Below are 144179 nucleotides of genomic sequence, written 5' to 3' on the forward strand. Positions count from 1 at the left end.
AGTTCAGCCAACTGTGCCGAACATGGCCGTTCACACTTCTCAGCTTTCACCGTCACAAAGTTTCCACCTTCCTGTTTCACAACTGCAAAACCTCATGATCACCCAAATGATCTCACAACATGATCCATACACAACATAAGTGACATCAGCCTGCACAAGTGGAGTTGTTTCTAAGTCAGGTCTCAGTTTAATGTATCTCACAGCTTCTGACACACGCCCATGTGGTTCTCCTTCAAACTCACGTGAAATGACATCCGCAGGACCCGATGTAGTACACTTCTGTATTCACATCCGGATGTGTCAAAAGATGCACAACCTGCAAACATTCTGTCCGAGTCACAACATACCTACTCTGATTTATTAGTTCTGAGATCTTATGGTTTTTATTGGAGACATATAAGAAAAATGGCTTCTCATAGACTAATGTTGCCCGTTTTGGATGACTTTTGCTAATTTCGTTTCAAATTTTCAAAGGCTAACTTAGCCTCGGTTGTCCTCTCCAGTTGTGCTTTCAACCTTTGATCTTTGGACCTTTCATGATTCCTTCCAGAGGAAGCGCATTTTATTGCATCATCCTCCCAAAAGAAGATCATACTTGTTGTATTTTAATTTTACTTATTTATTCACTAGATATTTATTTATTTATGTTGGACATGGCGCTTTTCTTACTCCCTCCAAGTGGGATGGAGAGATATCAGTAATTCCCTATGGGCTAAATAGATACTCTAATTTAGGCTATCAATGCTAAAATTTAAATTAGAAACTTTGTTCCGTTCAAATTTTAGAACTTCGTAATAGTGGCACATTTAAATTTTAAATTCAGAAACTTTGTTTTGTTGTGTCCTAGTAACAGTGACCTATTTAAATTCAAGTTTTAGAAACTTAGTAGTCGTGATACATTTAACTTAAAAACTTTGTTTTGTTTTGTAGTGATGACACACCTGAGGGCGGTTTTTAAACCCTTTTGAGTACGTCTGATGTAAGTGTACTTCTTACCTCTATATGTCAATGTAAACCAATACTGGGATTCCTCTGCCAGAGGAACGCCTTGGACCTGCCGGGCCACTTGCTCCGCCCCCCAGGGACTGGCCACGGTCCTGCCGAACACTCGGGTTTCTCGGTGCTCTCGGACAGCTGTAAACAAAGTGTCCCCTCTCGCCACAGGCCCAACATGCCCCCGAGGACCTTCGTCCTCCAGGTGCACCTCTTCTTGACCTTTGACAGGGTCGACGATGGACTTGCCCCTGTGATGGCTGTTCAGCGGCCCCCGCTGTCATGGCCTCATTTCGTACCTCTTGCTTCGCTTGCAGTTCTTCTAACTGCAACCGTGCAAGTTCCCTTTGCATATCCTCCTCCTGCTCCTTCCGTTTCAGTTCTTTTCTGTATTTGTTTACTGCATGCACCACGTGGTCTCGGAATTGTCCATGTGACATTGAATTCAGCCCCACCACATCCTCCAGCCTCCCCTGAACTGGGGCAGGCAGAGCCTCTTTGATGGAAACTCTGAACAATGTCACCCAAGCTGGGCTCTTCTCGATTTCTCCCTCAGACTCTTGTCTCCATTTCTTCAATTGTTGTGCAATGTACACAGCTGGACTCTCTGTTCCTGACAGTGGCTCCCCCTTTAATGCTTCGAGGTCCACTCCCACCGGAAACTCAGCTCGTAACGCTCTCCAGAGTGCAGCTCGATATGCATTAAAGTCAGTTCCATCAGCTCGGTGGCTTAACATCCAGTCATTCTCACTGTGTCTCAAAATGCCCTCCATGGTAGAAGTTCCAAAACACAGTGCCCACACTGCCTTAATGTGTCCCACAGACAACAGTTTATGCACAGTCTCTTGTTCAAAAGCTCTTATCCATCTACTTGCACCTCTGTGAATGTCCGGCAATCGAGCAACCAGCCCCCCTAGGTCGAGCGTCTGCCACGGCACATACTGTCCCTGCGTCATTTCTATCAAACTCGGTGACGACGCTGTTGGACTCTTATGTTCTTCAGAAGATGCCTTTTGAACTGGAGGTGCCAGTTCGGGTGATTTTTGGTATTGTGGGAGCTGTCCCCTTGCCTGATCTGAATTACAGATGGCGTCTGGCTCAGGAGCTCCATGACTGCTTGATGTAGCTATTTGTAGTTCTGAACGTTCATGAGATATTTTATGATCTTTTATTTCGGAATCTCCTTTTATGTTTGCTGCTCCTGGCAGTGTTGGAAATAGCTCTGCATTTTCAAAGAAATGTAAAACTTTTAATTCAAGCTCTCTTTTTTCCTGTCTCTTTTTGCTTTTGTCCTTTGGTTTGTAAGCTTTAATCCTTTGTTCCATACTCTTACAGGTAGTTACATTGAAAGTGCCACCTTTTGGCCAGGGTGAGACGTTATTTTTTTGTTCGTTTTTCCCATTTTAGAGATATCTTTTTAATATCTTTGGAATGTTCAGGATGTTTGGCGCTGATGATTATTGTTGGTGTTACATCCATTGTTTCACCTAGTTAGTTCCCTTCTATTGTCTTTTGACTTTTTCTTTTTATTTACTTATCTATTTTCTAAATTTCCCTTATTTATTATTCGTATTCCCCCTTTTTTTTTTTTTTTTTTTTGAAAGTCAATTTAAATGCACTAATTATTTAACTCTAATCAATGCTAATTTAATGCTCGGCTAAATTTAGCTTAGATGCAGCTAATTATTGGATTGGATGTTGTCAATGCTAATGTTAAGGTTAGCCTACGTTAGCTTTGAAAGCTTATGCTCTAGGTTGTTTTTTTTGTTTTTTTTAAATTAAACCAATGTTAATTCAATGTTAGGCTAATTTAGCTTTTTGACTTCCGGTTTGGAGTTCGGTTACTATTATTGCTAATGTTAATGTTTGCCAACCAATGCCAATTGATGTTAGCTTCCTAGCTGTTGCTAATAAATGCTAACCTATTGCTAATTAAGATTTAAACCAATATTTGCCTTATTGCTATTGCTAATCAATGCTAATTGTCTTTCTGATCAATGCTAATTATGGCTAATGAAATGCTAACAAATGCTACTAATGCTAACCAATGCTAACTATTGCTAATCAATGCTACTTATTGCTAATCAATACTAGCTTCCTTGTTGACCAATGCTAATTGAATGCTAATTATGCTATTCAACGCTAGTGATTGCTAAACAATGCTAGTTATTGCTAATCAATACTAATTATTGCTAATCAATACTTGCTGTATTACTAATGCTACCCAATGTTAATTTATTACTAATCAAAAGCTCAGTTAATGTTTACTCTGTTTGAAGTGACTCAGGCTCAAGGCGTTGCCCCAACTTTTGTTCACATCCGGATGCTTCCGATCCAATCCACACACAATGTCCTCCACCAATCCAGATGATCCAATGTACGTCACAGCTACGTCAATTCTGACCATTGAAATAAAAATATTTTTTGACCAATGAAATCTGAACACGCCTCTAAATCTAACTCCAGTGATACACGTCTACGACAGTAACTTCTAACCAATAAAATATGAACACACCTCTAAGCCTGCCTCCAATGAACCACGTGAATTTCTAACAAATCAAATATGAACACACCATCACCTCTACTTCCTAGACTGTTATTAACTCCTCCCAAGCATAACAATTGAACCAGACATAACAATTGAACCACACCCCAACTCAAAATGGCGTTTGTCACACTTATATTACAAGTTGAGAAAAAGGAGGAAATACAAACTTTCAGCTGGACAGAGAAGAAATACAATTTAACACAGAAATAACAGTTGCACTATTCTTCACCTCGAAATGGCATTTGTTAAGAAAGAGAGAGAAATACAATTTAACACGCTGTGGACAGGGAAACTACAAATCAAAAGATACAGAAACAATGCATAAGCGAAAAACTTTCTTTATCAGGAATGTCACATTCAACCTGACTAGAGACAGCAACCTCTCCTCTAGAATTGTGAAACCCTCATTACTCGACTGATAACAACTCCGCAATTAGCACATTACCTAAAGAAAACTAATAATTATTACAGTTCAACCATAAATTGCCCCTGGAAGACACAAGGAAAGAAAATGTGATCACACACGAACATTTGCAGCAGCAGAGAACTGTCAAGGACAGAGCACCAGCCTCGTGAACGCGCAGCACCCTCTGTCCCCCTGAAAGCCAAAACACATTCACTCGCCTGTTGAGAATAGAACTTTAGAAACTTAACACCAATCACAGCAGTACTCAATAATTCAATAATAACAAGATGCACTCAACGAAAAAGTCATAGCACATTACTGCAACAACTCCTTATCTCCCCAAGTTATTAATGTGGCAACTATAACAATTAAGCAAATTATAACAATGAAGCAAATCTGAGTTTAACTTAAAATGCTACAAATACTCAAAAGTCAAGGGATGATATGAGTCAGAACCTTTTTTCTTTCCTTCTCTTTCTTGATTCACACAAACATCAGATTTCACACACACATTGACAGACAACAGAGACCGGTCCCACACACTCAAGTCAGTCGGTCAAAAGTTTTGTGTCAGTCACCGTTCAAATCTTCACATTTTTAAATTATCAATTTCTTTCATTTAGACTTTTAATTTTTCAGGAGATGTTGGTGTCGGCAATATATGGAATACAAAATGTGTTTTCCCTACAAGCCTTGTGATATGGTCTCTGACCAAAGCAACAGATGCTGACGTGTATTTATCAGCTTCGCTGTGACCTCTCAATAATAATCTCCTGTGGCCAATTTCATAAACGAGTTTGAATTTTCTTCTCAAAATGTCTTTATACTGAGGTCTCGGATAACTCCAAAGAGTTCTAAGCAGATATATAAAATGATATAAACATATATACTTAAAATGTGCTCCTCATAGAACTGGATTTTTTCATTTCAGAGTTTTTTTTGAAAGCCTGATTGATTCAATCGTTGAACTTTAATGTTCGCCAGTCAATCAATTATCAGTATTCGTTTTACTCCTTGACTAGTGAAAATAATTTTCACGTATGTTTAATGCGTCTAGTGTACCCCGTACTCCCGTCAGTGTTCCCCCCCCCATGCATTGAAGGATGGCTGATAGAACGCAAGAGGTACTATTGGTGGCCGCTCAACGGCCTACCCGCTTCTTTACAGCTATTAATTAATCCAGTTTGAATTCATCCGATTCACAATTGGCCGGAGCGCAGCGACTATAGTCCTTCTTAATTACCAACAAAAAAAATACAACAACACAATAGCCCGACCAGCTGCTCACAGCTGTCTGCTTCACAAAACACGTCTCACATAAGCTGCTGTTTACCCAATTTTTATCTCAATTAAAACACTTGGCTCCCCTTGGCCCACAATTTCAACAATTTCAACAGCCCCCCTGCGCAGAGGTAACAATGGAAGAGCTTACCGTGTGCAGGATCCGTCTCTCTCCTGTGTTCTTTTAAATTTGGGGAAGCCGGAAGAAGCCGTCAGCTGTGCTCCACTAACCGAGATCAACTGCGTAATGGTAGGAACAAAATCCCACCTGCCGGCTTGTTACAGCTGATGTCGGTTGTCGGGGCACAGAGGACACGCTCCGCCGGGATCCAGATGCAAACTCTCACGAATTCGGGGTCACCATTATGTTGTGGAGAAATTAGAGTCGAATCCCGCGTTGGTCAGCCGTCCATTGGGGAGTTTATTGAACAAACCGTCACAGCAAAACGTGCATTCAGAATGTACAAAATGTCCACCGTCTTCATACTGTGAACCAACTTTATACTGGTTTAATCATAACATGCATGCGTCATCCGGACTCAATCTCTTCCTGCGACGCCGAGCGTCTGCCCTAAATGTAAACAGCCCATACTACCTTTTACCCATATTCATATGAACCAGTCAACAAGGCCCAGGATGTAACTAGGCCAGAAGTCATGAGCATGTCATGACATCCTTCTCCCACAACGGCTGCGCGCGGCACATCAGTCCCGACTCATGTGCGAATGCAGACTGAAACAGTTCCGCTGGGGAAGGACAGTTATCAGAACGAAATTCGAGTAGGACAGTTATGATAACTGCATTCTTAGAACGGCTCTGTCCGAAAGCGACTAATGTGTGAGTGGAGTACGAGTACGCGGAGTCCGCCCAGTCATCGCCCCGCCTGCTGGGTACACTTCAAGTCCCGGTGTCCAGGGGGGTATTCCACGAAGTTGGCTTAGCGGCAAGCCTGGCTTATCTCGCTATTTCTGGCTAAATTTAGCGAGAGTTCCGTTTCATGAACGTGGCTTATTTGAACGCCCGCTGAGTTCATGGTAATTTATGCTGCTGAACTAGCCTGGTCCCGGGCAGGCTAAAGTTGAAGCTTAGCTTTTGTAGAGCACAATTCGTACACGAGGCAATTCAAAGTGCTTTACAGCTACATTAAATCACAAGAAGGCAATAAAATCATTCCAGAAAACAAAAAAATCATTAATTAATTAATTTAAAAGTGAAGAGTGCAGATAAAATACTTTCAGGTGTCATATGCACATCTAAATAGAACTGTTTTCAGTCTGGATTTAAACATTGTCACATTATCCAGGCCCCTGCTGGACCCGTGGAGGCTGACTATGTAAACCGAACATTTTTCCATTTCCTAAATGTACAGGTACACTTGGGGATAATTGTCCATAGACTCTGAACTGGATTTCTCATTTTGAAAAATACCACATCAACCCCTTTGAGTTATGCTGAGCAATGTTACATTTATGCCCTGTGAAACCTCATCATTGACTCCTATCCTCCGAGCATACAGATGATCTGTGATGGAGGTCATTTCATTTCCAACATTGAGGCTAAATGGCCCAGGATCAGTTCATGATTCTAGAATGTTCCCAGCATCCTCACTGGTACAGAGGTTTGCACAAGGTGCAAGAATTTTACTAACCTGAAGGAGTGTACTTTTGAATTTTGGTAATGTAATGAGAGGTCAGGTGTAGAGGTCATCTTAAGGAATTTAAAGTGCTTGTCATACTTTATTATAGATAGCCATATAAGGCACACATTGCATCAAATTGCCAAGTCTTAACACATGTATATCCATCCAACATTTCTCTTATTCTGCAGGAGAGTTCAATGGTGTCCTGCTTGGGGACAGAGGCTATGCATGCTGGCCATACCTCCTCACGCCATATCCTGATCCAGGAATAAGGGCGGAGAGGCCATTCCACCATGCACATGCACATGCTAAAACAAGGGCACGAATAGAAATGACCTTTGGCCAAATTAAATACAGGTTCATTGCTTAAAGTTCTCAGGCACCATGGCTGACTTCTGACATAGCCATCTTAAATTTGATAGTTAATATTTTATACATTTTGTCTTGTGGACAACTTTTCAGGCTGAAGTCTTTTCTTCGTTGAGTCCCTGCAGGTTGTAGTGCCTGAAAGGACTCAGTTTCTCCTGACACAGTGAGGGACCTATACAGGGACACATATTTCCTTTGATCCTTATTGTTGTGACCTTTGAGTTAGAACTTCTTTTCATAATTTAGTATTGACACAGTAGCAGTTTAAGTCGGAGCAAGTGTAAGAAGGCTAAATGGACAGAGATGATTTATAACTTTCCACATGTTTAGGTCATGTCACCCCACTGTGAATATAAACGTAAAAAACACATTTTTTTTCCGCCTTGTCCTGTTCAGCATTATGGCAGCAGAATTGTAATCTGAATACCGTTTATGCTAAACACATTTGCTATGCCAAGGGAAGCTTTATGAATGTAAAGCTCCCCTTGACGCCCATCAACTCCTCATTTTTATTTATTTATTTACAATATTTAACATGATATGATAATAGTGCCGAACCGGACCGGGGGACAGAGAGAGAGGGAAAGCAAAGAAGAGAAAAAAGAACAGAAACATGAACAGCCTTAGAAGCACCAGGAGCACCTGGAAGCAGACAAGCAGAGAACAAACACACAAACAAAAAAAAACACAAGCAGCAGCAATCTCATACACAGGTTACCTTAAACCACAGGACAGTACAACAATTGCTTAGTGAGCATAGTGATCATGCTACTGGGCTAATGAATGTGTGTGATTGTGAGTGTGTGTGCATGAATGTCCCACATAATAACCATGCTTAAATATCAGTGTATAGTGTCACAATCCCCCCCCCCCCCCCCCCAGCAATCAGAAGCAGGCCGAGAGGGCCCCCAGACCCAGGCCACCAACAGCCCCCAAGGAGCACAGAACCCGGGAAGCCCACCATAGGGACAACCACATATCCCCTCAGAAGACAGCAGAGGAAGCTCCCGGACAGAGCCCCCACAAGCATCGGGCAGAGCCCCCCCGGAGACCAGAGGCGGCAGCCTACCAGCCCCGCCAGGCCCCTGCCACCCAGACATGGGCCGCGCGCCGGAGCCGGCCCCCGCAAGCCCGAGCGCCACCAAAACCCCCCTTCAGGCGCCTCGCCCCAACACCAGAGAGGGCCAGGCGCCCCAGACAGCCAACCGCAGTGGGCCAGCGCACGCTCCAGTGCCCCTGGGCAAGCGCCCCGGGAGTCAAGACATGCCCACAGGTGGGTGAGGCCGCGAGCAGCAGGGAGAAGCAATGCCCCCCCCCATCAGGAACAGCACAAGCAGGCCAGAGGACAGCAGGACCCAGACCCAGTCACCCCATAAATCATATAAAAGAAAAAAAACGAAAAGAAAAATTACAAACACAAACACTCGCACAGCACATACATCCATCCCCCACCTCCGCTGGAGTGTGGCGTAGCGGGCACATCCGGGGGCCAGCGGCCCCCCAGCCACCACAGACCCCGAACCAGCAGAACAACTCCTCCTCCTGGCCCCCCCGCCCCAGGCAGCAACCAGGCAACAAGGGTGCGGGAAGACCCCTCTCCCCTCTGGCTCTTTGATATTTTCTAATAGTGAGCATTTAAAATTGAGGGGCAAGCAACCTTGTGGAACTGGGAGCGTGGCCCTCCGGGCAGCCTACATACCCAAAGAGCCCCGCCCACCAGATACCACTCGGTGCTAACGCCCCCCAAAACCTAATGTGTGTGTGTGTGTGTGTCTCATGATTAGTAATGTCTAAGGTGTAATTAAAACAAGGGCGGGGGGCTGCAGAGTGCAGCAAAGGGGACCACCTACGTGGACCCATTTGCTGCCCCCCATAGAACACACCCGCCCTCAAACCCTACGTGTGTGAATGTGTGCTGTGTACAGGAGCCAGAAGGTAGAGGGGTATGGGGATCTAGAAGACCGGGGGAGAGAGGCTCCCCCGGAGAGGGCAGCCAAGAGATGGCTGCAACAGGCACCCCTGTTGAGCAAAGAGCAGGAGGGCTCGATGTTCACCAGGTCCGGGGCCCGCAGCGTATTCGGGGAGCCACTTGGCAACCCGAAGGCACCCACCCGCCCCACCCCAGACGGCCCCTACAAATAAAGAAAAGAACAAAACAAAACACAACACAAAAAACAAAAACAAATAAACAACAAACAAACCACACAATCACTCAAGTCACAAAAGAAAAAAAACACATTTCTAACACGTTGCATGAATCGTACAATAATGACAAGTTTGAGTTCAAGTTGTGTTGAATTGTTTAATTATTATTACATGTTTCTCAAGCTGTGGAGAGAAACCAGAATTAAATACAGTTCACAACACGAAATTCTCCTTTATCTGAATTTATACTAACATCTGTAGTGGATTTTTTTTATCAAAGTGGGTGAAAAGACTACTCATAATAATAAGAGAAAATCCGGATTTTGTCTTTCTTTAAGTTTTATTCAAAGGCACATAGCGTTTGAATAGTCTCCTGTCTGGGCTCTGCCAGACAGAGAGCCCAGAACACAGTCACAGCCATTCTTTATATAGTGGGGGTCATCTCAGCTTCAGGTTGAGAACAAAGAACAAAGATCAAAGAACAATAAACAATGACCCCCCTACTCTTCTCAAGATAAGAGTAAAGGAGGTGTCTTTCACGGTTTCCTTGAGCTAACCCTCCCCACCAAATGTCAACCAAAAGGATCACAGTATGAGTTGGGGTCATCAGGAAGTCAACAGACTTCTAAAACCAGATGGGGAAATAAGAATTTTTCCATACAGCCAACTTTCTTCTGATTACAAGATAATCACAAAACAAAAAATAAAATTCTACAAAACCATCGTCCTAAACCATAAAGATTAAAATGAAAACTAAAAAAAAATATATCAAATACATGTTTTGCTTTCCCGGATCTAATATCCTTCAGATTACTAACAAAATAAAGCTGAAATAATGAGGAGAACAGTAATGTTAAAGAATATTTCTAACTTCATTTATACTACAAGAATGCTAAACATTAGTCTTAACTCCCCAAACAGTTTAGAGTTATTACATCATCATTAGCATCTTCAGGCAACATAAAACCCATCCTCATCCATGCAGTCTGTCATCTCAAATGCAGAATCATCACAAACAGAAATCAAGTTTACATCCGTATCAACTTTCAGCATGGAAACATTACTCAGTTTCATTACCATAGCGTTAACCATTGGAATAATGCAACACGAAGGAAACATCAAAATCAAAAAGAAGAAAATAATCCCTCCAATCCTCATTAACCAGGAGGTCCAACCTCCAGTAATAAACCAACACCAAGGATCCCAAGAGGAACCCACATTTTCTTTCTGTTGAGTCGTCAGCAACTCCTGTAATCTACCATGGATGTCAGTCATGTTATGAGACACATCAGGAACAAAAGTACAACATTGTTCCCCTATTAAATGACAGACACCTCCCTTCTCAGCTAATAAGTAGTCTAAAGCCATTCTATTTTGCAGACTCATAGTTCTTATAGCCTTCTGTTCCTTTGTCAGCAAAGTGAAGCCTTCCTCAGTTACAGCAGTAAGATTTTCTAACTCAATTGACAAATCATTAATCCTATGGGCTGCATTAGCAACACAATAACTAGGAATGAGTGTACCCAAAATCCCTTTCCAGTGTGGAATCCTAGATCTCTTCTTCCGTTTAAGCATTGTCTTTCTTTCTAATAACGGGGCGATTGAATCATAAGTAGTGACAGTAGGTAGTAAATGAGCTAAATAACATACTCCAGACCAGTCAGCAGGCAGATACAAACATGATCTATTTCCACACATCCAAACCATGTTCTTAGGACACAAGTACCCATCTCTATTAGGAAAAGTAATGGAGACTGAGGTTAATTTACCTGCATAACCATACAATTTACTTACATCCGCTAAAGCTGTAAGATTAAGAGTTAACAAATAGGGAACTGAGAATGAAGATCCTGAAATGGTGTAAGGATTAGTTCTGATAGAGCATGGCCTGGATTTATTTCTGTTGATTAAGGCACATGAAGCAGGTATAATAGTTTTACAACCTTCTGTCTTTCCCAAAACATAAGGTGTGGTTTCTTCCTTTGCTATACAAATATCTGGATCTCTTATTGGATTTCTACCACCCCGAAATCTATACAGAGTTCCTGTTATCGCGCATGTTAAATTAGTCTCAATAGAGAATCTACTAACACTTCTTTTTTGCCTTATGGTATAATTCCTCACCCAAGGAAAAATGACCTCCACTTGTGGGTTCTGTTGACGGTCTGGAAAGAAAGTAGCTAGAGTATAAGCAGAATCAATAGGAACAGGTACCAACACTGGTTGATCATTAATAGCATGTGGAGTCAAACAACAAACGTAGCAACTGTCATTCCTTATTTTCCTCGCAGTTTGATGCATCAGTTGCCACCAGATGTTATCCGCATGATCATTGTAGTCAGGGAAGTGATGAATCTCTCTTCAAGTCAGCTGATGAGTATTATGGGGATAATTACTCAGATTAATCACAAACTGTCTTTGCTGTACCTTTTCCCAATTAAAAACAGGGGTGATCAGAATACTCGCAATACCAATCAGCAGTATTGGAACAGACCATCTTCCATACAACTGCATTGTAATCTCAGAGTGGGATGTCCTTTCTTCTTGTAATAAAACAGAAGAAACACTACCATAAAACAATATAATAATAAACAAATTAATTCCCCGCTGCCTCTCCTGAGTGGCTTCTGTGCTTCAGGCTGCCCTGTTACCAGTCTGGTACAGGTGGGCGGTCGTTGGAAGCCCCTCTAGGTAGGGGGTTCAGAACCAGGATCCTTTTCAGATAGTGTGGTGAACACATTGCAGTGTGTAGAATGAACCCAGGTGTGTCTTTCCTGGACCTTCACGGCAGTGTGAGTCACCAGCAGAATCTGGAACAGACCTCTCCACCGTTTGTCTCTCCAGTGACGTCTCCTGGTGTCTTTGATCAGCACCCACTGTCCTGGCTGGAACTGGTGCAGAGGTCTATCAGCCACTGGGGGTAGGGCAGCTTTCACTGTCTGATGAGAGAGAGAAAGAGAACGTGACAGAACCTTACAATATTCCAACATGGAATGTTCAAAATGAGCAGTTGTTAGCATGCTTAGGTTAGTATAGGGTCCTCCTCCTGTGTTTGCGGGCCTCCCAAAAAGGATTTCGAAAGGACTCAAATTAGTTTTGGATCTATTTCTCATCCGCATATACATGAGAAACAAAGTTATTTTTACTGGGGTTCCTCTTTTCTAATTGTTTTTCATAATCTTCATCGGGTCCTGGGTTATTTTTATACCAAAGAGTAACAATAAAGGCTTCTGCTGACATAGAACAATAAAGGGGTGATCCAACTCCTTTGAGAACAAATAAGTCTCCTGCCTTAATTTCCCTTTTCCTTTTCACAAAAATCTGTCCATCATAATATCCATCATCATCACTTTCTTGCTCTACTTGCATTCTCCGCACACAAACCACCATTTCATCTTCCTTTCTGTAAAACATCACTTCGGTTTTTTGGTGCGGTTTGACTTTTTCTTTCAATAGTTCACTTTGCCAAATTAATTTAATTAATCTCATAGAACCATGGGCATGTATTTTAATTTATATTATTAGAGCTCCCACAAAAGTTAATATAACCAATATCAATGTTTTTAACCATATCCAGCATCCCTCCTTTGGACGCATGATCTAATCCGTGCATCCATTTAGCACACCAGGGAAAAAATGTTTAGGCAGGCATGGTCTACCATCAGAAAAATACCAGCCAGAACCGCTGTCAAAAGTACAGCCAGCTTTTCGCCATTTTTCTTTTCCCCGTGGTGTAGCAAATGATTGCAGTTCAGGGACCGTAACAGCACGTGGATCAGTCAGAGGAAGGAAAGTTTCATTCAGAGGTCTCAGAGTGGCAACTTTAGCTGCTGAATCTGCTGCCGTATTCAAAATAGGTTTTCCATCCGATTTTAAAAAGGAGCGATGTTTTCCACAAAGCTCCGAAATCGTGGACCATCTCAAAAGCATATCTGAAATCTGTATAAATAAATAGTCACAGTTTTTCTTTCCGCTAACTTGCAAGCCTCAGTTAAAGCAATTAATTCAAACCCACAGCAGAACGAGAGGAGGAGCCATCAACATACAGGACAAGATCAGGGTTAGACAAAGGGGTGACCCGTCATCAGGACGGGGAACAAACAGCTGCGCAGTCATGACTTGTTACCATCCTCCTCAGTAGGATGAAGTGTGGCTGGATTTAAAGTAGTACAGCGTTTAACTGTAATGTTGGGCATGTTCAATAATATTGAGGAATATCTAAGCCACCTTGCTGCCGATAAATGAGACGTCTTTTGTTCCAGGAGGATGATAGAAACAGAATGTGGAACAAAAACTTTTCATCCACCATTTGGATAAATGGTTTCTCAGAATTTGGTAAGGCCAATGCAGGCGCAGAGGACAAGACTGTATTCAAATCAATGAAGGCCAGTTCTGCCTCAGCAGTCCACTGAATTTTGTCTGCTGCTGCCAAGCCCCGCCCATATATTAATGGCGCTTCCAGCTCAGAGTAATTTGCAATGTGAACTCTGCAATAACCTGTCATACCCAAGAAGGACATCATTTGTTTCTTTGTGAGAGGTTTTGGGATGTTCAGAACTGCGTCAATGCGCTGAGAGCACAGTTTTCTGCTTTCATGTGAGAGAACGTGACCAAGAAACGTCACTTCTTCCTGCACAAATTGCACTTTAGATTTAGAAACTTTGTGACCTTTTCCTTTGAAGATGTTGAAGCAGTTTCAACATGTCTGTCCTACATTGATCCGCAGATTCTGCTGAAAGTAATAAATCATCAACGTATTGGATAAGGACAGTTCCAGGAGCCAGAGTCAAATCAGCCAGAGATTCTTTCAATGCTGTGTTAAAATAGTTGGACTTTCAGTGTATCCCTGACAAAGACGGGTAAAACAATAATAACAACTGGTTCACAATCTTTAATAAGGCCAACATCGTATTTATGAGCTGCCCACAATGAAATAGGCAGCTTTGCGAGATCTGCATCCGCAGAAGAAGCAGTAGCCAACAATAGATGTGAATGTGAAATCAGCTGCACTGTATGATTACAGGCAATAACAGTGGTACAATACCTTTTAAAAGCATTTTGAGAAAGAGACACAAACACATCTGTCTCCCTCCAATCTGTGGCGAGGAGACAGCTCTTAACAAATATCCCCACATCCTTCCATTCCATATTGTTAGCCTTAGCCAACACAGGGACAGAAAACACATACAGCTTGGTATGGCACCGAGCCAAAAGCATGAAATAAATTTAGCTGTTCAGAAGTCAAAGTTACAGATAAAGCTGCTGTATGATCATTCCAGTACATGTCAGAGAGATGCACTCTCTCATCTGTAATTTTACACCAACTGTCCTCATATTCAAAATTAGGTCCATCAGACACGTATGAAGTACAATGCAAATCATCTGCAGACATTATCTCAATGTCAGGTGTCACAGCATTTACTGCTAATGTGACAAAATGCTGGGATGCAGGCCCAGCTGGAAGCTTCCACTCATATGCATACAAAGATTGATTTTGAGTCCAATATGCACTGCGGTACAGTCAAAGTCGTCCTGGGTCTGGACTGTCAGTCCATCAGAGGTCGAAGTAATAGCTATATTTAATCTGCACACCAAATCTCTACCCATCCAATTTAAAGGACACAAAGGAGACACCAAAAAACAATGTTTCAATTCCACTCCCTAATGAGTGGAACATTTTAAGGAAACCGAGAAGCCTTCTCTAACTGTTTCACCTGAAGCAGAGACAGAATGAACATAGCGACCACTAAGTTTTGGCTTCTCATTGCTCCTCAATCAACAACAAAATAACTTTCTTCACCCATCACCATCATAGAAAACATAGGCATTCTTTTTAAAGCAGGGGTCTGTGTATGAAGATAGGTGCCTGATAAAACAGCTGTGGCACCTTCTAAGTGTATGATGGCCTCTGTAAGCAACCTATGTGAATCAGAATCATCATGCAATCGTGTGTGTGTGTGTGATCTCACGCCCCTTGAGAGGTCCCTCCTCAATGCGAGTGGCAGCCGGATCCAGGGTCCCGTCCTCCACCCGTCAGTAGCCGTTGTCAGGTTGCTGCAATTTCTCTGGACATTCATTCCTCCAGTGTCCCAACTGTCCACAATTATGGCAAGCATCGGAGCGGGGCCACTGTCCTCTTCCCCGACCTCTGCCTCGCCGTCCTCCGGAACCACGTTGATTGGTGGCAAAATACAAAGTCAAGGCAGCATTATGCAACTCAGTCTCTCTTTTATCTAATAATAATAATAATAATAATAATCAATTACATTTGTAAAGCACTTTTCATTTCATACGGAATCTCAAAGTGCTATGCTGATGGTGGCAGACTACTGTACTGTAGCTACAGCTGCCCTGGGGCACACTGACGGAGGCGAGGCTGCCAAGCACCAGCGCCATCGGCCCCTCCGACCACCACCAGCAGGTGGTCAACCTAACATGCATGATTTTTTGGACAGTGGGAGGAAGCCGGAGTACCCGGAGAGAACCCACGCATACACGGGGAGAACATGCAAACTCCACACAGAAAGGTCCCAGCTGGGTGTTGAACCTGGAACCTGGAACCTTCTTGCTGTGAGGCAACAGTGCTAACCACCACACCACCGTGCAGCCACTTCTACTTTTTTCTTCTTCCTGTCGGTGATAACGTCATCGCTGTGTAAAGCATGTCTTCTCAGTTCCTCAAACTGTACTCCATGTCTCCATCCATCATAAAAGAGTCTTGGTTTGTGCAGCGATCTCAGGGAGAAGTTCTTCCATGATGTACCCACACAGCATTTTCTCCCAGGGGCCCAAAACAGTAAAGTCAGCGGGGCGTTCTAAACCCGAGTGTTTATTGAACGCTTCTTCCATGCGATGAAGAAAATCAGGGACAGTCTCATCAGGACGTTGTTTCACTTGTTGTAAAACGGCACAATCACTCCTCTGTGGAAACTTTGTGATCAAATCAGCATACAGATGTTCTATGGCAGCATACCATGGGCCATTTCAATGATTTAAACCACCATCTTCACCACGGTCTGATGTGCGGATTGATCCGCGGGCTGACTTTCAGGCCGATTTCCAGGCTGACGCACGGGCTGTGGAGGGGGACGGGAGTCCAGATCCGGGTCAGCCATCTGGAGGGCCTGCAAATCCATCTGTAATGGAGCATAAGCAAAAGAGGGTGAAAAATCACTAGGTCTATATGGAGGTGGAAATGTGGGACTATCAACAGAATGACCAGCATTGTCATATCTGTTACCCACGTCCCCGGACAAATCTTTCCCCCCTGCCATCTGTTTCAGTTCAAACTTTTTTTTTCTTAGGTACGGCTTCCGTAATCCATTCATTCCAACACTTTACCCATGTTTCTCTGATTTAAATCTTGTTTTTTTAAATTTTATTCTTATTTTTCTCCCAATCTCCATCCATCAACTCTTTTACTTTATTTAACTGGTTCACACTCAAACTTCCACCCTGTGGAAAACCAAACTTATTTTCCCAAATTAAAGCACATTTAACACAATCTTCTCCATCTTTTTTCTTCCATCATTTTATAAATTGCAGAGTCTGGAGACACCCCTGATACCTCGAGCTTCCAGAACCATTTTTTCCCCCTTTTACAGCAACGCGTCCGTCATCTGGCTTCCTCCTTTATTAGGTGTAGGAAGTACAAAAACCACCCGCAAAACCCTTCGTTTCGCTGTGTCCTATTGTTACCAATCAGGACCCTCCCAGCCGGTGTCCTCCTCTCTCACTCCGCAGCCGATACATTAATTAGGAGATGATGGTTAATGTGTAAAAAGTAAAATAAGAAACTTTAAAAAATATATACATTAGAGCAACTTCTCACCCAGATATATTTGTAAATCTATGGTCCGGATTCGATCGGCCAGAAACCGCCAGTAGGCTCTAGGACTCCCCTCTTTCAACACAGGTGGACTGAAGACAATTTTGATTCTCCAGGCTGGCCAAGCGTCCTTATCCCCTGCTGCGTTCCTCTGGCACGTCGAATCCTGTTCGTGACGCCAAGGTTGTAGTGGATTTTTTTTTATCAAAGTGGGTGAAAAGACTACTCATTATAATAAGAGAAAATCCGGATTTTGTCATTCTTTAAGTTTTATTCAAAGGCACATAGCGTTTGAATAGTCTCCTGTCTGGGCTCTGCCAGACAGAGAGCCCAGAACACAGTCACAGCCATTCTTTATATAGTGGGGGTCATCTCAGCTTCAGGTTGAGAACAAAGAATAAAGATCAAAGAACAATAAACAATGACCCCCCTACTCTTCTCAAGATAAGAGTAAAGGAGGTGTCTTTCACGGTTTCCTTGAGCTAACCCTCCCCACCAAATGTCAACCAAAAGGATCATAGTATGAGTTGGGGTCATCAGGAAGTCAACAGACTTCTAAAACCATAATCTCTAGTTTGATCTTTTTTATTTTCAGTTTCTTGTGTTCCATATCTAGTTTGGTGCTCTCTTTATTGGACAAATACATTTCTTCAAAGGCTACTTACCACTGAAATATTTTCCTCTACTTTACCTTCACCTGCTGCCAGGTACGCTTTTGGCTGTTAAGATTGCTCCTGTTGAGATGTAACAGTGAAAAAATAATATGTGGGTCACACACTCAGGATAATATGGTCACAAAGTATGATGATGCGTGTTGATTATTGGGTTATTAATAAAGTGAGCAGGGCCAGTATATTTGTGCTGTACATCTCATACAGAGACAATTCAGCATGCTTTATGTAAACAAATTATAACACAAAGAGGAGAGCATAAATACATGAGGACAGTAAAATAAATGTCTAACAATTGACAATGGTATGAAACTTTCATAACTTACGCATTTAGTCTGTCTGCAGTTGTTAGTCATGCCGTTTCTTCGCTTTATTGATCACAGCTGTATTACCATTTCTAGTGATGACACTTTTAAAATCCTCATGCAGCTCCATAAGCATTATTTGTTCAGCTGCCGAAAAAATAAAAGCTCTTGTCTTGCTCTCCTTTTCTGCCATCTCTGTTTTTCCACCATCCACTCGTCAGGGCTTCTTACGTTCCTCGTGCACTCGCACTTAGCCAGGCTATGTAAGCCTCGCTTGGATTAGCCTCACCGAGATGCAGCTAAAATGTCTTCGTGGAATGACTTGAAGCTTAAATGGGAGATGGCGCTAGTTCAAGCGACGCTTTCCGGCTATAGCCTGGCTTACTTTAGCTACTTTCGAGGAATACCCCCCAGAGCTGTTTCAGTGCTGTGATGACGTCTGAAGCCTGTCTGAAAGTTATCAAGACTTCCACTTTCATTCAGAAAGTCGTTGAGCTGGTTAAATACAACTTTCTGAATAATGTTGGATATAAAAGAGAGGTTTGAGACCGGCCTGTAGTTGTTCATCATAGAGAAGTCTAGAGTTTAATGGCTTAATGGCAGCTGTCTTTAGTGACTTGGGAAAAATGCCTGATGCCAGTGAGCTGTTAACTATTCGTAGGAGATCACTTTCTACTGAGGTAAAAACAGTTTTTAAAAAGTCGGATGGTGTTATGTCCAGAGAACAAGTTGTTGATTTCAGATACCGAACTGTTTCCTCTAGGATTTTTAAATTAACAATATTAAATTGTGACATAATGTCAGAGTTATTTCTAGGTTTTAAACACGGATTAGTTTTCTTGTTTGTCTGTGTTGCGTGAATGTTTTGTCTAATCGTTTTTATTTTTTGGCTAAAAAAGTTGGCAAATTCGTTGCATTTCTCAGTGGAGAGGAGGTCTGGGTTTGACTGTTTGGGATGATTTGTGAGTTTTACACCACAGCAAACAGTTGGAGAATTGTTGACATTCTTATTAATCATTTCAGATAAATGCAGCTGTCTGGCCTTGCACAGCTCATTGTTATAACTACGCAGGCTTTGTTTGTACAGCTCATAGTGAATCTGAAGGCGGTCCGCCCCCGCGAGCAGGTTCAGTCTGGCCCGGGGGATAAATCTGCATTATTAAAAAAATAAGAATAAACTTAATTTTCTTTCAAATCTGCAGTTCCTATATTGTCCGCTAGGGGCGCTGTGTTTTAGTCAGTACAATCGCTTTACCCGCTTTTTCTGTTGGCCCTGACACCCTCATCAGCGAAATGTCTTTGTCAAAAAAGTGGATACAGAGTGTCGGATTTTTCAAGAAAAATGGACTTCCTATATGTTCACGGAGGTGAATGGGAAACCTGTGTGCCTGGTGTGCAAGCAGCAAGTTTCTGTGCTTAAGGAATACAATATTCGGTGACACTATGGAACTCAGCATAGTGAAAAATACAACAATTTGCACAGAGAACTGAGAAAACAGAAGGTCAATGAAATGTTGGTAGGTCTGAGGAAACGGCAATCTTTTTTCACCCGGAGCCGAGAGGTCAGTGATGCTGCAGTGAAAGCCAGCTGCTCAATTTCAAGCCAAATAGCATTAGCATCAAAGCCGTACTTTGAGGGGGAGTTCTTCAAAAACTGCATGCTGAAGGCTGCCGAAATTGTGTGTCCTGAGAAGCGACAAGCCTTTGTCAATATTAGCTTGACGAGAAATACCGTGGCAGACAGGATTTCGGAACTATCGGCAGATTTGGACAGCCAACTGAGACGCAAAGTGGAGTCATTTCTGGCATTTTCTGTTGCAATTGATGAGAGTACCGATATTACGGACGTCGCTCAACTGGCCCTATTCATTCGTGGAGTTAACAAGACTTTGACTGTCACAGAGGAGTTTCTCGAGTTGGTGCCTATGACCGACACCACGACAGCTGAGAACATTTTCTGCTCAGTCGTTGGAGCGCTGGACAGAGATGGGGCGGACTGGTCCTGCGCCGTAAGCCTGGCTACTGATGGTGCGCCGTCAATGATGGGGAAAAAGGCAGGTGTTGTGACCAAGTTCAGAGAGAAAGTACAAGCCACAAATGGAGGGGGGGATTTTTGGACATTTCATTGCATTTTGCATCAGGAGGCATTATGCTGCAAGTCCTTAAAAATGGATCACATCATGGAAGTGGTTGTCCGAACTGTTAATTTCATCCGAGCCAGAGGTCTCAATCATCGTCAGTTTGACAGCCTTCTCAGGTGCTGTAACATTAACCATGGTCTGCCATACCACACTGAGGTAAGATGGTTAAGCAGAGGTGCTGTGCTGAAGCGCTTCTTTGATCTACGTGGAGAAATCCGAGAATTCATGGAGAAAAAAGGAAAACCTGTTAAGGAATTACAGTGCCCACTTTGGCTGCAGGACCTTGCATTTATGGTTGATATTACAGAGCACTTGAATAATCTGAACAAAATGTTGCAAGGACTCAAAAAATTATAACACAATATTATGACAGCATAAGTGCATTCAAGTTAAAGCTCACGTTATGGGAGACACAGATGGCAAGCGGTGACCTTGCTCATTTTCCATGTCTAAGAGGTGTGTGCGCAGCAAGCTTTAATCCTGACTTGAAACAGTACAAAGACAAGATTTCAGGGTTGCTGAGGGAGTTTGAGAAACGATTCCAGGTCTTTAGCGAACTCGAGACAGAATTCACAGTTTTTCGCTCACCATTCACAGTCAGAGCTTCTGATGTGCCCGTTGACATGCAACTCAAAATCATTGATTAGCAGTGTGATGTAGAATTGAAGGACAAATTTGCTTCTTTGAGCTTGGACACGTTTTACAAGGATCTCCTACCAGGCTATCCTAAATTAACAGCACTGGCTGCAAAAATGTTGTCCATGTTTGGGACTACCTATCTTTGTGAGCAAGTTTTCTCAGTAATGAACATTAATTAAACGAAGCTGCGCTCAAAGCTCACACATAAGCACTTAAATGAGATTCTGAAACTGGTACTGCTACTCAAGACATGATGCCTGATATTGATACATTTGTGTGCAGGCTAAAAGATGCCAAGTTTCAGGGGCAAATACTGAGCACAACTAAGTCCTATGGAATGATGATTCAACGTTGCACTATAAAAATAAACAGTTGAAGTGAATATTTGCTGTAGTAATTGCTGTGAAAGTCAGTGCTAGTCAGCAACAGATTTACAACAGAATAGTTTTATTGAGTAAAATATTATTTCTTATGCATGCCACATATGTTATCTATGTGAGGTTTTTTATATGTATATATTTTATGCATTAACAAGGAAGGGGACAAATTTAATTTATCAAATGTCAGTTTAAAACAGCTGCCACTTAAGATTTCAAGTGTGTCAATTCATGTGTTCAGAATTGCTTCCCAGATGTGGAAAATGTATCTTTAATTAATTAATTTCTACATTTTGATGTGTTTGATGTATTTTAACAGGCAGGACAGTGTTTTTAAAATCCACAAAACTGTGACTAAATGTTTTGCCACATTGTGAAATCACTGTGATAAGTTTTTATGCATAATGCACTTAAATAAATGTTAAACTGGGTAAAAGTGTTGTTGAATTTGCACATACTTTTCTTAAAAACTCTGAGGTTGTTCATAATATATTTAGTAAAAGGACAATTCATGTAATGTAAAGATTTTTATTATTTACTTCTTTTTTGCACTAATACAAAGAAAAAGTGCTTATTGTTAGTTCTATGTAATTTTGGAATGAGTTTACTGATCTGGCCCCTTGAGATAAGATTAAGCTGTATACGGCCCCTAGACCAAAATGAGTTTGACACCCCTGGCTTGGAGAAATCTTTTGTGTGAACTTCAAAAGGATCTAAGTCTTCTTCCTCTCTGTCATTGCAGAAACATGGAGCCCAAGAGGGATCCAGATGGCACTGCTGTAAGGACTGTGGGAAAGTTATCAAACGATCAAATCTGAGGTATCATCAGAGGCTTCATACTGGAGAGAAGCCATACAGCTGTGACCAGTGTGAGGCAGCTTTCAATCAATTATCTCATCTAAAGACGCACCAACGTATTCACTCAGGAGAGAAACCTTTCATCTGTGGTCAGTGTGGGGCAGCTTTCACTGAATTAGGTAGTCTAAAGAAACACCAACGTATTCATACAGGAGAGAAAACCTTTCAGCTGTGACCAGTGTGGGGCAGCTTTTACTGCATGAAGTAGTCTAAAGAGACACCAACATATTCACTCAGGAGAGAAGCCATACAGCTGTGGTCAGCGTGGGGCAGCTTTCACTACATTAGGTAATCTAAAGACACACCAACGTATACACACAGGAAAGAAACCATACAGCTGTGGTCAGTGTGGGGCAGCTTTCACTTTATTATCTAGTCTATAGAGACACCAATGTATTCACACAGGAGAGAAGCCATACAGCTGTGGTCAGTGTGGAGAAGCTTTCAATGTATTAGGTAATCTAAAGAGACACCAACATAGTCACACTGCAGAGAAATGATTGGCTTAAATCAACAACCATTTTTTACGGCAGATAAGCAAACCTTGGAGCAGCTACAGGAACTACCAATCAGGAGCCTTGCCTTTGTTCAGATTAAAAATCTTCTTTGTGGATTACCACCTTCTCTTGTTAGGACTTTAGTTCTGAATGTTCTGTGGGGAGCACATGTTAGAAGAACCATTGAAAGTGCTTTATAATTTGTTGGGATTGCTTTAACTGGGCACAGATCTCCCGACGTTCAAGACAAACATGGCATCAATTGTGAGTTGATGGACTGAACAAAATGAGCAGATTTACCAAACAGACATTCTGCTGTAATCTCAGATGCTCTCAGTCGCTCTGCTTCTTCTTTTTCTTCTTCTGCCCCGACGGCTACACAACTTACCCACCTGATGGCAGAGTGTACACACGACACCCTTATACTTTATTGGATTATATCTACAAACTCAAACGCTGATCATTTAAACCTGCTTCAGGCTGTTTTTGTTCCCTTTAGTTTTAAGCTGACTGTGTTTGGCGTACCCTGAGCATTTCAGTGGAAAATGTTCAGCACAGACTTGGAGTTGTATTGTGTTCTTGTGGTAACTACGTCCCCACAGCTATTATGTCCTTAAGAGTTTCTTAGAAAGCGCTTTCTGCCGCTCACAGTGGGAGAATCTCACTGACAAATCCCACTTTGGCCTAAAGATGTGATCAGTGGTGACTTTTGTGTGTTAGCGACTGGCGCTACGGTCCTGGCTGAACAGGAAGTAGCCACCAGAAATGCAAGAAAGTCGCTGTAGCCACTGAATGTTACGCAGGACTGTCAGACAGAGACTGCAGACAGAGCGGTAACAGGAAAGCAGGAGGATCACAGAGCTGGTTAACAACAGATGCTGTAATCCTGGACGTGTCACTGAGAAGGAGCGTCTCTGCACCCCAGATGTTGAACTGCTGGCTGTGAGTTTCTGTCCATGTTGTCTGCTGAGAGAGTTCACCTGAGTTACCTGCTGACGCTGTGTGTGACATCATCAGCTGAGCTGTTGCTAAGCTACAGAAAAAACAGCCCGACCCACTGATGGAGACCTCTGAAGATTTCTACCACACCTTCCTCTCTGCTACACTTCAGCTGATTACATTTTATTTAGTTCTCTGTAACAGCAGCTGATCTTTAATAATAACTAATACTGCATGGATATAATTTACCTTTAGGAATTAATGAGTATTGTTGAGTTGATTTCAACTGAGCTAATTTACAAAAGTGATTTTGTTTGATTCATTTAAATGTTGATAAAACTTTAGCATAAAATCACATTCACCTAGTTAATGATAAAGTTTCCCGTCTCATGGCCTCCCCGTCCCAACGAGATGCTGTAAGGTGTGGTTGAGGTGCAGCTTTGAGCTTTCTTTCTGAGGCAGAAACTGAAGTGTTTTACCTTCTGTCAGTTTGAGGTCCCAGCCTGCACTGAAAAAAATGATACTTTCGATCAACTTAAAAAAACTACTGTAATTTGTTACACCTAAATTTATTAGTTTTTCACAAATTGAATTTATGATTTCGTTAAAATATAAATCTTGATTTAATGTAACTCAATTTTGTATTTTAAGACTAAGCCAAAAATTTGCTTTCCTTCAAAGTAAAAACATTATTCTTTACAAAGACCATAAACTATTTTTTTTTCTCTTTGACAACTTATTTTTTTTCATTTGGATAACCTAATATTACTATTACTTCTAATTATAAATTTTACTTTTGAAGAAACTAATTGAATTACTGTAATTCTGTTTCATGTATTTTTTTTTACTTTTCTCAAGTTATATTTTTGATTCAGTACAAAGTATTTTTTTAAATTATAACAATCAATATATTCTCTTTAGTCACAAGCCAAAATATTACATTTGATATTTTTTGCTTTTTTTAAAACTGAGATATCACCATAAAGAAAATTTAATTCCCTATAATATAAGACTAGAAATCAGAAACTGATTCGCATCACATAAAACCTAAAACAGGAAAATTCTCTTCAAAGGCCATTTATTTTTAATGACTCTGACATAGGCATCACCTTTAAAATAAATAAAACTCGCAATCAGCAGCCAGTAAATTATGTGTTTTACACATCAACACTTGAAAAAAATAAAAACTTGTGTAAAATAAAATAAACTGTGGTCTTTTCATGTTACTTTGACCTTACCAAACTGTAATCATCAATTTACATGCACATCTTAACATGTATAACTTGAGATGCAAGGGTTTCTAACAGTGTTTACCCTTTACTATCCTTTGACAAAATTATCAAAATGTATGAATATCATTATTTTGAACCATTACAAACGCAAGGAAATCAAAAAACTAAACCAAGCATAAACACAGTTGCTATGGATGCAATTATGAACAAAGACAATTCAAGAAAAAAGAACCATTAGTGCTTTGCTGATTATTCTGAATTCAGCATTGTTCACATTTTCAGTGATAATATCAGCACCACAATATTTATACAACAGATTTCACACTTAAAACAGAACAACCTGCTGTATCCAAATGTCTTTGTGCAACCTTATATTTAGAGCTTGACACTCAGACTGCGCACTCTGCGTGTCATTTTCTTTGGCTCTATCTCCATGAATATTTTCTGCAGTGCATCAAAAGTGTGTTTGAGCTCACCTGGATAGCTCAGGTTTAGAGCATAGATAAGGCCAAATAAGAGGGCACATCCATGTGCAATTGATGGCAGCTCATTAAGCACCTCCCCACCTTCAATTATGATGCCTATGTCACATGGTGGCTTTAACGGATCCTCCTTCTCTCTTAAGACAAACACTGCCATTGTGCACTGCTGAAGCTCTCTTTCGGCATCATCCCTCTCGCCAACCTGACAAAAGACAAGACATTTATTTTACTACTAGTCTGTATGTATGCACACAAGTCTGTCTCTCCTTTGTGTAGCAGGAAGTGATGTAATCATACAGCAGAAGACCAGAAGATTTTTTCTCTCAGCTGTAGTAAACTTGTAGTGGACAGTTACTCATAGTTTCTGCCTTTGATGTTAGTTATTTTCCTTTGGAAGGCTGCTCTTGTGATACTCCGAGTGTCAGGTGAATAAAGAAAAGTAAGTACCATTTCTGTTGTACTTACATTGTGTTTATTGTGTCGCATCTCATTATATTCCATACTTGTATTTCTTTAGTGATAAGATATTTGTGTGAGATTATGATGATTAGTGGCTTGTGTGTCAAGTAGGGATGGATAGTCAGTAACACAGGTGTTAATTGCTCCATGGGGAGCAGATGTGCACTTTAAGAGCATAATTCATCTTTTTGACAAATATTTGACATTGGGTTGTTAACCTGGTTACTATTGTTGTATTTGCACATACGAGAATTGTGTATTAGAGATGCGCGGATGACGTATTTTCCCATCCGCAACCGCTGCAAAAAATATATATCCGCCCGCTTCCATTTGCACAAACATTTTTTCCACAATTTTCAAAACCGAACCCGCCCGCCATCCGCCGATAGGTGTAGGTCTATTGAAGGTGCCTTGGCTATTTGTATCGGCTTTTTCAAACAGCGTAGTTCATTATATCTGGTCAATAAGTCCGCCTACTACTATGTAGTGGATAATAGTGCTGTCAAAATTACTCCCAAGTGCTAAATTGTACACCTTTAAGACACACAGCCGTCACAGGCGATTGAATTCCTTCCAAGGCATTCACACTATCACTAGTCACAGGTTAGCATACCCTACGTCTCCCCACTTGTATGTGAAACATTAATACAGAATATAACTATATAGTTCTACATTTTGGATTAACCAATCTATTTCCAAGCATCACACGAGTCACACACGCATCGGTTATCTTTCCTCTCGCATCCTGTGGCACTCTCTTGGGGTCGCGGCGGAGGAAACTTGTCAAGGTGCTAGCTGGAGCTTGGGGCTTAGCACATACATGGAGAAGACCTACTCAGGAAATTTAAAACGTGGTTTTGTTTTATACTGTATGTTTTCGTTCGTTACCTTTGGAAAATTATGTGTTTTTTTTTTTTGTTTTGTTTTTTTAGTGCTTCAACCGCAACCCGCCTGAATTCAATTAAAATACGATTTTTCGGCGTGTCATCCGCCCGATCCGCAGTTAATCCGCAGGCTCCGTGGATTCAACCGGCAACCGCGCATCTCTATTGTGTATATATTTGTTGTGTAATCAGGATCATAATGATGAAAAATGTTATTATTATTGAATCTAGCAACAGCTATCCTCCAAAAGATTAAAACAACTGCTGTGAAATAAAATAAATTAAATATTACAGTCGCACACATACTTCAGTTAGGATAGTCTACAGCTGAAGTTATTAACAGCAAAACCTCTTACCAGGAACTCCTTGATGAGTTTTACATCTTCCCCCAGGTACAGGATGAGGCACTTCAACAGACACTCTCTCCTAAGGCTCACATCAAGGCTCTAGGTACAAGTGCAAACATAAACAAACAATGCAAAATCATGCTGTCGAACTGTGAAACTTGACTGAAGATGCAAAGACGAAAATGCATCAATGGAAACTTAGACTTACAGTAATCAAACAAATGGTTTGAGCAAACCAGTTAAAAAAAGCCTGTCAAACTCAGAAGATATACATTGTACTTCTTCCAACATGTAATCTAACACTACAATCAAATGTGATGACAATATGACACATGAACACTATTGCTTCTATTTACAATGTTACTATTTACGTGATGTAAGGCGAGTTTTGCAGTATTGAGCAAGTACGGTACATACCTGATCAAGAACCTTCACCACATCCCGGGTCTTCTCTCTGACAGCTCCTCCCTGAAGGCCTGTTTATGGTCGGAAACCAGGTCGTCTGCGTGTGTGTCGCAGTTAACGCAGACATGCCCCCCCCCCCCCTTCCGCAGACACTCTGGTGCACCTCCCCAAAATTGTAACTCACCGCAGACAGTGCCGCAGATATCGTCGCAGGGAGGAGAGAAAGGAGGCCTCTGATTGGTCAACTCTACATCCGCTCTACACTATGCGTATTTCCGGTTTGCTAACCGGCTAATGGTGATGCTAACCGTGCTAACCGTGACGATTCTTTCGCCTCTCTGCCAGCTCCAGTAGTAGCAATATTTCTTCTATTTCTAGATCGATCAGCTGCATCTCAATCAAAGTGCGCATTCGTCCAGGAGCCATTGTTGTTGAATGACCTCCGTAACCAGAAGAGAAACACGCCACCCACCACACCCACAATCCTAGCTTGTTCGTGATTGTCCCTCTTGCGTTGTGGCGTGGAATTAACATAGCGCAGACTGCGCTTCAAAATTGGGCATAAATCAAAAATAACTGCGTCGTGTCTGCGACAAGCTCACTGCGACACACTGCTGCGAGAGTATACACGGCCCTTTAGTCCTGATGACGTCAATCAGCTTGCTGTGGTGCTTGTCCATGGAAGCCAGGAATCGCGGTTAAAGTGGAACAGTAGTAATCCTCATAAATTCAGCATTGATCTGTATGTAACGCTTCTAACTTAACGTTATATATATATATATATATATATATATAGGACCACTATTATCAGAGCTAGGTTCGACTATAAGGAGAGAATTGGCATTGACCAGAATTCCGATGAAGAAAAAGGAATAACATTTATTAAACACACAAGAAAGAATATTGAACCTCAACAGAAAAAGTATAATACCCCTAAGTCAGTCAAGTAGTCAGTCGGTTACCCAAAATAAAATATAATGAAGTTCAATGTTACATTTCTTTTCAACCCAAAGTTCAGTGTTTCATCCCCAAAGTTCAACCCCAAATGTTGAACTCAAAGTTTCAGTCCCAATGTTCAATGCTCAATAATCAATGTTCACGTATCCCTTTGAATCCTCAAAGGAAAGGAAAAAAGTAGAAAAATGGAAAAAAGAAGATCTTCGTACGTACTCTTGCAAAAATAAAATAAAACAAGGCCTTTTGAATCTTAATCTTATCTCTAATCCAGAACAGGATGCGTCCAGGTCACAGCTCACGGGTAGACGCACACGCACACTGGTCACAGTCCTTAGGAAGGCTCGCCGTATCTCTCTCTCTCGATCGTGGTAGAAGGTGCTCAACAAAAAAAAACAATCTGCACACGGCAGTGTAGAATACCTCATTAGTGCCATGCAGGATTGTTTCACTTCATACCATAAGTATTAACACTTAAACTCAAATATCATTTCTCTATCTAATATAAAACATGTACTGAAACAACTGTATAATACAGTAGCAGTTCAGGAGAATGACGGTGTGTCATTTGCATCTCCAGTTAACACACAATGCATTTACATTCACAGTTAAGCAATTACCATATCAACAGTAAGCCATTAGCAGCTTACGTTGTGTATACCACATCACATTACATTCAAAACGTCATTACAATGGCTTGAAGCCTGAAAACATTAGCCCAATAGAGTAACCTCGTAGCTGAAACATTGTCTGCACGCACTTGCATTCGCGCCGCGGCATGCATGCATCACGCAGGGTGCACGTGATCAGAAAAGAAAGCGCCGTTCTAAATTAACACGGCGGTTTTAGAACAATAACATTCGGCTTCAATATATCTCCGACTGGTTTTTTAGCTCTAAGTATATCACACATAACATAAAGTACAAAATTAGACCATCAAAATAGTTCGTTTTACCTCAGAGTAAAAGGAAGCTAACCAGTGCCTAATACACTAGCTTGCATAGCAGAAACAGACACTCACCGGAGATTCAAGGATTAAAACCCCAAAACGTCTTCAGGAGTAGTAATTTAAACGATAACCTCTTCTTGAGTAAGATAAACAAAGGATTAGTTCGAAAATAAACGGATGATTATCAAAACGTTGATAAATCTTAATCTTTCTTTCACTCGCGATTTCTCTATCAGCTTCAAGAGCAAAAATGCAGTTGTGGAGTCTTCCTCTATGTGCAATGCACTCGTTCACATACAGCATAGCACCCTCTAGTGGACAGGGGGCGAACGCTACAACTACATTCAATAACCCAGTGTAACTTATGTGGGTTACATGTATAAGACAAAATATCACATATGTAAGTTCTGCATTAAAACTGTGTGATACAAGATCTTTTGTCACATTTTTGTGACTGCTTCGCCTAATTTTTTCCCCACATGTTTCATATAATAGGGGATATTAATATCATTTAATTTGTTATTGTCTGATAAAATGGAAGCTATTTCTGTTTGCAATTAGTGAAACAAATAAAAAAAAATGTCAATGACTAAACATCCATGAAAATCACTTCCACAATTGTTCATTGAGGGACTTACCAACTGTAACCTTTTCAGGAGCAAACCTGTAAACAGAAATGAAAGATTTCACAATTAGTTTTTTGTTGGAACAGTTAGCATTGTCCATAGTCACTACAGACTCCAATTTTTGGCATTCTGGTATTGTACTATACTGGATTATATAGACGAGAGAATGGAATATAAACTCGTCCTCTTCTGTGGATCCTTTGATACTGGGTCGCACTGAATGAACGAAACATTAAAGCTGCAGTCTGCAAGATTTCTTGTTGTCATACGTAAAGTCCTACTTTTTGGCATTTTAAGAGTTTACATGATCTATCAGAACGCTTGAAGTTGAAAACGGTGACCTCCGTAGTCGCAAAATGCAAGAAATGCTTATTTTTTAACCGAAAAATAAAAAGTTATTCAACTTCCTGTCCCGCCCCTTCAAAACACATGAGAACTTGTGCACGTACACGTGCACGCCAGATGCGCCTACAGGACTCCTCATTCATCAACTCACCTGTCATTTGCGATCATGGAAGACACAGTAAGTAGACCAGCCCGTAATGAAGTTCAATAGTCCAGATAAATAAGCGTGGGGACGAGCCTACCTTGTATCGCGCGTGCACAATCGGTGATTGACAGGCAGCAGAGCCCAGCTCGTAACCTGATTGGTTACCTTTTACCGGTCCGGTCTGCAATTTTGTAAACAAACCTGCTGGCTTTGGAGGGACCTAGCGGGACATATAGGGGACCTAGAGAACTCGTTTTTTTTTTTTTTGGGGTATTTAATGTACTACTTTCAGAATCCCCGGACAGTTCCAGGCATTATGCTTGAAAAAGAGTTGCAGACTGCAGCTTTAATTGTCTGCAATTTAATTTATTTTGGGAAAAAAAAGACTGAATCATAAGAGTAATCTCATAATAAACTCCCTCACATAATCACACTTTTTCTCTGTCTTCACCGCCCCCGCCCCCACTAATAACTTCACAATTACTCAACATTCTCCTAACTCACCGCAGAGTTTCACCGTCTTTCCCTGCGTGTGTGCGTGTGGCGTGGAACTGCCTACACCCCGCCTGAAAAAAAAAACCCGTGTCTGGCAGACCCGCCACCGTTCCGAGTTTACCATATTCAAGCCTTATCACATTAACTTACGCTTATTTTTTTCCTAACGCACTGCACAATAACATTGGCAACGTTAACTTTGGACTTTACACGTTACACAAGCAACAGACGTGTAGCTGTTGCTATGCAAACGACCTGGTTTAGCTAGGTCTAGCTAGTCTAGCTAGCATAGCCCACAAAATACGAAACCAGAACTGAACTGATAATTTCAGTTCAGTCTACCACTGACCATAAATGTGCATGGAAAGCCCATGTTGCATGAAAACAGCAAAATATTTTGAATTCTTACTTTGTTTTAAAGAGTTTCTGCGCACGACAGACGGTCCACACTTTATGCGAGGAAACACTATGGCGGACTTCAACGTCGGAAAGAGCGGTCTGACGTGACGTTAAATGGTCACGTGACAGGAAACCCTCTGGTTTGAAGTGAAAATATCATTTAAGTAGAAGGGTTTCTTTTAATTTTGTTCACATGGAGTGTCATTTGCTTTGAAGCAAACTGAAAACATTAGGTTTAAACATGAAACCATTTTTTTCATTAGACCAATTTAAAAATTCACTTTAAAGGAATGACACAGTAGTTTCACTTTTTTTCAGTGTGGAGCCCTGAGGCGCCCCTGAGTGTGAGAGTCTTTCCCCTCGCCATCCTGGACACATGCCTAAAGTCTCTGAAGGATAGGTGGAAGATGGGGAAATGTCTTCATTTGTAACATTCAGTCACAAAACAAAAGAAACTCCTTAAGGCTAAAATAACTTTAATGATTACAAATCAGTGGAGGTCTGATCGGGGCCCAAATGCTAATTACTCCTTTAACAGCAGCATTCCTCATCAACTGTGACAAACGGGCATTTGTAAAGTCATTAATAAAAATGTAGGAGGATCTCCGGGTGAGAAAGAGCAGGAACAACGAGCGCACAAAGACAAAAGGTGATGGAACAGAGCTGATGACCTCCAGGTGAACTCTGAGGGACGGCAGAGCATCTCTCAATGTTTTCTTGTCCACTTACATTCCACAACACACATGATAACGATCCTTTAACCATCTGCAAGCAAACGAGTGGCGTTTCTGTAGATTTACACCCTCTGCCTGACTGTTGATAAGCTACCTGTCATCTGCCACACCTGCTGCTGTGACACAGGTGTCATGTCCTGAGGAAATTCAGCCTGTTCCCATCGGGTGGCTCCACTGTGGACTCCACCTCCTGCTGCAGGGAGGATGGAGGTAAAAAGAGGCGGATGAAGAAGCACACACACAGCAGCCTCCTCCCACAGATCAGTCCAACGTCTGCAGTCGCCAACGAGCTTCCAGAAACCTTACTTTGATTGTTGGTCTCTATCCCTGAAAGAAATGATGATCAGATTCTTAAAGAGTAAAACCTGGAAGTCCACAGAGGATCTGAGGGAATGGAACCCACGATGAGTCCAACCCCAGCCAGCGTCCCATCATCCTGAGCTACTCTTTGTGAGCAGCTTTGTTCACGAGTTCATAGGCAAAGCTGCGTCAAGCTAGCTGTGCTGGGAAACATTAGCATAGCAGCGCAACTGGATGAGCCTGATATGTGGTGTTGGTGATGTGAGTTGACCTGAAAGAAAAACTAATAGTGACAGCTGACTTGTTACTTGTGAGTTGCTTTGGCCTTTTTAAACTTGTACTTTTATGTACTTCTTAACTGTGTGTTTCTATTGTACCTGTAAAGCGCTTTGTGACCCTGGTCTGTGAAAGGCGCTGTACAAATAAATTACTTACTTACTTACTTATTCATTTACTCATTGAACAGGTCACTTTAGTCATCATCGCTACTATTGCCCCCCTGAGAAATCTGCCAGGAGCCGCAACTGAGTTATTATGATAAAACCTGCATGTAAAGCATAAATAAATCAGTGTAGAAGTGAAATAAATCTCCTTCTCTCAGACTGCATCTTCTGCAGCCATCAGAGCTGTTTGTATTGAGTTCAGCTGCATATTTTCTGATAATCTGCTGTAATCTAAACTTGACTAAAGTCTCTCCCAACAAATATATACAGGATACAGTGAATTATGATTCCAACTGTTTATTTACATCCCAGCATAAAGGACATACAGTGTTCAGTAGATTTTACATGAAACATGTATTCTTGTTTTAACAGTGATGGAGCAACAAGCCTGAAAAACATGAAAAAAGGATAAAAAAATATTTGAAAAAGCCTTTAAAACAACAGGGTTTTTTAGCTTGAGGAGCAGAAGCTTCACACGATGAATAAAACATCCTCAGTGACTTCATGACAGAAACAAGCTTCCTGCAGCTGATATGAAATGAGAGATGACTGCATTCTTCTTCCTGTCTTCACATATGTTTCCTTCAGGGGCCTGTTTCTTAGGGCAGGGAAATTTATAGTTAATAATTCATGAATTGATCAGAATCTGACAACAAGCCAAAGCTGTTTAATGTCCTCAGAGACTTTCCTGTTATTCATGTTGTATTAATGAGTTCTGGACTCAGCTGCTGTTATCTCAGCAGCACTCTGCTTTCTTTGTTGTTTCTCTTGTGTTTCTCTCATTTCATTTTATCTATAAAGCGCCAAATCACAACAAATGTCATCTCAAGACGCTTCAATAACACAGTCCAATTCATTGTTATCATCATCCAATTCATTCAATAGTAGTCCAATTCATCCATCCCGAGCCGATTCAAAAACAATAACAAAGAAGATTAAAGTGAAAGCGAGTTTTATTCAGTGGCTGTAAATGAAGAGAAAAAACTCCAGAAAAAAACTCTGAAGCTGGAGATGTTTGAATTGTTTTTGTTTTTGTTGAATGAAATCAAATAACAACTAAAATGTCTTCTCATGTGAATCCGAAGGTGTCTCAGAGTTGTTCCCCACAGTGTTTTTCAGCCCACATGTTTAAATATTGAGTAGATTCTTCTCTGAGCTGATTGGCTGATTGCTTTTTGTTCACACTGTGATGCTGTTAGCTCTCATGTCATAGAGGACCCAGACTCTGCTGGAGTTGGGTTAGATGGTCATGGTGATCATTTCCATCAATTACCAGTGAGTGGGATCAGGTCTGAATCACTGAAAACTCAGTTTCAGGAACACAACTCTTTGTCATTCTTAGTCTCCTCCATAAAAGTAGATTTTTACATCTTCAGCTTCTTGGTAGTTCCCAGAACAACCATCTTCCACCATGTCCCACCCTCTGACTTTATCACCCGCAGCCATGTTAGTAAGATGGAAATGTCTCTTCTACCAGAACATCATCTGCTTCTTAGATAAAACTGCATCTCACAGATTCCGCTTATTCAGTTCCTCTTAGTCACAGCACCCTCTGCTGGATTGTAGGGGAACTACAGCAGACTGACATTTATTGGAATCTTAGCAGTGTGGTGTGAGGACAGGATGGTGGAACTACATATTTAATGTTCTCCCTGTTTTCCCCAGAGATTCTTAGTGGGAGACTTATGACACCATCTTCAACTGAAGCCTCTCGGTCTCATCCTGTTCCGTCTTTGTTCCCAAGATACTTTCATCAGTCAGATTAACCTTCAGTTAGTGCATCATTTAAGTCCAACAGAATCATGTCAGCATCACTATGGGGTATCATGGATATATTTATTTATCATATCTTCAAAGTAATTAAATATAAAATCCATTAGTATATATATATATGTATATATATATTTAAATATAACATAAAAATATCTATATATATATATATAGATAAATATATAGATTTAAATTTCTTCTGAGATATATGTAGATAGAGATACAATTGTTTTCGGATATATAACTTCTGTCTTTTATCTTATATGTATAATGTATTATTTCTTCATTTTTCAACTTAATAAAATATCTGAGTTGTACACAATCTGCTTCTGCTTCTCTATAATATATTAGTGGTTTTATATATATATATATGTAACATATGTGATGTAGGATAGGTTATTTTGCCAAAGACACGATATATGAAATATAATGCACAGACACACACACACATATACATATATATATATATATATGGAATCCTACATCACATATGTTACAGAGCAGAATATTCTATTACTGCTGAGCCTACTATGAATGTTAAAATACGCTGAATCATGTGTCCCGTATCATGCCTACATGTATCACGTTTGCAAAAACAAAACTCCCGTGAAAATCAGTTTTGTATTCAACGAGTTGTGATTGATTAAATGCGCTGACGCTTCATTGCTCCAGCCAGACAGATTACACTGAGTGGAGCTGTGACCGGTCCAAGATGGCCGCCCCATGTTACAGCCAAGTACGCTGAAGGTTTGGTTTGTTGTGGGCAAATCAAACACCGCACCTTCAACAGACAGAAAAGAAAGAGATAAGCAATCACTTTTTAAAATGAAAGACAAACCTAGTTCCATTTAAAGACATCATTAACAGCTAAGAATAATAGTACAATTTAGTTGTTTTACATCATTCAGAGAGCCTTTGCGTAATAAACACACCTTTCTGTCAGAACACAGACAGAGAGGCGTTTGGTACACGGGACACAGCTGTGGAATAATGGCCGTAAGCGCTTTGTTTGGGATATGCGCTAAATAAACAAGTCCAAAATGAATGTATTGTCCTGCATACCTTAGATTCTTAAATGTGCTGCCCCCTTATTTTAAGAAGAGAAGTATATTAGCATGCATACCCATAATAATAATAAAGCTTATATTTACAGTTGAAAAACAAAAACAGGCAAACATCTTACATCACACAATAGTATATTGTACAATAGTATCAGCTTATTAGGAGAAACCAAGGTGAAGTGATCCCAAGCCACAGAACGTTTCTTGCCAGAAGCCATGGAAAAGAGCAATGAATTGAATTCAATTGTGACAGGGCAACAGAACTGGTCGGGAAACGTCGTTTGGGATTCATTTTACTTTTCTAGAGAACAGCGCCCCCAAGTGTTCAAACGATGAGAGACCTCTGAACCGTGGTTCCACCAAACAATGCGTTCTGCGCTTCTGACATCATCAATCACGTGATCAGCGCCATCTGGCGAGAGAGAAAAAAAAGAGAGAATAAAGAGAGAGAGACAAAAAAGAAAAGAGAGAGGAAAAAAAGAGAGACAGAAAAAAGAGACAGAGAAAAAAAGAGGGAGAGAGAGAGAAAAAAAGAAAAGACAGAAAAAGAGAGAAAAAAGAGAGGAAAAGAGGAAAAAAATTTAAAGAGAAAAAATGAAAAGAGAGAAAAAAAGAGAGAGAACGAGAAAAAAAGGAGAGAAAAATAGAGAGAAAAAAGAAAAGAGAGAGGAAAAAAGAGAGAGAGAAAAAAAGAAAAGACAGAGAAAAAGAGAGAAAAAGGAGAGAGAAAAAGAGAAACAAAATTTAGAGAAGAGAAAAAATGAAAAGAGAAAAAAAAGAGAGAGAACGAGAAAAATAGAGAGAAAAAAGAAAAGAGAGGAAAAAAGAGAAAGAGAAAAAAAGAAAAGAAAGAGAGAAGAAGAGAAAAGAGAGAGAAAAAAAGAGAGGAGAGAAAGAAAAAAATAGGAGGAAAAAAAGAAGAGAGAGAAAAAGAAAAAGGAAAAAAGAGAGAAAAAAAATAAAAGAGAGAAAAGAGAGAGAGAGAAAAGCGAGAGAAAAAAGAAAAAAAAGAGGGAGAGAAAAAAAGACAGCGAGAGAGAGAAAGAAAAGAGAGAGAAAAAAGAAAGAAAAAAGAAAAAGGAAAAAAAGGAAAAAAGAGAGAAAAAAATAAAAGAGAGAAAAGAAAGAGAAAAAAGCGAGAGAGAAAAAAAAGGGGGAAAAGGAGTGAGAGAAAAAAAGAGACAGTGAGAGAGAAAGAAAAGAGAGAAAAAGAGAAAAAAGAGAGAAAGAAAAAACAGAGAAAAAAAAGGAAAAAAAGCGAGTGAGAGAAAAAAAGAGAAAAAAAAGAGAAAAAAAAGAAAAAAAGAGAGTGAGAGAGAAAAAATGGAGAGAGAAAGAAAAGAGAAAAAAATAAGAGGGAGAAAAAAAAGAGAGAAAAGAGAGAGAAAAAAGAAAAGAGAGAAAATAAGAGAGAAAAAGAACAAAAAGGAAAAAAACAGAGAAAAAAATAAGAGAGAGAAAAGAGAGAGAAGAAAGGAGAGAGAAAAAAGCGAGAGAAAAAAGAGAGAAAAAAGAGGGAGAGAAAAAAAGAGAGAGCGAGAGAGAAAGAAAGAAAAAAAGAGAGAAAAAGAAAAAAGAGAGAGAGCAAGAAAAAGAGGGAGAGATAGAGAAAAAGAGAGAGAGAGAGAAAGAAAAGAGAGAGAAAAATAAAAAAAACAAGCTCCGACAATGGATTCTACCCAGAGATGCACCTCTGGAAACAACACCTGGAACGGGCCAACCTGGACATGTTCCCCCTCTGAAATGACTGAAATGAAGTGTTGCAGCACTTTTGGGGATAATAGATAACAGGTGAGCACCTGAAAAAGCCTCGACTGGGTTACGGATCCTAACAGCTCAGCTGGGAGGAGCTAACTGAACTAAGACGAGACCGAGGTCTAAAGTTACAGGACGCTTTGCTCATCCACCTTTGGACAGTTTTTGGTTGACTGCTGCAGAGGGACTGCTCCCATCGTCCAAATATATCTAAGAGAGCAAGAAGTCTCCAACAACCGTCTCACGGCTCTTAACAACAGAGCTGCTGTCCTGTTGGCTCTCAGTGTAAACCGTGATACCATTATTCACAACACCAATAGAATCCGTAACGTGATGGAGGACTTTGAGTTCTCCCAGGAACCTGAGAGCTTTGTTGTCGGGGGTTACATTCCTGGTAGGGTCTCCCCTGGCACCTTGTCTTAGGGGTGGGGTCAGACTTGGATTGACACAAAGACCTTCATGGAGCAGCACCAGATTGTGAAAGCTCACCTCCCAGGAGAGGGAAACTGGGACACACCTGAGGGGTCAGAACTAGAGAAGGAGCTCACCTCCCAGGAAAGGGAAACTGGGACACATCCGAGGGGTCAGGCCTAGAGAAGGAGCTCACCTCCCAGGAAAGGGAAACTGGGACACACCCGAGGGGTCAGAACTAGAGAAGGAGCTCACCTCCCAGGAAAGGGAAACTGGGACACATCCGAGGGTTCAGGCCTAGAGAAGAGCTCACCTCCCAGGAAAGGGAAACTGGGACACACCCGAGGGGTCAGGCCTAGAGAAGGAGCTAACCTCCCAGGAAAGGGAAACTGGGACATACCGGAGGGGTCAGGCCTAGAGAAGGAGCTCACCTCCCAGGAAAGGGAAACTGGGACACACCCGAGGGGTCAGGCCTAGAGAAGGAGCTCACCTCCTAGGAAAGGGAAACTGGGACATACCCGAGGGGTCAGGCCTAGAGAAGGAGCTCACCTCCCAGGAAAGGGAAACTGGGACACACCCGAGGGGTCAGGTCTAGAGAAGGAGCTAACCTCCCAGGAAAGGGAAACTGGGACATACCCGAGGGGTCAGGCCTGGACAAGGAGCTCACCTCCCAGGAAAGGGAAACTGGGACACACCCGAGGGGTCAGGCCTAGAGAAGGAGCTCACCTCCCAGGAAAGGGAAACTGGGACATACCCGAGGGGTCAGGCCTAGAGAAGGAGCTCACCTCCCAGGAAAGGGAAACTGGGACACACCCGAGGGATCAGGCCTAGAGAAGGAGCTCACCTCCCAGGAAAGGGAAACCGGGACACACCCGAGGGGTCAGGCCTAGAGAAGGAGCTCACCCCCCAGAAAAGGGAAACTGGGACACACCCGAGGGGTCAGGCCTAGAGAAGGAGCTCACCCCCCAGGAAAGGGAAACTGGGACACACCTGTGGGGTCAGGCCTAGAGAAGGAGCTCACCTCCCAGGAAAGGGAAACTGGGACACACCCGAGGGGTCAGGCCTAGAGAAGGAGCTCACCTCCCAGGAAAGGGAAACTGGGACATACCCGAGGGGTCAGGCCTGGAGAAGGAGCTCACCTCCCAGGAAAGGGAAACTGGGACATACCCGAGGGGTCAGGCCTAGAGAAGGAGCTCACATCCCAGGAAAGGGGAACTGGGACACACCTGTGGGGTCAGGCCTAGAGAAGGAGCTCACCCCCCAGGAAAGGGAAAGTGGGACACACCCGAGGGGTCAGGTCTAGAGAAGGAGCTAACCTCCCAGGAAAGGGAAACTGGGACATACCCGAGGGGTCAGGCCTGGAGAAGGAGCTCACCTCCCAGGAAAGGGAAACTGGGACACACCCGAGGGGTCAGGCCTAGAGAAGGAGCTCACCTCCCAGGAAAGGGAAACTGGGACATACCCGAGGGGTCAAGCCTAGAGAAGGAGCTCACCTCCCAGGAAAGGGAAACTGGGACACACCCGAGGGATCAGGCCTAGAGAAGGAGCTCACCTCCCAGGAAAGGGAAACTGGGACACACCCGAGGGGTCAGGCCTAGAGAAGGAGCTCACCCCCCAGGAAAGGGAAACTGGGACACACCTTTGGGGTCAGGCCTAGAGAAGGAGCTCACCTCCCAGGAAAGGGAAACTGGGACACACCCGAGGGGTCAGGCCTAGAGAAGGAGCTCACCTCCCAGGAAAGGGAAACTGGGACATACCCGAGGGGTCAGGCCTGGAGAAGGAGCTCACCTCCCAGGAAAGGGAAACTGGGACATACCCGAGGGGTCAGGCCTAGAGAAGGAGCTCACATCCCAGGAAAGGGGAACTGGGACACACCTGTGGGGTCAGGCCTAGAGAAGGAGCTCACCTCCCAGGAAAGGGAAACTGGGACACATCCGTGGGGTCAGGCCTAGAGAAGGAGCTCACCTCCCAGGAAAGGGAAACTGGGACACACCCGAGGGGTCAGGCCTGGAGAAGGAGCTCACCTCCCAGGAAAGGGAAACTGGGACACACCCGAGGGGTGAGAAATGAGACTCAGGTTGGTTTGAATCAGACAAATAAAGTCATTTAACTCCATAAACCCGACAAGCTGAGAAACGCAGAGCTCAGATAAAACCAGCGATGAATACAAACATCCTTCTGTACTGATGTGAAGCTGCTCCATGTGCAGTAAATACTGCTGTTATATCCTTTATCTGAAATGTTATGCACTCAATAACAAAACTAACTCTAACTGCTGATGCTGTGGAGAAAAGACCAAAGTAGTGGGACTCATGTGGGCAGCCTCTTACGGAGCATTCATGAACAGGAACAGCGTAGAAACATATTCCATGGCAGCACACACAGAACTGTAACATACCAACCACAGTAGGTTGTGCTATTCTCTGATATGCAGAGAAAGAGCAGCTGGAGCTCAGGAGCAAGAGCAGGCGCCAATGGGGAGGTTGGTGGTTCCACTCCGGCTTCCCCGGCCACAGGTGGAAGACGCTGAACCCCACGTTGCCTAGCGACGCATCCATGGGTGTATGAATGTGTGTGACTGAGTAGAAAGCCTGTAGTTACAGACTAAGACGTGCTGTGTGAGTGTGGCTGAATGTGGCATGTAGTGTTGAAGCTCTGAGTGGTCATTAAGATCAGAAAAGTGCTGTACAAGAACAGTCCATTTCTACTTTCTGATAAGGTTCTGTGTGGGCGTGGCCTAAAGCCCATCTCTATCTGACACCACTGTCTCTTAGATTTCCTCAAACATTTCCTGTTGTCGACTTTAGCAGAAAACACATGAGCTGAAACAAGGTGGGGCGAGCAGTGGTAAAGTCCTGCTTCCCCCCACACATACCAATGATGAGTCCAACCCCAGGCTGCGTCCCATCATCCTGAGCTGCTCCTTGTGAGCAGCGTTGTTGAACTTTAAAAGTGGTCTGGTCGTAGTTTCCACGTTCTTGGAGGCTCAAAGCTTTCAGCCGACAGCCTGAGCTGTTCAATTCCACACTGAAGGGTTGAATCCTAAAGTTTCTCTTTTCATTTTGGCTTCATAAATCCCAGCCTGCTCTGAGCTGAACAACCTGCCCTTCCTTTCCTAACAGCCATCAGCATCCACAGGAGCTGAAGCCCCTCCCTCTGCTTCCAGAAGCTGCTCTGCATCTGCCTGAACCACCCAATCACAGCTTCAGCCTCCTTTCTGAGCTGCTTCCATTCTTCTGTTGGGATGCTGAACTGCAGACTTTATTTCTTTAGGAGCTTTCATCCCTCATCTTGACAAACTAAAAGCTGCTCAGTACCAGTTTGAGCCATTAAATCAGAGAATGAAACTTTCCACCTTAAAGCTTTTCACTCTTTGCTTTGGCCTCTAAAACCTGGAGACATTTAAACTCTTTGAGCAGCTCTCACAGGACTTGAACATATGATCTCCGAGTCCCAAAGCAGTTTATTGACCCTCTGAGCGACAGTGCCGTAACCAGCATTGAGGACACACAGGTCATGACCTCGGTATTTTCCCCGGTGTTTTTTTAAATTTTTTAAATTTTTTATTTTTTTTTATTCAGAGAAATGTCAAATTAATATAAGATGAAAATCGTTCTGACTTTGATTGGTGGAAAGATCAGCATGCATTCTCATTTGTTTTTCTGAAAATAAAGTCCACATAATCCCTTTATCATCACATTATATTTTAAAACTGAGCGGAAAAACGCCACCCGACTTTTTTTTCTTTTTTACGCCACCTGCCATTGGAAACATGTTTATCATATTACACAGCTTCAACGCGAAAGTCAGCTGGGAAATGGAAGCAAGATGAAGAAATCTACTAAACAAACTAAACTCAGCTTTAGAAAGCCAACTGGCCAGGGGAAAAGAAAGAGAGAAGGAGGTGAGTTCATTTCGCCAATCGCCAGTGAGAATGAGTGACAGTTCATAATGTTCATATGCGTTCAAAGCGCGGCTAGGAATAGGAGGATGCTAGATCATTGTCCTCAGCATTTCAAGCAACAGTCACAAAGCCCCTTGGTTAGGATTTCGTTTTCCAGTCGGCACAAACACACTGCACACAAATCTCTCTCTCAATTCGATTTTCCCCCAAAAAAAGTAGCGACCTGTAATGAAATTATTGGGAATCGTGACACGGCTTGGGCTGTTAAGCTAACTTTTTTTTTTTTTAAACAGGGCTTGACAGTTTTGTGCCAACTGTGGCTCATTCAGCCTCACTAGCTACAGTTTTGTTCAGTGCTATATGGCTTCCTACATGTAAATAAAGCAGACTAATAGAAACTGGGTCAGAAACTTATATTTTTCATTTTACTTAAAACAATTGATGACGCACACGGGGCAAAATAACAGAATGAAATACCCCGTGTACTCTCTCATATGACACAATCTTGAGGTTAGTTGTGCTGCTCATGGTGCATTATGAAGCCAAGTTTTACCAGCATTTAGCTAGTTGTCAGGCCCAGCATGATACCTATGTCTTCTCTGTGTTGAGTGAATGGATTGAATTGAGACTATACATCTAAAATACAGCCAACATCTTGTGGTCTGTTTGGCACATTCTACGATGTTAATTTAGTGGGTGGATTCAACTAGTTACTTAGGTAAAATGGTTGCATTTTTCCTAATGAACCATTTGGATTTTATTGCAAATGGTGTCTAAAATTTTGCACATCGGTTAGACCAATAACCCAACTCATTCATTTGACTTTTTAGTGGGTCATGCACATGCATGGTGATGATGGTGACAATAGTAATAATAATAATAATGTAATATTAATAACAATAATATTAATGGTGATGATGATGATATTTTAAAACAGATGACACAGGAGAGGATGAGAATGAGGGAGTTGAAGAGAGAGAGTCAGTAGAGGAAGAAAGGGGAAGAACTGAGTCTCACTCACTCACTCAAATACTCTACTTTTGTGATCACATTGTTATAATAAACTTGTTCACCTACATATTCACCTCCTTGATGGGCTTGTGATTTACCTCTGTTTATTCACATTTCCACACTGTATTTTAAAAAGTCAACATATTAGGATGTTTTTTTTTGTCAAATAAGATTTATCGCAATATTTGACCTCGGTATTTGAAAAATCCTGGTTACGGCCCTGCTGAGCGATGCCTCTGCTGCTTTGTGCTGCTTTCTTGGCACTTTTTACCTGAGACTGATGCCCACAGACACTATCTTTTAGTCTTCCAACATGTTTCCTGTGAAGCAGCTTTGCTCACCAACTGTCTCTGGTTTGTTCAGCTGCTTGGTGTTCTGTCTCATACTCTGTATCCCAATAAAGTCTCAGACTTGTTGGTTTCAAACTTTGAAGACCGAGAAAAATAGAGTGGAACCTGGAAAAGGCTTAAATTCAGTCCCTATGAAAAGAAAATGAAAAGAGAAAGTTTAGGATTCAACCTTTCAGTGTGTAGTTGATCCATGTAGTTGTCTTATCCACCAGTGATCTCACATTTCCCATGATGATCCAGGAAAGAAATGCTTTAAACTTCCTCCTCCTTTTCCTCCAGGATGTTCCTGCGGTGGAATTCTGCAGTTAAAGAAAGAGGAAAACCTCCATTCAACCAGGAGTTACAGCAGATTAAATCTATAAGTTAGTGTAAATATAAATATATATGGCAAAAAACACTAACTTCATGTTGGCACTGGAGGAAACTCAGGTATTCTGCAGAAGCACAGGAGTTCATCCCCTTCAGATCATGAAAATCTGACGTTGATTCCTGCTTTTAAAAGAATCAATGAGATATCCCCAGTGAGACGACACTGCCACCAGGAGGACAAATTGGAACATTACACTGTTGTTTGGATCCAGCACTGTGTTCTTCAACAACCTTCAGTTTTACAGATCATTACGGAGGTTGAAAAAGTAAACACAAACTACTGAAAAACACTGAAGCACAGAAGCAGCGCTCAGTGTGCTTTGGGAGCAGGAACCCCAGAAAGACTCCTGGGGACTGAGGGTATTTTCCTCATTTTTACATTCCTTCATTCATTTGCCTTTTTGAAGCACTTGTTATTACTTCTTTAAATTGGCTGATGTGACAATTCTTCATGCTGCTTCCTGATTTTGATTAGTTTCAGGTGTAGCCTGAGTAAGAGGAGAGAATAATGCAAAACAAGAAACTGCAGAACTGATCAGACACGGCTGGATCTCAACAGGAAACACTCACTGAGAACCAGATCTAACGTGTGACTTCCACTGTGAGTCAGCTCAGTTACAAACTGGGTTTAACTTCTGAGGTTCGTCTCTGACTGAGGGACTGTCTTTGTCAAATCTCAATTATCCTCCAGAGTGAAGAATAACTTGTCTGTATCTACATAGAGCGGGCAAGCTCTATGCGCTTTCTAAGAAGCTCTATGGAGGCTGCCATGTCCTTCCGGTCTATGAAAAACGACGAAGTGCAGAGAGGGACATAAAGCACTTTGAATCGCGTTTTCCCTAACGCCAGGCCAGCAAGCGGAAATTACGTCATTTTGACGTCACGTCCGCCGAATGTCTTATTACTGGCGCTAATGGTAAATAGATTTTATCTCGTAAATTATCCCACTAATAATGCATTGATTGTTACCAAACTTCTGCCGTAGTACACATAGGCTCTTAACTCACAAAACGAGGCATTAGAAAGTTTGTAAGTTTACCGGGAGTTTATTTAAAAGAACATTTTCCAGATAGCAACTACACACTGCTGCTAACGCTACCGCTGTGTCGAAGTCACTTCCGGTAACTCCCGGAATATGACTAATTGCATTGCTTGCACACCAAAGGCTATGTCAACTTATGTTATCTGACATGTTATCTGTCATCTGTATTTATAGTGTTATTGTATGTGTATTATGTAATCCTTTGTACTGTGTGTCTTGATGTCTTTTTGTTTGTATGGAGCTTGAGTCTGAATCTATAGCTTCTTGAATCTTGACATACCGCCTGCCGTAGTTCAAGAAGTTGCAACGCACATTTGAAAACGCGAGGCGCTAGAGAGCAAATTCATTCGACTTTGCAAAATAAAATTGCACCACTAGATGGGGGAAGAAATTACAAAGTGTCCCTTTAAACTTATTTTAGCCTTAATGAGTTTCTTTTGTTTTGTGACTGAATGTTACAAATGAAGACATTTCCCCATAGCTTAGAGCCTCCACCTATCCTTCAGAGACTTTAGGCATGTGTCCAGGATGGCGAGGGGAAAGACTTTCACATTCAGGGGCGCCTCAGGGCTCCAGGCTGGGACCTCACACTGACAGAAGGTAAAACACTTCAGTTTCTGCCTCAGAAAGAAAGCTCAAAGCTGCACCTCAACCAACACCTTACAGCATCTCGTTGGGACGGGGAGGCCATGAGACGGGAAACTTTATCATTAACTAGGTGAATGTGATTTTATGCTAAAGTTTTATCAACATTTAAATGAATCAAACAAAATCAGTTTTGTAAATGAGCTCAGTTGAATTCAACTCAACAATACTCATTAATCCCTGAAGGTAAATTATATCCCTGAAGGATTAGTTATTATTAAAGATCAGCTGCTGTTACAGAGACCTAAATAAAATGTAATCAGCTGAAGTGTAGCAGAGAGGAAGGTGTGGTAGAAACCTTCAGAGGTCTCCATCAGTGGGCTGGGCTGTTGTTTCTGTAGCGTAGCAACAGCTCAGCTGATGATGTCACACACAGCGTCAGCAGGTAACTCAGGTGAACTCTCTCAGCAGTCAACATGGACAGAAACTCACAGCCAGCAGTTCAACATCTGGGGTGCAGAGACGCTCCTTCTCAGTGACACGTCCAGGATTACAGCATCTGTTGTTGACCAGCTCTGTGATCCTCCTCCTTTCCTGTTACCGCTCTGTCTGCAGTCTGTCTGACAGTCCTGCATAACATTCAGTGGCTACAGCGACTGTCTTGCATTTCTGGTGGCTACTTCCTGTTCAGCCAGGACCGTAGCGCCAGTCGCTAACACACAAAAGTCACAGCTGATCACATCTTTAGGCCAAAGTGGGATTTGTCAGTGAGATTCTCCCATTGTGAGCGGCAGAAAGCGCTTTCTAAGAAACTCTTAAGGACATAATAGCTGTGGGGACGTAGTTACCACAAGAACACAATACAACTCCAAGTCTGTGCTGAACATTTTCCACTGAAATGCTCAGGGTACGCCAAACACAGTCAGCTTAAAACTAAAGGGAACAAAAACAGCCTGAAGCAGGTTTAAATGATCAGCGTTTGAGTTTGTATATACAATCCAATAAAGTATAAGGGTGTCGTGTGCACACTCTGCCACCAGGTGTTCTGGGTAAGTTGTGTAGCCGTCGGGGCAGAAGAAGAAGAAGAAGAAGAAGAGTTGTGGACTAAAACAACGTGAGCAGCGCGACTGAGAGCATCTGAGATTACAGCAGAATGTCTGTTTGGTAAATCTGCTCAGTACCTGATTGTGTGAGTAACTGAGCAGTTGTAGAAGCAACAAACAGATCAGTTCAGTTTTCTCGTGTTAAACGGTTCAATTCAAAGTACCGTTAGCCTGCTTAGCTGCCTTTACCCTCAGTGCAGCCATGACGTTTGGACTAAAATGCGTTCACACATCTGATTCCAACACAACAGACATTTGAAAGAGTTTCACAGCTTCAAGTTGAGCCTCGTGCCCTTTTAGTGTTGGAACAGCCTTAACTTTCAGCTTCAGTCATGAGCATCATACAGCTGTCTGGGAAGTACTGGGAACAACTTCAAACCTTTTTCAGACTGCGTTAAAGATTTCTGGGTCTTTGGGGAAGATGATAAGGGTCAACTTTCCCTTGTAACCAAACACACATTTTCTTCAAAAATATCTGTGTAGCAAGAACATGAAAAGCATGAGAAAAGTTAACATCTGACCTTTAATCAAATGCAGAACAATGAAATACAGACGAGTGTAAAGCTCGACTTCACATCAAACTGAAATGATATATTGCTTATTCAGATGTTTACATAAATACCCACAGCTGGTGCAAAGCTACTTTGTGGATCTTAACTTTTAACAAAACAAATATATTCAGTATAACAGAAAAAACATGTTTCTACTTTCAAAAAGACTGCATTTTGTTCTGTCCATCAACTCACAATTGATGCCATGTTTGTCTTGAATGTCGGGAGATCAGTCCCCAGTTAAAGCAATCCCAAAAAATTATAAAGCACTTTCAATCGTTCTTCAAACATGTGCTCCCCACAGAACATTCAGAACTAAAGTCCTAACAAGAGAAGATGGTAATCCACAAAGAAGATTTTTAATCTGAACAAATGCAAGGCTTCTGATTGGTAGTTCCTGTTGCTGCTCCCAGGTGAAGGTTTGCTTATCTGCCGTAAAAACTGTTGATTTAAGCCAATCATTTCTCTACAGTGTGACTACGTTGGTGTGTCTTTAGATGACCTAATTGAGTGAAAGCTGCCCCACACTGACCACAGCTGTAAGGCTTCTCTCCTGTGTGAATACGTTGGTGTGTCTTTAGATTAGATAATTTAGTGAAAGCTGCACCACACTGACCACAGCTGTATGGCTTCTCTCCTGTGTGAATACGTTGGTGTGTCTTTAGATTAGATAATGTAGTGAAAGCTGCCCCACACTGACCACAGCTGTATGGCTTCTCTCCTGTGTGAATACGTTGGTGTGTCTTTAGACTACCTAATGAAGTGAAAGCTGCCCCACACTGACCACAGCTGTATGGCTTCTCTCCTGTGTGAATCAGTTGGTGTTTCTTTAGACTACATAATTGAGTGAAAGCTGCCCCACACTGACCACAGCTGTATGGCTTATCTCCTGTGTGAATACGTTGGTGCGTCTTTAGATTAGATAATTTAGTGAAAGCTGCCCCACACTGACCACAGCTGTATGACTTCTCTCCTGAGTGAACATGTTGGTGCGTCTTTAGATTAGATAATTGAGTGAAAGCTGCCCCACACTGACCACAGCTGTATCGTTTCTCTCCTGTGTGAATACGTTGGTGCATCTTTAGATTAGATAATGTAGTGAAAGCTGCTCCACACTGACCACAGATGAAAGGTTTCTCTCCTGAGTGAATACGTTGGTGCGTTTTTAGATGAGAGGATGTAGTGAAAGCTGCCCCACACTGACCACAGATGAAAGGTTTCTCTCCTGAGTGAATATGTTGGTGCGTCTTTAGATGAGATGATGTAGTGAAAGCTGCCCTACACTGACCACAGATGAAAGGTTTCTCTCCTGTGTGAATACGTTGGTGTGTCTTTAGATTACTTAATGTAGTGAAAGCTGCCCCACACTGACCACAGCTGAAAGGTTTCTCTCCTGAGTGACTACGTTGGTGTCTCTGTAAATCAGATAATCCAGTGAAAGCTGCCCCACACTGGTCACAGCTGTATGGCTTCTCTCCAGTATGAAGCCTCTGATGATACCTCAGATTTGATCGTTTGATAACTTTCCCACAGTCCTTACAGCAGTGCCATCTGGGTCCCTCTCGGGCTCCATGTTTCTGCAATGACAGAGAGGAAGAAGACTTAGATCCTTTTGAAGTTCACACAAAAGATTTCTCTAAGCTAACCTAAGCTAACCAACATATTCTAACTGGACCTGGACAGACCGAGCCACACAGGTCTCAATATCACAGCTCAAATGTGAACGCTGAGGGTGCGTTTATAAGTGCCCTCAGCTATCAGCACTGTGCTCTGATGTGTTCTGCACACGTTCAGCTTTTTAAGCAGTAAACTCTTGCTTTTTGCTTTTACTAATTCTTTTTGTCATGATGAAACTCTTAAAAGAAACTTGAGTTCCTGTTGCTGCTCCCAGGTGAAGGTTTGCTTAACTGCCGTAAAAACTGTTGATTTAAGCCAATCATTTCTCTACAGTGTGAATACGTTGGTGTGTCTTTAGATTAGCTAATTGAGTGAAAGCTGCCCCACACTGACCACAGCTTTAAGGCTTCTCTCCTGTGTGAATACGTTGGTGTGTCTTTAGATTAGATAATTTAGTGAAAGCTGCACCACACTGACCACAGCTTCCATCATTTAGACCGTATCTCTAAATGATGGAAGGAACCAGAGTCTTGTCCAAGTTGTTCACTTAAACACCATGTAGAGGTTGGGCTGAAAAAGGTTGATGACCGCTGGTTTAAACAAATAAAAGTAACAGCGGTGGTAATACATGACATTCTTTACACCAACCCTCTGTTCCAGCTTACAACTCAGAGGTCTGCAGCCATCAGGGAAACACAGTCCGTTTTAACTCAACCTCTGTTTCTCTCTAAAACAACTCTACAAACCTGTCATCTAACCATTAAAGACCCAGAATATTACCACCACCAGGTTCAATTCATGTAACCCAGAGACTTTAAACACAAATAATTAAGATTAGCTCCTGAACCTCTCAAATCTGCAGACTGAGAGCCAGAAAACGTCCCACCACAACAATCTGCCCGCTGATTTTCTTCCAGCAGATCATTCAGCCTGCAGCACATGTTGAGTCTAAGCACATCTGGATCTGCAGCTCAGAGAGAGGAGATGAAACCAGGAAACACTTTGCTGTTTTTAACCAGGAAAAACATAAACTGAGCAAATGGAACATTTATTAAGGGACTCTAATTATAGCCGCTTTCGGACAGACCGTTCTAAGAAAGTAGTTATCAGAACTACCCTCCTCGAATTTCGTTCTGATAACTATCCTTCCCCAGCGGGACTGTTTCAGTCTGCATTCGCACATGAGTCGGGACCTGATAGGGACTGATGCGGCGCGCGCAGCCGTCTGCTTCAGTGACGTGTTAGCCGTTAGCCGTTTAGCGCTACATTCAAACACAAAACAAAACGGTAAAAGTAAGGAGAGTAGAAAAAACACCACCAAGAAGCTAATATGGAGAGCGGGGAGGCCACTGTGTTCATGGTCTGCATGATGGTGATATTAATCATGGACAATCACATCAGGCGTCTAATATCGAGGCTGGAAGATGTAGCGTTGGCACGTTATTAATTAATATTTACCTCGAAAATAGCAGGGGGCACCACCTACCTACAATTTTAATTTACGTTACAGTCAGGTAGGAAACTGTTACAATCTTACGATCCTGGTATATTAAATTATTAATTAATTAATACTCAATCCCATTAATTCATTAATAATCAGTCTCATTCTGATTCGTAGTTCTGTTTGAAGTGATAGTCGGCTTTAGTAACTGTCCGTGACGCTCTTAAATGGAGTAATACAAACATTTATTCAACATTGCACAGGTATATAGGTGTATAAACAATTGATAAAGAGACAGAAATTAGAATTATTGGTGACACTCAAAAAGGGCATATAAGGGAAGAAAGAAGCAGGCCGCTAACAGGGTTACCTATCAAAAATGTGACTAAATCTGGTTCGTAACACGGATATTGTGCCAACGGTCTTCTGCCCGCGGAGGTCTGCTCATTCGTCGCTTTCAGAGAAAGTTTTCATTTTATCCACGGCTTCGAAAGATCTCAAACCAGCACCTTACTTTGTCGTAGTAGCGTAAGGGGTCCCGTGGTTCTTCCTTCTGATGAGTTGGTGTCGAAGCGGTGTTCCCGTGGTAACCAGCGGGATGACGTAGAATCGACTTCTTCTTTATTCTTGGTCCTTGGATGAAGAGTGGCGGCTTGGCTGGGCTGAGTTGGCACACACTCGCGTGTATTGGACCAGACTTTTATACAAAAGAAAGGGGAAGTCTAAAAAAAAAATGGTAATTAATAGTTACAGAGAGGACAAAAGAGTTGCGTGAGGGATAACAGAGAAAAATGATGAGAGAGTTTGATGAGAGAGTGAGAGGGGCTGAGAGAGGGCGATTTCATGCGCGCCTCTCTTTTTAAGCTGGAGATCACATGTCGGCTTTCGTCCAATCAGAGTTCAGCTTGCTTTTGACCCAAAGGAAAAAAAAGGGGGGTTGACCAAGCTGAACTCATGAGACAAAAAGGGGAGAATTCCTGCTTCTTTCTTATACCGTATTTAACTCATATGACATTGATTTTAGATAATATAATGTTTCTAACAGACAATAATGTTGCATACGAGCAGGCATAAACACACATATGAGCATGGAACAGTTATCAGCATACAATACTTCATATTATCATGATAGAAATAGTATGACAACTTTTGGTTACTGTTAATTAGAATGATCTGCAGCTGTTTGGACTCAATGCCTGTGGAATTAAACACTATTAGGTTATGCATTGCACATAATGAGAACATTAAACATCCATAGGTGAAATTGTCCATGTCCATCAGATTGACATAGTGAAAAGTGTCCGTTATCCATGTCCTTTGGGGGGCGCTGTGGCTCCACGAAAGGGATTCTATTAAATCCAATATCCCATAACTCGGTAAATACTTCATGTAAAAGAATGGCGAATGTTTCAAAATGATCTGTAGATTTATGCAGTTTCGATTTCAACAGTTTATGTCAAGAAAAGTGACGATTAGGGTTGATTCTATTCTTCTAAAGAAAAGTGGAGATTTGAACATTCCTTGTAGCAGACCAGGAAAGAAAAACAAGCCTGGTTTGTTTCTCTGTCAGAGGGTGTCAGTTTGCATAATTTATTATGCGTGGCTGGCGTTGGAGGAGAGAATCTCACAAAGGAACTCCAGTAGGTTAGAATTCACATCTGGGTCCTTATCTCCTTTGGGTAATCCGTTGAAAGGGTCATAAACAGCGGAATGTTTTCGATGTCAAGACATTTGAAAAAGGGGGGAAGGTTTAATGTAAACATCTCCGTTCTCTGTCTTTCCTGAGAGCACGCTACAAAGAGCTCACAGAGAGAGTCAGGAGACTATACTTTTTCATTTCATGAAGGAAGAAAGGAGAGCAGAGCGCTGCAGACAAATGAGACCAGTGTAAGTTTAACTTATTAAACACCCGCCGGTTGTGTCTGTGTCTATGAGGAAACATTTCAGCCGTGATAGCATGACATGGGGCGTAGCTACCGACCACCACACACCTCCGTTAGATTAGTTCTATAAGAACTATGAAAAGACCCGACCTCGGAGAAGGAGATAAATAGTTATAGGAACTAAGGGAGAAAGCCCCGAGTTCCTGTATGTCCAAACACGGGAGAAAACGGCCCCGCGGATTAAAAGGTTATTAGAACTGCCAAAGGTTCCTACAGTCTGAAAGCGGCTATTGATATACTGGGAATATGTGAAAGTTGGTTGACACATTCATCATCATCTACAGCAGCTACCAGCATTCCAGGATATAATGTATTTAGAAAGGCTAGAGAAGCAGGGCGAGGTGGGGGAGTATTAATCTATGTCAGAGACGTTTCAACATGAACTAATAAGGTGGCCTAAAGACGTTAACGCTGAGTGTATTGGTCTAAATGCATCACTCTGCTCTGCAATGTCTTTTACTGTCTTTTACTGTGATGTAAACATTATGCATAATATTGTACTGCAATTCTTTAAACTTGTTGCAGATTGAGATGTTAGATGGTAAAGCAAGAATTCTGTCCCAAACCTGTACACTTATTTCACATTTAAATAGCCCTCCCCACGATTTCCTCAACCAAGAAAGTTTGTCCACACTGAGGGAGTATATTTCTGAGTAAAATTTAGAAATAAAATGTTTATGTTCTTTATTATTGATCAGGAAAATTTCTAAATGATATGAATCTGGTGTAAACTTAAGAGATTTATTTTTTTGTTGTACATAATGCCTTATCTGCAAATATTTATAAAAATCCTTATTTGGCAAAGAATATTGTTCCTTGAGAGATTCAAAAGATTTGAACTCTCCTTGTTTGAATAGGTCAAAAAATCTATGGATCCCGGCCGAGTGCCAATCTGCAAAACTTGTTCCTAAAGTTTGTGGAGGGCAGTTTGGGTTACCCACCAGTGTGGACAAAATTGGAAATGATCGATTGCCTTTAAAGAGTTTTCGAAGTTTATCCCATGCCTGTAATACATTGCCTAATAAAAAATTATTTTTAATTCTACTTGATAGTGCATTTAATTTGGTGCCAATTAAGTTGACAGGCGATGATGGTTTACAAAGCACTAGTTCAATATTAAGCCAAGGTGAGTCTGAATTTTCGTGTATCCACGCACTTAATATCCTAGCTTGTACTGAAAGAACATAATATTCTACATTGGGTAGGTTCCATCCGCCCAATTCTTTAGGCAATTGAAGTGTCTCCAATTTGATTTTTGGTTTTCTTCCTGCCCATATAAAGTCTGCCATAGCTTTATTAATTATTTTGATGTCCTCAGATTTTAATATAACAAACAACATTGATATAGGATATAGTATCTTAGGTAGCATAACCATTTTTATAACATTAATTCGGCCTAGAAAAGATATTGGAAGAGCCTTCCACCACAACAATCTGCCCACTGATTTTCTTCCAGATCATTCAGCCTGCAGCACATGTTGAGTCTAAGCACATCTGGATCTGCAGCTCAGAGAGGGGAGATGAAACCAGGAAACACTTTGCTGTTTTTAACCAGGAAAAACATAAACTGAGCAAATGGAACATTTATTAAGGGACTCTAATATTGATATACTGGGAATATGTGAAAGTTGGTTGACACATTCATCATCATCTACAGCAACTACCAGCATTCCAGGATATAATGTATTTAGAAAGGCTAGAGAAGCAGGGCAAGGTGGGGGAGTATTAATCTATGTCAGAGAAGTTTCAACATGAACTAATAAGGTGGCCTAAAGACGTTAACGCTGAGTGTATTGGTCTAAATGCATCACTCTGCTCTGAAATGTCTTTTACTGTGATTTGTGTGGATCCACCTCAGCAAAGGATGTGTTTTATGATCATCTTCAGACAATCTTAAATCACTGCAACTCGAATAAGGATATCATCCTACTCGCTGATTTAAATATCAACTGGGACATCAAGTCAGGAAAAAAATTAAACAGCTGATGGATGAGTACAATTTGACGCAAATCATAAAAGGAGCGACAAGAATAACTAATATGTCAAATACAACAATTGATCTAATATTTACTAATAATCCTGAAAGAATCTCTAAGACTTTTAATCTATTATCAGGCCTGTCAGATCACAATTGTATCTTGTGCTCATGGAAAATTAAGAGGAAGCATTTAATGGCATCCACCAGAGGTCACCAGTTCTACTTCATACCCAAAAGCCAGCAACAATTCCTGAATGAGGAAATCCAAAATCTAGAAGGTCTAATATTTTAGAAAATAACGACATTGAGGCTAGCTCAGATAACTTTATTAAAGAAGTCAATGATATTATAACACACTTCACAAAAACAAAAAAAAAGGTAAATCCAAGCAACATAGAAATAATTTTTTTTTACATATTGCTTGAAATACTCTTCACACCCCCATTGAAACCAATTAATTAAAAGTTTTGACACAAAAATTAAAAGTTTTAGTGGCCTCTTGAACGAACAATCTAGGAAAAACACTATCCAATCATACTGAACGGACCGTTAACGATGCATGGATTCTGATGCGTCTATCAAACTGCAATCTGCTCCCCCCCCCCCTCCCTCCTTCCCCCTGTGCGCGTACCCTTCTTCGTGAACAAATTACACGTGTCTAGAAGCTTGGCAGGAAGCTAAACTAGAGCAAGCTTGGCTAGCACCTGGCATTATTAAACGTATAGTTAGCATAAACTAAATACTAAATACGGCAACGATCGATGCTTGCTGTCAGAACAGCGCTCGTGCACCTTCGTGCTCGTGAACAAGCATTGCGCATTCATGTATTCTAGAGGCGTGGCTTCGGGGGGAATCTGAAGAAAAGGGTTGGGACTTTTGACCTGTGTATTTTCAAAATGCAGCTTCGCTGGACTGAAAATCCAGGATCTCCTACCCTACCTTTAAACATGAGTGGCAACCATGTCTGAAGCCAAAGATTCTGCAGGAGAAAAGGACCGTACAACACCGAAAAGGAGGCGAGGACAAGCTAAAGCAGCTGTAACCAAGAGGACAATGGCTGTGAATGTAAAAATCCGAGAAAATAAACCTGAAGAGTTGAAAGCAGCATTGGAAAGACTCGACCTAGCCCTCACACAACTTCAAGAAGCTCACATATGTTATAATGATAGACTAACTAATGACATTGACAAAGAAGAGTTTGATGCCTATGAAAAGCTTATCTTGATGAGCGTTCATGATGTGCGTCATGAGGCTCTAGCCTGGCTGCATGAAGTGAAAAATGGAGTTGACGATCATCCAGATGTTGATGAAGAGTTAGACGTCACAGACCAAAATGATTTAGTCAATCAACCTCAAGCCGACACAAATGATGAAAATTCTGTGTCAGGAGAGCTAGAGATGCTACAAGCTCTGCAAAAGAGGGAACAGGAAAACTTTGAAGTGCTGCTTCAAAGCAACAAAGAGGAGTTTGAACTGGAACTCCAGCGAATGCATCACAAGGCCGAGCTAGATGCACAGATGCTACACAATGAACAAAAGAAGCAAGCCCTGACTGCAGATTTCTTTTCTACACAGAGAGCTGGCAGGATCCCTGCAATGACAAAACCGTCACTTTCGCCAATATCTAGGGATTCAATATCACAATTGCTAGAGTTTTCAAGGCAGCAGTATCAAGTCCAAGTAGACTCTCTTAGGCTCCTACCAAGGAATATGATCAAGTTTGATGGTGACCCCCCCTCCAGTATTGGAAGTTCATGAGGCTTTTCACCACAATGGTTAACTCGTCTACACCAGTACACCGAAGGAAAGGCTTGAGATGCCATAAGTCACTGCTTATACAACCCCAATCCTAGTGCGGGTAGCAAGGAGGCACTTGAGCGACTAAGAACAAGATTCAGAAATCCTCATTCCATCTCACAAGCTTGGGTAGGAAAGGTTTTGAACTTTAAGGAGATAAGAGACAATGTGCAACTCAGAGACTTCGCAGACCAACTGAGAGGCTGTGAGTATACGCTTGCTGCCATGAAATGTGAGGAAGAGCTCAGAATTGAACAATTTTTATCTCAGATTTGAAACTCATGATTTTAATAATGAATGTATGCTTGTTTTAAGTTCTTTAAATAATGAGACTAATGTCCACGAGGTAGACTGTCCAAAAATACAGTCCTTATTTGAGAAGGTGTGCACTAGAAAGGCCATGGGGCCAGATGGGATATCCGCCCGCCTCCTAAAATCCTGTGCAGAGGAGCTAACTCCAGCCTGGTGTCCGATTTTTCAGCGGTCTCTTGACTCCCACACTGTACCAGCGCTTTGGAAAAAGGCAGCTATTACACCGGTCCCCAAAAAGCCCTGCCCCACAGAAAACAATGATTTTAGACCAATTGCATTGACGTCTATAGTCATGAAATGCTTTGAAAAATATATGGTGTCCCTTTTAAAAACCGAGGTCAACCCAAAACTAGACCCATGGCAGTTTTCCTATCAGCATCAGCGTAGTACAAATGATGCTGTAAGCAGCATCACCCATCTTGTACTGAAACATCTGGAGGACCCAAAGGCCTACGCTCGTTTACTTTTTATTGATTTTAGCTCAGCTTTTAATACAATTCAGCCATTTTTACTACTAGAGACACTAAAGAACATGGGTGTTAGCTCTTTTGTCATAAAGTGGTACTTTTCCTTTTTAACAAATAGGACGCAGTATGTCAGAGTCCACAATGCAGCCTCACAAACTAAGTGCATAAGCACAGGGGCTCCTCAAGGTTGTGTGAGTTCTCCCATCCTCTTCACTATCTACACAAATGAGTGTGTGAGTACTCACCCACACAACTACATTGTCAAGTTCTCAGATGACACTGCAATCCTTACTACATAAGGATCAGGAAACAGCACCATACCATTCGGAGATAGAACAGTTTGTTGACTGGTGTGATGCCCATCATCTTGTTGTCAATGTGAAAAAAACTCAGGAAATGATATTTGACCCAAGAGTAGTTTCCAACACAAATGCAGTACACATCTATAACACCCCCATATGTCAGGTCCCCTCATATAAATACCTGGGTGTCTTCATGGACAGTTCACTAACATGGCAAGTCCATATTGAGAGCCTCTGTATCAAGCTCCAACAGAGGATGTACTTTTTAAGACGACTAAGGCTGTATGGTGTTAATAATAGGCTTCTGTTTTTATTTTTCCAAATGATCTTAGAAAGTGTGATACAGTATGGTGTGCAAACGTGGTCTGGTAATCTGACTGTTCAGTTAAAAGCCAAGTTGGGGCGTCTGGTTAAAACTGCACTGAAGATTGTTGGTCACCAAGATCAGGGATATATGCAGTCCATCTATGAAAAGTCAGTGCTCAGGGAGGCACTGAAGATTCTAGAGGACCCCACACACATTCTGCACAATGAATTCACTCTCCTACCCTCAGGTAGACGTTTTAGGACATTGAACTGCAGACTCAACAAATACAAGAACTCCTTTATCCCGTCTGCCATAAGAATGCTTAATGACAGATAGACATGCGCTGCACAGTCTTATGTTCTATATTTTTAATGTTTTTCTATCTTTATGTTGTATGCTGAGTGTGCGAGTGCTGTATGTTATGCAGTGATTGTTGGAAGCCCAAGACAAATTTCCCCCTGGGGACCATAAAGTACACTCTACTCTACTACTACTCTACTACAGTGGTCGCCGCATCTTGGTTGAGATCATTGGCAAGCTACCATCAGACCTCAGGGCCAAATGGTTAAATAAGAACTATGAAATTACAAAAGAAGAACATCTTCCGAAACTTGACGACGTTGTCAGCTTCGTAGAGACAGAGGCTGAAAAGAGGTCTGATCCAGTCTTTGGTGGGTTAGTTAGCTATAAGAAACAGGAGAAACCAAACAATTTTACATTGACTACAAAGGGGTTCAAAAAACCTTTTCAAAACTACCCCACAAGTGTTAAGGCAGCTGCTGTTCAGGAGAACAAGTCTACATGTACCAAGCAACCAGCTAATCTAAAGTGTCTGAAGTGCTCAGAGCGCCACTTCTTGAACCAGTGTCCAGCTTTCCGCTCACAAACTGTGCCAGATCGCCTCGTGTTCGTTCAGGAGAAAAACCTGTGCCAAAACTGTTTCATGATGGGGCACAACACTGAGGTCTGCACACGCAATTGGGTATGTAATGTGCCTGGCTGCGGACAGACACATAACAAATGGTTGCATCCAAACCACACGAGCAAACAGAATACTACAGCAAGTCAGGACGCCACTGATGACAGTAAAACTACCCAACAAACACAACCTACCAGATCACCTAATGTCACTTGTGGATTTGCAGGCAGTCGAGAAAGAATATTTACTGGAAGTGTGGACCTTGAGATAGACTCACTGCACGATGGCAGCATGTACATGCTTAATGGTGCGAGAACAGTAAATAAGTTAAACATAGGACTTATCCGTCTAGCTACACCTGATGAGACGGCCAGATGGGATCACTTAGCGGACATCCCTATTCCTAGTGTCAACTCCAAAGATGTGCACCTTGTTATTGGACAAGATGCACCACGTCTTCTCAGAGCTGAAGAATATTGTGTAGGAGGAGATAATGACCCATATGCTACCAGAACGGTGCTTGGCAGGGCCATAAATGGACCAATTGATTACAAGGAAAGAAGGAAGGCCAGGGCCTACTTCAGGGCTATTCAATTAGTTAGGGACAAGGGCCAGTTCATCAAACTGAAACAAAGCAAGGGGCCGGGCAATATGACTTATCACTGTTCCAAATTAAGAAATTAACACAACGCATCGCTGTCAATATTAGGGGTGGGTATCGCCAACCACCTCACGATACGATACGCATCCCGATACAGGGGTGGCGATACGATACGTATCCCGATACATGCGATACGTACGTATACGATACGTAACCCGATATTTTAGGCTTATAAGATGAAATTTTAGCCTGTAACTCCTTGACCGTACATCATAACATATGTCATCTCATGTGGAATTTTACAGAGACTCTGCTTTCAAATTATACCATCCCCTGGATGATGGGTCAAAGTATGCAGGCAGGCACAGGAACCACGCTGTACAAAGAAACAGACATTTGTAACCAAATATAGTTTTTTTTATTTTGCTTTAGACCAACAAGTACTCTCTATTAGTGCATGTAATAAACACATTTACAAGGAAGTGGTGCAGAAATAAAGCTGCCTTAAAAATAAGTAAACCTAAAACATAGCCTTTACAAGGCCGTAGTGTGAAGAGATTTCTTTTGATACAAGTAAAACCTTAGAGAGCTTAGACAAATGACCTTAACAGGCCTGTGGTACAAAATATAGCTGCCTTTGAAACAAGAAAACTTAAGACATAGCCCTTATAAGACCATAGTGCAAAAAGAGATTGATTTTAACAAGCATGTAGTACACAATAAAGTTGCCTTTGGTAAAAGAAAACTTAAAACCTAGCCTTAACAAGACTGTAGGGCAAAATATTGATTGCTTCTGCTTGTGATAAACTTAAAACTTAAAACATGGACAAAAACAGGGCTGTTGTGCAAAAATACAGCTGCCTTTGAAAATGGTTAACTTGAAACATGGCTGTAACAAGACTGTAGTGCAAAACATATTTCAACTTTTGAGAAACATAAAACTTTAAGATAGAAAACATAGCCTGCACAAGAACAAGGCTGTACTCCTCATTAATACCAACCTACTTCCTCTGGTACATTTTCAAGTTTTTGTTCAAAAACAAAAGCTGGTCTACATGAGCTGGTTTGATAACACTTCTCTCAGCTGTAACTATCAAATCAAAATCAAATCAAATTTATTTGTATAGCACATTTCATGTACAAACAGTTCAAAGTGCTTTACATAAAATAAAAGCATTGCAGCAGGGAGTGCAAGAAGCATTAAAAATACATAAAATAATATAAAGAGAAACAAATAAAATCATTTAAATGAATTTAAAATCAGGCAACAGTCTAGATAAGTTAAAAGATATTTCATGCATAGACACATGAGAAAAGAAATGTTTTTAACCTGGATTTAAAAATGTCTACATTTGGTGAAAGTTTAATCTCCACTGGCAGTTTGTTCCACTTATTTGCAGCATAACAGCTAAATGCTGCTTCTCCATGTTTAGTCTGGACTCTGGACTGGACCAGCTGACCTGAGTCCTTGGATCTAAGAGCTCTGCTGGGTTTATATTCTCTGAACATATCACAGATGTATTTTGGGCCTAAACCGTCCTGGGATTTGTAAACCATCAGCAGGCTTTTAAAATCTATTCTGTGACTGACTGGAAGCCAGTGTAAAGATTTTAAAACTGGTGTGATGTGTTCAGATCTCTTAGTCCGGGTTAAAACTCTAGCAGCAGCGTTCTGGATGAGCTGCAGATGTTTAATGCTCTTTTTGGGAAGTCCAGTTAAAAGAGCGTTACAGTAATCGAGTCTCCTGGAGATGAATGCATGGATGAGTTTCTCCTGGTCTTTTTTGGGAGAGGAAACCTTTAATTCTGTTGATATTTCTGAGGTGGTAAAAAGCTGCCTTGGTGACAGCTTTGATGTGGCTGCTGAAAGTCAGATCTGAGTCTATCAACACTCCGAGGTTACCAACTTGGTCAGTGATTGTAAGGTCCCGAGTCTCAAGATATTTACCAACGCTGACCCTCTTCTCTTTGCTACCAAACAGAATGATCTCAGTTTTGTCTTCATTTAATTGTAGAAAATTATCTCTCATCCAGGTGTTTACTTCTTCCAGACACTGACACAGTACGTCTGCTGGGCTGCAGTCGTCCGGTGACAGAGAGTCACCATAACTGTGATAATTGATGTTAAAATTCTGCAATATCTGACCCAAAGGGAGCATATACAAGTTAAACAGAAGAGGTCCAAGAATTGACCCCTGGGGGACTCCACAAGTCATGGCCACTCGCTCAGATTCATAGCTGCCAATAGTAACAAAATAACTCCGGCCTTCTAGGTAGGACCTGAACCAGTTAAGGACCGCTCCAGAAAGTCCAACCCAGTTTTCCAGCCTGTGCAACAGGATTCTGTGATCTACAGTATCAAACGCAGCGCTGAGGTCCAACAGAACCAGGACTGAAACATTACCAGAATCAGTATTCAACCTGATGTCGTTTAACACTTTGACCAGAGCTGTTTCAGTGCTGTGATGACGTCTGAAGCCTGATTGAAACTTATCAAGACTTCCACTTTCATTCAGAAAGTCGTTGAGCTGGTTAAATACAACTTTCTCAATAATCTTGGATATAAAAGAGAGATTAGAGACCGGCCTGTAGTTGTTCATCATAGAGGCGTCTAGAGTTCTCTTCTTTAGGAGTGGCTTAATAGCAGCTGTCTTTAGTGACTTGGGAAAAATGCCTGATGCCCGTGAGCTGTTAACTATTCGTAGGAGATCACTTTCTACTGAGGTAAAAACAGTTTTTAAAAAGTCAGATGGTATTATGTCCAGAGTACAAGTTGTTGATTTCAGCTGCCGAACTGTTTCCTCTAGGATTTTTAAATCTGCAATATTAAATTGTGACATAACGTCAGAGTTATTTCTAGGTTTTAGACACAGATTAGTTTTCTTGTTTGTCTGTGTTGCGTTAATGTTTTGTCTAATTGTTTTGATTTTTTCGCTAAAAAAGTTGGCAAATTCATTGCATTTCTCAGTGGAGAGGAGGTCTGGATTTGACTGTTTAGGAGGATTTGTGAGTTTTTCAACCATAGCAAACAGAGTTCGAGACTTGTTGACATTCTTATTAATCATTTCAAATAAATGCAGCTGTCTGGCCTTGCACAGCTCATTGTTATAACTACGCAGGCTTTCTTTGTACAGCTCATAGTGAATCTGAAGCTTTGTTTTCCTCCATTTACGTTCAGCTTTCCTGCATTCTCTTTTCAGATTTTTGACCGTAGTGGTGTTTCTCCATGGGGTTTTCTGTTTGATCAAGGTGCTCTTGATTCTTATCGGTGCAACAGCTTCCATTACATTAAAAATTTTCAAGTTAAAATGATCCAGCATTCCTTCAACCGACTCTGCGCTCATTGTTGGTAACATAACTATGGCCTCCCTAAACTGAGCACTTGTGTTCTCATTGATGTACCTCTTCTTAACTGAGAAGCTGGTTGTTTGAACATTCTGAGTAATATGTAAATCAAATAAAATACAAAAATGGTCAGACAAGGCCAAATCAGTAACAACAACAGAAGAAATATCAACACCTTTAGAAATGGCCAGGTCCAGAATGCGACCTCGAAGGTGGGTTGGTTCTGTTATATGCTGCCACAAACCAAACATGTCCAGCACAGAAGAAAATTCTTTGGCAGTACCATCCGTCATATTATCCATGTGAATGTTAAAATCCCCGGTCAAGATAAAATGGTTAAAATCAGTCGAAATAACAGACAATAATTAAGAAAAATCATCAATAAAACTTGCATAGTATCCTGGAGATCTGTAAATGATTAAGAACAGGATTTTAGGAACACCCTTTAAAATAAAACTCAGATATTCAAAAGAAGTGAATTCCCCAAATGAGATATCTTTACACTGGAATGTATCTTTAAATAAGGCAGCCTCCCCCCCACCTTTCCTCCCATTTCGGCATTTATCCATAAAACTAAAGTTTGGGGGAGCTGCTTCATTAAGAACAGTAGCACTTGTGCTCTCTGTTAACCATGTTTCTATCAGAAAAATAAAATCTAAATTGTGTGAAATTATGAAGTCATTAACTAACAGTGACTTATTGGACAGAGATCTAATATTAAGTAAGGCTAGCTTTGTGGAGTTTACACTGGTCTCTGTTGTATTCTGAGTTGTACGTGGTACCGTTAACAGATTAGATAAATTCACCCAGCAGGTTGACTGTTTTCGATTCCTTCTTTTACCAACTAATACAGTAATCCTATTGGGCCCCAGCTTGTTCTCAGAACAGCTGTCAGAAGTCGGACTTCTATAGCAGGGACCCTGAACACATCATGGCATGGCATCTTTGGTTTGAACAGTGCTATCTTTGTTTTGAACTCTGGGTGTTCTGCTGCTCCTTGAACATCCTGCACATCCCCTTGTGTCCTGCTCTGCCAGGACAGATGATGTAAGAGGAGGAGGAGGGGGTGTCCTGCGTTTCTCGGTTGATGGTGGTCGCTGGAGTCCTGGCTGGGATAGAGACATCCTTTTGAGACCTTGGGTGATGTGGAGTAAAGGGTCTGGTGAGAGGGGAGGGCTGGGGGTTGTTTGCCTCGCTGCTGTGTCCTTCAGTCTAATCTGTACAGTCATGTTTGGGTTTGCCGTCCCAACAGCATGACGTAAATGTGCATCAAGTAATCTGCATCCATTTCGATTGGGATGCACGCCATCAGCTCTGAAACGCTCCTTACAGTTCCAAAAGATATTAAAGTTATCAATGAACTTAATCCCATGGGCGATGCATGCATTTGACAACCATGTGTTCAGGCCAAGAAGTTTGCTGAAAAGTTCAATTCCTTTACCCACAGTAGGAATGCGGCCAGAAATGGAGACCAGGTATGCTCCATAGTGACACAGTCTCTCCAACAGCAGAGAAAAATCCTTCTTCAGGATCTCAGAGCCAGTCTTCCTTCTCAGAATATCAAAAGACCCTGTGTGGACAATGATCCTCGTGCCATCTGGATGAGTAGACAGAATGGTCGGCAAAATATCTATCAGTTCCCTGACTGATGTATCAGAAAAAGTTATATTTTCCGTCTTTGCCATTCTGACATGCTGTGTTATAGAGTCCCCGATTAGAATGGTGTCTATTGCTTTTTGTGTGGAGGTGTCGATCACTTCTGTAGTCCTCACCTTGGTGGTGGGATTTGGGCTTCTCCTGATGATCTGGTTAGCCCTAGGCTGAGGTTTGGGGCCATTTCTTTTGTTTGTCTTCATGTTTGGGTTACATTCATCATCACACACTCTATTTTGAGTCAACGGATCGTATCTATTATGCAATAGAACTTCAGGTGGCGGAGTGAGTGCTGGAGGTTTAGTTTTGGTGCTGGATTTACCTTTGCGACGGACAACATGAGACCAGATCCTGGCTGGGGTTGATGATTTGGGTTTGGCACCAACACTGTTCCAGTGGGAGATGTCAGTCGGACCGTCCGGTTTGGAAGCTTCACCAGATATTCCAGTGTCATTTGGACAGATCCAGGGAAGTGTGTCAGCCAGGGCTGCAGTGTGAGATTCCACATCAGCTGTGATCCCGTGTAGGAATATCTGAGTTAGTCCTTTGGCCAGACCAAATCATCTCCCATAACCAGCATCACCTTTTCCGGCTCCAACATCCCCCTCTCATTAACTGTGACCAACCTTGGTGTTAAAATGGACCCCCAACTCAACTTTGATTCTCATATCAACCTCCTCTGCAAAACCTCCTTCTACCACCTCCGGAACATTTCCAAACTCCGCCCCATTCTTTCCCTGTCAGACGCCGAAAAGCTGGTACATGCTTTTGTGTCATCAAGGCTGGACTACTGCAACGCACTTCTCATCGGGATCTCTAGCAAGAGCCTGCAGAGGCTCCAATACATCCAGAACTCTGCAGCTAGGATCCTGATGAGAGTGCGTAAACATGAGCACATTACCCCCATCCTCCACTCACTCCACTGGCTTCCCGTCGCCACCAGGATCGAATTCAAAATATCCCTCCTCACACACCAATGTCTTTATGGACTTGCCCCCCCCTACCTAAAGGAACTCCTGGACCCTCTCAAAACTTCACGTCCCTCCCGCTCCACTCACTTAAACCTCCTCCACCAACCCAGAACCAGACTGAGGACCATGGGAGATAGGGCCTTCTGTGCTGCTGCCCCACGCCTGTGGAATGCCCTCCCCAACACCCTGAGAGCACCACAATCAACCGATTGTTTTAAAAGGGGTTGTTTTAAAATGTTTATTTCATTGCTCTTATTATTCTATTTTATTTTTTTTTTCTCTCTTCTTTTTATCATTTTTAAACCTGTAAGCCCTTTGAGATCTCTGATATAAAGGGCACTACAAATAAAATGTATTATTTATATTATTATTTGGCACATGAAGGCTCCACAGCCTGCGCAGGAACTATAATAGAGTCAATAAATTCCTCGTCGTTACGAATGTCTTGCAGCGTTTCAGTCCTCTTCTCGAGCTGTGCTACCTTCGCAAAGAGTAGCTCACACTGTGTGCAGCTCACTGATACTGCAGGGTTAGGAGACATTTTTTCTGTCCGATTCTCTTTGTAAACAGGAGGGCTAATACCGTTTACAAATATACAATTGAAAGAAAAAGAATAAAATTATATCCAAGACTTGTGGAAAGAAGTAGAATGATTTAAAAGCGAATAAAGTAATAAGCAGCAGGAGGAAGCAGAGACATGTCTGCACTCTTCAGAAGCAGGAAGAGGTGGAAGAGGTCTTTCAACATTTTAAATCCATTTTGATTATCACCCTAATGTCCCTGAACCACATATTTTACACATTCCCCAATTTGACCTTTTCATGAATATTTACTTAGTAATAACCTCATATTTACTATTATAACCAAAGTACAGCAAGTTAAGGTAGTGATTAAAGGGGATAGAGAATCAAAATAATCTTTTTCACGTTTTTGGTGTTAGTTCTGAGTCTCCCCGCTGTGGGGAGTACACACGAAGTGCCAGCAAGTGTCAGAACCTCTGTTTCAAGTACTCCCCCTTTTTTGAATTGCTGCCAGAAAATGGGCAAATCCGTGTTTGAGCATTAAGTGACGTATCTTTTGGCGCAATCGCCCCACAGAAACAGGTGTGCCTTCCAAGGCTATGAAAGTGGACTACGATCATTACATATTCTTCCCCCGGAAAGCAATGTTCGCGATCAATGGCTTTTATTTATTTTTAACAGCATCCCCAGTACATACAACCGGCGACATTTCCTTTGCTCTGCGCATTTCATGGAGTACAGTTTCACAAACCTTGCACGATTCCGAGCAGGCTTCAGTCGGAATTTAATGCTCAGTAGAGGGTCAGTTCCGACTTTACAACAAAATCAACCCCAGAAATCAGCACAGCCTGTAAGTATCACAATTTATTTTGTTTTAAATGTGTGTTGTGCCATATTCCTGTTGTAAGAATTGCACGTTAGCTCTGGCTTGTTCATCTAAAAGGAATGAGCTTTCTTTTCAGTGAGAGCAAGGGCAGCCAATCAAGCAACGGCAACCAAATAAGCGCCAACACCTACCTGCATTTCATAATGAGGTTGCCAGATAAGCTCTGAAACGACGCCAATAAGGGCAAACGACGCATTCTAAACCCAGCATAGTAACATAGCTGTTTCAGAGAGCCTTTTAGGGAGGTTCTGAGCCATTACAGACCCAAACAATTTTTTTTGGGCTACATATCACATCACAGAACAAGGATTAATGCCCCATTCAACCATTCTCTATCACCTTTAAGTATTCTGGGAAAGGTAACATTTGTGAATGAGCAGCATAACCTCTGGAAATAATATTACTAAATATATATTAAATAAATATACATTATTAAAAATATTACACAGTAGCAACAATGGGCTAATTGACATATTTTAGAGAACATTTTTTTCCTTCTTGCAATTACTATTGACATTCTGGAGAAGAAGCATCTTTACAGACAACAGAAATTAAAAAAAATATATATATATATATATATATAAATATATATATATATATATATAAATATATATATATATATATATATATCAGGCTCAGCATCACTGAAATTGTAAAGGAGAATTCAACAATTAAGATGTGCTTATTCTGATTCCTGCTTCCCCTCTCTTGCCCCATTCCCTGACCCACCCAGCCCCTTACCACCCCCACCCATTAGAGCTGCGCGATATGACGATATATATCGTGAGGACGATAGAAAGATGTCTATCGTGACCTTTCTCATCTATTTTTTCTATCGTGATAAACTTTTTTTTTCATCATTATAGCTAATATACATTATAATATAATTTCACATGTTAATATAACATTTTGCGTTTTTGCTATGCAAACTCTAAGTTTGTAAAACTCTAAAAAAGAGAACAAAAATTATATTTTTAGAGAACGTGGTTTTGCGACACTACACCGCTTTACGTCACGCGGCTTTGCATCATACGTTTGCGACATGACTGACGGAGAGAGCCCGCAAAATTTCTTTCTGGCTTAAAAAAAATGAATGATGGACGCGCTCCAAGAAGGTGTTACCACAACAGCCGTTATACAGTCCGAAACGGTTGCCAGGACACAGACACAACAAACACCACTTTTGCCTAAAAGGGGGGGCAGCTCGGTTGTTTGGCTTCATTTCGGATTTAAGCCATCTGATACAGAACAAACGCAGCCGATATGTAAACTGTGCAGCAAAGCCGTTCCCGCGCCTGATGCTAATACTTCGAACCTCTTTTACCACCTGAGGAAAAACCACGAACAAGAACACGGGAAACTACAACCACAACATATTGGATAGGCGTATTGATGAACGGATATAGAGAGGCTCACGGACTTTTGGAAGTTTGAAGGAAGGGTACCAGTAAGTCAGTCATGCTTACTTAATAATAGCACCGCCGAGTGCATGGTGTTCAATGATTCTACACTGCTTTGGTACTGATAACAAATCAAGTTGTTTACTGTCGCGGGTATTTTAGCACACATGTGCTGGTTGTGAGTCGTGGCCGATGGACTGAAGCTAGCCTAGCCTTCTAGTAGCCGTGCAGAGTAGAACTACCAGGGAGGTTCTAGTGCTATGGCTATTTGCAGACCGGCTTTTAGAGTACCAAGAACTACAGTTTCCTCTGTTAGTTGTACTGACAGCGCAACCTTTCCTGACTGTCATCGCGAAAAACAGTAGGGTAAAGCCTGATCTGTTGGATAAATCTCTGCACGCGTCTTTGTTTTTTTTGTTTTTTTTTAAGTGCTTGTGGTGACCAAAGCGCTGAACACTGAGCAGACGCACGTCAGTGTGAGAGAGAGAGATCTGCAGTTTTTGTTAAAGCAATGCAACGAGACACAGCAGACGCAGCAAAATGGACTCCATCCTCAAAGTTGTGAATATCGAGCAGTGAATGTCGAGTAAAAGAGCATGTATTCACAAAGCTGTTTGTTTACTCTTATGGCCACGAGTTGCGCTGTGTTGTTCCCGGTTCGGGGTTGCGACTCCCACATTGGAAAACGAGATGACTGGTTAAAATAGGCGATGGCTGATTTTTTTCGACCCTGTCCGTCAAAATAACGGACTATGAAAAAGTCTAATGCAACCTCTGTTGTGGTATATCATGATATGTATCGCTATCGGGATATAAAGTAATCCATATCGTGATGTACTTTTTTTCCCATATCGCCCAGCCCTACAAACAGCAATATTATGAATACCTCAAAATGCTGTGAGGTAAAAGAAAAGGAAAAACAACAACAGAACCATACACACAAATACAATCATTTTGAGACTAAATCAGAATTATATTCCTTATTTGTAGTTGCAACTTGCAAACATGTTATCCTAATGTGAGAAATGGCTTTTTTTTTATTTCGCCAGAGAAGTAAAGTTGGCTGTGTATGAGGTCAGGGCAATGCGCAGACAGTGGTGGAGATGTTGGTCAGTAAGTGGTATGTGATTGTGTGTTTTGATTGCATTCATGTGTGAGAATGATGACTCACATGTGTATGTTGAGCCTAACATTGTCAAAAGGAAAAGTGCAAGACTCCTTGAGTGTGGAAATTTGTCTTAGCTGACTGCATGGGTCCAGAATTTTTCAAAGCCTGCCTGCTGGAATGACTGTCTCAACTCATCTGTTGACGGGATGTCAATAAGTCCGAGCTGTAAAGACCCCTCATCCACACTAGACAGCACCTCCTTTGCTTTCGATGCAAAGTCTGCCTCAACATCGACGCAGAAAGGGTCCTTAACAAATCGCAACACTTCACTGGGGATGCTGAAATCATTAAACCTAGTGGCAAAGTTGTTTTTCAAAGAGTCAATAAAGTTCGTCATCAGCTGCGCAATTTGCAGGCCAGATTTCCTCAGTGTGGGGAAGTGGAGCATCTTCCCTGGGCAAAGATCAGCAGAGAACAGCGAGAGCTTTCTTTGAAAAGCATTAAGTCTCTCCGCAAGTTCCACAACTGTTTTTCCCCTGCCCTGCAACTCCATGTTGTTGGTTCAAGTGATGGAAAACGTCACTCAAAAAACAAACAGTTGCATTGAATTCATCGTTTTCCATTACAGGCAGAAACTTGGCAACTTTTTTTTGATCCCGACGACCGGAGAAACACCAGTATTTCCTCTCGTAGCTCATTGAAACGTTTTAATGCATTTCCCTTGCTCAGCCATCGAATGTCATTGTGAATGAGTAAATCGCTGTGTTCGGATGACATGTCATTCAATAACTGGAAAAGCCGGTACTGTAAGCTAGAGTGGCACCGAACAAAGTTAATTATTGCCATCACAGAGTCCATGCAGTGTTTCAATTCTCCACTGAGCTTAGCGCACAGCAGGCTTTGGTGGATGAGGCAATGCAGCGATCGCAGCTGAGGAGCCACGGCTGTCATTCGCGCAGCGAGCCCCTGTTCTCTGCCCGCCATGGAGGGCACACCGTCTGTCAGCAGCACATTGATGCGTGCCAAATCCAAGTTGTTTTCAGCGAAAAATGCAGTAATTTTGGAGAATAAAATCTCCCCTGTAGTAATAATAATAATAAATTTATTTGTATAGCACCTTTCACAGAAAATAAAATTCACAAAGTGCTTCACAATATGATGCAAGTCAACATTTCATATACACATCATATACACACATAAGAAAACACAGTAATAGCAGAAAAGCACGAGGCTACAGAGCAGATGGGCACTTTCAGAACGGATAAAAGCTATTTTAAATAGGTGGGTCTTCAGATTCTTTTTGAAAATGTCTAAAGAAGTTGCAGACCGTAGACATAGGGGAAGAGAGTTCCAAAGAGTTGGAGCCACTACCTCAAAGGCACGATCACCCTTTGTCTTTAGACAAGAGCGGGGGACAGTCAATAAGCTCTGGTCTGAGGACCTAAGAGACCTGGTTGTGTAATAGGGGTGGATCAGGTCACAGATGTAACCGGGTGCCTTATGATTAAGGGCTTTGTATGTGATAAGAAGAATTTTAAACTGGATCCTGAACCTTATAGGCAGCCAGTGTAAGGAAAGTAGAATGGGTGTGATGTGAGTCATCCTGTTGGATCTAGTCAGTAACCTGGCTGCAGTGTTTTGAATAATTTGTAGACGGTTCAGAGATGATATGTTGAGACATGTGAAAAGTGAATTACAATAATCTAACCGGGAAGACACAAATGCATGAATAATCATCTCCAGCTCAGGCCGGGACACAATGGACCTGAGTTTTGCTATATTTCTGAGCTGGAAGGAACAATTTCGTGCTAGTGATTTTAGGTGCTCCTCAAAGCGCATGCTTCGGTCGAAGGTAACCCCAAGGTTTTTTAGCTTTGACTGAGCAGCTGATGAAACAAACCCAATACTCCGGGCAATTTTGGGGGCTGAGTCAATGGTACGACCCTCCATGGGCATTAGTCCGAGTAAATCCTCCCTAAAACATTCGCCATCAAAAAAACGCACATAAAGGCACAGCTGTGCAATGTCACTGTTGTCTGTCGACTCATCCACGGCCAACGACATTACAGTGAACCCTCGCTATAACGCAGTTCATCTTTCACGGTCTCGCTGCTTCACGGATTTGCATTGTGCATTGTGTTCTGCATTCTGATTGGCTAAACAGTCTCTCCGCTTCTTCTCTACCCGTGTGTCAATAATGTTGCGGTTTAATATGTACACATACATTACAGTTCTCAAACATAATCGATGGTGGCATGTCGGTATACAAGAATCTTTTTGCCCAGAAGAAAAAAAGAGCGACAACAACAACCGATAACTATGTTCTTCTCTTAAAAAAAACACACCTGCACCGCGGGCTTTAGAAGAAAAAAACGCTACAGAGCGGAGTCAGGATGCAGGGGCTCAGTCAGAAGAGCAGTGAAATACACGTGAGTCACTATTTGTCCTACTGTACTTTGTATTTTTTTTCATAATCATTTTTCATTTTCTCCCGTTCTAATCCAGTGACTCGGGTCGCGCTAGGGCGGTGCTGATCTCCGCAATTTGAAGCCTTCAGTTTGTATTGATGATTAAAATGATTATTTTACAGTACAGTAGTTATTTGTAAAAAAAAAAACAACGTTTATACAGTACTTTTATTTGTTAAACAAATGCTTGGGCAGCATTGATTGTGCAGCTAAGCAATGTTCCCTCTGAGCTGCTCACATTCTCAGCGCACAAGAAAATCTATGCAGCGCATAAAATAAAATTCACCATAAACGTATTAATTAATATCTAATACTAGACCTAATCTAATTAATTAGACCAATACTGTGTTTTTCTGTAACATTTTTCAATATAACGCAGTGACAGGTGTTCAGCCAATGATACGATACGGCTTACTTACGCTATGCAGCCAATCAAAGCATTGATAGTGCTTGCATATGTGCCCTGCCCATACGCGCCGTGCAGGTTAGCTAGCTAACAGTGAGACGCAACCCCTTATCATGGCGAAACGAACGGGCAACGCCAGCGACACATCCACTCACCGAGCCAAAGTAAAAAAGAAATGCGGTTCTTTTAGGATGGAATGGCTGTCTGAGTATGTGCAAACAGAAGAACAAGCGCTGAAACTGGGTCAGATTTTTTCTTTTTCGAGTGAGAAAGGTCTACTCTGCAAAACAAGGCTGCAAGCATGACTCTCACATATAACATAACAAACTACACATCTCATGAACAACAAGATTTTTGTCTTTTTCATTTTAAGTGGGCCAAATCGCTTATATTAAAAGTAAACTAATGAAAATTGCTGCTGTGATTTGATTCTTTTAATGAGCCATGTAACTGGCCATGATCCAAGGTTTTGAACAGGTGTGATGCAGGTGTGTGGCCACAGCGTGCACATCTGATGCTGCTCACAGTGGTCCTCAGTGTGCTCAGGGAGCTGGTGTGTTTGCCCAGACACGTGAAAAATTAGAGGGAAGGCAGCTAAGTATGATGGAGTATCCCTCAATGACGTCCACTATTTTTGCCTCCCTTCATATCAATGCGAACAGCCACCTAGCGATAGCCGCAGCTGTTACGGTGTTTGCTGCTCGGAAGCAGGGGAGTGCTCGGTCTGCACTTCGGTCTGCACGGTTTACACAGCAGGCAGTGATACGAAGGGAGAGAAAATAGGGCCAAGCGATGTGAGGTCTGACTTTTTCTGGAGGGAGGATTCTGTGATGCAAATGTATTACTCTTTTGAACGCATATTGTTTTGAGAAGCAAAACGCTTTATTTTCGGAACCTTAGCAAACTAGCCGGACTACCAAAACGAGGCTGGAACTCTGCTCACAGGATGCAGCAGGGGGTAAGAAAATGTTCATAAAGGATGTCGCTGATATGGGATGTCATACAGCTTCATGTCAGAAGAGGCGAACTATCCCTTTAACTTTGATGTGAATCTTTGTTTGTTCTTTAGTTTTTTGTCATGGTGTATTGTCTGTATGTTTTTATGATACCTGCCTGAGGACAACGGATGAAATTTAGCAACTGTGCTAACTCCGGCATATTTACATTGATGCTTTGCTGATATGTTGATTAAAGGAAAACGCCGGAAAGTTTCAAATTTACTATTTTCCCTGGTACATGTTCCCCAAAATCGATTTCTCACCGTGTTTACATTTGTCAGCCCGAGAGAGTAACATTCGCGAATGTTTGAAATTCAAGTTATACCGCTCTGGCTCTCCCTCCCTAGCGCCGCCATGTTCACTCAACATGACGTCAGAAATGCAAACATTTTTTCTACAGCAATGGAAGACACTTATGAACTGTCTTGGTCTGACTCGGACCCGGAGATAGAACGCGAAGTTTCGCCTGAGTCCGAGTCAGATCATGATCAGCCTCTCGATCCAAGTTATGTTAGCTTATAGCCATCAGCCGAGATGGTCGGATAAGGCTAAAAATAAGGATGGACAAGTGGCTGTCGCAGCAGCCGCGACACCGCCGCCAAATGCTAACGACTCACCGGTTGTATCCACGAGCCGTGAGGCGTTTCCGGACCCCATGCCCAACCTTGTGTACCGTTTCCAGGCCTACCAGCAGGTGACCTACTTTCTCCATGGGAGACTTGGGAAGCGCTTCCGAAGAGTGATTCCCTCCTGTGCGGTGTGGGCGATCAGGGATAAATATGAGTCGCAGGACGGGACCTACAAGGGTTTCCTTCACGCCGATGAGGCAGTTGTAGACTATCACTACAGATATATGTGAACATACATGTTGAAATAAAAATAATTTCTAATTCTACTATATACAGGTAGTATTCAATCATTGTGTATTTCCAAGTTACACTCTACACTTTGTTAGAGCACACTCCCGCCACACAAGTAGAATTTTTTTTTCCCGCTGCACAAGTAGAATTGCATTTCTGATGTAAAATATGCCCGGATGTGGCTGAACATGGCTGCGCCCATGGCCAGAAGTGAAAAAATCTGGGAGCGCAAGGTTATGGGTTGAATAATGTAAAACAGTGTGAGAAATCGATTTTGGGGGACAGGTGTCAGGGAAAATAGAAAAATTGAAATTTTCCGACGTTTTCCTTTAATGTGCAGAGTCCTAACCAAATAAATAAGAAATAAAATAAAAACCTCCTCCACACTGACCTGTGGCCCGGTGGACCCAGAGGATGAGCCGGCTCTGTTCCTGGTGGAGGGGTTCTGCTCCTGGTGCTGCTCCTGCTTCAGCTCCTGCTTCAGCTCCTGGTGCTGCTCCTGCTTCAGCTCCTGGTGCTGCTCCTGCTTCAGCTCCTGGTGCTGCTCCTGCTTCAGCTCCTGCTTCTGCTCCTGGTGCTGCTCCTGCTTCAGCTCCTGGTGCTGCTCCTGCTTCAGCTCCTGGTGCTGCTCCTGGTGCTGCTCCTGGTGCTGCTCCTGGTGCTGCTCCTGCTTCAGCTCCTGGTTCTGCTCCTGCTTCAGCTCCTGCTTCAGCTCCTGCTTCAGCTCCTGGTTCTGCTCCTGGTTCAGCTCCATTCTGGTCCGACTGATGGACTCTGCAACTGTCAGCACATACGATAAGATCCAGCTGTGGCGTGCAGCATGTTAAACCACACCCACTTTTCTTCTTCTCTTGATAACCTTTCTGCACAGTTTTTAACCATCCAGTCACATTCCATTAAACTCCTTACTGTGCTTTTTATTTAAATCCCTGTGAACTTTAAAATGCTTCTTTAAAGACCCACTAAGGTCACAGTTCAAAATATTTGTAGCTTTTTGATCAAATTCAGAAAAAAAATGTAATAATAACTCTGTAGACCGACACCCACTGTGTGCAATATCCCATAAATCTCATCTGAGTCAGTGGAACACCATCAACTTAAATCATTTTACTACATTAAGACAATGATCCTGTTTGAGGAAAGGGTCTCAATATCATCCCAAAGACTGAGGTTCAGATTCTCTCCGTTTCTAAACCTGTTCTCATTTCCAGAACCTTTTTATCAAGTACTCAGTCCTTGTTGGTTCATGGAGAAAAGAAAATATTGGATATGTAAAGGAAAGTGAATAATGAAGCTTTCATGAGACACTTCTGAAGAGGACAGTCAGACTGTCTTTTAATGGGCTTCTGAGTGTAAATCTGAGAAATCACACACTGATAATGAGGAGAACTGGATTTCTACTGCTCCTGTGATACTTTCCTGGATCACCCACAAGTCTTTATAATAATGCTATGACTCCTCTTCACACAACTTAAACTCTTAATGTAATTAAAGTATTTCTATTGAGCATAATTAAGTCCCATTTTAAGATCTAATCATGAAATATGGCATATTGTGTACGTTAAACACATCAAATCACATGTTTTGGCTGCACACTTCTATCAAAAAGCCAAATGATACTCAGATAAGTCTGGAAAGAACCATTCTACATTTGACATTGATCATCAAACTTTTTAAATCACAAAAGATTTCAGCAAAACTACAGAAAGAAGTTAAGAAAACTGCAGCTTTAGTGGAAAATGTGACAGGATGGTCAAAAAGTGCCCCAAAAGGTTAGAAAAGAGGAAGAAAAGGGCCCAGAAGTATGTTTCACACACAGCTAAAAGCTATAAAGCTCCATTTTATTTGGCCATATGGCCGGCTTTTTGAAATCTATAGCTGAGGTTGTGTTTCTGGGATCGTGTAACGCTTTAACCGTTAGCATTAGCATTAGCAGGCCGGACTAACTGTGAATAGCAGCCAGGTTATCTGAACTTTTTACTCTCTGCTGCATGTTCTGACTGCCCGTGTCCAGGAGCAGGAATCAAACCAATGACACAGAGCACTTTGAAGACATTTCTGCTAACGTCTGACCGCTAAATTCATTATTTTCTGGACTCACCTGCATATAGCTTTCTGTTGCTATGCTACCAGATGTTCCGAGATTAGCCGAGGCTTCGCAGTGTGTGTCGGGTAATGGGCCGTTTCTCAATGTGCGTATTTGTGTGTAGTGATGTTTCCAACAGGGTCTTGACTCTGAAGCGCGTGTCAAGTAACTTCGGATGTATATTTGTGAAGCTTGTACCAAGGCGCGTGTCGATGACTATATGGTGACGTCAGAGGCCTTTCGAACCGGCCGCACCATGTGACCGGTTTAGGAGGGGGGGTTTCAATAAACTTTATTGTTCTATGTAAATGTACAAAAAGCATGGCATACAAAACATTGTACAGATATCTGTAGTGTTGAGCTGACTGTAGAAATATCAACATAATCAACATGTTATTCTGTGTATGATTAAGTTGAAAAATGAAGAAATAATACATTATACATATAAGATCAAACACAATAGACAGAAGCCATATATACACACACACATATATATATACGTATATATACACGCGTGTATATATACATATATATACACGCGTGTATATATACACACGTGTATATACACACGTGTATATATACGAATATATACACGCGTGTATATATACACACGTGTATATACACACGTGTATATACACACGTGTATATATACGAATATATACACGTGTGTATATATACACATATACACACGTGTATATATACACATATATACACGTGTATATATACACATATACACACGTGTATATATACACATATATATACACGTGTATATATACACATATATACACGTGTATATATACACATATATACTCGTGTATATACACACATATATACACGTGTATATATACACATATATATACACGTGTATATACACACATATATACACGTGTATATATACACATATATACACGTGTATATATAAACATATATACACGTGTATATACACACATATATACACGTGTATATATACACATATATACACGTGTATATATACACATATATATACACGTGTATATATACACATATATATATACATATATATACATATATATACGTGTATATATACACATATATATACACGTGTATATATACACATATATACACGTGTATATATACACATATATATACAAGTGTATATATACACATATACACACGTGTATATATACACATATATACACGTGTATGTATACACATCTATGCACGTGTATGTATACACATCTATACACGTGTATGTATACACATCTATACACGTGTATGTATACACATCTATACACGTGTATGTATACACATCTATACACGTGTATGTATACGTATATATACATATATATATACACGTGTATATACACATGTGTATATATACACATATATATACACATATATATACACACGTGTATATATACACATATATACACATGTGTATATATACACGTGTATATATGTGTATACACGTGTATGTATACACATCTATACACGTGTATATATACACATCTATACACGTGTATATATACACATCTATACACGTGTATGTATACATATCTATACACGTGTATATATACACATCTATACACGTGTATATATACACATCTATACACGTGTATATCTACACATCTATACACGTGTATATATACACATCTATACACGTGTATATATACACATCTATACACGTGTATGTATACACATCTATACACGTGTATATATACACATCTATACACGTGTATATATACACATCTATACACGTGTATATATACACATCTATACACGTGTATATATATATGTGTATATATACACGTGTATATATACGTATATATGTATATATACACGTGTATATATATGTGTATATACACGTGTATATATACACATATATACACACGTGTATATATACATATATATACACACGTGTATATATACACATATATACACACGTGTATATATACATATATATACACACGTGTATATATACATATATATACACACGTGTATATATACACATGTATACACACGTGTATATATACACATATATACATGTGTATATATACACATATATACACGTGTATATATACACGTTTATATATACATATATACGTATATACACACGTATATATACACGTGTATATATACACATATATATACACGTGTATATATACGTGTGTATATATACGTGTGTATATATACGTGTATATATACGTATATATGTATATATACACGTGTATATATACGTATATATACACACGTATATATACACGTATATATACACATATACACACGTGTATATATACACATATATACACGTGTATATATACGTGTATATATACACACATATATACACGTGTATATATACACGTGTATATATACATATATATACACTACTATTGGACTACTATTGAATGAATTGGATTATGATACCAATGACTTGGACTGTATTATTGAAGTTCCTTGAGATGACATTTGTTGTGATTTGGCGCTTTATAGATAAAATGAAGTGAATTGAATTATTCTGAGGAGCAGTTTATGTAGGTGAGCCACAGCTAAAGCGGAACAAGTCAAATATTCTCTCTGCCTTCTGCTTCTGCACAAGAGAAACGTGTATATACACACGTGTATATACACACGTGTATATACACACGTGTATATACACACATATATATACACACGTGTATATACACACATATATATACACACATATATATACACACGTGTATATATACACATATATATACACACGTGTATATATACACATATATACACGTGTATATATACACATATATACACACGTGTATATATACACATATATACACACGTGTATATATACATATATATACACTACTATTGGACTACTATTGAATGAATTGGATTATGATAACAATGACTTGGACTGTATTATTGAAGTTCCTTGAGATGACATTTGTTGTGATTTGGCGCTTTATAGATAAAATGAAGTGAACTGAATTATTCTGAGGAGCAGTTTATGTAGGTGAGCCACAGCTAAAGCGGAACAAGTCAAATATTCTCTCTGCCTTCTGCTTCTGCACAAGAGAAACGTGTATATACACACGTGTATATACACACGTGTATATACACACATATATATACACACATATATATACACACGTGTATATACACACATATATATACACACATATACACACGTGTATATATACACATATATACACACGTGTATATATACACATATATACACACGTGTATATATACACATATATACACACGTGTATATATACACATATATATACACACGTGTATATATACACATATATATACACACGTGTATATATACACACATATATACACACGTGTATATATACACATATATATACACACGTGTATATATACACACATATATATACACGTGTATATATACACATATATACACGTGTATATATACACACATATATATACACGTGTATATATATACACATATATACACGTGTATATATACACATATATACACGTGTATATATACACATATATACACGTGTATATATACACATATATACACATATATATACACGTGTATATATACACACATATATACACGTGTATATATACATATATATACACGTGTATATATACATATATATATACACGTGTATATATACATATATACACGTGTATATATCCATATATATACACTACTATTGGACTACTATTGAATGAATTGGATTATGATAACAATGACTTGGACTGTATTATTGAAGTTCCTTGAGATGACATTTGTTGTGATTTGGCGCTTTATAGATAAAATGAAGTGAACTGAATTATTCTGAGGAGCAGTTTATGTAGGTGAGCCACAGCTAAAGCGGAACAAGTCAAATATTCTCTCTGCCTTCTGCTTCTGCACAAGAGAAACAACAAGAAAGCAGAGTGCTGCTGAGATAACAGCAGCTGAGTCCAGAACTCATTGATACAACATGAATAACAGGAAAGTCTCTGAGGACATTAAACAGCTTTGGCTTGTTGTCAGATTCTGATCAATTCATGAAGCTAAACTGGTGGTTTGGTGCAGCAAACTGGTCCCAGCAGCTGGACATCAGTGGTTGGACTGGTGGACTACCTCAGTGAAGAGTAGAGGACATCTGGCTCTGCTGGAGACTCTGAAAACAAACAAACACACACAGTTCAAGCTGCAGGAAACACAACTCCAGGAGAAAGGATTGAAGCTGATTATCTCTGGGACGTTCAGTCAGTCCTGGGAACCTCATCAGTTAAAGTTTCCACTTTTAACTCTGCTTGTATTCTGCAAAGTGCTTTAAAGTGTAGTGGGGAAAAGTGTCTAAGGGTGTTGGTGTAAATGTGTTCAACCCTCCTAAGCCACTATACTGCAGGTAAGTGTCCAGAACAAACAGGACGACAGAGAGATGCGTTTATAAATAAATTACAATTTTTATTAACAATAACGATTTCGGACACAATAGACTAAAAATAGCATCAGAGTTTGTAGACAGTCTATCAACAATAGAGCCAGTAACTCTTCAGGCCAATCTTAGATTTCAGAATGATGCATTTAGGACCTAAAACACCACATATCCACAGAGCTACTTAAATATGGCACCAAGTTCACATCTCACACTACACACAGATAAGGTGCTTAAACAGTTCAAGTCACAGCAAAAAAAGGTGCCCAGATGTTTGCCTGGTCTAAAACGGCTGTCTCAGGAAGAGGTTGCTCAATACCAAATAAAAGAATGGATTATGCCCTCTAACTATACAAATGTGTTAAAAACAAATAAACAAATAAAGAAACACAGAGAACAAAGGCCCGCCCTAACAGACTCCTTGTGTGGGGAGAAAAAGCAGCGACAGTCCTGTCTAATGAACAATCCCTTTGTCAGTGTAGTGGACCTATAGGTCTTAAACACAACCCATATTGCGGCTAAATCCAACACCTTTTCGTTCAGCGCCGCTGTGGGCTAAGCAGGGGGAAATCAGTTGTCTTACGCGCACTCAATGATATAATGTCCACACACTCATTCCGGTTTCTTTCGTTTATTGCTCTCCATATCATCCAATATGACTCCAATAGTCCTTTCCGATTGCAAGATAGAGCAAAAACGTTGAGACAAAGGAGCAGTGCGATGCGGTGCGATGCGGTGCGGTGCGCAAAAGGATTGCCTTCCCCCGTACTCACCCCACGCCAAACTGAACTCGCGCACAGGTGCCAGGTAGGGCTAATTAAAGGCTTCCAATTGCGCACCACACACGCCCAATGTCACACCCACGTCCAATAATAACCAATAAACAAAAAACACAAATCAAAGTGAACCAATAACCATAATGAAAACAAAAAATATAAAGAAAATAATTATGGCTCCTACATTCCGGCCCCTAATTATGCTTCAGGCCATAATTACAATTAACCAAATATGTAGGAGACAACACATATAACCAATATTATAGCCACTATTAGTTACTATTATTGGATCTAGAACTCCTGAGAATAATCTTTTAATGCATTTTTCTCTAAGTTGTGTTACTCTTAATTTGTCATACATACAGCTAATTAGTCCTCTGCTTCCTGAAGAAGACATAATTTAGTAATGGTCTCTCCAAGAATCCAGTCTGTTTTTTTTTTTTCTCTTTTTCTTTTTTCTTGGTGGCACTCTCTCAGCATAGCCCTTTGCCATCATGTCACTCACTCGAAGTCTGTGTACTGAGTGTGGAACAGACTGTCCTTTGCGAACCTCCTTTTTAGGCTCAAGGCACGCTGCACTGCCATAGTTCTGTTGTTGGGCATCTTTGTGTCTGCCTTTCTCAAGGGCAAGCCAATGCTGTAATGCCCATCCAGCAACTTGACTGACTCCTTCACAGACTCCATGCACCGAGTGTCTTCTCTGGATAAGCCTGGCTGCTCATCCTGAGAACATTCAGGGAAGTCAATCTTTACCTGTTGCTCCCACAGGTCATCAAGTGTGACGATGGAAATTCTGCTGACCGTGGCTGCTCGTTCGACACATGTAGAGTCCTCAGTGCAGTCCCCCCTCAGTGGACCATTCACAGTCCATCCCAATATGGTCTTCACTGCGTAAGGGCCACTATCTGCACCTCGTATTACCTCCCAAGGTTCCAAGGCCCTGGAGACATTTGTTCCAATTAGCAAGTCCACTTCAGAGTCAATCTCTGTTAGCTTCACATCCTTCAGATGCATCCATTTCAGAAGATCTTCCTGCTTCGGAATGTTTCCCTGATGGACAGGCATACATTTGTGTGTGAAGAGCTCTGGCAGTGCACAGAAACAGTCCGTGTCCAGTCCAGCTATCTCCAGGTTCGTCACAATGTGGCTACTGACAACTTTCTCCTGACCCATTGTCCTGAGGAGGATGCCAGTTTTCTTTCCAGTGACGTTCAGCCTATTCATGAGACGTTCCGTGCAGAATGAAGCAGAACTCCCTGGATCTAGGAAGGCATATGTTGTGACTACTTCATTCCCTTTTTTAGATTTCGCCTGAACAGGCAAGATGGCAAGTGTACAATCACGCTCTCCGGCCCCAGTAAGCCCACTAGACTGTACAGAGATTGGACCACTGCCACTGGCCCCTCCACTGTCTCCCGTGCCGCCTTGGTTCACCTTTGCTGTACCAGGTTGTGACTGCTTTGAGTAGATGTGCAACAATGTAGGATGCCTCAAATTGCACACCTTACAGAACAGACGTTTTGTGCAGTCTTTACTTCTGTGCCCAATGCACAAGCAGCCATAGCACACACCAGTTTCCTTCAAGAAAGTCATCTTGTCACTGTGCGCTTTCCTTTCCAATGAGAAGCACAGGTCCAAGGTATGCCCTGCTCCGCAGAACAAGCAACTGTTTGTGACAGGTGAGGCATTATTTTTGTCATCACATGCTGACTTCTTGTTATGGTTCTGTGTGCCTTTATTCATGGGAGCAATGGTGGTTGCAAAACTACTTCCTTTTGCTTTGGCAGAGTAAGGTTGGGATTTAAACTGTTTCAGGTCTCTCTTTGCACCACCTGGAGGATCATATGACATTAGATCTCCAAACAGTGGGTCACTTGCGATTTTAACTTGCTTCTCCACAAACTCAACAATGTCATGAAAGGAAGCTCTGCGTTTTGACATTTCCTGTAAATTACAAGCAACTTCCCTCCATCTCTCTTTGAGCCTGTAGGGTAACTTCTTCATCACTGTTTGCATGTTACTTAGTGCATCAAGTTCCAAACTGAAATGAATTCCCCTCATTGCATTATTGCAATGCCTTAAGAAGATGCTGTATGCCTGAAGTGCTTTGACGTCTTCAGACTTGATAACTGGCCAGGCAAGTATCTTTCCCATATAGGCAGAAGCTATCTTCATGGGATTACCAAACTGCTCCTGTAGTAGTGACTTTGCCTTCGCGTATCCCTCCACCTCAGGCATATGCTCACAGCCTCGCACCAACTCTCGAGGCTGCCCTCTGGTGTATTGCTCGAGGAAGTACAGGCAATCTCTGGCACTGAAGGTCTTTTGCTCAATGTTGTGTTCGAATGACCTCATGAATGTTTGAAATTGCAATGGGTCTCCATCAAATGTTTGCATATCCCGCTTTGGGAGTAAAGAATGGTACTGCTGCTCCACTAGCATCAATGTGATCTCATTCTGTTTCTCTAGGACTGCTGCCAGGTGTTTAGACTCAGAACTTTGCATTCCAGATGTAGCTTGGTGATGCTTAAACTGAGGCTTTGGATGGGCTGGAGGCAGGTAAGTAGACATGACTTGGGATTGTGGTACCATATTTACTGTCAGAGTTGGTGGTTGAGCAGATGGTATGACCTGTGATTGTTTCACTTTGGACCTAGCACCCAGTATGTGGTCTCCAGCTGAAGTAAGACATTGTTGTTGTTGTACTGATGGTTTTGGGACAAACGTCTCAGCTTCCACATTTAATGGACAAAGATTGACTTTTTTCCTTTCTCTTTCCAGGTAAGAATTCATCCCGTTTGATTTACTTTTGCTCACATCAGATGGGCAAGAGTCAGTCACTCCAAAGACTTTCAATTTGGCAGCATTTGCAGCAATATCCATTTCCAAAGTCAACTTTTCCTTCTTTTTCCTGAGCAGCTGTTCTTCCTCTTCCAATGCATGCTTATCTTGTAACCATTTCTGTTTAGCCATGAGTGCAGCCATTTCTGCTTCGGCTTGAATGCGGGCTGAGCGGGTGGTTGAAGTATTGGATCGTTTTGAAGTATTAGATCGGACTGAGATATTTGAAATGCTGTCACTTGGTTGTACATCGTCCTGTTGTATAGGAGAAGTTTCCATTGCATCAAGATTTCCAGCATTCCTATTGCATTTAGATGTAGCATTTCCATGAGCAGGTGCAGTCTCACGTGCAATTGCAGTGAGTGAGGGCTCTGAATGATCTTGGGCTACAACAGCTTGTTCAGTCACAGAGATCCATTTTGTTACTTTTTCAATAAAGGATGCATTGTGTTCATACACTTTTGTAAACCAAGCATGTTGTTTCTCTTGCTCCTCTGGGGGAAGCATTGGCATGACAGTGTTATGCAGCTGAGTTGCATCTTTAAAAAGTGCATGGCAATTTGCCAGGTGAGACTGTATGGCTTTTACACTTTGTTCATTTTGGTTTCGCATAAGGTCATTTATTGTACTCATTAACCCTTTTAGTTTTTTAATTTTTGTTTGTCTTTCATTTTGAATACCTTCCATTTTGAGTGCTAATGCTTTGACAGTAGGTTTAAGTTGTCTTTTTTCTAAACCTTCATTTTGAACCAGGCTGTCTTCAGGACACTCATTTACCCCAGCAGTACTCATTTTTCATTCAAATAAATGACCATACATTGATTACCATAACACCATAAAATTAATTCAACCAACACTCATAAGCAGCAGCGGCAATTAATCACAGTAAGCAGAACAATAAGCACACAGCAGTTCACCGATAATTCAAAGCAGCAGGAATGTTCATAGGGCAACACCATCAGTAAAATGCAATATGCAACAATGTCCAGCAACAAGCAATAGAAATGTTCCAATAACACCTTGCTACCCTCGTAGGCAATTCACAGCAGCAATGAATTACAACGTTCCATAGAAGACACTCGCAAGCGCATTGAGCAACAATGTCCATAATCCACGGTAACAGGCGCTTGAAACGTGCGTTCACAAGGACTATAATCCCATACGATTCAGTCAAAGTTTTACCTCTTTTCCAACGACGATCTATGATGGGCGCATTTAATCCACCAAGGAAAGCTAATGTTGAACACGCCGAATGCAGTATTCACCACGCACTGATAGTCAATAAACTGTGCAATACCTTTTGACTCCAGCGATGAGGCTTTGATGAATCGATGCTTTACCCAGGTTGTTGTCCAGGAAGCGACTTTAATTCCAGCGACGAGGCTTTGATGAAGACGCCGTTGTTTACTCTCGGAAGTTTTCCAGGAAGCGAATCATGAATGAATCAAAGCGAGCCGCCGTCAGGTAGCTTCTCCAATCGTCTCGTTGCACAGCAGACGGAGCGATGACATCGGGAACAACGTGACATTCTTCTTCCAATTGCAGTAGTAATACGACGATCGTTTTCAGAAATTCAGCATCAAAGTTCAAATGTTCACTTTATGAGCGTCTTTGGCGTACAAATAGGCGCAATCCTTTTGTGTACTAATATTGCGGCTAAATCCAACACCTTTTCGTTCAGCGCCGCTGTGGGCTAAGCAGGGGGAAATCAGTTGTCTTACGCGCACTCAATGATATAATGTCCACACACTCATTCCGGTTTCTTTCGTTTATTGCTCTCCATATCATCCAATATGACTCCAATAGTCCTTTCCGATTGCAAGATAGAGCAAAAACGTTGAGACAAAGGAGCAGTGCGATGCGGTGCGATGCGGTGCGGTGCGATGCGGTGCGATGCGGTGCGATGCGGTGCGGTGCGCAAAAGGATTGCCTTCCCCCGTACTCACCCCACGCCAAACTGAACTCGCGCACAGGTGCCAGGTAGGGCTAATTAAAGGCTTCCAATTGCGCACCACACACGCCCAATGTCACACCCACGTCCAATAATAACCAATAAACAAAAAACACAAATCAAAGTGAACCAATAACCATAATGAAAACAAAAAATATAAAGAAAATAATTATGGCTCCTACAACCCATGTCAACCTGTAAGTAGTGATGGCAAAATGAGGCTTTGTGAACCAATGAGGCTTTCCAGCCCAAAGGTTCGCCAAAAGGTTCATTACCCGAAGCCTCATTGAAACGGTCTCTCTAGTGACACCTGCTGTGCAAAAGGAATATATGACAGACTAAATTAACCCTGAGTTAGAGCATCCTGCAATATAAAATAAACAATTGTTGTCACTGTGTCTCAATGAAAATAAATGTGTGAAAACTGCATATATGGAAGTATTATGAGTGCTATGGTGTTGATCACTCAAATGAAATATATCAATGATGTACACTGACTACAGTGCTTATGGAACTGTGAGTATGAAAGTGCTTATGGGACCGGGAGTCAGGAATAAACTGTAACAGAGCAGTATGGGCAACAAGACAAATATAAGTTATTGGTTTTTATTTTAAAAAATGTGTGTCAATAACGTTGCGGTTTAATATGCCCAGAAGAAAAAAGAGCGACAACAACTACCGATACCTATGTTCTTCTCTCGAAAAAACACACTGCACCGCGGGCTTTAGAAGAAAAAAAACGCTGAGTCAGGATGCAGCGGCTCAGTCAGAAGAGCAATGAAATACACGCGAGTCACTATTTGTCCTACTGTAGCCTACTTTGTATTTTTTTTTCATAATCATTTTTCCTTTTCTCCCGTTCTAATCCAATGACTCGGGTCGCGGTGCTGATCTCCGCAATTTGAAGCCTTCAGTTCGTATTGATTAAAATTATTATTTTACAGTACAGTAGTTATTTGTAAAAAAAAAATAAAGGTTACTACTTCACGGATTTCGCCTATCACGGGTTCTTTTTGGAACGTAACCCCCGCGAAAAACGAGGGTTCATATCCTATATAACTATTCTAACACTATTCTAACCTAATTACGATATATTCTAATGCAGTACAATAATAATAATAGATGATATGACTGATATAATAACTGAACTTAACCACTAACTCTGATACAACCAACGCACACTCTACCTCTCACCAATACCAAACGCCAACTCAAAACCCTCGAAGTGCCGCAAGGTTCAAACCCTTTTTATGCGATAGTGACGCTCAAAATGAATCAGTGACGTGTACACTGAATCCGAGGCCTCGTTTGTCATCAGTCACGTGATTTTTATGGAAACGATACAAGCCTCGAACCAACGCTTCATCTGGCTCGCCCCTTTTTGCTCGACACATGCTCCGAGGCCTCGCTTCAAACGCCACATCACTACCTGTAAGCTCCTCTTTAGCTCCTCCCCATGCTGTATATAAAGCCTCAAAATGGCTGCCTTCAGCCTCTTGCTGAGCTTGTGTTGTGACCTAATTCAGGTGGTTCACTTGCTGCTGTGCTTTGTCTTTATTAGTTTGTTTGTACTGTTCTGCTGTGCAGTGTTTGGTTGGTTCTACTTTTCTTTTGCTTGTGTAGTTCTTTGTCTTTTAGTTTGATTATTGATTTGATTATTAGGTTTGTTAACCTTTCCTTTTTTTGAGTTTCAGTGTGGCCTGGGTGTCATCAGGTGGGAGGCTAGTTACTGTGGTGAGGACCTCACTTCCGTTTTTGCATGCAAGTACACTAGGGCACTTTTAGCGTGTTTGTGGTGGCTTTTCAATTGTAGTGTTGCACCCCAGCTTAAGAAAGAGACACACATCCAGTAGTATGCCTTCCACTGAGGCCCCGCCCACTGATTTTAATGTTGTTAGTCATTTGGCTTTTAATATGGTTCTAGCCGGCCTTTCAGCTTTGTCATTAAAAATACTTTCTTAAATTTGTCTTGTGTTTAACCTTCTTTCGTTTCTTCGCAGCAGCAGCTTTACTTAAGTTTTATTCATAAAGATTATTTTAAATAAATATATTGTCTTTACTTTACTGTCTCTGCCTCCTCAGTCACGACCCTGCGTCCTTACAGCAGTTGGGTTTCAGTTGTCATATCCTGAGGTGCAAGTCCCCAGGTGGCGTTGTTGGCTCTAACAGTTTCATCCTTTACTCCGCTCCTCGCCACATCAGTATGAGGACGCCCGTCAGCCAATCAGCCGAAACCAATTACATGAAAAAACATATTACACTGGACATTCATTCAGTTTGCATAAACCCTCATGCATCAGTATATAACCCTCACATGTACACGCCGTATGTTAGTGAGCAGTGCCCCTGCGTTCGGGCACGCTAAGGAAATCAGAACGTAAACAACAATTACCCTGCCGCACAATGTGCGCATGAACGGGGTTAATTATCAACCGAATAATGGAATGAAAGCGTGTCCACCTGTACAGAAACTGCTGCAGAGGCAGAGGTGGACCTGCACCTGCAGCTTGTTAAAGGCCTAAAAGCACTTTGGAAGGTTATAGAACGGCCTCAGTTCCCCAGTGAAAAGGGCTTCAGCTGGATGAAAGAGTACAAATGTTCCAAAGCATAGAGATAACCCATTCAGAGTTTTAGCAGCTGATACACACGGAGATCATGGAGACACATATACTTAGATATGAGATCAATAAGTGCTGCCAGCACACTGCACAGGACCCAAACTCTGAATGCTGAGCTGGAGTCAGGTTGGGTCATCTGAGCATAGAGGCTGGAAGCAGGGTGAACAGCTGACCTGCTTCTGTCCAGAGTTGGGAATAAAGAGCAGCTGTACCTCTGGTCCTGTTGGATCTGATGACTGTTTGTCCAGAAGTGAGGTGGTCTGTCCTGACTGCAGAGTAGACTGCAGCTGGATGGCTTTCTGCAACATGAAATACATCCAGATTATATCCCTGCAGGTAAAACTTTAACATCACTGCTGCTGGGGAAAACATTAGATTTTCCTCATGCAGCAGGATGAAGAAGACGTGATAAGATGTGCTAGTCCCACTCTGTATTACAGCAGAACCAGAGAACAATAACTGACAACAGCTGATGTTTTCTGTTTGATTTTTATTTGGGTAAAATGAATAATGTGTTCACCTAAATGATTCATTCATTCATCTTCTTTGCCTCCTTTATCCATTGAAGGTGGCCTGGAGTCTATCCCAGCTGCCTCTGGGCAGGAGGTGAGGTGCACCCTGGACATGGGACCAGCTGACCTAATCTGCAGGTTAAGGATGCTGGGAGGACCCGGAGAGAACACAAGGGGGAACATGCATTAACCGAGGGAAACAATCCTTTATAAGTCTTTGTTTTTGTGATGTTTATTTCTGCCACCAGGGGGCGAAGTGTGCCCACACATTTCCCTGACACCTGAGACACCGGAGAGGACAAAGGTCTGTGTCCAGCTGCTGTTTCCCTCTTTATCAGGTCCTTGTTCTTCCATCCATGGAACCGAGCAGAATGAAACTTTCTCAGCAGAATAAACCAGCAGCAGCACATGAATAAAAGCCTAAAAAATAAAATAAAAACTGATCAGATCTCCTCGTGTTTTAATGATCCATCACTGATATCCATCCTCTTATTGATTTGCACATGAACACAGTCTGACATCTGAACACTGATATCTCCAGTGTTCGGGTTAGTTAAGCCCGATGACCAGCAGATAACCTGCACATAACCAGCATATAACCTGCAGATAACCAGCAGATAACCTGCAGATAACCTGTAGATAACCTGTAGATAACCTGCAGATAACCAGCAGATAACCTGCAGATAACCTGTAGATAACCAGCAGATAACCTGCAGATAACCTGTAGATAACCAGCAGATAACCAGCAGATAACCTGCAGATAACCAGCAGATAACCTGCAGATAACCTGTAGATAACCAGCAGATAACCAGCAGATAACCTGCAGATAACCAGCAGATAACCAGCAGGTAACCTGCAGATAACCAGCAGATAACCAGCAGATAACCTGCATATAACCAGCAGGTAACCAGCAGATAACCAGCAGATAACCTGCATATAACCAGCAGATAACCAGTAGATAACCTGCAAGTAACCAGCAGATAACCAGCAGATAACCAGCAGGTAACCAGGAGATAACCAGCAGATAACCTGCATATAACCAGCAGATAACCTGCATATAACCTGCAGATAACCTGCAGATAACCAGCAGATAACCTGCACATAACCAGCAGATAACCAGCAGATAACGAGCATATAACCAGCATATAACCTGCAGATAACCTGCAGATAACCAGCAGATAACCAGCAGATAACCAGCAGGTAACCTGCAGATAACCAGCAGATAACCTGCAGATAACCAGCAGATAACCTGCATATAACCAGCAGATAACCAGCAGGTAACCAGCAGATAACCAGCAGATAACCTGCATATAACCAGCAGATAACCAGCAGATAACCAGCAGGTAACCAGCAGATAACCTGCATATAACCAGCAGGTAACCAGCAGATAACCAGCAGATAACCTGCACATAACCTGCACATAACCTGCACATAACCTGCAGATAACCAGCAGATAACCAGCAGATAACCAGCATATAACCAGCAGATAACCTGCATATAACCTGCATATAACCAGCAGATAACCTGCAGATAACCAGCAGATAACCAGCAGATAACGAGCATATAACCAGCATATAACCTGCAGATAACCTGCAGATAACCAGCAGATAACCAGCAGATAACCTGCAGATAACCTGCAGATAACCTGCAGGTAACCAGCAGATAACCTGCAGATAACCTGCAGATAACCAGCAGATAACCAGCAGGTAACCAGCAGATAACCAGCAGATAACCTGCAGATAACCAGCAGGTAACCTGTAGATAACCAGCAGATAACCTGGATATGCTGAACCTGTGCTGCAGTTCAGGCCCAGCTCTGTTTAATCCTGGGATCAGTGTTTCCAGGTGTTTTCAGCTCCTCCAGGTCAGGCTGAAGCACAAAGGTGGGAACCTTTAAAGATACAGCGCGTCCTCACAGTGCAGCCGGTGGGCAGGAGATGTTCCACCTCTGACGTTTCTTCCATCGACGCTTTATTCCTGCACTCTAAAGATGTTTCTTTGTTATGTGTGACGGGGCTCTGGGAACCATTTCAGAGGAAACAGAATAAAAAATCTGGGACCAAATGAACTTTTTCTCCCGACTTCAAGAGCTCCAAAAGGCAGTGAAGACGGTGGGAAAGGTTTGTTTGTGTAATTATGTTTTCTGCCACCAGAGGAAGTCTCACTGACCCGCTGCCCCTGAATGCCATCAGGCAGGCTGAGGGGCACCATCAGAGGGGTGGAGCCAGGAAACCACGTGATGACACCATGATGTGTGTGTGTTCCAGGTGTTCTGAGCTAAAGCTGCTCAGTGTGTGTCAGCAGCTCCTGAAACATCACCGTCATGTCTCACTTTGGGCTGAAATGAACTTCAGCAGCAGCAGAGGAGGGTCTGACCATGGGCTGCTTCATGCTGACTGCAAAGGCTCATGGGAACTTTCCCTTTGGATCCAAGTCATTAGATTATCAGTGTTGTCATCATTTCTTTAGGTTCAGTTTGGCCTTTAATTTAAAGCACTTCTGTGGCCACCAACAGTTTCCTGAGGGAGGTTCCTGTGGATGAAGCTGTGCTGTTTTCCTCTTGTGGCAGAAAAGTGACAAAAACAACCTTCAACCCTGAGAAAAACCAGCTGCAGTGTTTTGCTGTTTGGCCTCACAGCTCATAGAATAATAGAAAAACATGATATCTGACACGACTTTCCTCTCAGGGAGGGAACGTTCCCTGTTCCATGCTGAGTAACATGGAAATACATACACAACACAGAGTTAGAAGTGCAATCATTTATTGGCAAAACAACAGCAACAAAGTACAAAAATAATGAGTAACTTTGAACATTTACAGAAACATTTATTCTTATTTTAACACTGATGCAGCAACAAGCCTACAAAACCTGAAAAAGATCAAAGATAACTTTTATCACATATTCACAGTAACATGATGACATCATCAGACTGAGTCAGAAAAGATGTTCAGAAAAAAGAGCAAATGTTCTGAGAAATTTTTACAACGTTGTGGTTCATGAGAGCTTTCTGGAGTTATTATTTACCTTTATTTAAAGGTACACTATGTAATAAATTAAGTCATTTATTAGCTCAAATCAACATATTCATTCATAAGTTAGTCCTCATTGGTGTAAAACGATCTCTGTCGAAAATCTCACTTATCCTCCTGAGTGAAGAATAACTTGTCTGTATCTGCATAGAGCGGGTAAGCTCTATGGAGGCTGCCATGTCCTTCCGGTCAATGAAAAACGACGAAGTGCCGAGAGGGACATAAAGCATAGACAAGCACTTCGAATCGCGATTTCCCCGCCAGGCCTGCAAGCGGAATTGACGTCACACTGACGTCATTTCCGCCAAATGGCTTATCACAGCCGCTAATGCTAAATAGATTTTATCTCGTAAATTATCCCACTAATAATGCATTGAGTGTTACCAAACTTCAGCCGTAGTACACATAGGCTCTTAACTCACAAAACGAGGCATTAGAAAGTTTGTAAGTTTACCGGGATTTTATTTACCGCTGCTAATGCTGCTAATGCTAACGCTGCGTCGACGTCACTTCCGGTAACTCCCGGAATATGACTAATTGCATTGCTTGCACACCAAAGGCTATGTCAATTTATGTTATCTGTCATCTGTATTTATAGTGTTGTTGTGTGTGTGTTATGTAATCCTTTGTACTGTGTGTCTTGATTTCTTTTTGTTTGTATGGACCTTGAGTCTGAAGCTATAGCTTCTTGAATCTTTTTTTTTGTTGTTATTTTGTTTATTGGTAGAGTTGTACAACATATACAATTTCATCATCATCATCAAAATATATATATATATATATATATATATATATATATATTTCCCTTTCTTCTTTCTCTTCCTCCAGTTCACAGTGTATGCCCATACACGACTACAGTTATTTTCCATTATATTTCAACATACCACCATATAATTTTTTTTTTTTTTCTCACAAAGATACACAAATGACACTAGACAGTTGGCGCATAGACAAACACATAAGCATACAAGAAAATGGGGCAGAGAGAGAGAGAGAAAAAGTAAGAGATAGAGAGAGAGAGATAGAGAGAGAGAGAGTGGGGGGGGGGCATGACATAGAAAAAAAATTTAAAAAAAAGAAAATGAAAATATTTAGTGGCGTACCCGTAGGTGTGTGTGTGTGTAGTGTAGGTGTTGTATTGAATAATAAATATGTGCCGTTATAGTGAGTTGGTGTGTAGGGGTATACATAAACTTTGTGGACATCTTCATAAAAGATTTGGTAGCCTATATTGTTGTTCTGTTTTCAAAATATAAGCACATTTTATTGCACATATTGTCTGGATACATTTTCTTCCATTTTTCTGAGCAATTTCTACAAATTAATATATTTTTTTCCATTTCCAGAACACTTTCTATTGTTTTATACCATAGCTGAACCTCTGGTTGTTTACTTTGTTTCCATAATCTTGTAATTTGCTTTAGTGCAGTAAGTCTTAGAAGATGAAAAAGTTTACGGTATATTCTTTTTATCTTATTTGGTAAGTCGATGCCTAGTATGTTTACTGGTGTTAAAGGTTGTTTAAGATCAAAAATACATGTGATAGCTCGCCTTACCTCCTCCCAAAATGATTTTATTAAAGAGCATGTAAGGAGTATATGTGTATGCGTACCTTCTTCTCCGCATCCTCGCCAACAATTTATGTCAGCTCCTGAGATTTGAGCACATTGTTTAGGCACCATAAAAAATCTTTGATTAATTTTCCAGCCAAACTCCTTCCAGCATTTTGACTGAGTTGTTTTGAAATGATCTTTCCATGACTCTCTCCAGGAACTATCTGTAATATTTATAAGTAATTCATTCTCCCATTTTTCTTTTGCATTGTACTTTATTTTTGTCATTCTTTGTATTATTTTGTAGGCCTTTGCTAGACCACCTCCCTTTCTACTTTTGTTTCTATTTTCTAACAAAAAAATTAAAACATCATTTGTTTCCTTTTCAGCCTTTTGTTGAATATAGCTCCTAACCTGTAAATATTTGAAAAAGTATTTTTGTGGTAAAGCATATTTCTCTGCAAGAGTTTGAAATGAAACTACTATGTTTTTATCAAAAACTTGTGCAAAAACGGTCAATCCTGTGTTTGCCCAAGCGTCTAAAATGCTATCATCCTTTTGTGCTTTAAAATCTGGGTCATATCTCATTTTTCTTAGCTTCACGCTTTCGCTATGAATTTTTAAATGATGGCATAATTGTCTCCAAGTCTTTATTGTGTTTCTAATACAAAATGTGAGTAGATATTGTTTTTGTGTCTCTTTTTTAAGGAAAGGTAAAGAGCCAAGTAACCCATTCGACAGTTCTTTCTCAATATTAATCCATTTTATTCCAGATTCTTCTCCCATCCAATTCATTATTGTAAGGAGCTTCTTGAATCTTGACACATTCCGCTTGCCGTAGTTCAAGAAGTTGCAACGCACATTTGAAAACGTGAGGCGCTAGAGAGCAAATTCATTCAACTTTGCAAAATAAAATTGCACCACTAGATGGGGGAAGAAATTACATAATGTCCCTTTAACCAGGCAAGCAATTAAGAACAAAAATTCTTATTTTCAATAGTAGCCTGAAACGAGCAGAAGCTCGATAAAGGGAAGGGGGAGGAGGAGCTAACAGTTAAAAAAAATAGGGTTATATAAAATACACAACAAAAGAAATCAATAAAAATAATAAAATAAATAAATAAATACAGTACAAAACAAAATACAGACAAACAGTAAACAGTATGGCAGGAGGGCATATTAACAAGTGCAGGAATCCACTGTGGCTTGGAGCAGGTTTGTTTTGAAGACAGAGATTGGGGTGAGGACAGACAGTTTCAGGGTGCGTTGAAGTGCGTTCCAGTCGTATGCTGCAGCAAAACGGAAGGCACTACGTCCAAAGACAGTCCGGGCTTTGGGAATAGATAAATTGAGGAAGGCATTGGATCTTAAGTTACGGGCAGGCTGGGAAATGTGCAGAAGGGACGAGAGGTAGCGAGGTGTAATGCCAAGAATGGATTTGTAGATGAGAATAAACCAGTGGTGAAGCTGTCTGGTGTGAAGTGATGTCCAATCAACCAACTTATAGAAGTTGCAGTGGTGAGTTGTGAATGGAGCTCCAGTGGCAAAACGGATGGTGGAGTGATGGAGGGGGTCCAGTTTGCTAAGAGTGGAGTGGGAAGCTGCTCTATAAATGGTGTCACCGTAGTCGAGGATGGGCAGAATGGTCATTTTTACAAGTTTGTGTTTGGCTGCATGGGTGAATGAGGCCTTGTTTCTGTAAAGGAAGCTCAGGCGAGCTTTGACTTTAGACTGTAGGTGTTTGATGTGGGTGGTGAAAGAGAGGGAGGAGTCCAACCAGAGGCCCAGGTATTTATAAGAGGACACAAACTCCAGCTCAGAGCCGCCAGCACAGAGGATTTTTGGGGCAGAAGGGGAAGTGTGTTTCCGGTTGAAGATAATGCATTTGGTTTTTGTGGTATTGAGGAGAAGGTGGAGACTATGGAAATGCTGTTCAACAGAGGTGAGACTAAGTTGAAGTGTGGCTGCCGCTGAGTGGAGAGAAGGGCCCACTGAATACAAAATGGTGTCGTCAGCATATAGGTGGATTTTCAATTCAATTCAATTCAATTCAAAAATACTTTATTTATCCCAGAGGGAAATTAAATGTTGATGTAGCTCAATTAAATCAAAGAGTTATTATAGATGCTGATGGCTGTGGGCAGGAAAGATTTCCTGTAGCGGTCCGTTTTGCATCCAAACTGAAGAAGCCTTTGACTGAAGAGACTCTGTTTTCCGATAACAGTCTCATGGAGAGGATGTTCAGGGTTGTCCATAATTCTCTTGATTTTATGCAAAATCCTTCTTTGCATTATTGTCTCCAGAGGTTCCACAGTCGTCCCCAGAACAGAACCAGCCTTCTTTATCAGGTTGTTGAGTCTTTTTAGGTCCCTGGTTCTGATGCTGCTGCCCCAACAGATGACACAAGAGGAAATGACGCTCTCAACAACAGACTTGTAGAAGATCTGCAACATCTTGTTGCAAACCTTGAAGGACCTTAGCTTCCTCAAGAAGTACAGTCTGCTCTGTCCTTTCTTGTAGATTGCTTCACTGTTGTGTCTCCAGTCCAGTCTGTTGTCCACATGAACACCAAGGTATTTATATTCCTCAACCACCTCCACTTCTTCTCCCATGATGGAAACAGGGTTTGATCTGACCTTGTTTCTCCTGAAATCTACAATCATCTCCTTTGTTTTGTTAACATTCAAGATGAGATGATTGTTCCCACATTTTTTTTTACAATTTGGAATTGCCAGCACTTTTTGTAATGTCGTTGATGTAGATGGAGAACAGCAGTGGACCTAAAATAGAACCTTCAGGTACTCCTTTGGTGATGGTGAGAGGGGCTGACACCATGTTTTCAGTTTTTACTTGCTGGGTTCTGTGACTTAGGTAGCTGGCAAACCAACAGCATGAGTGGACCAATGTTGAAGAGCCTCTGAAGGAGGATGTGATGGACGACGGAATCAAAGGCCTTAGTGAGATCAATGAAGGCAGCGATACAGTTTGAAGTGGCAGAACACCTGGATGCTGCTGCTTTAAGTAACAGGATGATATGCTTCCTGGAGTACAAGAAAAACCTTGTAGGCTACGATGGCACATGCAGGTGTTCAAGCAAAAACAAAAGAAGTAGCCAAACATGCCTTCTATGTTCACTGTAGCGTGAACTTGGTTATAGCAGACACTGTGAAAAGTGCGGCAGATGCAGGAAACTTCTTCTCATTATTGGAAGGACTGAATGTTTTCATCTCTGGGTCTTATGTACATAACAAATGGCTGGAAGTGCATGAGATGTTTGATGGTGCTCCAAGGGAACTCCAACGGCTAAGTGATACACGTTGGGCTTGTAGGCCCACAGCATGTCTCAATGTTCTGGACAGGTTGCCTTGAAGGTGCCTGAAGAGATCTGAGAACCATCCACAGAGAGCTGGTGAAGCAAGAGGGATGTTGGCTCAAATTGATCTGAATTTTGCTGGATCTCTAGTTCTGTTCAGAAAGGTCTTGAGTGACTCCACATTTTTATCAGAAATGCTCCAGTCTAAAACAGTGGACCATGCTAAGGCTGTAGAACTTATTGAAGCACTTAAAGAGACACTGGTCCAGTACCGTAGTCAAGCATCTTTTGGGGAAATGTGGAGTGAAACACTTGATTTATGTCAACAAAGTAACATTGACACGACTCAGCGAAAACTAACGAGGCCGAGACAGATAACGAAGGCGCTTCAGGATACTGTCGTCCACCACGCCTTGGGACAGCATGTAGTTCCAGATAGCAAACACACGTTTTGTGTCTCTGTGTACTATCCGGTTCTGGATAACATGGTTGGAGATCAAACTGATTAAATTCAGTATATGTACACATCTGCCATTTGTTGCCACCCCTCAAAAATTCATGAACCCAAAACATTTCATCCGGAGCCAAAAGCTTCCATCCAATTTGTATCATCAATCTACATTTATAAATAACTAAAGCTGACACATGAGTTTATTATTTTATTTTTTTAACTAGAATTATATTACGGTGGAATTCTGCAGTTAAAGAAAGAGGAAAACCTCCATTTAACCAGGAGTTACAGCAGATTAAATCTATAAGTTAGTGTAAATATAAATATATATGGCGAAAAACACTAACTTCATGGTCGCACTGGAGAAAACTAAGGTATTCTGCAGAAGCACAGGAGTTCACCCCCTTCAGATCATGAATATCTGACGTTGATTCCTGCTTTTCAAAGAATCAATGAGATCACATCAGCCAATTCAAAGAAGTAATTACACCTTAGACATCACTAATCATGAGACACACACGCACACACACGCACACACACGCACATTAGGTTTTGGGGGGTGATAGCACTGAGTGGTATCTGGTGGGCGGGGCTCTTTGGGTATGTAGGCTGCCCGGAGGGCCACGCTCCCAGTTCCACAAGGTTGCTTGCCCCTCAATTTTAAATGCTCACTATTAGAAAATATCAAAGAGCCAGAGGGGGGAGGGGAGGGGTCTTCCCGCACCCCTGTTGCCTGGTTGCTGCCTGGGGTGGGCAGGCCAGGAGGAGGAGTTGTCCTGCTGGTCCTTTTTCTGATTGCTGGGGGGTGGGGGGATTGTGGCCCTATACACTGATATTTAAGCATGGTTATTATGTGGGACCATCTATGTGTATTGCATGTTCATGCACATACACATACACACACTCTCTCTCACACACACACACACACACTACTCACATACACACATTCATTAGCCCAGTAGCATGCTCACTAAGCAGTTGTTGTGCTGTCCTGTGGTTTAAGGTCATCCGTATCCACAGTTATATTACATGTGATTGCTGCTGCTTGTGTTTTTTTTGTTTGTTTGTGTGTTTGTTCTGATTGTCTGCTTCCAGGTGCTCCTGGTGCTTCTAAGGTTGGATTCCTCACAAAAGCCGTGAATCATCTTCAGTTTTGTTTTTACAGGTGTAGCAGCTGGTTGTCTGATTTTTCATTGTTTTTTATGTTTGTCTCTTCATGTTTCTGTTCCTTTTTTTCTCTTCTTTGCTCTCCCTCTCTCTCTGTCCCCCGGTCCGGTTCGGCACTATTATCATATCATGTTAAATATTGTAACAAAAATAGATAAATAAAAATAAGGAGTTGATGGACATCAAGGGGAGCTTTGCATTCATAAAGCTTCCCTTGATGTCCATAGCAAAATGCATAGCATAGCATAGCAAATGTGTTTAGCATAAACGGTATTCAGATTACAATTCTGCTGCCATAATGCTGGACAGGACAAGGGAAAAAAAAAAAAAAAGAATCAATGAGAAATCCCCACCAGTGAGACAACACTGCCACCAGGAGGTCAAATTGGAACATTACACTATTGTTTGGATCCAGCACTGTGTTCTTCAACAACCTTCAGTTTTACAGATCATTACGGAGGTTGAAAAAGTAAACACAAACTACTGAAAAACACTGAAGCACAGAAGCAGCGCTCAGTGTGTTTTGGGAGCAAGAACCCCAGAAAGACTTCTGGGGACTGAGGGTATTTTCCTCATTTTTACGTCCCTTCATTCATTTGCCTTTTTGAAGCACTTGTTATTACTTCTTTGAATTGGCTGATGTGACAATTCTTCATGCTGCTTCCTGATTTTGATTAGTTTCAGGTGTAGTCTGAGTAAGAGGGGAGAAAAATGTAAAACAAGAAACTGCAGCACTGATCAGACACGGCTAGATCTCAACAGGAAACACTCACTGAGAACCAGATCTAACGTGTGACTTCCACTGTGAGTCAGCTCAGTTACAAACTGGGTTTAACTTCTGAGGTTGATCTCTGACTGAGGGACTGTCTCTGTCACGCTAACAGCCGGGGCTGGCTCGCCATGTTTTGCCACATATACACAACATGACGAGGTTCATTTGGGGGAGGTGACTTCACTGATGACCATCTGCATACAGGAAGACAGTCCTGGGTAACATTCAGTCGCTACAGCGACTGTCTTGCATTTCTGGTGGCTACTTCCTGTTCAGCCAGGACCGTAGCGCCAGTCGCTAACACACAAAAGTCACCGCTGATCACATCTTTAGGCCAAAGTGGGATTTGTCAGTGAGATTCTCCCATTGTGAGCAGCAGAAAGCGCTTTCTAAGAAACTCTTAAGGACATAATAGCTGTGGGGACGTAGTTACCACAAGAACACAATACAACTCCAAGTCTGTGCTGAACATTTTCCACTGAAATGCTCAGGGTACGCAAAACACAGTCAGCTTAAAACTAAAGGGAACAAAAACAGCCTGAAGCAGGTTTAAATGATCAGCGTTTGAGTTTGTATATACAATCCAATAAAGTATAAGGGTGTCGTGTGCACACTCTGCCACCAGGTGTTCTGGGTAAGTTGTGTAGCCGTCGGGGCAGAAGAAGAAGAAGAAGAAGAAGAGAAGAGTCTCAGTTAGTCTGGAAAGATAGTTTAACAATGTATAAGAAAGCCCTTCGTAAAGCTAGAACTGCTTATTATTCATCATTGATAGAAGAGAATAAGAATAATCCCAGGTTTCTTTTCAGCACTGTAGCCAGTCTGACCAAGAGTCCGAGCTCTGCTGAGCCAGTTATTCCTTTAACTCTCAGCAGTGATGATTTCATGAGCTTCTTTATTAATAAAATTGTTTCTATCAGAGAGAAGATTGATGGAGTCCTTCCCACTATTATTAGTGATGTATCATCAAGTACAGCAGCTTTAGAAGTATCTTTAGAACCTGATTTGTATTTAGACGGCTTCTGCCCAGTTGATCTCTCTGAACTAACAACCGCAATAGTCTCTTCTAAACCATCAACTTGTGTTTTAGACCCAATCCCAACCAGACTGTTCAAGGAGGTTTTCCCATTAATTGACACTTCCATATTGGATTTGATCAATCTGTCTTTGTTGACAGGATATGTACCTCAGACTTTTAAGGTTGCTGTAATTAAACCTTTACTTAAAAAACCTACTCTTGATTCAGAAGTGTTGGCTCATTATAGACCTATATCCAATCTCCCTTTTATGTCTAAAGTTCTTGAAAAAATAGTTGCAGCTCAGCTTTGTGATCATTTACACAGAAATAATTTGTTTGAAGAGTTTCAGTCAGGATTCAGAGTGCATCATAGCACAGAAACTGCACTGCTGAAAGTTACCAATGATCTCCTCTTAGCCTCTGATAGCGGACTTGTGTCTGTGCTTGTCCTGTTGGATCTCAGTGCTGCATTTGATACGGTCGATCACAGTATCTTATTACACAGACTTGAACATGTTATTGGGATTAAAGGAACTGCATTAGGCTGGTTTAAATCATATTTATCTGATAGATTTCAGTTCGTTCTTGTAAATGAAGAATCTTCCTCACACACCAGAGTAAGTCATGGAGTTCCCCAGGGTTCTGTGCTTGGACCGATTCTTTTCACTTTATACATGCTTCCATTAGGTAACATTATTAGACAGCATGGCATAAATTTCCATTGCTATGCTGATGATACTCAGCTGTACTTATCTATAAAACCAGATGAAACCAATAGGTTGGTCAGACTACAAGCATGTCTTAAAGACATAAAGACCTGGATGACTCAGAACTGTCTGCTGCTAAATTCAGACAAAACTGAAGTCGTTATCTTTGGACCTGAGCGTTTCAGGGAGAAATTGTCTAGCTATATAGTTACTCTAGATGGTATTTCCTTGGCTTCTAGTTCTACAGTGAGGAACCTTGGAGTTATTTTTGACCAGAACTTATCATTTGACTCGCATATAAAACAGGTTTCTAGGACTGCCTCCTTTCACCTTCGTAATATTGTTAAAATCAGGAACATCTTGTCTCAGAGTCTCAGATGCAGAAAAACTAATTCATGCATTTGTTACTTCAAGATTGGACTACTGTAATTCTTTATTATTGGGCTGTCCTACGTATTCTCTGAAAAGCCTTCAGTTGATCCAAAATGCTGCAGATAGAGTTTTGACGAGAACTAACAGGAGAGATCATATTTCTCCAGTTTTAGCTTCTCTTCATTGGCTCCCTGTTAAATTCAGAATAGAATTTAAGATTCTTCTCCTTACATATAAAGCTCTTAATGACCGAGCTCCATCATATCTTAAAGATCTCATTGTAAGATATTTTCCTAACAGAGCACTTCGTTCCCAAACTGCAGGTTTACTTGAGGTTCCCAGAGTTTCTAAAAGTAGAATGGGAGGCAGAGCCTTCAGTTATCAGGCCCCTCAATTGTGGAATAAGCTGCCAGTAAATGTCCGGGAAGCAGACACCCTTTCCACTTTTAAGACCAGGCTTAAAACTTTCCTTTTTGATAAAGCTTATAGTTGGGGATGGCTCAGGTGATCCTGAAACATCCCATAGTTAAGCTGCTATAGGCCTAGACTGCTGGGGGGCCTCATCTGACACACCTTTCCTCACTTTACTCTCTTTATGTATATGTGATATTATTGTGGTCATTAACTCGTGTTTCCCTGTTCCAACAGATATCCTTTGAATGGTGTTACAGTGCCGCCGTCGCGGTCGAGGCGGATGGCCACCCTTTCTGAGTCTGGTTCTGCCAGAGGTTTCTTCCTGTTAAAAGGGAGTCGTTTCTCTCCACAGTCGCCTCAGGCACGCCGCTCAGGCCGGGAGATTGGAACGAAAAACAAAAAGTTTTCAGTGCAATCTGTTGGTTTTCTTAGCTAGGAAATTGTTTTTGAATTGGCTCTATATGAACGAATTGGATTATTTTATGAATTATGATTATTATTAATTAATTGAATTCCAATTGGCTTGAATTGGACTTACTATCTAAGTGCCTTGAGATGACATTTGTTGTTTTTGGCGCTATATAAATAAAAATGAATTGAATTGGAATTGAATTGAAGAGTTGTGGACTAAAACAACGTGAGCAGCGCGACTGAGAGCATCTGAGATTACAGCAGAATGTCTGTTTGGTAAATCTGCTCAGTACCTGATTGTGTGAGTAACTGAGCAGTTGTAGAAGCAACAAACAGATCAGTTCAGTTTTCTCATGTTAAACGGTTCAATTCAAAGTACCGTTAGCCTGCTTAGCTGCCTTTTCCCTCAGTGCAGCCATGACGTTTGGACTAAAATGCGTTCACACATCTGATTCCAACACAACAGACATTTGAAAGAGTTTCACAGCTTCAAGTTGAGCCTCATGCCCTTTTAGTGTTGGAACAGCCTTAACTTTCAGCTTCAGTCATGAGCATCATACAGCTGTCTGGGAAGTACTGGGAACAACTCCAAACCTTTTTCAGACTGCGTTAAAGATTTCTGGGTCTTTTGGGAATATGATACGGGTCAACTTTCCCTCGTAACCAAACACATTTTCTTCAAAAATATCTGTGTAGCAAGAACATGAAAAGCATGAGAAAAGTTAACATCTGACCTTTAATCAAATGCAGAACAATGAAATATAGACGAGTGTAAAGCTCGACTTCACATCAAACTGAAATGATATATTGCTTCTTCAGATGTTTACATAAATACCCACAGCTGGTGCAAAGCTACTTTATGAATCTTAATTTTAAACAAAACAAATATTTTCAGTATAACAGAATAAACATGTTTCTACTTTCAAACAGACTGCATTTTGTTCTGTCCATTAACTCACAATTGATGCCATGTTTGTCTTGAACGTCGGGAGATCCGTTCCCGGTTAAAGCAATCCCAACAAATTATAAAGCACTTTCAATGGTTCTTCAAACATGTGCTCCCCACAGAACATTCAGAACTAAAGTCCTGACAAGAGAAGGTGGTAATCCACAAAGAAGATTTTTAATCTGAACAAATGCAAGGCTTCTGATTGGTAGTTCCTGTTGCTGCTCCCAGGTGAATGTTTGCTTATCTGCAGTAAAAATTGATGATGATTTAAGCCAATCATTTCTCTCCTGTGTGACTGCGTTGGTGTCTCTTTAGATTACCTAATCAAGTGAAAGCTAACCCACACTGACCACAGCTGTAAGGCTTCTCTCCTGTGTGAATACGGTGGTGTCTCTTTAGATGAGATAATGCAGTGAAAGCTGCCCCACACTGACCACAGCTGTATGGCTTCTCTCCTGTGTGACTACGTTGGTGTGTCTTTAGATTACCTAATCAAGTGAAAGCTAACCCACACTGACCACAGCTGTAAGGCTTCTCTCCTGTGTGAATACGGTGGTGTCTCTTTAGATGAGATAATGCAGTGAAAGCTGCCCCACACTGACCACAGCTGTATGGTTTCTCTCCTGTGTGAATCAGTTGGTGTTTCTTTAGACTAGATAATTGAGTGAAAGCTGCCCCACACTGACCACAGATGTAAGGTTTCTCTCCTGTGTGAACACGTTGGTGTCTGTTTAGATTATCTAATGTAGTGAAAGCTGCCTCAGACTGGTCACAGCTGAAAGGTTTCTCTCCTGTGTGAATACGTTGGTGTGTCTTTAAATGAGATAATTGAGTGAAAGCTGCCCCACACTGGTCACAGCTGTATGGCTTCTCTCCAGTATGAAGCCTCTGATGATACCTTAGACGAGATCGTTTGATAACTTTCCCACAGTCCTTACAGCAGTGCCATCTTGATCCCTCTTGGGCTCTATGTTTCTGCAATGACAGAGAGGAAGAAGACTTAGATCCTTTTGAAGTTCACACAAAAGATTTCTCGAAGCTAACCTACAACTCTACAAACCTGTCATCTAACCATTAAAGACCCAGAATATTACCACCACCAGGTTCAATTCATGTAACCCATAACTTTTAAACACAAATAATGAAGTCAAATCTGCAGACTGAGAGCCAGAAAATGTCCCACCACAACAATCTGCCCACTGATTTTCTTCCAGCAGATCATTCAGCCTGCAGCACATGTTGAGTCTAAGCACATCTGGATCTGCAGCTCAGAGAGAGGAGATGAAACCAGGAAACACTTTGTTGTTTTTAACCAGGAAAAACACAAACTGAGCAAATGGAACATTTATTAAGTGACTCTAATATTGATATACTTGGAATATCTGAAAGTTGGTTGACACATTCATCATCATCTACAGCAGCTACCAGCATTCCAGGATATAATGTATGTAGAAAGGCTAGAGAAGCAGGGTGAGGTGGGGGAGTATTAATCTATGTCAAAGAGAAGTTTCAACATGAACTAATAAGGTGGCCTACAGACGTTAACGCTGAGTGTATTGGTCTAAATGCATCACTCTGCTCTGCAATGTCTTTTACTGTGATTTGTGTGGATCCACCTCAGCAAAGGATGTGTTTTATGATCATCTTCAGACAATCTTAAATCACAGCAACTTGAAGAAGGAAATCATCCTACTCGCTGATTTTAATATCAACTGGGACATCAAGTCAGGAAAAAAATTAAACAGCTGATGGATGAGTACAATTTGACACAAATTATAAAAGGGCCGACAAGAATAACTAATACGTCAAATACAACAATTGATCTAATATTTACTAATAATCCTGAAAGAATCTCTAAGCCTTTTAATCTATTATCTGGCCTGTCAGATCACAATTTTATCTTGTGCTCATGGAAAATTAAGAGGAAACATTTAATGTCATCCACCAGAGGTCACCAGTTCTACTTCATACCCAAAAGCCAGCAACAATTCCTGAATGAGGAAATCCAAAATCTAGAAGGTCTAATATTCTGGAAAATAACAACATTGAGGCTAGCTCAGATAACTTTATTAAAGAAGTCAATGATATTATAACGCACATCACAAAAAAAAGGTAAATTCAATTCAATTCAAATTCAATTAAAAATTACTTTATTTATCCCAGAGGGAAATTAAATGTTGATGTAGCTCAATTAAATCAAAGAGTTATTATAGATGCTGATGGCTGTGGGCAGGAAAGATTTCCTGTAGCGGTCCGTTTTGCATCCAAACTGAAGAAGCCTTTGACTGAAGAGACTCTGTTTTCCGATAACAGTCTCATGGAGAGGATGTTCAGGGTTGTCCATAATTCTCTTGATTTTATGCAAAATCCTTCTTTGCATTATTGTCTCCAGAGGTTCCACAGTCGTCCCCAGAACAGAACCAGCCTTCCTTATCAGGTTGGTGAGTCTTTTTAGGTCCCTGGTTCTGATGCTGCTGCCCCAACAGATGACGCAAGAGGAAATGACGCTCTCAACAACAGACTTGTAGAAGATCTGCAACATCTTGTTGCAAACCTTGAAGGACCTTAGTTTCCTCAAGAAGTACAGTCTGCTCTGTCCTTTCTTGTAGATGGCTTCACTGTTGTGTCTCCAGTCCAGTCTGTTGTCCACATGAACACCAAGGTATTTATATTCCTCAACCACCTCCACTTCTTCTCCCATGATGGAAACAGGGTTTGATCTGACCCTGTTTCTCCTGAAATCTACAATCATCTCCTTTGTTTTGTTAACATTCAAGATGAGATGATTGTTCCCACACCATGCCACAAAACGGTCCACCAGCTCTCTGTACTCAGCTTCTTGTCCATCTCTGATACACCAGACAACTGCAGAGTCATCTGAATATTTCTGTAGATGACAGGAGTCTGACTTATACTGGAAGTCTGAAGTGTACAGAGTGAAAAGGAATGGTGAGAGTCAGTGTTGTGCGTGAACGAGTTCAAAAGAACGCGTTCATTGAACATGCTCATTTTTTCGCGAACGTTGAACTGAACGCAACACGTTTTTTGATAAAGAACTTGAACGTGAATGAGTTCACATTATGTGTCATGAACGGCAGACATCACTGTAAATGAACGTTGGAATTTGTTTTCCATTGAAAACTGAGTGACATCTGTTTTCTCTTTTGAAACGCAACGAGATAAAGTTCCTCCCTCCTGTATTCTAGCTGGTGCCGCTTAAATCATGTATCACCAGACAGAAATGGTTTTGACATTGGGTGCGCAATGCATTGCGGGCAACGTAGTGTCCGGCTGAGAATAGTTGAATAACATACTGGCTTCCGAACGACGTTACCCGTGATGAATTGCGTGCGGAGGGCTGGAGGAGCGAGCGAGAGAGAGAGAGAGAGCAATGACGAGAGTGAGTGAAAGCGCTGCAATTAAAAAAAAAAGGCTAGTGGAAGTGATGGCACGGAGACAGACACCGATTCTCCTTATGAACATTTAAAACAATTTTACACTCTTGCAAACCAAGACCCCGACGGCAAAAATCTTACTTTTCTGTGTAAGATATGTCCACCTGCGCAGCAAAAACAAGTTAGGACATCAACAACGTCCTTCTCGAATTTGAAACGGCACATTGAGTTAAAACATCCCATCCAGTTTGAATGCATATATACACGCCCTCGAGGGTCATAAGGGAGGAAAGGGAAAAAAGACCCCCTGCCAACCCCAAACGCAAATGACACTGCCAACTGGTCTACCTTGTCTGTACTGCTGCAAGTTTCAACACCTGGTAAGAAACCCACAATTGCAGTGTCATGAGCAAATGTCTACAATGAGCAGTTTCAAAGAACATATAGTGATTTCTAGCTCGTAGTGTGAAAAAAAGTATTTGTTTGAATATCTCACGAAAAAAGTAAAATGAACTGAACTTTGAACTATTTCAGAATTAAAATTGTGAACTTTGAACGTGAACTGTTCACTTTGAGCATGTATGAACTGAACTTGAACTAGTTCAGAAAAGCTGTGAACTGGCACAACACTGGTGAGAGTACAGTCCCCTGTGGTGCTCCTGTGCTGCTGATCACCTGGTTAGACACACAATTCTTCAGTCTGACAAACTGTGGTCTGTTTGTCAGGTAGTCATTAATCCAGGTGATTGTTGCGGCCTCCACCTGAGTCTTCTGGAGTTTCAGACGAAGCAGATCAGGCTGGATTGTGTTAAATGCACTGGAGAAATCAAAGAACATGATCCTCACAGTGCTGCCTGCTTTGTCCAGATGACAGTGGGTTTGTTGAAGCAGGTGTATGATAGCGTCTTCAACTCCAACTCCATGACGATAAGCAAACTGCAGGGGGTCCTGATATGTGCTGGTTTGCTTACACAGGTGGGTCAACAGGAGTCTCTCCAGGACCTTCATGATGTGGGATGTCAGGGCAACAGGTCTGTAGTCATTGATGACTGAAGGGTGAGTTTTCTTTGGTACCGGAACCAGACAGGATGTCTTCCACAACAGTGGTACCTTCTCTTGGGTCAAGCTAAGGTTGAAAAGGTGTTGCAGAATCCCACAGAGCTGCTCTGCACAGGCCTTCAGGACTCGGGGGCTGACACCATCTGGACCTGCAGCCTTGTTCCGGTTCAGTCTCTCCAACTGCCTCTTCACCTGACTTCTAGAAACAGAAAAGTGGGAGGGGGAGGCAAAGGGGACGGCAGCATCTCCTGATTGGGTTGAAGACAAACTAGTGGAAGCAGAAGAATCCATGACTGAGGTGGAGGTGGAGATGTTACAGGAAAGCTGTGGGTCAGAGGAGGGTGGGATGTCTCTTTGGCTGGGAACAGGAGGGGAGGATGGTGAGCTTGTTCCTGAACTGAACCTGTTGAAGAATGTGTTCAGCTCATTTGCTCTGTCCAGACTTTCATTCATCCGATCCTCCCTCTGTTTGAGGCCTGTGATCTTCTTCATTCCTGACCACACATCTCTGATATTGTTCCTCTGCAGTTTACTCTCAAGCTTCTTTCTATACACCTCCTTGGTCTCTCTGATCTTGACTTTGAGCTGCTTCTGTATACTCCTCAGTAACTCCCTGTCTCGCTCCCTAAAGGCTCTTTTTTTTCTTGTTCAATAGTTCCTTTAGCTCACTGGTGATCCAGGGTTTGTTATTAGGGAAGCATCTCACTGTTCTGGTGGGGATGGTGTTGTCCACACAGAAGTTTATATAGTCAGTCACACACTCAGTCATGGCATTAATGTCCTCTCCATGTGGCTTACAAAGCGAAATCCAATCGGTTGCATCAAAACAACCCTGTAAGGCTTCTTCAGCTTCCTGTGACCACTTTCTAACAGTCCTTTTTGTGACAGGTAGTCTCTGGACAAGGGGTTTATATGCTGAACAGAGAAAAACAAGGTTGTGATCTGATTTACCCAGGGGAGGTCTTGATTTGGAAATGTATGAATCCTTGACATTTGTGTAAAACAAATCCAATGTCTTGTTTCCTCTGGTAGAGCAGCTGACAAACTGTTGAAAAGTTGGCAGTGTAGCAGAGAGTGAGGCATGATTAAAATCACCAGATATTGCCACAAAAGAATTGGGGTGTTGTGTCTGTATCTTAGCAACAACGGAACTGATGACATCACATGCGGTGTCGGCAACAGCTGAGGGTGGAATGTAAACAGCCACCAAAACAACACTGGTGAACTCTCTTGGCAAATAATATGGACGAAAACTTACTGCCAATAGTTCAATGTCAGGACTGCAGAGATGACTCTTCACAGTAACATGTAATGTGTGACACCATCTGTTGTTGACAAGCACTGCCAATCCATCCCATTTCCTTTTCCTGCTACTCATTAAATCTCGATCTGCTCGTACAGTCAGGAAGCCCGGCAGAGAGACGCTGGAGTTGGGGATATGATCCTGCAGCCTCAGTAAAACACATAATGCTACATTCCCGATATTCTTGCTGAGTCCTTGTCAAGGCTAGAAGTTCATCCAACTTGTTAGCTAACGATCTTACATTGCCCATGATGACGGATGGCAGAGATGGTTTGAACTTCTTCTTTCTTTCTCTCCTCTTTGCTCCTGCTCTGCATCCACGACGCCTCCTTTTCAACTCCAGTGGGATTTCTGGCTTCAGTTGTCAAATTATTTCTGCTTTTCCCATGTTAATCAGCTGCTCCCTGTTGTAAACCACCCTGTTGCTATGGTCATGCATCATAACAAAAGAGAAAAATATACAAAAGTATTGGGAAAAATCAATCCAGCTGCACAGCATCCAAGGCAGGAAGGAACAGTTGTCCGAAAAATACAATTTCTTCCAAGAAAAAACAGGAATGAAATTTAGAAAAAAAAAAGAAAATCTCAATGTGAGGTACAGAGCTACTCCAACGTGCTGCCACCCTCAGCAGTGCATTCTAGAGCAACAAATCCAAGCAACATAGAAATAATCTGCCCTGGTTGAACAATGAAATTATAAAATGAATGAAAAATAGAGAAAAAGTCCCGTAAGGTGGATGACCCGTAAGGTGAAAGCAGATTCTATATTGAGGCCATAAATGGGGCAAATGGTGATTAAAAACTAATATGGAACAATCTAAATGAGTTATCTCCCCATCTTAGTGATCTTCAGCTCCAGGTAAATGATGAGCTAACTGACAATCTGGAGATTATTGTGAGTTATCAATAGATTTTTCATTGGCTTAGTTGAGGAACTTGCGAAGCCCTTTAAATGCTCACATATTTCATCTCTAAAAAGGCCAGAGATTCATTTGGTCTTACTAGTGACCTTTTAAAGACCAATAAACAGGCTCTTGCTGACCCAGTTGCACATCTTGTAAATCTATCGATAAAACAAGGAACGGTACCATCGATATGGAAGATTGCTCGGGTCACCCCCGTCTTTAAGGCCGACAAAATCTATCGACCCATAAGTATTTTACCTAGAATTTCCAAAGTAGCGGAGAAATGGGTTACCACAGAACTGACTGAACTCTGAAATAATGGCCATGCCACTCTTCATCCAATGGAGTTTGGATTTAGGAAATTCCATTCAGCAGAGACAGTTACCTGTTATTTCCTAGAAAACTTAAAGAGCTTGTTGGATCAGAGTGGCTTTGTAGCTGCTGTATTTCTTCATTTAAAGCGTGCTTTTGACACCATTAATCATGATGTGCTTATTGCTAAATCAGCTCATTTCAACTTTTCAAAATAGTGCCCTCTGCTGGATGAAATCATACCTGTCGCACAGGAAACAGGCAGTTGAAATAGGTGATTCGTCATCTTCATACCTCACTTCTTCTGCTGGAGTACCACAGGGCTCAATATTGGGTCCTGTTTTATTCAGCCTAAATGTCCATAACTTACCAAATGTCTGTAGAAATATAAAGATGCAACCATATGCTGACGACACTGTATTATACTGTCATGCCAATTCAATTTAAGAAGCTGCTGCCATTCTCTCAGGAGCCACGGTGCCGGTGTCCTATTGGCTCCAAAACTGTTGTTTACATTTGAATAAAAAAATAAACAGTCTGTATGTTTTACTCCCGGCAGCAAACAGAGGGACAGCAACCATCAGTCATGGTGGATGCAGAGACACTTGATGTGGTTCAACACTTTTAGTACTTCGGGGTAATCTTTGATACTAATCTTAATGTTGTGTTCACTCCTTTCACTCCTCCCGGGAGGTTGTATATTTTGTTTAGATCGCATCGATTTGGGTCTTGACAAAAACCGTAAGTGATGTAGTTAAGAAAATAAAAATGGGATAAAACAGGAACTTCTTTGCCGTCATTAAAAGAAGCATACCAACGACATGAAACTCAATGCTTTGACTTATATTCTGATACATTGCCCAACGCGGCAAGTTCATTTTGAACGTTGTAAACAATCAGGAAATGTGTTTTTTCTGCATGGGCTGTTACGCAGATGAAATATACTAGCTGTTTCTAAGGGTTTTGTACGTTAGCGGCTAGTTAGCGAAATGCTAGCACTTGTTTAGTTCACCAAACAGATTGAGGATGATGTGTTCAAAGGGAAATTATATGTGGCTTATGAAGGCTAGCCGCAAATTCAACATGGCAGACTCACCAGGTGTGGCCAATCGCTCATCAACCGTCCAGAATCCAGATATAAGGCTCTCCTTCCTGGGCTCTCCCTGTTCGCCAGCAAGCTGCATCCTACCACCTCCCCATCTCCACCCGGTGTCTCAAGGTCATCGGTATCTCCTTCCTTCATACGACTCCGCCACCAGGTTCGGGTCCCAGGGGGGGAAGATATCCAGCATCTTTCTCCCTATGCCGGACTTTCAAGCTCACAGCGGTTCAACTTGCATGTCCTCCGCCGGGGCCCGAGTGCCAAAGAAATATTGACAATGAACCTTGCAATTGTCTCCCTCTCTCTCCGTGTGAGTCTCTCCAGGTTGAAATAATGTTGTAAAATGTGAGTTAAAGCCAGCTCAACTTTGGCTGTGATTTGTTCACATGTTTTACTGTGAAGCTTTAAAATGTATGGTTTAAAATTTGTGTGTATTTGAATGCTAAAAAATGCTAAATATTTAAAAATTTATTTCTTTACAGTTTAACCGGTTTGACCGTGTAATTCACAAGGCAATAAACAACAACAACGACAACAAAGACTACCATATGTTATTCGTAACATAAAGTTAAACACGAGTGGCAACCATGTCTGAAGCCAAAGATTCTGCAGGAGAAAAGGAGGCGAGGACAAGCTAAAGCAGCTGTAACCAAGATGATAATGGCTGTGAATGTAAAAATCCGAGAAAACAAACCTGAAGAGTTGAAAGCAGCATTGGAAAGCCTCGACCTAGCCCTCGCACAACTTCAAGAAGCACACAGATGTTATCATGATAGACTCACTGATGACATTGACAAAGAAGAGTTTGATGCCTATGAGATGCTTATCTTGATGAGCGTTCATGATGTGCGTCATGAGGCTCTAGCCTGGCTGCATGAAATTAAAAATGGAGCTGACGATTATCCAGATGTTGATGAAGAGTTAGACGTCACAAACCAAAATGATTTAGTCAATCAACCTCAAGCCGACACAAATGATGAAAATTCTGTGTCAGGAGAGCTAGAGATGCTACAAGCTCTTCGAAAGAGGGAACAGGAAAACTTTGAAGTGCTGCTTCAACGCAACAAAGAGGAGTTTGAACTGGAACTCCAGCGAATGCATCACAAGGCCGAGCTAGATGCACAGATGCTACACAATGAACAAAAGAAGCAAGCCCTGACTGCAGATTTCTATTCTACACAGAGAGCTGGCAGGATCCCTGCAATGACAAAACCGTCACTTTCGCCAATATCTAGGGATTCAATATCACAATTGCTAGAGTTTTCAAGGCAGCAGTATCAAGTCCAAGTAGACTCTCTTAGGCTCCCACCAAGGGATATGGTCAAGTTTGATGGAGACCCCCCTCCAGTATTGGAAGTTCATGAGGCTTTTCACCACAATGGTTAACTCGTCTACACCAGTACACCGAAGGAAAGGCTCGAGAGACCATAAGTCACTGCTTATACAACCCCAATCCTAGTGCAGGTAGCAAGGAGGCAGTTGAGCGACTAAGAACAAGATTCAGAAATCCTCATTCCATCTCACAAGCTTGGGTTGGAAAAGGTTTTGAACTTTAAGGAGATAAGAGATAATGTGCAACTCAGAGACTTCGTAGACCAACTGAGAGGCTGTGAGGATACGCTTGCTGCCATGAAGTGTGAGGAAGAGCTCAGTGGTCGCCGCACATTGGTTGAGATCATTGGCAAGTTACCATCAGACCTCAGGGCTAAATGGTTAAATAAGAACTATGAAATTACAAAAGAAGAACATCTTCCGAAACTGGACGACGTTGTCAGCTTCGTAGAGACAGAGACAGATAACACATCTCATGAACAACAAGATTTTTGTCTTTTTCATTTTAAGTGGGCCAAATCGCTTGTATTAAAAGCAAACTAATGAAAATTACTGCTGTGATTTGATTCTTTTAATAAGCCATGTAACTTGCTATGATCCAAGGTTTTGAACAGGTGTGATGCAGGTGTGTGGCCACAGCGTGCACATCTGATGCTGCTCACAGTGGTCCTCAGTGTGCTCAGGGAGCTGGTGTGTTTGCCCAGACACATGAAAAATTAGAGGGAAGGCAGCTAAGTATGATGGAGTATCCCTCAATGACGTCCACTATTTTTGCCTCCCTTCATATCAATGCGAACAGCCACCTAGCGATACTGTATATATACACACACATATATATATATATACACACACATATATATATATATATATATATATATATATATATATATATATATATACATACACACATACATAGGGCTGTGTTGAAAAAAATTGATTTTCCAATTCTGAATCGATTCGCCTATGATAATCTGATTATCGATTCGTCCGTCCAAAGATCGATTTTTTTGTAAAAAAAAAAAAAAAATTATTTTTTAATTTCCCCCAGTGAACTTTTATAAAAGTTTACCCAGTGTTTTTACAGTTTAAAATGTTCTTTTCATTTTCTCTTAAAATGTTTAAGGAAAAGTGCACTAGTAGTCTACAATATTTTAAAAAATATATATTTTTAAAAATGCTACGTTATGAAATACCAGTGAATACCCCTGAACACTTAGTGTGCTGCTGCATATTTTTGAAAACAAATCTTTAGTGTGGTTTTAGAACAGATTTGAACATGCTCATAGTAGACACCATTCAGTGTTTTTTACAGTTTAAGTTTAACATTTTCTGTTCTTATGTTTGCACTTTAAAGAAAAATACACAACGTTTACATTTTATACTTTCAGTTTCAGTACTTCTCAGTTTATTAAGTGTGAGCAATGCACTTTTAAAATAAAAATGCTTTTGGTAGCAACAGCTTTTGGGTGAATTCTTAATTATTTTCAATCATAATAATAATGCACTGGTTAGTGTCCCAGTAGGAGTCCACTGTTGCAGATATAGACACCTCAATTATGTCCTCTGTTTATTGTCCTGGATTATCTTTCTTGAAGGTAGATTGACCCTTAACCTTTTCACCAGTCTTCCAGCCATCAGTAACTACCAATACTTGTATGATTTGCTGTTTTATATCGATATAATAATAATTTTAATATGTTGCTTGCTTCTCTACACAGTGATGAAATGAAGGAAACAGCTTTGATACGTTTTTAATAACACGTTTTTAATAGCACCAACCCTCAGATCGAATCGGAAATCAGATCGAATCGGAAATCAGATCGAATCGGAAATCAGATCGAAATCGGATCGAATCGGATCGAAAAAAAATCGATTCTGAAACTTGAAAATCGGAATTGAATCGATTCTTGAAATTTGAATCGATACCCAGCTCTACACATACACATATGGGACAACTATGCTATGGGACAACCTGATAACATTCAAGCTGCTCTCTGCTCACTGTTTTTAAATGCGCCATAAAAACAAACCTTGACTTGTCTTGTTATGAATCAGCCTAACTATTAACGTTATCATCAATATTTAGATTTAAACTCATTAAACCATTTGACTATTTAACTCAATCATTTAACTATTTAACTGCAGCAGATCTATGAAACAATTAATATGCCCTCTTAATAAAGCAGCAAAGTGCTTTATAGAGGTTTAAATAAGTTAGGGTATTAGGAGATTTACAAAAACACAGCTGCAGTGAGGCTGATTCATAACAAGACAAGTCAAGGTTTGTTTTTATGGCGCATTTAAAAACAGTGAGCAGAGAGCAGCTTGGTGAGAGCCCAACAAAATCTATGCAGACACACACTTAACTTGGGCTGAAGCCCTCCCTATGATGTTTTTTAACCTGAGATTTACTCCAGATGCCACCATGAATGTTGTCAGGTTGTCCCACATGAAGCCTGGACAGGGAGAAGATACCCTGTCCATACCCTGTTTTACCACAGTATGAAAACTTGTGTGAATATGAGAAACAACTGAATAAAGTCAACAAACGTAACTAGTCCTCTCCTCTGTGGACGGGACCATACAAGGTAGCAGAAGCTACATCAGATTGTGTAAAGCAGAGGTCTTCAACAGGGGGTCCGCGGAGGTACAGCAGGGGGGTCGCAAAATCTTTGGTTTATTAGACGATTTTTAATATTTCTTTTTTTTTCTGTGTGCAAACGTGTGCCATCCACAGATGGTTTGAGGATTCATTGTCCCATCTACATGCATGTTTAAAGTTAAAATCTGTGGATTATTTGAATAGCTCAGTGTTGTATGCAAGATGTTTGTTTATAAATGGCAGTGGCACGGCCACCTTGTACCTTGTACATGTTTAAAATAAAAACATGAATATATTAAACTGTGTATTATTTGAATAGCTTAGTATTGAATGTACAATAACAGAGTAGCTATGTTCATACACGGCACTAGGCCCCGTTAAATATAAAACACAACTGTATGCCATATAAATAGTAGGGGGGTCCCTGCTCCAACTCTCCATCAGTTTGGGGGTCCCTGGCCTGAAAAACGTTGAAGACCCCTGGTGTAAAGAAAAAACTGAAAAAAAAACTGGAGCTTTAAAATGCAGCTGCAGCCGGATGTGTCACACCGTCAGATGTCCGGCTGCTTTGTTCTGCTGGACCAGAGGTCCGTAAAATGAGCTGAGTTAAGCCTTGTGTACACCAAGAGCGACCTACGCTACCTGAGCGCCGGAAATCATTATTTCTCTATGGAGGGTGAGCCAACTGGGCTACCAGAGCGGATTCGCCAGTGGCGAAGAGAACTGCGCTACCAGAGCGGATTCCAGCGATTAAACTCAAGCTAACATTATGGTAATGAGCTATAACGCGGTTCTGCGAAAACCAATGACAATCCACAGATTGTAGGGATCCGACAATCCGCGGGGTTCGCGGAAACAGACGTGTAAACTTTAGTTCCTATCCAAACAATAGTCGTTTAATCCTGACACTGTTGCAATTGCCGTGTCGAGTGCTTCAATACAATAGTGTAGTAACCCCACGCATACCTTTCTCACTTCAATTAAGTTTCATTTCGGATTTATTTCGGATTTTATTTCGAATTTAGTTTCTTTTTCACAGATGCCTCTGCTATTCCTGCTCTTCTCAGGTGTACCTAATGTAGTTTTACATAATTTGTAACGTGATGTATATCTTATATAACAAATTGTAAATAACAACACGTTTATTCGTGTCCCTGCCCTCTCTTTCCTCATGTTTTTTTTCCGCGGGGGTGCTGCACAGCCGCGGGGCCTTTAAAAATTGAACATTCTAAATGTGACGTCACGAGCTACCAAAGCTACCAAAGCAAATTCTCATGCTGCGTGTACACCAAGAGCGACCTACGCTACCTGAGCGCCTGAAATCATTATTTCTCTATGGAGGATGAGCTACCTGGGCTACCTGAGCGGATTCTCCAGTGGCGAAGAGAACTGCGCTACCAGAGCGGATTCCAGCAATTAAACTCAAGCTAACATTATGGTAATGAGCTATGACGCGTTTCGGCGAAAACCAATGACAATCCACAGATTGTAGGGGTCCGACAATCCGCGGGGTTCGCGGAAACAGACGTGTAAACTTTAGTTCCTATCCAAACAATAGTCGTTTAATCCTGAGACTGTTGCAATTGGCGTGTCGAGTGCTTCAATACAATAGTGTAGTAACCCCACGCATACCTTTCTCACTGCAATTAAGTTTTATTTCGGATTTTATTTCGAATTTAGTTTCTTTTTCACAGCTGCCTCTGCTATTCCTGCTCTTCTCAGGTGTACCTAATGTAGTTTTACATAATTTGTAACGTGATGTATATCTTGTATAACAAATTGTAAATAACAACACATTTATTCGTGTCCCTGCCCTCACTTTCCTCATGTTTTTTTTCGCGGGGGTGCTGCACAGCAGCGGGGCCTTTAAGAATTGAGCATTCTAAATGTGACGTCACGAGCTACCAAAGCTACCAAAGCAAATTCTCAAGGTAGCGGAGGTCGCTCTTGGTGTACACGCAGCATTAAGCGAAGCTTCTCCAGCGACCTCCGCTACCAGGTAGTTGTAATGATAAGTTAATGAGTTGCAGTTCTACCCCCTGCCACCAGATGGCTGCCGATATGATATAACCCCGGAGGTGTGTCTGTGGGTTGGAAGTCATCAGTAGAAGAATTATAGACATATCACGTTGTACCTGTATCCTCCTCACTCGCTAGTTAACAAATAAGATTACCAACGAACCCAAGTTTCTTCAATAATAGTAGAAACATTACAGTAGTGTAGGTCGCTCTTGGTGTACACGCAGCATTATGCGTGGAGACTACATCCGATTAGAGAAGTGGAATAAAAACTTTGTTTTTCAATGAAATTTGTGAGTAATCGCGATCTCAATGTTGATTTTTTTTTTTAAATGCTCGTGATTATCATGGCAGGCCTCGAGCGGAGGACGTAAAAGCCGTTCAGGCTAAAAGAAACAGTGGATTCAGGATGAGGCCCGTTAAAGCCCAACAGAACCGGAGCGGAGCTCAGAGCTGCAGCCCTGTTCCTCCACACAGCCTTACTTACCTAACCTGGTTCTCACGCAGATGGATGTTTCTCATCCATCTGGAATTTTGTCGGTTGCCTGGCTGTTCTCTGCTGTGAGTAGGCGGGGTTGTATTCAAAAACCTCTCAAACCTGATTGGAGAATTCAATGTGTGTGTCACGTATTACTTCGACCAATCATATCGAAAGCGGACGTGACGCGTTGGAGCGCGACCAGTCTCTCGGTCTGTGGTGGAAAATAAACAAAACACAACAGCTGCAATGGCGGTAAATTATAGATGTCGACTGTGCAGTGAAAATCTGCGAATAAAGGGAGTCCTCACAAATAGCAAGAAGCTTTTTGACAAAAATACCAACGAGAAATCCGTAAGCGAACGTCTTTCTGAACTTGTCCAGCAACGGTCGTGCCGTGTGTGTATGAAATGCCACCGCTCTATATGTAGGCTGAAAGAATCGCTAGCCACGTTAAGGGCATGGCAAAAAGCCGAAGCGGAGCCGAGTTGCTCTACAACTGCGCGTGCAACGTCGTCGGCGACTGAGACAGCGAGTGGGGTGGCATCGGTCACTGTCACGCAGAAACGAGACAGGGTGCCAACTCCCTCGAAGCTTCGTCCCCAACCCCCCACACCGACTGCTCCACCGGCTCCTAAAGTACAGAGGCCTAGCACTGGCAGAGCACGGCAAAGTGTTACCCAGGTAAGTCAAAAACATAGATGCAAAAATTAATTGTGTAAACAAGTGCAGCACGAGTACAGTATCAATAGCTGTCATTCGACCTATGCAATCTTTAAACGTTAGTTCCATGAGTCTGAGCTTACTTTTTGCATGGGTAATGGTCAAAGTAAACCATTAAAAGTAGCTGCCAGCATCATATCTAGCCTAAAACAGAAGGTAACAAATTAAGTTAACAGTAGCCTACCTACCATCCTTTTAGCATCTGATACTGACTGCAAGTGATTTCGTTTTGTGTTGCAGGTAGTTGTCTATTATCCTTCTAAGCCCAGGGGTGAGACAACTGTGTGCCCAGACAACACAGCTGGCATTATTCAAGCAATTGCTGAGAAAAACTGGAACTGGGCTGCCAAACAAATCACAAGACACAAAGAATTGTTTGAACCTCTCGCTGAAAACATCCGCCAGGTCATAGAGGATGAGTGCAAGAAGATCTGCAATCCCTTCACAGGTTTCATGCTGTCGAAAACATCAGCTGAAGATTTGAAGGCATTTTCCTTTGAAAAATTGCAAGAAGACTTCCAGCGTGTGTCACCGTTTCTGTTTTCCATTTTTTTAAGCATCACCAAACAGTCTGCAAATGCTGCTTGTGCTGCAGCCTCTATAGCTTTTAAAGGCAGAGATAACCGCTTGTCAGCCTTTGCTTACTATGTTAACAATGTCCTGCAGTATGCTGGGGTGAAGAAGGCTGCCTTTAAAAGGCTTGGCAAATTGGGCATTACTACATCATACTCCAGTGCTATCAAGAAGCAAAAAGAACTGGCAAAAACATGTGGGGAGGACTTTCAAACACTGAAAGTAGCCATCGAAATCTACCTCAAAGAGGAAGTGGAAGAGGCCAGCAGAGCCACCGGTGCTTCAGCTTCAGGGAGTGAAGGTTCTGAAGGGGCTACTGGATCCAGCACACCAGAGACAGACATGCCAAATGTTGCTGTGAGAGACCTGGATGTAGCTATGCATGGCATGAACCTGCATGTAGTGTCAGGTAAGACAGACCTGTTATTAACATTGTGATATTTGTGCATCCATTCAACTGCTATCAGGATGTAATGTAACAACATTAATAACAGAAGAAGTGTGGAGCTTAACAGCCATTTTTGAGGCAACCGAAGTCTCTCTGAATTTTTTCAAAACACTACATGTGCCCGTTGCTTATAATGCTTGACCCCCACCCCCCTTTTCTGTGTGTGTGTGTGTGTGTGTGTGTGTGTAAGTGTGTGTAAGAGAGAGAGAGCGTGGGTGTGTGTATGTTAACTGATGTAAGGCATTTTGCTATACTCAGATTTTTTGCTATATGTTTTCTGCAATGTGCAATTATGTGTATTAGGTCTTTATGTATTTCTTGTGTCTGTGTAAGCTGTCAGACACCTTAATTTCCCTCAGTATTAATAAAAGTACTCTACTCTGCTTGTTACAGATAGCCAAACGCAAAGTGTTCAGGAGACCATCACTGTCACAGAGAAGGATACTTGCATCACCACTACTCCATCACAGGAAGACAAGCAGTTGGGATCTGACGATGTCACAGCGGTGTCAGTCTTCAGTGGTGTAACAGGCACTGAAATGGTGGACCTGGGTGTAGCAGTGTTGCCCACAGAAGCGCCTTCAGAGCAAAGTCTGCCACATTCATATTCAGTTATATTTGATAACCTGGACTTTTTCTCCCGGACACACCACCAGTCAATCAGCCGCACAAACCAGTCAATACACTGGGTCCACCACATAGCTGTAGAAGACAGAGTTCTTGGAACCCATCTCAGCACACAAAAGCCAACCCGATTGCTATCTGATTACGACATTGGTAAATCCCTACCCAGTCCTGACACCCAAGCCCTAATACGCCGTGAGTACATTGTCCTGGGAAGCAGAATCCTTACAACATACTTAGACGCCTTCAAGCCTCTATCGTCTGTGGTGGTTCACCACATCCCACACAAGTACAGTGCCGAAATGTCAGAGCCTTCAACTCACGTAAGTATTAATTCAAACGCATTACATACTTTCTTTTCATTTTTTGTGAATGCTTAGAACGAGAGGGATTGTGTGGTATGGAATGGCATCTGCCCAAATGTTTAAGTAATGTTGATCTATGTATTCCTTCCTCATATAGTACCTCCTAGGACTTCTGTTCAAAGACGAGAACAAGTCTACAGAGCTGGTAGAGGTTCTACAGCACATACAGAAAGAGTATGTTGGTTTGGGGGGGGTCAATCACATGAACTTGTGAAGGTTATTAGTGTACTGCACTAGTGTACTGCAGACATGCACTGTAATGCACTGTAGTCTTCTGAAATGCTACACTCAACTTTGAATACAGTGTAGCACACACTTGCATACATTCAGCCATTGGTAGAACACACACTCCAAACAACACTCTCATGTGAAAGTTTTTGACATTCAGGCCGACTTGTCTTTGTATTGCACTGACACATCGTTATGTTATGTAGGTATGTTCCAATGGGCCCAGATGGACCACAGACCATTTTGGTTGGGGGCGACCGACTCACCGAAGGGAATTGCCGGAACCTTCAGTGGGCATTCGCCGAAGGAGAAATTGCAGACCACCGGTTGGAAGGCCTTGTCTTCAAATTTGAGGACTGGCACGCAATTAAAAACCTTTATGAGGTGAGTTGGTTTATCAGGACAGAGTAAAGCAAATTAATTCAATTACATCCGAGGAGCATGATGTGCACATTCCTATTTGGCTAATAACATGACTAATCTTTTTAAAATATAACATTTTAATAATGGATTTTTGTGCAACGTTTCACTCCTTGGTCTCCCTTATGTTAAAACCACTCTACATTGTTTGCATCCGATGATCAGTCATGTAATTAGCCAAGTGGAGAGCCAGCCAACATTGTATTCTGTAAAAGGGGGACTGAGTCCACCACAACATAGCAGGGCTGGATGGAACAATACACATTCTGCAGAATTTAGTCAATTCTTTCAGCCTCTATACCTGCTTAATGGTTTAAGAATGCTCAGAGTTATGGCTCCTGGCCCCAGTGGACCACCAGTTTAGCAGTTAAGCAGCAATTCAGCCATCTCTCTGGTCAATCCACTCTCATGGTACAGGCCCTTCCCCCGTTGTCGTTGGTAGGCTCTCCTCCTTCCAACCCCACACCCCACCCCCACCTCCACTGCTTCCTGCTTCTGTGGTTGTCCACTTGGGATTTTCCACTACTGTCAATTCACTCTCATGGTACAGGCCCTTCCCCCGTTGTTGGTAGGCTCTCCCTCTACTTCTAACCCCCCACCCCATCCCCACCCCACCTACACTGCCCTCTGCTACTGTGGTTGTCCATTTGGGATTACCAATAAACTTTCATTGTAGATTTACCATCACATCTTCTACAAAGATGGCTCTGCAGGGGATCATGGGACACTCCAGGCCAATATGAATAAGTTGAGGTATGCATGTCTATCGTGTGAAACCAAGCTAGTACTTCGTGCATTTGCAAGTGTTCTTTGTTTATGTCTTTTATGTCTATGTTTTTTCAGGTTTCTCTCCCTGATGAATCCCGGCCATCATGAATTAAGGCTCGGTGCTTCATCACAAGTCATTCTGCTCTGTCCTATGAAGGAGGGTGTTGTCCAGCCACCATGAATTTATTAAGGCTTGGTACTCCATCTCTCATCATTGTGTCTGTCTGTTCGTTCTGTAGGTGTGATGTCTGCATGCGTGCATGTGTGTACATGTGTATATTTGTGTGTGCCTCAGTCCCTTTAAGTGGCATATGGTCCAGCCTTCTGTCTGCATGTCTGTTTTTCTATGTTACATAGCTCAGTATCGTGTGGGTGTGTTTGCGTATGTGTATGTGCGCGCGTGTGTGTATACGCGACTTTACTAGCGTTTTGGAGATGTACCACTTTCTGAGGATGAAAGTAGGAGGTGTGTGTGTGTTGAGATATCTACTAACTGTTATGATTTGATACTTGTATAACACTAACATAACATATGTATACCTTGTATCGTATGTATCATATTTCATGAACACTTATACTATATATTGTAACTTGTCTTATATGTGCATATGTTACAAGCCATTGCCATCATTAATAACAAGTCATCTCCTTACAGATGCAGCAATGCGAAACGTGGCCCACATGCTGCTTTCAATGCCTACAAAGAGTTTGTGAAAAAGGACACCACGGCTCTCTTCTTGACTGCTGCTATGGAGCCCTTTGGGCTACAGAAAGTGTCAGGTACAACATTTAACACATCACTCCTTACTCACTGTGAAACAATATTATAGCCCCTGTTAAATGTGTCTATAACTAATAATACATGGTGCCTTAAGAGACTTTCACCAATCTGTGCAGAAGGTGCAGTAGTATTACACATGCGCTAAGTAGATGCATGGACAAGGCCACTTGTCTGGTGAAAACAACAAGAAAAGTAAATCTGTAGTAGCTTTTAGTTGTCTTGCTAAAAAAAGAAAACAGACATGACCACAAGCACAACCACTATGGGAGAGGTTAAAAGGCTCAATCTAGTAATTGATTTCAACTAACAATATGGTGCATGCATCTCATGTTACATGCCTTCTCAATGTGTTAACAGATGTCCCAGATGGCTTCATCCACCACGACATCGCTACTGGTTCACAAGAGCAGAAAAGGCACTGGCTGACAGAAGCAGTCTCTAACGTCGTTGATAAATTTGTCAATTTTCAAGACATGTCAGACATTGTCAGTGGTGTCACAAACACTGCCACTGACCCCCCCGAACTGCAAGACAAGGTCCTCTGCCGTGCAGCAGGTTGTGGGCGTACATTTAAATATAAGAAATGTAGGGAGAACCACGAAAAAAAACACCATGGCTTCTCAACCCCTGCTGAAGTGCCCCAAGATACTGGCAGACAAAGTGTCTTCTTGGTGGACCACAAGAAAGAACACACAGAAGCAAGGCTGGCATTCGGTTTCCTCCTGGCTAACCTGCAGGATGCAGTGAAGGAGGGTGATGGGGAGAGGCTGCTGAGACTGTACAGTGTAGCTCTTATGCTGTACAAGGCGTATGGGCACACACAGTACGCCTTCAGCACGCTCCTCCTCACTGTACAGGTCAATTTCACATTGTCACCCAGGTTGGCACACAGTCTGACCTGGAACCGTTTTTGGAATGGCAAGGGGGGAAGAGGAAGAAATATTTCCTTGGACCTGCACCTGGAACATTTGAACAATTTCGTCAAATCCTTTCTGACACGCAGTGGCCCAAACCTTACTGAACAAACCGCATACAGGGTGAGCAGGTCCCTAGGAATCTGGAAAGAGTTAATGGACACCACAGATTCAGAGCTGGAGGTCTCCAGGTCAACGGGCGCCCACCATGCTGCTCGCCAGACAGAAGATATGCTCATTGTGGTGGAAGTCTTTAAAGACGCAGAGCTCTTCAAGGAGCACCCTGGCAGGGAGTTTTCTGTTTTTCCCAAGTTTAGGCGAGACCTACTGCATAAACTCAGACAATCTGACTTGAGGGGATGGTTGAAGTCCAAATTAAAGGAGTGGCAGAACAACCCATTGTAAGAATGTCTTTCATGTAATACTGTTGTTTACTGTAAATATTTTTGCACATATTTTTTGTATTACCAGTAACTTGCCATTTGTACATTTTTAACTTCATCATATTTCTGTCCATAATATTATGTTACTGTTCAATACTGTACAGTAAATCTGTTATTCATTTTCATTTGTATTTTTTTCAATTCAACATGTTTGCCTTCAAGTTTTAAAATGTCCATCACTGCACAGTGAAAACAATACCCAGAGTTTTTTTTTCACAATTAAATTTTATTTACATTTGTTAATTACCTGTGTACATCATTATTTACATTTGCAAAGGCATTGTGACAAAAATTATCTACTACCTTTCTCACAGCGTAGAGCGGATGCTAGTTTGAGTCTGAGCTACTGCTGTGTTCAATTTCAAACTCGTCATCAGGTTCATCAAAATAGCCAGCAAAATCGATATCTGGTTCCAAGAAACTGTCATCAGGAAGAGTTGGCTCAGAGTACTCGAAGTCACAAAACACCTCACTCATAACCAGTAGAATTTCTTGAGCATGTCGTACCCTAAATACCGGTAGGTTGTTTGTTATGTAACTGAGATCAAAGATGTAAGGACTGTGGGCCACTGCTGCATTGATAAGCTCCATCCCAAACCCTGTGCAGACAGTCTTATTTGTGACCAGTGGCATGTCTGGTACAAGAGTACGCCTGTATTTCTGTAAGCAGTCCCTGATAATATCTCTGTCCTCCTCTGTCACGTCTCTTGATCTTGGTGGGGTAGTGACCACATGAGGTTGTACAGAGTCACATTTTGGAGCAGGCTCAACACAAACACCAGATGAACACTCACAAATGGACTGGCAGTAGGTGCAACACAAATGACCTGGCTCCAAACTTGTTGTGTGTGTGTCAAAGTGTCCAAACAGGGCTTTCCTAAAACAGCCCTGTGTCCCAGCCTTAATCACTGCACTTACTGTCTTGTCTACCCTGGGTGTTCCTTTTATGGCATACAACATTGCATGAGAGGGAAGAGAGTTTCTCCCAGCCCGACCAATCTGCTGCACTATGGCTTCCACATCCTCTGGTGCTCCATACATGACAACATGGGACACATTAGGAAAATTAAGGCCCATCCCCAATGCTGTTGTAGCCACAACAACCCTGCAGCTACCCTCACCAGTGAAGGACGCAAGTACTCTGGCTTTGTACTGTTGTAATGTCTTACTGTGGTACATTCCAATCAGCAGATTTTCAGCCTTGTGCTCAGGATGTCGGTCCACCCATGCATCATCCCCAAGTTCAGCTTTCAGACGACAGAACACTCTTCCAACTGCCTTCAGTGATGTGCAATAAATAATAATTGGAGACATCAACAGCCCCTTCTCTCTGACCTCGGTCACCACCCAATCCATGCACGCCAGGTCGTCTTTGGGAACATGCTTAAGCCCAAGTCTGATGTTGTCTCTGTTTGGGCTCACAGTTATCCGAATGGCACCGTGCATGTGTAGCAGACGGGAGACACGGTCTCTGTTGGCAGTTTCAGCTGATGCTGTCAAGGCCATGACAGGCGTACCTGAAAAACAACACACATAATATTAAAATTAAGTCTGCAAACTCGGCTTGTAAACTTTATATAAAGAACCTGGGTAGTATATATTATTAATTAAGTCTGAGTCCTACACTGTACAAAATCTTAATTAAATGTGTATTGCTGAGAGGGCAAAAAGGGGGAGTTTGGGTCTTGACCAGTATATCAGAATAAAAGATTAAAAAAAACTCTCTCCAAAACTCATTAACAAAAGGTGGTTGGTATCCACTAAGGAAAAATACACTTTGTTACACAGCAACCCACTGAGGCCAAACTCAATACTGAAGTCATCTTTTAAACAAGTAAGTGTTTTCTTATGCTGTAGTGCTCTACGGTGTTTCCAGTGTTCTTTTTTCTCCTATTCACGAAATTTACTCACCTTCTTTCACAACTGACCGGAGTTCTCCCAGGCGAGAAAAGCTCTCTCTGAAGGCTGGATTCCCTCTCGCACCATGACCCCTGAAAGGCATTCGAGATCTCAGTGAGCACCTTATTGTTAACAAAGTTGTACTGTACTTGAGTTAATACTTAGTTGAATGTACATAGGCTGAATGTGACGTCTGGGCATTGTGGTCAACACCTAGCTTATCGGATTTTTGGCAAATTAATTCAGTTCCACCAAAGATCCATCGGTCACAATAGCACGTAGGGCAAATTGAAATGAGGCTTGTACAACATTGTCAACTACTAACGTGAGGGCATTCCCGGTTATCAATAGGCTATTGTTTCACATACCTTAAATAAGTGGGAATTAAAAGGTTTTCACTTACCATTTATAGGTGACATGAACCTCGTCGACTACAATCCCGACTAGGTTCGTCCAGTAAACAGTTGAGCCCAACATGGTCAGCCATTTCTCTTTCAGCCAGGACTCGGGGCTGCCGAATACAAGTTGATAATGTCCGTCCAGGATATCGCTGTCTTTCTCTCCTCCGCAGCTGAAACTCCCAAAAGTTCTGCCTTGCGGATTTGATCTTCAATTAGAGCAATGAGTGGAGAAACCACTACAATAATGGGCTCCTGTTGTCGTCCCATCTCCTTTACGACCAGTGGAGCAATTTGATAAATCAAGCTCTTGCCATACCCGGTCGGAAGGAGAGCGAGAATGTCCTTGCCACCAACAAATTCCTTCAAAGCCGTTTTCTGCTCCTCTTTTAAAGAATTGATATGTGGTAGTTTAGATAACACCGTCGAAACCGCCGAATCGAAGCTGAGTCCATGCTCTTGCATCCGTGCCGCCATTGTTGTTGTCGTACTGTGTTTGAATGTGTTCGTTGTTGCGCCGGATGCTACGTCATACCTGTTAACACCCCGCCCCACGATTGTGATTGGATCTAGGCACAAAGGCGGGCCCGGTTATGGGGTAACCGAAGACTTCGGGCTCAACAAGGCGAGCCCAGACCCTAGTGCGAGCTCACGAAGTGTAACGAAGATGCACGAAGCACGAAGGGTCTGCGTGAGAGCCAGGCTATTACTTACCCACTCTGTGGAAGTTTATTTGCGGTTTCCAGCTGATATCCAGCAGTCTGCGCTGACGACCGATCTCTTCCTCGTACTGGATGATGGTTTTCTCAAACTCTGAGAATATTTCTTCGGCGGCAGCAGTTAGTCGCTGGCTGATAAACTCTCTCAGATGCTGAACTGAAGACATTGTTGCTGCTCACACTCAGATATTCAGCTCAGACACGTTAACACACCGTCCAGCAGCTGAGTCCCACACAAAGAAAACTGGCGGCCGGTTGCAGTGTTTTTTTCCGGGGTCACAGGGTGGAGTTCCGCTGTTCCGGCAGAGGAAACAGACCAGTTTAACGTTCCGCCTGTTTTACAGCAAAATAAATAGAGCTGCAGGAAGTATTCATGGAAATGAAAAGAGATAAAGAACTAATATTTTCAACATTATGACTTCAGTTGAAATTAATTAACAGTTAGTCTTTCTGCAAGTTCTGCAGAACTCGAAATGAATACATGAGCATGTCTGCTATTCGGCTGATACTCTCCACCATGTAGTTTAGGACTGAAGAAGCCTTTCAGATGAGAGAGGAAATGTCTTCAAGAACAAATACAGCTGTCCTTATTCAAGCTCTGGGGATCACCATGAGCTGGATGACTGGGACTCTACACCAACTTTACACCCTACATAATACTCCTATGGAACAAAAGAAACATAATGATCAATAAAAAAAAAGTAAAATCTAATGTATTCTTATAAATAGTTTGTTCGATTAGAAAAATAACTATTTCTGAAAATGTAATGCTATTGATTACCATAATGTAGTGTGTATGTATATATTTATATACATACACACACATGTAGACCCTATCATGACTGATATCAACATGAAGCAGCTGTTTTTGTGTGCAGGTGAGATGACACATAAACACCAGAGATGACATAACAAGACAGCTGCGTGAAATAAAACCTTTTATTTGGGGTTAATAGTTCTAAAAGTGCAAGTGGGAGCATTGACAGAACTGGTAAGTGTTTGAGTTTTGTGAAGCACATAACATTATTATTTATCTTTTATCATCTTTATTGGACACAGATTGAGTCCATGCCCCTCTGGTACAACATGAGTCATTGATAGTGTAAGAAATGACAAACTTATGAATTACAAAACATCGTCATTGTGTACATTTATGTTAGGTTAGGTAACTTTATTCATACCCAGAGGTAGATTTGGTGGCAGTTAAAAGAGTTGGCTGCTCAAACACACACAGACAACATTTAGGACAACGACAGAGACAGTGAACATAACAGTGACAACAGTGCTCCAGACATAGAAACATGGATAAAGTCAAGAGTATGCAAAAGGGTATTAGTATCAAAAGACAGAAAGTACAATGCAGAATAAAAGCCATCATGTTAAATACAGAAACAGGTAAAAAAAGAGGTATAAAAAAGAGAGAGAGGGAAAAAGAGAGGGAAAAAAGAGAGAAAAAATAGAGAGAGAGAGAAAAAGAGAGAGAGAAAAAAGAAAGAGAAAAAAAGAGAGAGAAAAAAGAAAGGAGAAAAAAGAGAAAGAGAAAAAAGAGAAAAGAGAGAGAGAGAAAAAAAGAAAAAGAAAAAAGAAAAAAGAGAGAGAAAAAAAAGAGAAAAAAGAGAGAGAGAGAGAGAAAGAAAAAAAGAAAAAAGAGAGAAAGAAAAAAAGAGAGAGAAAAGAGAGAGAGAAAAAGAGAGAAAAAAGAGAGAAAAAAGACAATAAAAGAGAGAGAGAAAAAGAAAGAGAGATGGAGAAAAAGAGAGAGAAAAAGAAAAGAGAGGAAGTGTGTGGGCTCTCAATGAAGTTAGATGTTAAAGATGGCGGCGCGCACAGTCGCAGCGGCTTACGGCTCTCCATTTCAGTGCCCTTTCTTCTTATTTTTATTTTGTTTTTTCTTGCCTTGGTGCACTTTCTGTACTGCAAATCTACAGTACACCCGCCAGTCGATTTTGGATATCGGAGTCCGGCATCAGATACCTGTTTCGAGCGACTTCCACCACAAACACAGTATTCCAGCCTACATAGCGAGACCGCCGGGCTCTCCGTGGATTGTTGTCGGGTCCTGGCGGCGGCGCAGACGGAGGAGGGAGAGGAAGCAGAAGCGGGGCCGCAGGGCCGGTGTTATGCTAAGGCTACGCACGAAACCTCACAAGCCTCCACTCCCGAGCCTCTATCTCTCCAATGCCAGATCCCTGGTGCACAAAACGGACGACTTAGATCTACAGCTCGCTGGAAACAAGTATGTTCGGGACTGCTGTGTGCTAATCATTACCGAAACCTGGCTCCACCCGAACATACCCGATGCTAGCGTGCAGCAAGCAGGCCGCACTCTGCTCCGCGGAGACAGAACAGAGGACTCCGGGAAGAGCAAAGGTGGGGGACTCTGTATTTATGTGCATGATGATTGGTGTAATAACGGGACTATCATAGACAGACACTGTTCCCCAGACATCGAGTACATGTCTGTGAAGTGCCGGCCTTTTTTCCTCCCGAGAGAGCTAACTGTTGTGGTCATCACGGCTGTGTATATTCCACCCGACGCCAATGTAAACACAGCGCTCTCTCTCCTGCTGAACACCGTGAACGAACAGCAGCGGGCCCACGCTGATGGTGTTCACATTATTGCTGGGGACTTTAACAAGGCCAACTCAAAGACTGTACAGCCAAACTTCCATCAGCATGTGAAATGTGCTACACGAGGGGAGAACACTCTGGATCACGTCTACACCAACATCAAGCACGCATACAAAGCCACACCCCTCCCCCACCTAGGACAGTCAGACCATCTCTCCCTCTTGCTCTCCCCAACCTACATCTCCCTCAGACGCAGAGTCAGGCCCATCATAAAGACTGTGACATCCTGGCCTGACAATGCACTCACCAAACTCGAAGACTGCTTCTCACAGACAGACTGGGACCTATTTGTGCATCAGGACTTGGAGACACACACAGAAACAGTCCTGGACTATTTCCAGTTCTGTATCACGAATGTGACTGTGGAGGAAAACATCCGGGTTTTCCCTAACAAGAAACCCTGGATGACCAACCAGGTCCGCACACTCCTCAGGGCCCGTGACACCGCCTTCAGGTCAGGGGATAAAGCGCTGTACAGTGCTGCTAGAGCTGACCTGAGACGAGGAGTGAAAAGGGCAAAAACAGACCACAGGATGCAGATAGAGTCCCATCTGTCCAGCAACAACTTACGGGAGGTATGGCAGGGAATACACGACATCACCAACTACAGAGGTCGTGATGCGTCTACAGCAGACCTGAGTGCACCATTGGCAGAGGAGCTAAACAGCTTCTTTGCCCGTTTTGGATTATCCCAGCAGCACTCATCTGTTCCTGCCCTGCCCCCACCTCCACCTCCACCCGGCTCCTGCATCACTCCACTCACTGTCCAGGAGCACAATGTCAGAAGTGTGCTCCTGGCTGTTAACCCCAGGAAAGCTGCTGGCCCAGATGGAGTTCCTGGAAAGGTGCTCCGAGCGTGTGCCAACCAACTCGCCCCCACCTTCACCAGGATTTTCAACCTCTCCCTGGCCCAGGCAGTCATCCCATCCTGTCTGAAAACTTCAACAATAATTCCGGTTCCGAAGAAGTCTCCCATCACTAGCCTGAACGATTACCGTCCGGTGGCCCTCACTCCGGTAATCATGAAATGCTTCGAGAGACTGGTCCTTCAGCACATCACGGACTACCTCCCCCCAGACCTCGACCCCCATCAGTTCGCATACCGGGCGAACAGATCCACAGAGGATGCCATCGCCGTAGCTCTCCACTCTGCGCTAAACCACCTGGAGCAGCAGCAGAGCTATGTCCGGATGCTCTTTGTGGATTACAGTTCTGCCTTTAACACCATAATCCCGGACAGACTCACCACAAAACTGGAAACCCTTGGTCTCCCCCCTTTCACATGTGCCTGGATTAATAACTTTCTGTCTGACCGACCCCAGACTGTGCGACTGGGGCCCCACCTCTCATCCACCCGCACGCTGAGCATCGGCTCCCCACAGGGCTGTGTGCTGAGCCCCCTCCTCTACTGCCTCTACACCCACGACTGCAGACCGGCCCACAAGGACAACCTTATCGTTGAGTTTGCTGACGATACTACGGTGGTCGGTCTCATCTCCAGAGGTGATGAGGCTGCTTACAGGAAGGAGGTCCTGAAGCTGGCAGAATGGTGCTCAGAGAACAACCTTTCTCTGAACACCAAGAAAACCAGAGAGGTCATCATCGACTTCAGGAGGCAGAGCACGGATACAGCCCCCCTTCACATCAACGGCGAGCGCGTGGAACAGGTCCACACGTTCAAGTACCTCGGCGTCCTCATCTCTGACAACATTTCCTGGTCAGAGAACATCACAGCCATCATCAAGAGGGCTCGCCAGCGGCTACACTTCCTGAGAGTTCTCAGGAAGCACAACTTCAACTCCAACCTGCTGCTGACCTTCTACCGCTCATCCATTGAGAGCCTGCTGACATACTGCATCACAGTATGGTTCGGCAGCTCCACCGCCGCTGACAGGGAGAGGCTGCAGAGAGTCGTCAAGCCAGCACAGAAGATAATCGGCTGCCCTCTCCCCTCCCTGATGGACATTTACACCTCCCGCTGCCTCAGCAGAGCCAAGGCAATCTCCAAAGACAGCTCCCACTCTGGCTCTGCCCTGTTTGACCTGTTGCCCTCAGGGCGGCGCTACAGGTGCATCAGGACGAGGACAAGCAGACTTAAAAACAGCTTTTTCCCCAAAGCCATAATCAGTCTCAACTCTGACACTCACTGATCATCCCTCTGGACAATTCCCTACTCTTGTGCAATATCCAAAAAATGCCAAAAACTGTTGTGTGCAATATATCCCTTTACTTGAATTTACTTACACTTTATTTATCTATCACCACTAACACCATATATTATTCTATTTATTTTATTTACCGTAAGTAGAACTGTTGCATCTTACACTCTTCCCTTATTGTACATATTTATATATATATTTTTTAAAATTTTTATTTTTATTTTCTCTTTGCACTGTTTTGGTGGCTTTAAATCTCGCTGTACCATGTACAATGACAAATAAAGGCATTCTGATTCTGATTCTGATTCTGAAACAAAATAGCTGAAATTGAAACCCTTTTTTACCCTTTTTACATAAAAATGAGCTTTGCAAGCATGTAGCGCTAATTGTTGAGGATGTGCGCAAGGGATGCTGCAAACAAAGAGGCAGCCGGGATACACACGTGTATCCATGATCAAAAGCAGGTATATTTCTGGCCTAAGAATGAATTAATAGAATCCTTGGACAACAAGCAACACTTTGCAGACCTTTTTCCAGGTTTACATGAAGCTTGTGACACAGTGAATGTTAAAAGTGAATTAGACCTATTAGTGGAGGACTGTCTGAGGGCTCAATGCTGGGACCACTGGGGGGTCGCAAACTCAAAACAAATGAACTGAAATGTACCATTTTTACGCAAAATGAGCTTTTTATACATGATTAACGTGCACACGTTCTATAAATATGTCAAATTGAACGCGTTCATTTCTGATCTGTTGGGATTTTCACCCACAGCCATCTCTGGAGTTGACAGAGAATGGTCCTAAAAAGAGAAAATATCCAGTGAAAATGCCTTGTTGATGTGAGAGGTCAGAGGAGAATGGGCAGACTGGTTCCAGGTGACAGGAAGGCAACAGGAACTCAAATAAGCACCTGCATTCACGGCTGCTCTCCTCTCCCAACATCCAGGCTCTCGTGCCCTGTGCACACACACATCCAGCCCGAGAGGCTCCAGGCCCTCCAGCCGGCCCTGTGTACACACACTTAAGCACCCCTCCCCGGCCATACACTTCAGTCCGCACCCGCCGGAGCTCCGCGCCCCTGGTACTATAAAATACTTTGAACATTTTTAAAGTCACCAGGCTGCCTGATCCAGGCACACTCACCCAAACTCAATCACCAGGGATGCTCAGGATATCACGTTTTCTACCGTTGTTAAGGTGGTTGCTATGGATGCTGCTATGTCAACGTCACCGACCTGCGCCGACATTCCCCGTAATTTCTGTTAAAAAATAAAATAAAAAATATGTATATATATAAAGATATAGCCACATAACAATAGTGACCTTATCATAGAAATGGTTGATAAAACATTATCAACCATTTCTATCAGTGAGCCATTATTTCAGTGAGCCAGTAGAGAGAGAAGGCCTGTTATCAGGCATGGGCTTTTTTTTGTTTTTCAACTTTATTGACCAAACGTGTATCTTTCATAATATAAGCCGCTTTCGGACAGAGTAGTTATAAGAACGCAGTTATCAGAACTGTCCTACTCGAATTTCGTTCTGATAACTGTCCTTCCCCAGCGGAACTGTTTCAGTCTGCATTCGCACATGAGTCGGGACCAGGTCGGGACTGATGCGCCCCGCGCAGCCGTCTGCGTCAGTGACGTGTTACGTTAGCCGTTTAGCGTCACATTCAACAACAAAACTAAACTAAACAAAACCGGTAATAATAAGGAGAGAAGAAAAAACACCACCAAGAAGCTAACATGGAGAGCGGGGAGGCCACCGTGTTCATGGTCTGCATGATGGTGATATTAATCATGGACGATCACATCAGGCGTCTAACATCGAGGCTGGAAGAGCTCACAGAGAGAGTCAGGAGAAGAAGGATGGAGCGCAGGCCATACTTCTTGGTTTCATGAAGGAAGGAGAGCAGAGCGCTGCAGACAAAGGAGACCACGTGTAAGTTTAACTTATTAAACACCCGCCGGTTGTGTCTGTGTGGTATGATGAAACATTTCAGCCGTGATAGCATGACATGGAGTGTAGCTACCGACCAACACACACCTCCATCAGATGCGTTCTCTAGAACCATGAAAAGACCAGACCTCGGAGAAGGAGCTGAAATGGTTATAGGAACTAAGGGAGAAAGCCCCGAGTTCCTGTATGTCCGAACACGGGAGAAAACAGCCCCGCGGATTAAAAGGTTATTAGAACTGCCAATGGTTCCTACAGTCCGAAAGCGGCTATATTCATCATAAATATATTATACGCATATATAATCTGTCTTTATGCTGCGACTATAAATAACCCTTGCAAACCGGAAGTACTACGAGTACCGTGTTGATTTTGTATGATATTACATGGTGCGGCTCTAAAAGTATCTGAAGTAAATTTATTGAATTTTTCTTTGTATTGATCATCGAGATCAAGTGTAATTACTAATTCAGCTGTACTTGATATATTTAGTAGATGTATGTTTTTCCAACCCTACTTTGCAAAACGGAAGAAGCTGCTAACCCAAAACCACATTTCGACAATAACAGTTAGAATATCTAACATAAACCAACATCTTGACTTTTTTCAAACCTAAATCATATAGATGTAGTATAATTACTAATTCGGCTACACTAGATATTTGATATATTCAATATATATATATGTTTTTAAAACCCTACTTTGCAAACAAGAACTACAAATATGGCGCTAATTTGGATCAGATACATAGCACGTCCCAAGGGATTGTAGTTTATTTTAAAATGGGCGTATTTCTAATAATTTGGAGTGGTAAATACTAAATTGAGAGTACAAGGAGAGATTGAAAGGGGTGGAAAACACATTTATGTCATCAGATTTTAAATATGCAATTGTGAAATTGGTGAAAATGATTTTTTACCATATTTGATAGCGCCCCCACTTGGTGGTCATATCCATATGGGTATAGTCACATAGCTGAAGTCAAGAGCTCTCTATAACAGTTGGTTCCATATCTGTAGCCTCTTCTGTTAATGATTAACAAGCCTTCTAAATTGCACTGAGGTCAACGTTCAGAGATCAATATTTCAAGGCAGGACTGATTTATAATCTTCACACTGACATATGTTACTCACCAGGTCAAGGTCTTTTCAAAAATGGCTTTCATTTTGTCCTAAAACAAAGTGTAATTTTCACCTGTGTTTGGTGTTAGCCTCTTTCAGGTGTGGGTTCTAAGACCATTTGATTGTCCAGCCTGGATGAAATCAAGTCTGGATTTTTTTTTTCATTTTTGGTCATAAAGAACCTTCAAGGTATTGATGATTTTCCTAATCATGTTCATAATTTTGGATTTGGGCTACTGTAGACTTTATTTTACTCATAGGCTGGTGACAATGGGCCCCTGGGCATGGGTTTGCCAACATCCCATACCCCCACGGCAGGGCACTCACTTCACAAAAAATATAAATAATAACAATAAAGATCATTCTTCAACAGGTAGCCCTCTCAGCACCTCAATTATCCTACCCTGCCCTGCCATGCATCTTCTGTAAAGACAGACATATGTGTGTGTATATGTTATTTGTCCGCTATATTCACTAGTATAATACTACTACTCTTTCATCCCTATATTAAAGGGGAACTCCGGGGCATTTGAAGCGCGTTTCCATTGCTAGAGGTTGTCAAATACTGATAGTAGGACATAGAGAGGTGCAAATCTGCGCTCCCTGTGTGGAGATCGCGCTGTTCGCAGAGCGTGTCATGCGAGGCTAATACGTGGTGGCTAAGGGGCAAATGCTAACCCTTCCACGTAAAACAACAACTTGCACACTGCAGAAACGTCACACCACTTATGAATACCTATAAACTATCCGACAATAAAGTCACAAGCCTTACCATCAAAACCAAATGCATGGTTCTCACATTACTGGCATGGGGACGTTACAAAACAACTTTATAAACAGCATGTAACTCACCGGTTGGTTGTACGCTCGCGCATGTGAAAGCCCAAAAGAGTCGATGGACGATAATCCCATATACAAAACAATTATATTCTCTAGAAAAACTGCGTTCAAGTATTTAAAACATTACAACAATACATACCCAGTAATATTGTTGTAATGTTTTAAATACTTGAACGCAGTTTTTCTAGAGAATATAATTGTTTTGTATATGGGATTATCGTCCATCGACTCTTTTGGGCTTTCACATGCGCGAGCCTACAACCAGCCGGTGAGTTACATGCTGTTTATAAAGTTGTTTTGTAACGTCCCCATGCCAGTAACGTGAGAACCATGCATATGGTTTTGATGGTAAGGCTTGTGACTTTATTGTCGGATGGTTTATAAAGTGGTGTGACGTTTCTGCAGTGTGCAAGTTGTTGTTTTACGTGGAAGGGTTAGCATTTGCCCCTTAGCCACTACGTATTAGCCTCGCATAACACGCTGTGCGAACAGCGCGATCTCCACACAGGGAGCGCAGATTTGCACCTCTCTGTGTCCTACTATCAGTATTTGACAACCTCTAGCAATGGAAACGCGCTTCAAATGCCCCGGAGTTCCCCTTTAATCAGCCCAACTTCTTCCATCAAATCAGATACATATATAACCAAATAGACATATGTATGTTTATGTCGGCATACATACATACATAAATAGGAGTCATGTTTTGTTTAGCTCTTTAAGCAGCTCGGAGTGGTTGCCAGGTTCGCTAGTACCTGCATTTTTTACGCATTACGTGACCAGTCCGCCTCTATTGGATCAACAACCACACTGCTACAATAGCTACCAGGCAAGCTAAACATAAAAGACGAGATCTGGCAACCTGATTTAAAAAAGAAACGCAGCAGGACTGATGTGTTGCAAGATATGCTATAAGTCGCGATGTGCGCATGTGTGGGCGGTACGTGAGGGAAGAGGAAAGGAGAGACTAGAGGAAGAAGATTTTTGTATGCAGTCAGGGCGGCTGCCGGAGCAGTTGTTCTTCTACTGTTGGTGCAATAAAAGGATTAGACGAAGCCCCGTGGAGCTGTCCTCTTATTGTTTAAGACTACGAGGGTAGGGAAGTTAACCCCGAAGTTAAGCACGTTCTTCGGCCCTGGAAAACGGCAATTTCCCCTGATCTCCTGACCACGGTCCGGATACTATCAGGAAAGGTTAACACTGGCGACCACGAAGGGACAGCTACTACACATGCAACACTGGTGAGTATACTGGAATATAGCTCAGGAAACCGGAGATGTTGGCAGAGTATTAACTTTACACGGTACTTTATTAACAACAAAGAAGACAACATGGCGGCCCCCTGTCAGGTAGCCTGGCGACGCCATCCTACGTACTTCCGCCCAAAGATTTTGGCTCCGCACATAGTCTGGCCAAGTCCCCCTACCTCGGTTCGCTCAGTGTTTTGCCAATCAGCAAACAGTTGCGAGTGGTGACGCAGAACTCACGCGCGGAGTCCATTGTAGTCCATATAATTGTAGTTCAACCGCAGCGGAAATAAACATGGCGACGGAAGTACGCTAGAAGCTATCCATGAAGTTGTCTCAACTCTGGAGAGCATTATTACACAATTAAAACAAGAGCAAGAGGAATGCCTCGTCAATTTTGTTAGTGGCAAGGATGTCGTAGCTCTCCTTCCAACTGGCTTTGGGAAAAGTTTGATTTATCAAATGGTACCGGTATAATGAAAGCGGATGTGGGAAGCGTGATTCGCGAGCTAGAGCCTCGTGAGAGTAAGCATGAACCTCGGCACATAACCAACGTCATTTCTAAACATTATGATTGGTTAAGGGAACTCTGTTACTCCAATGAATTTAAGTTGCTGGGTAAGGTCCCACCCTCCATGGAAACGGATTCCTCTTGGGTTTTCCCAGACTGTTTGACAGAGTCAACAGTCGGCTTTCGCCCAGGCTACCTGTGAGGTGCACGTGAACGAATGTAAACATAAACGCGGCGATGTGACCAGCCACTCCAATCCAGCCATGTCAATGACTACGGCAAACGAATACGAAATAAAAATGGATGTAAGCAAACAATATGTTCACAAGACACAGAGTAACCCCTTCTCGTGTGAGGGAGGAATTGTAAATGCAAGTGCAACGAGTTATGTACAAATTCAATCACTGAAATTGTCGGATACTAATCCATTTAAGGCTGATGTGGAGAGAGATCATAAGGCTGACGTGCGATGCAAACAACCCTGTACCCATGTGCATAACACTGATGGTGGGAAGGTGGAGGCGCAATTCGCAGCCGCCATCGCATACCCCAGCACAAACCCCTTTGCCACTGCTCATTCAGGGAGTTTCATCCATAGCACTCCCATATCCAGTCACGGCCCCCAGTCGAGGCCATTGCCCCACCCTGTCCATGTTAAAGCATCTAAAGACACTGACCAAGCACATTTATTACAAGATGACAGTCCTGTTATGCAATTAATATCACCTTCCCCAAAATGTGAACAACGCCAGACTTGTAAGCATAACCGTCACCCCCGCTCTGTGCGTTACCAACCCTCCTCAGAGAGTGAGGATGATTATGATGCTAGGGAAAGAATCCCCACCCTCCATCCTGGCCAATATGATGGCACCACGCCATGGACAGAGTTCTTACACCGTTTTGAGAGCTGCGCCAAAGCAAATCACTGGACTAAAAAGACTAAGGCCATCCAGTTAAAGTTTTGTCTGGTTGGCGCAGCAGGAGCAATTGTGCATAAGAACCCCCGGTCCACTCAGTGGGACTATTGCCGCCTAGTGGAGGAAGTTCAGAATGCATATGGCCCTTCATCAGAGCATGCAGCTGCTGTTGCTATTGAACTAAGACAACGCATTTGCAAGTGTGGCAAAGCTCTCCATTCGTTAAGGGATGATATGGAAAAGTGTCAGTGGCATATAGTGATAGGACTGAGGAAGAGCAAGACAAAATAGCCGTTGAAGTTTTCACCCATGCCATAGGAAACGCGGAGGTTGTGCAAAAGCTGTTAGAAAAGCGACCCCAGACCTTAGCTCAGGCCTATGACATTGCCCACCGCTATGAAACCACTAAGCGAGCAGCATCACATGTCACCACCCTTATGCACTCAGGGGCACGGGGTGTTCCCGAACGAAAACCCCCTACCGCAGCTATGGTCAGAGAAAGAGCAGAAGGAGGGGAGACTGATATCCTCACGGCCATCCCAGGGGTCAGCAATAGACCGGTTAGGCATGAATTTCACCAAGCAGCTCCCCGGAAAACATTTAAAAACACTAAATGGGAGGAAATTTGCTGCCACAACTGCTCAGGTATTGGGCACATGAAGAGAAATTGTCCCTCTCCCAGGAAAACGAACAGGGCAACTCATCAGTACACAAATACCTCTCGCGAGAGCTCTGAGCCCACTGTCCTCCATTTCAAAACCCATGGTCAAGAAATGAACATCCATCTGATGGTGTATGAATTGGATATCTGTGCTGTGCAGGACAGTGGGGCACGGAGGAGCGTGCTTCCCCTGCGCTGTTACAATGCCATTCACCCGGATGTTAGGCCTGCACTTCAGCCATCCACTGTGAAGACGCTGTTGGGGGTCGGGCCAGGAGATGTTCCAGTGATCGGGGAGGTTCAGCTCCTTGTCCAGCTTAACAACCGGCAGGTGAGCGTGAACTTCCTGGTGGCCGATATCGCTGGCGAAGAGGCCCTCCTAGGCCATCCATTCCTCACTCAAGCCCAGGCGCGCCTTGACTTTGGCACCAACCGCATCATCCTGTTTGGCGAGGAAGTACCATATTTTCACGCTGTGAGCCAGCCAAAGATCCAGGCTGTAAGAGTTTCTCGGACGGTGGTGGTAGAGGCCGGGGTGGAGTATGTCATAAGAGGCAAAATCCCGGTTAAAAGGCGCTTGGAAGGGGAGGTGATGCTCACTCCTACCAGGGGTTTTGTAGGGAGACACAAAGTGCTAGTTGCTCGTGTGCTGCTTGAAGCCCAACATGCTAAAGGAGTGCCTCTCCGTGTATATAACCAGGGCTCTAAATTAACTTTTTTGATCACCAGCCAATGTGGCTGGTAAGTTTCTGAAGTTACCAGCCAATCAGAATTTCCACTAGCCACATATTTTTCCGTGCAAAAAAGACAGATGAGAGCCACTGAATTAATTTCATTTATTAACTAAAGTTTTAAATTAATTTTACAGTGAAATTGGGAATGTATATCCAATTAAAATAATTACAATAATTAAACTTATGTACAGTCAAGCCCGAAATTATTCATACCCCTGGCAAATTTTGACTTAAATGTACTTTTATTCAACCAGCAATTTTATTTTTGACCGGAAACGACACAGGCATCTCCCAGGAGATAATACAAAGATGTACAAGAGGCATCATTGTGGAAAAAAATATTCCTCAGCTTTTATTCACATTTAAACAAAAAGTGGCATGTCCAAAATGATTCATACCCTTCTCAATAATTAATAGAAAAGCCTTTATTGGCTATTACAGCAATTAAACGCTTCCTGTAATTGCTGACCAGCTTTTTGCATGTCTCCACTGGTATTTTTGCCCATTCATCTTTAGCGATGAGCTCCAACTCTTTGAGGATGGAGGGTCTCCTTGCCATCACTCTGATCTTCAGCTCCCTCCACAGATTCTCAATCGGATTCAAGTCAGGACTCTGGCTGGGCCACTGCAAAACGTTAATGTTTTTGTCTGCTAACCATTTCTTCACCACTTTTGCTGTGTGTTTTGGGTCGTTATCGTGCTGAAATGTCCACTGGTTCCCAAGGCCAAGTTTCTCTGCAGACTGCCTGATGTTGTTAAGAATCTTGATGTATTGCTCTTTTTTCATGATGCCATTTACTGTGATCAGGTTCCCTGGTCCATTGGCTGAAAAACACCCCCAAAACATTAGGTTCCCACCACCATGTTTGACGGTGGGGATGGTGTTCTTGGGGTTGAAGGCTTCTCCTTTTTTACGCCAAATGAAGGACACATCATTGTGGCCAAACAATTCAATTTTTGTTTCATCTGACCATAAAACAGAACACCAGAAGTCTTCTTCTTTGTCCAGATGAGCATTTGCAAAGGTCAAGCGGGCTTTTGTGTGCCTTTTCTGGAGAAGTGGCGTCCTCCTTGGTCTGCGTCCGTGGAACCCAGCAGTGTGCAGTGTCAGTTGGACTGTCTGCCTTGAGATGTTGCCACCAGCAGAGCCAAGATTCACCAGGATGGCCTTGGTGGTGATCCTTGGATTTTTCTTCACCTCTCTCACTATCCTCCTGGCCAGCACAGGTGTCACTTTTGGCTTCCGACCACATCTTCTGAGATTTTCCACAGTGCGGAACTTCTTGTATTTATGTATGTATATTTAATAATACTTTGCACTGTAGCCACTGGAAGTTGAAAACATTTTTACATTACGGTCATTTTGCAGACGCTTTTAACCAAAGCGACTTACAATAAGTGCGTTCAACATTGGTAGGCAAAAGAACTTCAGGTCACAAGAAATCATAAGTGCATTTCCTTCTAATACCAAACAGCTAAGAGCAAAACTAGTGCTTGAGTAAGTGCGATAACCAACCAGCCTCTCACCAACTGCACACCAGTCACAGCGGGGTGGGGATGCAAACCCTGGTTCGGGTAGGGGAAGAAATAAAAGAGGTGAGAAAAGCAGGAATGGGATGCAAACCCTGGTTCGGGTAGGGGAAGACATAAAAGAGGTAAGAAAAGCAGGAATGGGATGGAAACCCTGGTTCGGGTAGGGGAAGAAATAAAAGAGGTAAGAAAAGCAGGACTGGGATTCAAACCCTGGTTCGGGTAGGGGGTAATGAAAATATAGAGGGTGCCAGTGGTGGAGGAAACAATAAGTGCGTAAGGAACCAGGACGGCGCAGGTGCTATCCTAAGAGGGCGGATCAGGGTAGTTTTTCCTGAAGAGGTGGGTTTTCAGCCTGCGGCGAAAGATGGGCAGCGACTCAGCTGTCCTGATATCAGTCGGGAGATCGTTCCACCATCGGGGTGCCAGAACAGAGAAAAGCCGTGACCGTGTCGATCGTGCGCAGGGACCCCTGAGTGACGGGGCAGCCAGGCGCCTGGTGGCCGCAGAGCGAAGTGGTCGGGCGGGGATGTAGGGCTTGACCATAGCCTTGAGGTATGAAGGAGCTGTTCCTTCCACTGCCCTGTAGGCCAGCACCAGAGTCTTAAACTGGATGCGAGCAGCTACAGGGAGCCAGTGTAGAGAGCGGAGAAGGGGAGTGGTGTGGGAGAACTTGGGGAGGTTGAACACCACACGAGCAGCAGCTTTCTGAACCAGCTCCAGAGGTCTGATGGCAGAAGCCGGGGCGCCAGCAAGGAGGGAGTTGCAGTAGTCCAGGCGGGAGATGACAAGAGCCTGGATGAGCACCTGTGCTGCCTTGTCGGTGAGGAAGGGGCAAATCCTCCGGATGTTGTAGAGGAGGAATCGGCAGGAACGGGTCACTGATGCGATGTTTGGCGAGAACGACAGTTCGTCGTCCAGGGTCACACCCAGATTCCTCGCGGTCCGGGTTGATGTCACCACGGAGTCATCCATGGTGATGGCCAGATCTCGGAACGGGCAGCCCTTCCACACCAGCTCAGTCTTGTCCAAGTTGAGCTTAAGGTGGTGCATCGACATCCACCCCGAGATGTCTGCCAGGCACGCAGCAATGCGTGCTTCCACTTGGGTGTCAGAAGGGGGAAAAGACAGGAGGGGAGAGAAGTGGGACAGAGAGGGAGGTGAGGGAGAAGGTGGTAGGGAGGGAGGAGTGGGAGGGCGACAGGTGTGGGTGGTGTGGACAGCTGGGAGGTGAGGGAAGGAAGATCGGATATCGTTAACATTTTGATATGGCCTTATAGCCCTTTCCTGACTTGTGAGCGGCCACAATGCACAGCCGCAGGTCCTTAGTGAGCTCCTTTGTCTTAGCCATGACTGTCCACAAGCCAACTGCAGAGAGCTGCTGTTTTTCACCTGTTGAGTTGATTAAATAGTTGTTCCCAATGAATCAGGGTAATTAGGATGCTTTAAAACAGCTTGGACTATTTGGAATGGTATAGAACTTTGGATTTTCCCATAGACTGTGACAGTTTGCAATGGGTATGAATAATTTTGGACATGCCACTTTTTGTTCAAATGTGAATAAAAGCGGAAGAATATTTTTTTCCACAATGATACCTCTTGTACATCATCGTATTATCTCCTGGGAGATGCCTGTGTCATTTCCGGTCAAAAATAAAATTGCTGGTTGAATAAAAGTACATTTAAGTCAAAATTTGCAAGGGGTATGAATAATTGACTGTACATACAAAACGTATTCTAACATTTCATTACTCCTCAACCCTCACATACTATTCAGGGTCACATTTTTTGTACATAAAAAAATAAAGAAATAACTTTAAAACTGATTCATGTGAACCCTGAATCTACAAAAATGGAAATATTTAACAACTTTCTAACCATGTTTTAGTGCAGATAATGCACAAAAGTAAACACAAAACTATGTGCAGAGACTAATTATGGAATTATGGATACTGTGAACATCGTCCGAGCTCTCTGAACTGTCTTCGGATCCATCTAAATCAGTTCCATTTTTCCCTTTTCTCACAAAGTGTGGCTGGCGTGTGCACAAACTGTCACCATGCCAGATTCAATATATTCAAAATATCCTCCTTCTCCCCTCCTTTGGCAGGCATATCTTTTCTCTTCACGGCCGGCCGTCCCAACCATCGCCACATTTTGTTAGTGTTTGCGTCTGTATTTGTACCAATAACACGCTGTAAAATAATGCTCCCCCTTCTCAATGCATTCATTCACAATGATGGAGCAGAGTCACCTAAATAAAGACAGAAGTGTCCCAAATACAAAAATCAAATGGTGAATGACACCCCATTTGTGCATATTAAGCTAACTGCTTGTTAATACGATAAGTGTTTTATTACTTTGCATGTCTTCCAAAAGAGAAAATAATCAGACGCAGGGTAGCAAAAGATTATGGGCGTGAAAACGAAACTTAGAAAATCGGCTCGGCGCATGCACAAAGTAGCAATTCTCGACAAGTAGGAGAAATCGACTGTCTATCGTATTTCCAAACCAAGAGTGACCCACTCCCCTAGTACGGCAGCCTCGGTGGATGCGTTCCCATAGAAACTCTGCTCGCGCCCGCGAAATAGATGGTAAAGTTCCTCATTTATCATCGGCCAAGCCGGCAAGTGAGTTTTTTTTAATACACGCCAAAAATAACTTTCACCCGCATTTGGCGGGTTGGCGGGTGTTAATTTAGAGCCCTGTATATAACCCTGGCAATACTTCTGTCACCATCAAGAAGGGTGCTATCGTTGGCGTCCTCCAGCCCGCACATGCTCTACCACCCAGCACCACCACGGCCATGGGCGAACTGCCAGAGCACAGTGACGTCCCCCAGCATCTGCGGGAGCTTTACAACCAGAGTGCCGCTGAGCTTGAACGGGAACAGCAGCCCCAGCTCGCCCAGCTTCTATGCAAGTACAGCACGGTGTTCTCAACGGGGCCTACCGACCTCGGCCGCACAAGCCTGCTGCAACATGACATCATGGTCCGGCCAGGTGCTGCTGTGAAGCAGCATCCACGTCGCATGGCTTGGGAGAAACAACGGGATGCTGACCAGCAGATAGAACAGGGTCTGGAGGCCGGCGTGGCATGTCGCAGCAACAGCAGCTGGGCCTCGCCACTCGTGATGGTACGTAAGAAAGATGGAACTTACCTCCTCTGCGTCGACTATCGGGCACTGAATGACTGCACTATTAAGGACAAACTGAAGCCCCCTATCCAGGACACCCTTGACACCCTCTCCACTGCCAAGTGGTTCAGCGCTAGATCTCGCGTCTGGATACTGGAAGGTGGAACTGACACCACGAGCCCGTCGAGCTGCCGCTTTCTGCACCAGAAACGGATTGTTCGAATGGAATGTCATGCCATTTGGGTTATGCAACGCCCCGGCAACATTCCAACGTTTAATGGACCGGGTGTTAGCTGGCATGCAGTGGGAGACCTGTCTTGTCTATTTGGACGACATAATAGTGCTAGGCCGCGACGTGCCCGAGATGTTGCACTGTCTCAGTCAAGTCTTCGATAGGCTACTGCAAGCGAAGTTGAAACTGAAGCCGGCGAAATGTTGCCTTTTGCGACGACAGGTAGCTTACCTGGGGCACGTTGTCTCCGAAGAAGGGGTGGCTTCGGACCCCGCCAAGATACAGAAGGTACAGGAATGGCCTATGCCCACTTCGGTTCAAGAAGTTCGCCAGTTCA

The 144179-nt window shown here is 42.2% G+C and overlaps 1 protein-coding gene and 1 pseudogene across 1 annotated transcript; both read right to left on the reverse strand.

The window, feature by feature from the left end:
• Positions 1-46809: 46809 nt before the first annotated feature.
• Positions 46810-111286, reverse strand: LOC142402522 (uncharacterized; annotated as a pseudogene).
• Positions 48214-75355, reverse strand: LOC142366183 (uncharacterized). Its single transcript, XM_075448001.1, has 4 exons — positions 75148-75355; positions 73438-73826; positions 50320-50527; positions 48214-48324 (listed from the first exon to the last, which is right to left on the reverse strand). Exons 2-4 carry the CDS (start codon positions 73798-73800, stop codon positions 48284-48286), a joined length of 612 nt encoding a protein of 203 aa, XP_075304116.1. The 5' UTR covers positions 73801-73826; positions 75148-75355; the 3' UTR covers positions 48214-48283.
• Positions 111287-144179: the final 32893 nt, after the last annotated feature.

Source organism: Odontesthes bonariensis, chromosome 17 (genome assembly GCF_027942865.1).
Source record: "Odontesthes bonariensis isolate fOdoBon6 chromosome 17, fOdoBon6.hap1, whole genome shotgun sequence".
NCBI classification, from domain to species: domain Eukaryota; kingdom Metazoa; phylum Chordata; class Actinopteri; order Atheriniformes; family Atherinopsidae; genus Odontesthes; species Odontesthes bonariensis.

Coding starts and splice junctions, on each gene's coding strand:
- LOC142366183 (XM_075448001.1), bottom strand. CDS start 73,800: ATGGAGCTGAACCAGGAGCAGAACCAGGAGCTGAAGCAGGAGCTGAAG. Junction 50,528..73,437: donor CTGGGTCCACCGGGCCACAG/GTCAGTGTGGAG, acceptor TTTTTTTTTTAG/ACTTCCCCTTTCTTTTGTAT. Junction 48,325..50,319: donor CCTTACGCTACTACGACAAA/GTAAGGTGCTGG, acceptor CTGTCATTGCAG/AAACATGGAGCCCGAGAGGG.